Here is a 144,179-nt window from a genome sequence, read left to right on the forward strand (position 1 = left end):
GGGGTAACTTCCAAAATAATAATTTCCCAAGCTTAAAAGTATTAAAAATATGATATAGCATTTAAAATATCATATAGCATGATGAATATTAACAATATTTGATGTGATGTTCTCTTATTAATATATTAATAATAAGTAAATAACATCTACAAAACACCAAAACGTAAGTCTCATTATTAGATGTCCTGTTTAATAATTACTGCATTATAATATTAATTTGTCTTACGGATAAAAAATAGTACATTTCTAATAAAATAAAATTAAATAAATTAATTGATAAAACACTAATAAGAAACCATAATTTAGGTTTTATAGAGAACTAGCGGACCCGACAATGGTTCGCTATTCATAGATTTGCATATATATATTTTTATGAACACAATTAAAAATTTGATAAAAAATTAAAAAACTTTACAAAATTTGACCTTTCACTTTTACCTCTTTTTCCCTATTTTCCTACTGTCATATTTCTCTTTTTCCTATTTCTCTATTTCCATGTTTCACTATTCCCCTGTTCACCATATCCCCTTTCCCTCTCCAATTTCCCTTTTCCCTTTCTCCTTTTTCTATTTTCTTTTTCATGTTTCCCTTTTTCTATTTTTCCCGCGAGTAAATCGGCCCAGTAGACACATATACGAACATTGTCTTTTATATATATAGAAGAAGAAAGTCTGTTTGTATATTTGTTTCGTGAATATCTCGTCACCGGCGCCAGCTAGTGGGTATAGTTTTAGCAAAAGATTTTCTTTTCACATACCTAATATATACGAGATGTGTGAGGAAAGTAATGAGATTGGTAACACTGAGAGTGATCTGGCAACGCTGTGTCTACCAGTCTGTGCTAGACCGGTTTGTTAATCCCTTCCACATGATCAGTACAAGTTTCAAATTCGTTGGCAACGCCATCAGTGAAGTTGTGTTTTTGTTGTGCGTTACGAAAATGGAGCATCGGAATTTAGAGCAACGTTGTGCAATCAAGTTTTATGTTAAACTTGGGAAATCCGCGAGTGTGACCTTTGAAAAGTTGAAACAGGCCTCCTATAGGGGAACATTGCTTATCAAGAGCACAAGTTTTCCGCTGGCACAAATCATCTTTGGAAGGCCGAGAACATGTTGAAGATCAACATTGCTCAGGGAGACCTTCATCTACAAAATCTGACGAAAACTTTGAGCGTGTAAGGGTGCTTGTGAAATCAGACCATTGTTTAACAATAAGGATGATGAGTGAACAGTTATTTAACACTTTCACCGTACCTCAAATTTCGACACGATTTGGACATGCGAAAGGTTTGTGACAATTTTATGACAATGCCCCGTGTCACACAACCTTTTCCATCACGGAATTTTTTACCTTAAACTGCATTCCTACGGTTCCTCAACCGTATTCTCCTGAATCGAGTCCTTGTGACTTTTTCCTTTTCCCGAAATTGAAACATGTCTTAAAAGGACATCATTTTGGAACTCTGAAAAACATTCAAAAGAATGTGACCGACCAATTAAATGCCCTACCAGTTTAAGATTTCCAGCGCTCCTACCAGGAGTGGGAATAACGACTCCGCCGGTGTACAGCTGCCCAAGGGAACTACTTTGAAGGGAAGGGAACTACTTTGAACTACTTTCAAACAACAATATTGTTGTTTGAAAAAAATAAAAACTTTGGTAAGTAAAAAGTCAGTTTCATTACTTTTCTCATACACCTCGTATTCTGAATATGGGCCAAGTCGAACCGTAAATGCAATTTTCCTAAAAATCTCAACCCCAGTGCCACCTAGCGGGTCCATTATTTGCAAAATAATTTATTTTCACGTAACTAATATGTATTCTGAAAATGAGCCAAATCGGACCATAAATAACATTTTCGAAATATCTCAACCCCTAGTTTGAACCTACCGGTTCAAACTTATTCAGAAACCTTCCTGGGCGTGCCCACAAAAACTCACCAAAGTTTCATTGCAGTCGGATGAATGGCATAGGTAAGAATAAGGGGACAAACACACGTATATAAAGATTCGAAATTGACTTTAATTTTTTTAACGTTCTTTGTGCATGGTAATTAAAATTTAATATCTTAATATAATCTAAGAATGACAGTTTTTACTTTAGGATACATTTTTCTAAGGCGAAATTACGAATTTTCAGTACCCGAACATTTTCTTTTATGATTCTGTAATTTTACTGACATTTTCAAAGTCTATGCCATAATATTTTTCTTCCAAACATAACTTTTTATTTCGTAATTTGGAATATGTATTACAAAGACAATTTACTTGATGGTGGGAAAAAAAATTTATTTATTAATGAGTTAACTTAGCTTATTTTATAATGGTTGTTGTAAGACATTTTTTGCTTTCTCTGTTTATCCTCCGGAACCACGGTAAGGTATTACTTCAAAGGATATGTACGAATGTAAATGTAGTCTTGTACAGTCTCAGGTCGACCATTTCTGAGATGTGTGGTTAATTGACACCCAACTACCAAAGAACACCGTTATCCACGATTTAGTATTTAAATCCTTATAAAAGTAACTGCCTTACTAAAGTAGAAAAATTTCTAAATGAAATAGAGAAATAGGATTTGAATCTTAGAACTCTCGACTTCGAAATCAGCTAATTCACAATGACGAGTTCACCATTTAATCAACCCGGTGGTATTTTAAGTGATTAATTATTGGTATTGATTGTAGTGTGATTGTTAACAAAAAAATATACGAAGATGTTTTAAAAATATTTTAGATTGATTTAAATTTTATATTTAAAATCAGATTTTTTATTTGACCTTTTTCCGTTCTTTTTATGTACAAATTCAACTTAATTAATAGATGTTATTTATGTATATATTATTATATAAAGTAGTTAAGTATATATAAAGTAGTATATATAGTACAGTTAATAAAAGAAGTTAAAAAGTAAGATAACATGAAATGAGAAAAGATAAAAAATCCCTAGTGCATTACTTGAACAAATGGCAGAACAAATCTTATACGGTGAAACTTAACTTCTGATTGTAAGTTATTTCTGTGACATGTTGCAATAACTTGCAAGGTTTGACCATTATAGGTCAAGAAAACGATAAGGAAAAGTTGTGTTTGGAAAAAGATTCGGTGAAACTATAATGAAAGGTATTTTTGAGTCGGGATTTTATTATGAAAATGTTTTTTTATGTATAAAAATAATTATTAGGATTAATAAAAAAATTTAACAAAAAACATAATCCGTATGGGCTTTCTTGTTGTGTAAATTTTGTTGAACTTTCTACAAACTGACCTAAGTATCTTAAACTAATATTAAATTTCACTTATGTAAACATAGTTCAACCGGGCTAAATTATGTTAGTAACTTGCTACTCTATGTTGTTTGAAAAGTAAAGTAAATGTGTTATACAGCACGAATTGACTGTTATTTTATAATATTATACATGTTATTTCAGCTGCCGTTACGATAATTAAGAAAAAACCTTTAAAAAGTACTTGAAATAGCATAAACAGGATGTATTTTCATTTCGTTGTCGCAAAAATAACAATCTTAATCTACATGTTTTAATTGTCTTCTTAAACATTTTTCCCTACAATAATCAAATAATCGTTGAGGGTCTTACAAAAGCGGACATCTTCCTTAATTTTCATTTTCTCAATTACTAATATCGTTATTTAAATTATTAATGAAATCAGTATAAAAAAAAAATATTGAATTATTAATATTTACCTTACGTATAATCTAAACCTTACCTTAACTTTACCTTTCTTATCTTGTCATCAATATATCGCTGGCAATGTGCTAGTCTGTGCAGTCAATTATTTCAATCTTGTATTGTGTGCATTGTCGTTATTTTCATACGATATGAATTAAATTGACTTAATCCGTGAAGTGTCTGTTAAACATCATGCTGTTCATTTTTTACAAGCCAAAGCGATTTTATAATCTAGGTTTTGCATAAATGGATGTCTATCGCATAAATTGCATGTACAAAGGCGAGTTGTCGTAATTTTGGTCGTGTCTGAGCATCGGTATGAGGCTGTAAAGCAGCAAACTGAAACTGGAAGTTGGTTTATTATCAAGTAAGCAAATTGCTATGATCTCGGTTCAGGCCTAGACTTAGACCGGGTAACATGGCGATTTGCTTGCCTTCTTGTTGTAAATATATACACTAATATTTAATATTGTGGTGTGATGTGTTTTTTCTACGTAACACTGACAAAATTTAATTTATACATGATGTTGATACATTGATGCGGCGAAACGTGTAGGAGATTCCTATGATAAATGTATAAGACGATAATTAAAATTACATTTTCGTATATGTTTTTAGTAAAAAAAACATTATATGTACGAGATGTGATCAAAAAATACGGTGAATAATGTTTTATTAAAAAAGTAATAAGGTTACATAGAATTCGATTTAATCTCCTTCAAAGTACTGTCCTTGACTAGCAATGCACTTATCCCAACGTTGACTCCATGACTGGAAGCATTTCTGGAAGGCGTCTTTTTCCGAAAGACGGAAAGCTGAAAAATGGTGTCAAAACGTTTTCCTTTAAGCACAGTTTTAATTTTTGGGCCAAAAGTCGCATGGTGCTAAATCCGGTGAGTATGGCGGATGTGGACAGACAGGAACACTTTTTTCGGCCAAAAACTCGCGAATGAGAAGCGAGGTGTGACACGGCGCGTTGTCGTGGTGAAGAAGGAAGCCATATTGGTCCATTTTTCTGGTCGCTTTTTTCGTACGTCGTTTCGCAAACGTTGCAGTACACCCTTATAAAATTCAGAGTTTACAGTTGTTCCCCTTGGGACGAACTCTGATCGCACTATGCCCTCACTATTGAAAAAACAACGAGCATGACCTTATGTTGGATTTTGACTGACGTGCCTTTTTAGGGCGAGGAGATGAACTGGTTTTCCATTGGGAACTCTTCATTTTGGTCTCAGGGTCATATCCATAGACCCAACTTTCATCTCCAGTTACAATTTTGGCCATGAAGTCCGGATCTGCATGAAGACAACCCTTCAACTCCGTGCAAATTGACCCACGATTTTCCTTCTGTTCATACTCACGACAGACACGATAAACAACTTGCCCCTGTCTTGTCTCAGTTGATCACGCTATTGGACAAATTACAGCATATGGATGTAGCGTCGGCAGTTGCCACTATAAAAATTCATTCACCGTATTTTTTGATCACACCTCGTATATATACAGGCTGTCTCATCAAGTTCTACTGGGACTTTCATAACATTTTCGCTCGCAAATGAGATCATAGTGAAAATTTTAGAGCGTTAATTAAGGGCATAATTAACCTTTCTTATGAATTTTGACCTGAAAATCGAATAAAATAGGTCCCAGAAACGGTATCGACATAATTTTTTAAAAATCTGGATGTGAGAACAAATTGGGGTAAAAAAACCCTATTTTTTTTGTTTGACATACAACCAGAACTTGTAGTAAACTTAATTCTGCATAAAATAGAGTAAGAATAAGGTAAATAAAATAAAGCAAAGTTAGAAAAATTAGAACAAATGTTCAAATTTAGTTTTTAACATGGCACAGTTTGGTATAATAAATATTATATATAATTATTAATAAACAGCTTAACAAATTCCAGTTTAATGTCCTCGAGCGCTTTCGGCTATTCTGGAATATAATTATAAGAGGAATACAATTATGATTAAAATTATAAAACTACCATAATTAAGTCACATATATAACAATTGATCATCGTTTTATTATTCGTCAGAAGTTAAAGTCTAAGTGACTAAAAATTGTTATGAGCTCTGTAAATTGTAGAATCAGTTTAGCCAACTTAATTATTATTGTTCATTAACTTAACTTGTTCATTTATTAACTTGTTGTTACATGTATGCAATATATTATGTCGACACCAAAACCACCGGCTGGGTTTCCGCCTTCGTCAGCCTGTTCATCCCCTCGATCAGGCCGTCCACCGCCATCCGTCTTCGTCAGCCTGTTCATCCCCTCGATCAGGCCGTCCACCGCCATCCGTCCTTCGCCGGAGATTAAAAGCACGTAGGTAGGTGCGTCAAACCTCCTCGTCTTCACCAACGATGTCCACCGACGACACCTCTTTCATTAGGAGACCAGCCCTCAGCTTCCCCTTTCGAAGCCTGGCGAACGCTCCTGGAGCCTGGGAGCCGACGTGTTGGGCATATCGTCCCTGCATATCGCCATCTGCATTCGCAATATAGACCTTTGGTGTTGCCTCTACTTTTGCCGGAGGGCCGGCCTTGCCTTCCACCATTGTGAACATATCCTTTTCCCACTTCCTGTCCACCACATTCTTCAAATCCTCCACGGAACCCTCACGGAGGACTACCCTGACGTCAGTCTTCTTCTTTGACCGTTTGGGTTCCGATTGTCGCCGTTAGTTTTGGGTGCGAGGCCTCGCCTGCACCACTGCCGCCAAATCCTCCGCCTTGTCTCTGATTCTGTATACGCTGTCCTTAATTTCTTTTTTGGTGTTTACATTGCGTCGTACCAATGCTACTAGAGTATTTACCTCATCTAGCAGACTGTCTAGATCTGTTCCTTCAGATGCATCTTCTTCACTGCTACTAGTAGCCTCCAGTCTTCTTTTAGCCGGGCGTGCTCCCGTCTCTTCATGCTCCATGGAGCTGGTTCCTCGAGCGCCCACCGGAGACCTAACCGTCTTTCTGCTCCGTGCTGGTGGTAATTCCTCCTCCATAATCCACTCTTGTGATGTGTTCGCACACGACATCACGAATCCAACCGCGTCTCTTTGGAAAAGGTACGTTTACTAACTTCAATCGCCTGTAACCCAGCTAATTCCACTTCACGCCGCTGGAAGCTCAGCCGCCGCTATCACCCGAACTCTGGGTGGAGTCTAAACAAGCTGAACTAATCGATTGACTAACTAATTCCAACTCACGCCGCTGGAAGCTCCGCCGCCACTGTCTCCCGGACTCTGGATGGAGTCTAGCCGAGCCGAACTAATCGATAGTCTTGGAAAAAAAAAATTATAAACAAATACAATTGCTTAACCTAGGTAAACACAAAACTCAAATAATTTAAAAACTGACAGGCCAATTCCTCCCAAAATTAGTTTTTATACTTCTAATAACAAATCTTATAAATTAAAAACACTCCAATACCGCTAAACACTGTTTAAAAACGCTCCACTGTTTGCCGCCACGCGGCCTCCGTTTTTAACACTAAAATACTTATATCTCGGCTATTTATAGACGGATTTACAAGATTCTTTCACTAACACACTCAGTTTACTCTATAAACTAAAACACATACTATAAAACACAACCATGACAATAACTCGCACAAATAAAGAACAACACTGGAGCACACAAATGGCGACCAGCCAGCTTCGAGTTCCGTACTCGACTAACCTACGATTTAGATTTTAAATGACGATCAATTAAATTATGGTAGTTTTATCTAATCATAATTATATTCCTCTTGAAAATGCCAGATAATCGAAAGCGTCCGAGGGAAATAAACGGGAAAAGCTGTTTTTTTAAATTATTTATAATAAATGTTTGAATTTTCTGATAAACGTGGTAATGTACTGTTTCTAAATTAAATTCGAAAATTTTTTAATTTTACTTTGATTTGTTTACACTAATATTCTACCATTTTGTTAAGAAATTTATTAGTCTTCATCTCAGATTTATGAAAAACTACTGCAGATGGGGTTGTGGGACCTATTTTATTCGGGGTTTCAAGTCAAATCCAATAAGAAATCACTAATTCTGCCCCTTAATTAACGTCAATACGACCTCATTTCAACGGCGTAGCCGAAATCCGAGCGAAAAAGTTCACTAGCCGTAACTCGTAAACGAAGAATTCATATAAACATATGAAATTTGTTCAATATTTTCACGAGTAGAGTAGGTATGCATGTCTCGGGAAAATTTTGTGATACTCTGTATACATTTGGGTTAATAAAATATAGGTTTTTTAAATAATTTTTCAACAGTTAAATATGAAAAAAATGAAATTTAGGGAATGCTTGTACATCGAAATACCGTTTTAAGTATGAAACTACCACATTTGAAAAGTATAAAAGTATACTAAAAAATGACTGTATAATTGAATTTGTTTATAATAAGATTTATTTTATTTTCTTTTTAATTTTTTTTATTTATGGGCTCTCCGTATAAATTATAAAAGGAAAAAGCTTTTCGTAAGTTTTATCTCAGATTCTTCTCTGGTTTGAGATCTGTTTAAGATTAAATGGTTCGAGTAATAAACAATAAACTGAAAAAAATAACTACGTGCACAAAAGTTGCAAACATATTTATTATTTCTCAACATAGTTCCCGCCCAAATGCAAGCAGTTATATTGTAACACCAGTTTCTTATTCCCTCTTCAAAGAACGGCACTGCCATAGTATGCAATCATCCGTTGACTACATCCGTTAGTTAATCACTGATTTTGACTGATCAATTTGCGAAAAGTCAGCTAATTCTTAAAATTGTTTGAGCAGATGAAAATCAGATTGTGCCAAATCAGGGTTTTAATGGAGACTGTAAAACATCTTCCCCTTGTTTAGTTGTTTAGTTCACCCTTATTGTTAGTGTTTGTGTTTGGCCGTCCATCATCATGCAAAAAAATAAAACAATCTCCATTCCTCGCTTTCTGTACTTTTCTCTTAAGCTGTGTCAACATGATTATCGTACTCAGCTTCATAATTTTTTCCATCTCCTTTATGATTCCAATACATGTCATCATTTTTTTGACCGGTTTGATTTGTTTTCTTTTGTTTTTTTTTGGGCCAGGCAATAATTTTCTGGGCTTGTACGCCAGTGTGTGTAGAGCCATTTTTAGTCTCGCTCTCATTCTTTACGTTTTGAGGGTATATGTAAAATTTTCTTCGGTAGCCGTCGTACACTTACTTACGAAAACTCAATCGGTTTGTAAAAATTCTGTAAAGAGTGGATCTTGAAATCTGAAAAACATCTTAACTAACTTCATTAATTGTAAAGCGGCGTAAATCACGAACTACGTTTCATTTTTTGGAGAAGTTTAGTTCTCACAACTGAATGCTGCCCTTTTCCTAACTCATCGTGTACATTAGTTCACCCTTCCTTGAATTTCCAGCTCCATTCTCTCACTGACAATACATTATTAACGTAACACTACTCACTTGGCTAAAAATGCATCTTCTGCTTGAAAAAAATGAATGACGTCTTTTTATTCTATTTTTTCTGCTTGATGTAGAATTATAATATTTTCTTTTACTCAGCATGGTTTATTTTCTAGTGATTAATTCTTGTTGTGTTTATGAGTATTTTTGTTTTGCTAGTTCGTTGTTTACCTAATTTTTTTTTCTCGCAACTAACGGGAGCTGCAACGTATTTCACCACCAATACTTGAGCGGTACAGAATTAAATCTCTACTGACTGTAAATGTGATGATGAGGTTAACTTGATGTCTGTTACGCATGTTTTTTTCAGCACGGAGACGTATTGATCTGATGTGAGGCCAACCTCGTTTTCAAAAATATAAGGGCCTATTAATGTCAAATGATGACACAGCATACCACACGGTAACCTTGCTGCTTGTGTAGATTGTGTAGCGTGTAAGATTCTCTCGGACCTAAATCTAAAAATTTTATTTATTAACAAATAGATATTGTTCAATATCTATTTGTTAATATCTTTTTGTTTATCTTTACAACCGTAAGTTGGCAAAATTGATGGCGCATTATGTGATCGTTTGCTTTCAGTTCTTGGACGATCTGCAACTTGTGTGATAAAGTAAATCCTGCAACATTGTTCTTCGAACACGTACTATGCAAGTGTATAGACACTGCATGATGACGACTCGAAAGGTGTGGGCATGTTATGATAGCAGTCCCAACATTCTCGATACTGTTTGGCATATAAACCTTCCACACAACTCCTGGATGTTTTCTCATAATTACATATCCATGTGTTAATTGCATATGCCCACAATATAGAATTGGGAGGTCCTAGATTAACTTTTTTCTTTTTTATCCTTCGGGACCACTGTTAGGTATTGCTTCAGAGGATGAGATGAATAGCAGGTGAAAATGCCATGCCTGACCGGGATACGAACCCGGGTCCTCCGGATGAAAGGCCGAGACGCTACACTCGCACCACGGAGGCCGGCCCTAGATTAACATGGCGGCGAAATTCTCTACGCGCATCCTCCACACGCGCATCTTATTTATACACGTATACTGTATATATACACGAGTATATATACAGTATATAATACAAATCTATTGATTTCTGTGAGTCTAACGTAAACTACTGAACCGACTGAGTTGAAATAACGTATGAAAACAGTTTTAATACATGGAAAAAACATAGGACTAGTTTTAATATGGTGGATGTTCTAATGGCTTGCGGTTAAAACTGGGTTATGTTCCTTGCTGATGGTCAACTTTACAATGGTCAAATCGAATTTGAATACCATTTCCAGTATTTGAGATTAAGTTTTCTACAACAACAAAAATATTTTTTTGTCAGTTTCAATATATATTTTTGGTTATCGATAAAAGTAGATTTAAAGGGACAACGGTATACAACGCAGCGCCTCAACCAACACAGCCAGTGTCTCTATTACATAAGTGTAACGCGACAGGCTGCGATTGGCTGTATTTACCTCCGGGTTACTTGATTAATAAAATGAAATGAAAAAGAAAACAAAAAATGAGAAATGAAGTTTCATGGTCACCTCCTCGTGGTGTTTTGTCGGGTAAGAACCGTGTATTTACTCGTATGAATGACGGGTTATCGATAATAACTATTATTTTTATAATGATGACCGACTATACTGAAACCCCCATATATTAGATCAGTCAAAGTTTCGAGTCATGTACTGACCAAAATGTTGCTCTGAAGAAATTATAATACAATGATCGTTTTTTAAATTGTATAAACAGTCTTTAATTGTTATATATCTATGTTATTGATGGTCCAGACACAGGAAGGCCGGGTAGTTATTTTTATAAAAAGCCTTGATGGCAAAAGCAGGTTGCGCTCTACTCTAAGTATACATGCTAATTAAATGGCAAGATGGCGTGGAAGGGAACACAACGGGGTATCGAGGGATTACCTTATTCCCCTATTCGTTGTAGAGCTTGGGTGTGAATCACTTGCTGTTGCGTCTTTCTGTTTATCTGGCGGATATCTAATTTTTAGTTGCGGTTATATTTTTCTTTTTGTTTGAAGATGACAGAGTTTGGGATTACGTTCCAATCCTTTGTAGATCGTGTTTTGAAGTATTTACTTGGGTTATTCTTTAGGAGATTAACTACTTGCGTTTTCGGCCAACACGATTTCTCGTTAGGCCATCCAATGACGGCCTTTTGGTGTTAGTGCTTTTCGGTCTAACAGGAATCTACCCGATGGGATCCTAACCTTTTGGAGGGTACAATACTGTTCCTTCGGGAAGGAATCGCATGTGGTATCTTTAGGTAGTTGCTTGACTAATAAGATGAAGATAAGATAGCGAATCTAGAATTTGAAAATTCCTAAGATGGCGTGAGCTGGTTTCTTTAAGTTATTCTAACTCGCCCAAGAATACCAACAAAAATTTCAAAATTCCTCGCTTCCCTGATTCAATCCGTACTTTGTCGAATTTAAAATAAAACCTACAGTTTTATTTGTGTGTAGTTGTGTGCGCGCGCGCGTTCCCGGTTTAATTAAGTGTTTATAGTTATGTATGTACGTAAGACTAATTTATTTGTACAATATAAATATTGATGAAAATGTAAATATATTGCTTTTTCTTGCATTTGTTATAAATTCAACAATAAATATATTAGTTTTAATGTGAAATAAGCTACTCTTTGCATTAGAAAAATCATTAAAAAATGTTTATAAAACTGTATATATACTAATATACAAAGGAAAAATAATTCTTAGAAATTTTAATATTTTTAATATTAAAAATCATAATAGTAATAACAAAAATGTCTTGAAAAATTATTACAAGGAAATTGCAATAGGGATTTTAAAAAACTGCACAGTAACTATTATTCTAACTCTGTAGTCACCTTAGTTTTCCGGAACTGACGATAATGACGTCTGTTTTTTTAATATGATTTCCATTTTCTTTCTCGTTTTCTTAATATTTTCTTTAAAAGTCAACTATTTTATTTATTCCGTAACTTTAGCTCAACTGTGGTAAATGAATTTTAAAATCTCTCTTAGTATATCTTTTCCTTATTATAAATATAAATTGCAGTAGAATGGCAAGCAATATATTCAGTCTAATAACCAATTAGTCATGAATGTTTAAAAGGTATTTTATTTTATAGAATTTATAAACGTCTGTATAAAAAGTATTTATGAAATTGTAATTTAAGTAAATATTAAATTTAAAACTACTAAAACGTTTTTATTTTTTTTATATTTTTGTTTAACCTTCGTAACTACCGTATGGTATTGCTTCAAAGGATGAGCTGGATGATTTGTAGCGGGTATGAAAATGCCATGCCTGATCGGGATACGAATCCGGAACCTCTGGATGAAAGGCCGAGACGCTACCACTCGCGCCACGGACCCGGCGATAAATAGCGTTAATTCTATTAATTCTATTTTGATATAAATATATTTTTTCATACATTTTTGTAGTATGGTGTACTCGCTATCGTACGTAAAAATAATGTCTGATAACCGTGTTTAATAAGACAGCTATAGAGTAATATTTAAATGGCTTTAAAGTTTAAAAGTTAATTATATAAAAATATTAAAAAAATGGCGAAATATCAATATCTTTTAAAGCTTAACAATCTCTTTGATAAACATTTCTTACATTTTCTGGCATGGGATCTTGTTATTATTGAAGATGATTTGTATATAAAATGAATAAAAACATTTCCAATACACTATTAATTTGTTCATAAATTAATTACCTACATAAATTTTATGAGAACTATATAAAACCATTTTCAGAAATTCAATAAATTTATCAGAATTTTTTTTATAAATATTAAAATATAAAAAAATAAATTCTATTCCTCTTAAAAGGTATTGATAGATACCATATAATATATTAATATAATACATTACCATATAATACATTATTAAAGTATTATTTTCATTCAAAATAATTTTTATAAAAATATTTTCCTTTACTTCCTTGTACGAATTAAAGGAAGTATTGTGATCGCGAAAATTTTCGGTTTTCATATTTTAACGGAAATATCCATTTTGACCATCCCTAAATCCATTTTTACTAGTTTCGGCGTGACGTCTGTACGTACGTATGTATGTACATTACCATACGATTAGCCGCAGGATGTTGAAGTTTTGGATTTGACTTCCAAAATTTTTGGATTCCTAAATCAAAATTTAAATATAAATTTTTCATTTATTCTTAATTGCTATAATAAGCCCTAATTAATAGCTTTTCAATAATATACCATAAGTGGTAATTATTTAAATTGGTTTTAGAGTTATAGCCAAATGAAATTTTAATTAATGAAGGATCTTATAAGGGGAAAACACATCGGTTCGAATCCGATTTCATTGTTTTTGGTCTTCAGTCATTTGACTGGTTTGATGCAGTTCTCCAAGATTCCCTATCTAGTGCTAGTCATTTCATTTCAGTATACCCTCTACATCCTACATCCCTAACAATTTTATTCCAAACGTGGCCTGCCTACACAATTTTTCCCTTCTACCTGTCCTTCCAATGTTAAAGCGACTATTCCAGGATGCCTTAGTATGTGGCCTATAAGTCTGTCTCTTCTTTTAACTATATTTTTCCAAATGCTTCTATTGGCCGCAATACCTCTTCATATGTCACTTTATCCACCCATCTGATTTTTAACATTCTCCTATAGCACCACATTTCAAAAGCTTCTAATCTTTTCTTCTCAGATACTCCGATTGTCCAAGTTTCACTTCCATATAAAGCGACACTCCAAATATATGCTTTCAAAAATCTTTTCCTGACATTTAAATTAATTTTTGATGTAAACAAATTAATTTCTTACTGAAGGCTCGTTTCGCTTGTGCTATTCGGCATTTTATATCGCTCCTGCTTCGTCCATCTTTAGTAATTCTACTTCCCAAATACCAAAATTCTTCTACCTCAATAATCTTTTCTCCTCCTATTTTCACATTCAGTGGTCAATCTTTGTTATTTCTACTGCATTTCATTACTTTTGTTTTGATCTTGTTTATTTTCATGCGATAGTTCTTGCGTAGGACTTCATCTATGCCGTTCATTGTTTCTTCCAAATCCTTTTTACTCTCGGCTAGAATTACTATATCATCAGCAAATCGTAGCATCTTTATCTTTTCACCTTGTACTGTTACTCCGAATCTAAATTGTTCTTTAACATCATTAACTGCTAGTTCCATGTAAAGATTAAAAAGTAACGGAGATAGGGAACATCATTGTCGGATTCCCTTTCTTATTAGGGCTTCTTTCTTATGTTCTTCAATTGTTATTGTTGCTGTTTGGTTCCTGTACATGTTAGCAATTTTTTTTCTATCTCTGTATTTGGACCCTAATTTTTTTAAAATGCTGAACATTTTATTATTCCAGTCTACGTTATCGAATGCCTTTTCTAGGTCTATAAACGCCAAGTATGTTGGTTTGTTTTTCTTTAATCTTCCTTCTACTATTAATCTGAGATCTAAAATTGCTTCCCTTGTCCCTATACTTTTCCTGAAACCAAATTGGTCTTCTCCTAAACTTCTTCCACTCTCCTCTCAATTCTTCTGTATAGAATTCTAGTTAAGATTTTTTATGCATGACTAGTTAAACTAATTGTTCTGTATTCTTCACATTTATCAGCCCCTGCTTTCTTTGGTATCATGACTATAACACTTTTTTTGAAGTCTGACGGAAATTCCCCTTTTTCATAAATATTACACACCAGTTTGTATTACCTATCAATCGCTTCCTCACCTGCACTGCGCAGTAATAATACAGGTATTCCGTCTATTCCAGGAGCTTATCTGACATTTAAATCTTTTAATGCCGATTTCATATACATATTTTTTTTAACTCTTTTCTATTAATTTAAATATATTGATTCATAAATATTTATTAACCTCTGATAGTAAAAAATGTTTTAAAATAAATAATTCATTAAAAAAAAAATATGTAAAATTCAGAAATTATTAATGAAATAGATTTTATGTACTTTTCATTTTAATTCAAAAATTTTTTACAGAGATTAATAATTATTAATAAATCAATATATTTTAATTAAAAACAAAATAATTAAAAGAAATGTAAGTATATGAAATCGGATTCGAACCGATGTGTCTATGGTTACAGATCCGACACGTTCTCATACCTCATAACTACTTGCGGGACGTGAAACAAAATTAATAAATAAACTAATATAAAATGCTGATACGGACCCCGGGAAAAAAAAATGTGATCCAATGAGGAGTCCACCACAATGCAATTTTAAAATTGTCCTCTTTATAGAATTTGAGGATATTATCTCACTTTCAAAGTTTAAATGAAATGCAGCAAAAAATGTGTATGTGTAATTTTATATGCGTAAAAGAATGTAGTGTCCACATCAGACTTTTTTATTTGTTGTAGCCCTGGTTTCATATGAACATTCTAAGGTATCAATTAAATGTTCCTTTCTCTGAAAATAATTATAATCATGGTACGATCAATCTCTCTGATAAACACGATTGATGTTGTTACTTGTTATGCCGAATGATATTCGGTAGTTGATTTGAGATAATTGTATGCAGTTGTACAAATATATTCGGATCGGCGAAGAAAACAACAACAAACCATCTCTCAGTTTTCACTTTTTCTGGCATGGGATCCTTGTAATTCTTAAAGGTGACTTGTATGTAATTTTCTTGTAGCTTGTAACATATATTCTTGTGAATTATATTATTTATTTAAATTTCCATTTAATCGAAATATTTTATTATTTTTTTGTAACTAATAAGTTACTTTTAATTAAAAAATTAATGGTTTCTTTCTTTTATTTATTATGAAATAGCTGACATCAACAGCTGTGGTCATTAGCTCAGTGGAAATTGATAGCGTATGAAAAAATGCCATGCCTGACCAGGGTTTGAACCCGGGATCTCCGGGCGAAATGCCAAGTCACAACCTACTCAGCCACGGAAGTCAGCGTTTTTTATTTTAATTTTATATTCGTTAATAAAAATCCTAAATAAATTACCTTAATAAGGATCCTTATTAGGATCCTTAATCCTAATAAGTATCCTTAATAAATTTAAGAATACTTTAAGAAATTAACTTAACATAAGCAAACATCAAATTACTTTTTATAGTAAATTAATTTGTATTATAAAATAAAATTTATAGAAAGAATTTTATGGAGTACCCAATTGAGAGTGAATGGCGATCGATTTAAATAAAATGCCTCGCAACCGTATAGGCTACTTTTCTCTCAGAAATTTCATGCAGTTACTGCTTAATATATTATTGAATATTTTAAGCTTAATTTAATTTTATTACTTTTGTTGTTGACCTACTTTCTTGTTTGTCCTAACTATTTTTTACTGCTTAACTAATTTTCTTAAATTATTTCACTGATTAAATGCCTTTTCGCCCTCTATTATATCATTTACATTTTCTTTCTTCTTTTAGGCCTTTTATGAAAGAGTTTTTGACATGTTTATTTTCTACTTGACCTTAATTGGTACTATTGTCCTTTCATAAACTATACCACCAGTTAAAAATATATTTTCCTACAATTTTATTAATTTTATATTTCTGTTTTTTATATAAAATATCGACTTTCTGAAATTGTTACAACTGATCAAAATATCTTCCTCTTAGAGGAGCGGTTTTTCTTGTTAAAATTTAATAAAAAGAAATTATTTTGTCATTTTTCATACTACCAGATTCTCCCAAATCACGCATAACATTAGTTGCGGGACCTGGTTTTCTGTCTTTGATTTTACTGCATAGTGACAATCTTGCATTATGAAAGGAATAAAATGAGCTGAAAAAATAATTAACTCGGTGTTGTTAATTAAAGTCAAAGAAATTAACTTCAGAAGAAATAAATAAATGTAGTAAGAAAAAGAAAAGTTCAATGCATTAGACACGTACTTAGAATTGGAGACTTTTACAGAATAATAACAATAATAAACGAAATAAAGGTAATCGGAACAATACAGATGTTTACTGATTCGATGAAAGAAGGATACAAAGAGAGAAGTTCAGCGTAAAAAAAAGTTCAGAATAAAAACGGTTCCGTGAATTCTTGCATGGGACCGTTCATATCTATATATTATCTATTTCATCTATATATTTATTTCATTTCGTCCATATCTACATATTATTTTCAGAAAAAAAGTTAATCCTGTTTTAGAAAATAATCTGATGCAATGCACATGCTGGCTAAAAAAACAATTTATATATATATATATATATATATATATATATATATATATATATATACTTAAGGAATTAGAAAAAAAGCTGCTAAAAGGGACTAAAAATCGTGTTTGAGAAAACGAAAATTTTGACTGACGATAAAAACTGTCTTAAAAAAAGTGGATAATTTCAAATATCTCGCAGAATGGATCAGTTAGAATTCTTTATATAAAATAGCATTGACAGTTAGAGCTAATAAAATGGAATTAGCTTTCCAGCTAACGAAAAATACATATAACAAACAGTCTTTGTCATGGACCTCAAAATTTCGGCACCAAAAAACTTGTGATAATGCCGAAAGAAATCTATGCGGCAGAAATCCTAAAATTGTGCAATAATGGTCTACTAGAAAATCTAGAATAAAAAGAAAGGAAAATTATAAGAAAAATTTTAGGTTGTAAATTTCAAAATGAGATTAATTTCAATTAACAATATTAATACTAAAATTGAAAATTGTCAGACACTGTCAGGAAAAGACGAATTACATTCATTAGGAATGAGTAAAAGTAGACTAGAAAATTTTTAATTTCTTCCAAAGTAAAATACTAAAGCCAAGTGGTTCACACAATTCCAAGGAGACCTTTTTTTTTTCTTCTTTTTTTTCTCAGCTCCCCTGGGCCGGACCAACTTGTTGGTATTACGCCGCCCAGGGGAGTGTATTTAAACTCAAATAGGCCTCCCCATCTACCAGCTATATACCGGCATGGCAGGTCGGCCTACCGGTAAGCTCTTTTTGAGAGTTCTTTATTAATATTGTTTTAATAAAGTTTTCCTGGAAATACAATCCTAATCTTCCTAGTTGTCGAAAATCGCAATCAGCTATGTTTGGCCTGAACCCCAAATCCTATATTCTTCCTCCTTGGTTTTGAGTATTACCGTCACCATCCTCACCATTGTGGACCATTCACGCTGTCCCCACGACATAAATTCCGAAATGTTTGCAGGGGTCAAGAATGGGTGCTTTCCTTGCTCCATCCCACATAGGACAGTGGAACAGTGTGCTCCGGGGTATCTTCAGAGGCACATTATATACATTCCGATAACTCTCTCCTACGAAATTGATGTAGGTAACTGGCGAATTCGCCGTGGCCCGAAACTAACTGGGCGTAATCCAACTGGTAGTAATCCATCTTGCCAAGATTCTTCCGAACTCACGGCCGCACATCCGGAATCAATTTCCTCGTCCAAGGAGATAAATGTGGGTGGCTTCCTCCCACTCCATCTGTCAATCACCAATAGCAAGAATAAAAGCTTCTTTTTTCGGCATACCCTCATCCCTCATAGGATCTTTTAGTCACCTCTGTACTACTTTTTGTTTAACCTCCGGGTCCATCGTTAGGTATTGCTTCAGAGAATGAGGTGAATGATTTTTAGCGTGTGTGAAAATGCCATGCATGACCGGGATTCGAACCCGAAACCACCAGATGAAAGACCGAGACGCTAACAATCGCATCACGGAAGCCGCCATCTCTGTATTACCTGTCATATCTCAAGTGAACATCACAACCTTAAGAAAGACTGTTAATGTAAAATTAAGACAATTAATGTAAAACAGATGACTACTTTTTTTGCTGTAATTTTATAAGTTTCTTCAATTTAATAGGTTAATTTTTTATTATAAAATTACATTAAATTCAATAAATACATCATAAATGAAATTATAATAATTTATTTTTATTTTGTGAATTATTTACATCAAAAAGTATACATTACGACTTTTCCTGGAAAACAATTGAACAATTAATAATTCAAGGCAGTCCTAAAGTATTCATTTTTAAAATAAAAATATTTTTATTTTATATATTTTTTGTATTTATTTATCTATTTTGTACTTCAATAATAAAAAATTTTAATACACTTCATAACCCCTATGTGTAATCCCCTTATTCGGCTGATTATATTGTAATTCCTGAACAGTTCGTCCGGTCGTTATAAAATGTTTTACTTTGATTTCTTCTTTTTTTTAAATTATTTTGTTCTAAATGCGACCAGAATTAATAAATAATATAATAAAATAAATTAATATCATCTATTTTGAAATTTTACTCGTATTCTAACTCATCACGGCTTAATGAGTTTTTGTGCAAAACTTCTAGTAGTGATTCTATATCCCTAAATGTCATGTTACGGAATGTATTCAAGATTTAAATTCTGTAAAACTCATAAAGGTGAGAACTTCGATACTGCCGTTTGTGGTTCTCGACTGTGGTAATTACTTTAATTTTCATTTCGCTTCATTTTTGTACCTTTTTTCTTGTTAGCCCCCCGGAAACACTGTCAGGTTTCATTTTTGTACCTGTATTGAGAAAAGTGATATTTAAATACAAAAAAGAACAAAATATTTTTCAGTAGTCGTGAAAAAATAATAAAAGACAACCGCTGCCGTGCATGAGGAATTCAATGCGAGATTTTTTAATTCTTTATTTCTGATCCGTCAATATTCCCGTAACCTTAGAGATAAAATTTAAAAATATTTTGTTGTACTTAGAAAACAAAACAACTTTTTGGGAATGGATTATATTAGAGCCTTAAGATGTTAACCCCGAGAGGATTCCGTTAGACTGGTAATACAAGTTTACTAAAACTTTTAACGAGTTAAAGTATCATCGTTCAAGAATTATTTACGCACTTAGTTAAAATGATTTTGACAAATTTGTGACATATTTTTGGGTAATTTATTATTTGTAGAAAAGCAAGTCCTTAATTTTGTAGCTCAGTGATACGGTCTGATGAAGTATGCTTCATATAAGTCCTTAATATAACAGAAGTTTACATTTGGAATGGGGTAAAAAAAAGTACGTCGAAATCTCATTTCTTCGACGTAAGTATAACAAGTAATTTATACCTGGATTTGTACGAGGTGATAATATTTACCAGCTCTTAAAAAAAACCCTGTTTAAGACAACCATTTTCCTTATGTTTTACAACAGAAGGGATCAATTCTTTCAAATGTTCATCATAATTATGGGAAACTACTTGAATGAATCTTTTCCTGAACATGTAACACGTCATGAAACAACTGGATTGCTGCCATTTTCATGTGATTTGATTCCTTTCCGTGTTTTTGTTTTTTTGTGAAGAATCATCAGGTATATTGTATTTTCTTAAAATATAAATGATTTGAACAACCGCAAACTATCGATTAAATACTTGATCTTATAATTCGGTTTAAAACTTGTGTAAGTCGGTAACTACTGACTTACACAGTTTATAACTATAGTTAGTTTATAACTATAAACTACCAGAATTCATTAGGGAAGAAGGAAAACCCTTTGAACAGTTCCTCAAATGTGTATTTAATTTGTAAAAATAAAAACAGTTGAAATAGTTTCCTGGCATTTGTTATTTATTCTTTTATAGTGGAAAAATATGTAATTATATAAGAGTTACCTAAAGAGTTAACCCACATTTATTTTTGGGTTGAGGATAATTTATGATTAGTTTTTATTGTAAAATTACCATTATATTTTTAAATAAATCATAGAAGTTTTAAAAATTCAAAAAATCGGTATTTTTTAAATTTTTTGCTCACCACCTTCAATATAACTTACAAGAAATTTATTTGATTTTTTTACATTAGAAATTAAATGGAAGAAACTAAAAAAAAAATTGCTCTAGATATATTTTGTTGGGTTAGGAAAATTATTGTATAATTTTGTTGTAATATTATTACTAAAAGTTTATTATTTAAACTTTTAATAATATTAAAACTTTAAATAAACCAAAAAAAAGTTAAACATTGATCGGTTTCTCCACATTCTGATATTTTCCTCAGTGTTTTTCTGAGGTCGGTTGCACTGCTACTACGCATGGAAATGCATAAAAAAAAGATCTGTTGTGTGTGCAGGAAAGTTTTTAAAATAATATTTTTATATTTTTAATATAAGTATTTTTAAAGATAAGTATGCACCCATGTACTGAATGAACTTAATATAAAGTGGAATTATGTTTGGTAAATTTTGAGAAAATTGATCCCAAAAAAACTATCTTTACCCTACCCCTAGAGAAATTAACCCCAAATTGTACCAACAGATTACCCCATACACATTAATTTCTGTAAAAGATATCATCAAAGTTGGTTTATCCAGTCAAAAGTTTCGAACATGCTAACACACGTGCATATGATCATATGTACGTACGAATATTACCTCTTTTTTTCCTAAGATTCCAGGTTCATAAAATCGGTTTATCCAGTTAAAAGTTATTAAGCTTTAATCATGCCAACACACGTACATATGAACATATGTAGGTACGAATAAAGCTCCTTTTTTCATTTCTTGGAATATCAGAGTCATAGAATAGTCCCTGGCATAGCTACAGAGTTGTAATGTCGAGAAAGTAAAAAAATAAAAATATTTTAACATCTTTTATAATTAACCACATCCTTATTAATAATCGGGGTAGAAATCCGAATTTTAGCCCACCACTTTTAATTTTAATTAAAATAATTTTTATTTATATTTTATTCCTTAGGAAGTAATTATACTATTTATTCATTCTATTCAGTTGCACGAAATGTGATTTTTAAAAGTATATACATACTTGGTTTTAATTATAATCATATGCTTAAGAAAATTTATGTACATTTCAAAGTATTCTGAAAAAAAAAATCAGCGTAGAAACTATTTAAAAAAAAGAGACGTTAATGAGTTGTTTCGCAAAGGGAATTTACACGACTACAGTTTTGTATGACAAGGTAAGGTATAAAATGTCTAACAACTCAGTAATTGCTGCAGTAATTATATTTAGAGTTTAATTACTAGTGTTCCTTCTCGACTCTACAGTAAAGCAATAAAAGGACAGTTCTTTGTACCTTAATGTTAACACTCGTTCGCACTACGTTGTCGGTTGAACGTTCCAAGCTATAGATATAATAAACAAACAAAAAGACGGATCACTGTTGTGGAGTATTATACTGTTTAGGCGGTACCGTTTTAATAGACAAGAAAGTGAAAGGGGATGACATTAATACCGGAGAAGACGGTAGCAGGTTGATAGAGATGGCGTGACTGCTCCTACTGCTAATTACTTTTAGTCAAGAGTAGGTGCGGCGGGAGGTTGAAACGATGGAAGAATTAGGACAGAGAGAGATAGCCCTCTATTAATACACGTGGAGAGGTAGCCTCTTCAAACTTTCCTTATATCTTTAAAGCAAGAGCTTCCTTCCTTTACATGGATATTATATGTATAAAATCTTAAACTTATTGATTACAGCGTACACTTTCCCATACCGTTTACGTTTGCTACACAAATAAATCCATAATATAACTTTCTCTTGAATCATTCGCTTACCACATCACAATACCTCTTAAATCCTTCATCTAAGTAAGAAATAGTCTCCAATTTCACGCCTATAGTAAACTTTTCTCTCTCTCTCTCACACTCTCTCTCCCTCTATCACCAACTACAAAGTAAAATGTTGCTTTTTTACGTCTTTTCGAAGAAAATTACGGTATTACTTTCAGTCGCATGGCGAGAGTGAAGTAGGTGAAAATAAATTTTCTTTACGTATTTAGGTAACGAAAATAATTTCTTTAAATGTACTCTGTGGGATGGCCAAGTTAAATTATAATCTCAGATGAATGACACCTGAAACCGCTGTCTCATATATGTAAGAATGGGGGGCAGACTAAATCCCGTGTGGAAGACGTGGGAGAGAAGGACATCCTCTGCTAAGCTGCCGTTCACGGGTAGGCGGCAGTGAGGAGGCATGGGGTCACCCGACCCACCGGTCCAAAAAAAAAAATTGGAGAAAAGAGTCCCGGTGGCAGGGCCCGGTTACCCTCCCCTCTGAAGTTAGAGGCAAGCAAATTAAAATAAGAATACAATATTAATACAACCGGCGGGCCAACCTGCCATGCCGGATCTACTGCCAGCAGGCGAGGAGGCCCGTTAGAGTCGCAAAGAGACGACCTTGGACTAAGTCATGCTTGACTGCAGATCCGATCCAGGAATGTAGGGAAAAAAGTAACGAAAATACCATTCACTTAAATAAGGGTTTACACACACACGCGCGCGCACGCATGCGTGCTGGTCGGGGCCCTAGATCCCCACAGTTGGCTTCTCTCGCCATTACCATCTCACAGAGAGCTCTGCCCCGCGGGCCGTGAAGTAATGATTATCTTTAATTAACAACTTTACCCCCAAGGGGAGCTAGGGCCTCGATCTATGATTTAAAACCGTCCCCGGGATAACAGAATATATACTGAAAATATGAAAGCAGTTTGGTCGGTTTATACTAATGTGATGCGAAACAAACAAACAACCATACAAACAAACATTCGGATTTACAAATAAAATATATATCTTAGCAGGCCTATGTATAATATCTAATTTTGTGGTTCGAAAATCTCAAGATTACTTCATCAATTTGAGTGAAATTTTGATGTGCTGTAGTAGTGTATATTAAGTTGTGGATATGAAGATTTGATGAAAATTAGTTGAATCGTTCTTGAGTTACGCTCAATTTGGGGGCGGAAAATTTTGAGGTTTTTTAAACTGTGAAATGACTCACTGCTGTGAGTCACAGTAGTGAGTGTATTGAATCATGATGCTTGTGAGTAGGGTCTTTTGGTTAATCGAAAGTATTGTACTTTTTGTTAATCGCGTTGTACTTTAAAATCAGTATGTTTGTGATTACGAAATAGTGAGGGTATCGGAAACGAAAATTAAGTCTTCTTGCGCAGAACTGCGCTAGAATTTTTTTTTATTCCATTTATAAATTTCTTTGGTAGAAATTTGAATGATAGATTCAATTAAAAAAAGTAACTAGCCCACTTTTTACAAATAAAATCTTTATATTTAATTTTATTGAACTGGTTAAAAACTAAACTTTTTCCGTAATAGAATTAAGGAAAATATATTCTAGATAAGAAAGACCATAATGACCTTGAATGTTTAAAAAAAAAATTCATTCAACCTGTATAAAAGTAAAATATAATGCTATTTATCAAAGTATCTCCCAATCCTCTAATCAGAAGAAATTTTAAAGTTTATTTTTAAAGTTTCATTTTTTATTTTTATATGATAATCAAGAAAATAGTGGTAATAAAAATGTAGTAAGGGCACATTTATGAAAGGATTTTAGCGAATTTGAGGATGACTGTTTTCTCATTACCATTTAATTTTATTTAGCCTCTTACTTATTGTAAGATACAGTCGGCGACGTTGATTTTATTTACAAATTTGTTCTTTGTTGTTAGAAATGAAAATTCTACTCGGACATTATTATAAGGTTGTCTTGTAAAAACAAATACTTAAAACATCATAACGATGTACGGATACTGTTTCTAATAACTGGAAAAAAGTATTGCTTTTTCAGGAAAGAGGTAGTTCTACGATGGTCGTTTAAAAATTAAAGAGAATATGATCTCTGTAATATAATATACTATAATATAATCTCCAGCTACAATTAGTGTCTGAGCCATTCTTGTACCGAAATCTTGATCTTTATGATTAAGTTTGGGTTCTTGCATTAAACTTGAAGCAAGTCAAACATTTAGTAACGATTGACGAAGTAGTTTTATTTGGCATTTCGTCAAATAAAAATTTCCGGACTTCCCTTGAGCGGTATACAGACGGGTGTCATTGTACCAGAATGACATTGTGTCATTGTCTCCTTATTTAGGACTTATTAAGTTATTCTTTCAAAAAATGCCATAAATGGGGGTCTTTTCCTAGTGGGTAAATTCGGATGTTTCCAGTTCACAAACTGATGTTTGAATTTGAGCTCAAAATGAAAATCCAAGTTTTATTACAAATTATTATGCTGTTCCGAAAAAACCGCTGTTTAAGTTTCGTACGAATCTGAATTCGAATGTCTTGAATAATAATAAGTTTATCATGAATAATGGATTTGAGCATTGTCGATACTCGAACTATAAATTCAATAATTTCTAACATTTTTATGCAAATAGAAACATTAATGCGATTTTGTAAAGCGTCAGTTGAATTTGCCACTGTTCTTCCTGCACAATGAAATCTTTGATACTTGTTCTGTTCGATTAAATCTGTTCGTTCTATTAATAAAAATTTGTATGGTTACATACTTCTACTATACTGTTTTAACATCCGAGAGTAAATTCGAGGCTGGCTTTACATCTTCAGAAAATAGAAATCTTATCTGAAAAACATTTCTTCCACGGTACATGATTGAATTGAGAACGACATTTTTAATTGTCGACATATTTTTTAAACGACATATTCTATGTCATGGCTGCCAACTTGAACGCCAGACCGTTTCAATTTATTCAATTAAATAGAAATTAGTATATTTTTATTGAAAAACGATTTTTTTTAAATCAATATTATGTAAAGAACTTACCATAACCTTCAAGTGGTAGCCGGTATAGCTTATGATTTTGTTAATTAAAATTATGTGGAACAGAATTAATTTTTAACAAATTTTATTTGTTCGTCCATCCAAAATATGTACTAGTTAAGACGTCATGCCATTGTTTTCGACATTGTCGGATGTGATTACTCCAGCTATTGGACCAGAATAATCCACCCATTGCAATTGTTATGGAGATAATCGTTAATAAAAGGTCATATCGTTAAAATTGTTTGAATTGATATAATTGGTGTTTAAAAATTTAATAGTAATTGTATAATTTTAGTACTTCTCCTATAATTTTGTTAAGCATGGCACGTTTGTATAAGTGTATAATTATATTATACAAAAACCGTTTACAAATAAACGAATTTGATGCGTTCAAGCGCTTTCGGTTAATTTCCTTCATCAGGAACTAACATTATTCGTTGTATTTGTAACAATAATGAAAAATTTACATGTTAATTGTATGAAAGTTGAGATATTTCCGTAATTATTAACAGTTAGTCGTCGAATATTTTAAAATTGTGTCAATGTAAACGTCCTGTCAATTTGAGGATCTCAACTGTTTTGACGACCAACTGTTATAATTACGCAAATATGAAAACTTTCATACAATTAACATGTGAAGTTTTAAATATTGTTACAAATGACGATTAATGCCAGTTCCTGATTATAGAAATTAATTCCGAAACCGCTTGAACGCGTCAAATTCATTTGTTGTTAAACGGTATTTTTTTTTAATATTAACTATATTTTCCTCCTGTGTTACTAGTTTAGCAGGAAGCCTACCAGCAGCTCAAATCTTTCAGTTATTGGATGTATCATTACCGTCACAGATTTCAGTTCTATACGCCGTGTCAGGAAACTGTGCAGCAGATATAAATATGAATTCAATATGTGTGAGTTATAACTCGGTAGTTAACGCTGAATCATTCTGTCACTCCCACGTGCAAGTACAGTTATTGTTTTATGCGTATAATGATGTACTGTAAGCTATCACTTTCTGGCGTCATGGCATTCTGATAATAAGCAATTCAAAATTTTGTTGTGTCTTTGTTATAAATAATTTTTTTTAGCCTACGAGACCACCATTGTATATTGCTTCAGGGGATGAGATGAAATGACAATTTTTGTAGTGTGTGAAAATGCCTGACCGGGATTCGACCCCGGGACCTCCTCGGGATGTGAGGCCGAGAGTTATCACTCGCGTCACAGAGGCCGGTCAAAACGTGTTTGTTGATGTTTAATAATGATAACATCATTTTTAATGATGTTAATGATGATTTTTAATGATGACGGCAGGCAGAGGCATTGAATGGAAAGCAAATAGTGCAATAGGCGTTAGCTAAAGAATAATTTTTAACATAATAAAGAAACACAAAATTGATGGTAAATATGTTAGCCCTAAAAAGATTCGATAGCTTGTGAAAACTTGAAAAGTCGGACTACTTTACTAAAACTACTATTAGAAAAAAAAGCTCATTTGTTTTATTTCAGTAACGTGCTTCCTAAACTGAAGAAAATTTTAAATGCCGTGAATATTATTCTGAATTGTCGAATTTTTATAGAAGTAAATTACTTCGTATTTTAAAACCAATGAATTTTCCCTTCATGTCCAATAAAATAATTTTTTATTGATTGAACGCGAAAATATTATTTCATGCCGTAGGGAATATATAAGAGAATTTAAATACTTTCGTGAAGATACAATTTGTTATCGCGATGAAATTTCGGTTAATGCGGGATATGTACGAGAAGGATTAAGGTAGATAAATAAATAAAGTGCGCGAAAAACGCTTTTATGAAAGGTTTGTCAACTGGGGTGAAAACCCCATCTGGAAAAAGTAAGCGATTAATAGTAATGCATCTAGGAAGTGAACGGTTTTTGAACGATGGGTTGTGGATATTTGAATCTTCCAAAGAGTATCAGGATGAAACGAATGGTGACAAATTTATGCAATCGTTTAAAAAAAAATTATTGTTGAAGGATCCGTTGTAATAATGGATAATGCGTCGTACCATTGCCTAAAAACAGAAAAAATTCCAAACGCTTCGACCCGAAAATCGAAAATTTCCGAATGGTTAAAATTGAAGAACATTGCGTACATCGAAGATGTGTTAAAAATAGAACTAATAACATTAGTAAAATCAGTTGCAATTCTTACTCGATTGTATTTATATGGGCACAAGTCAAAGGTTACATCGGGAGCAGCAACATAACATTTAATTTAAAAGATGCAAATACTTGCTAAAATTATTATTGATAAATTTGAGAAACGATGACTAATGTCCGATAAGCTGCTGTCTGTTGAACTATTGTCAGAAGAAGAAGTATGTTGAGGAAACACATATTTTTTCTGTTTCACTTGATGATATTTTTATATAGCAATAACGTACTTTTTAAATTTTTATTTTTAAGATAAATATCACTTTATAAGTTGTTTTTGCTTTATTTTTATTTTAGTAAAGAAAAGTGATTTTTCTTGGATGCATTGCGGTAAATTAAATTAAATTAGAATCATCCTACTGTTTTGTTTTTGTTTTCTGTACACTTTCGTGAAACAAATTATAGTTTTTCAGTAAGGTCGGCTCAAGGTTTTCAATAAATTTATCATGATCGTGATCATTCCCTCCCAAAAAATAAAATTAAAAAATGTGTAGTTTGACTAATGTCGATCAATAGCTTTTTTCAAAAATTATACTCTAATTATAGGTGTTTCCTCCAAAATGATATTAGACAAGCTTATTCCACTCCAATTTTTTGCCGGCATTTGGAAAATCCATACAGTCACCGAATACAAAAGTAAAATATAGTTGTAAATCACCAGTAACCATTAGAAAATAATTTATTCTTTTCTTCAAGAAATTCAAAGCGCAGGTTATTTTGACATTAAAATCTAATTGCCACGTAAACTCGAAAACACACATACACACATATGTAAGTTAAGTTTAAAACTCAATGAGTTCCGTTTTAAAAAAAACATGAATTTTTATACAATTAAAATCATTACAATTAGTAAACGTGTAATTGTTAACGTCATTACGCGTTTATGCAAATGACTATGTATAGGACAATGTAATATCGAATGATTTCTGTAGAGAGATTTTACTGTATGAAAATCATTGTAGAATTGAATAATTATTATTACAGTTAAAATAAAGAAACAAATGTTGCATCTGCATTACATTCTTTCACACGGTGGGTTTTCTTGGAAACCAGTGATAGGCAACACACGTGGCTTATGGAATGTAATGAATCATCTGTTCCGAGTAATGTAACATATATAATGTATGAGAGAGAGAGAGAGAGAGAGAGAGAGAGGGTGATATTGATGTTATAATGTAATGCATTCAGAGTAAGTTTAGAAACTACTTGCACTTTAACAAAAATTACAAAATATAAAATTTAATTTGTGAAGTATTATGTTTACTATGTAAATGAGAGTTCAATCAGATCTAGGTTACTTAATTTTTTCATGCATTCAGATGGATTGAAATAATACTAGCTTATTTAAATTAATTATGTTAATGAGTGTAAACCATAAAGTGAAAGTTTTAAGCATCTAATCAAAAAGTTACTTCTGTTTATAACTTTTGAAATTGGAAACCACGTAGGTTTATATTCATTGAAAACAAAAGTTTTAGCTTTCATCCTGGATGATTTTGACTTCTTTTTTCCACCTTTTTCAGATATTCAGATTAATTATTTATTATAGTAAAAAGGGTAATAATGAAGTTTTAATTTATTATTTGAAAAAAATAAAAAACAAAAAGACAGGTTAACGTATACGTTTTTTTTTCAATTATACATCCTATTGTCACTGTTTTGTCAATTATTTATCCAAACCGAATCTTTTTGGACATCAAAACATGGTTTATAAGAAATTCTTAATAATGTCATGTATGTTATATAAGTGAGAGGCATCAAATGGTTTACCTGTTTTTTTCTCTCTCCTAACTGAATATTAATTTATTGTACATCAACACTACGCACCTACCGAAAATCTTCACAAACCTTGTTTTCAATGTAAGGTCATATAATTTCTGTAAAATATACAGTGTGAGCTGAAGGTTTGCCCCTGTCTTTGTCAAGCGAACTGTCAGCTGGCTTTGGCGGGATGAGCAAGAGGGGTTCGTTGTACTATCTAACCAGATGACATCATCCGATAACATAGCACATTTGTATATAAAATGAAAACTCAACAGCTAATACAATACAATGACTAGTACACTCTCTTTTTCTGTTTTAGCCACTGGAACCACCGTAAGTTATTACTTCAGAGGATGATATGTATGAATGTAAATGAAGTGTAGTATTGTAAAAGTACTAGGATTTGAAACTTAAAACTCTCGACTTCGAAATCAGCTGGTGTAGTTCACAACTAGACCAAATGAATGTGTACCCTAGACCGCTGTGTGTACCCTAGACACAGCGGTTGGCGAGGGGCAAACTTTCAGCTCACGTATTGTAATAATACGTAAATTTAATTCCGGATTAAATAGGACGGTTGTTTAATATAAACTCTTATCTTTTGATGTTATTTGTTCACGACCTTATAAATCTTTTTCCTTTTACTTTCACTGTAACACATGTCGATCAATAACCCTTCAACACTTTCAAAAAGTGAAACGAAACCTTATTCAAATTATAAAACGTTTGAACAAATTTATTAATTTTTTCCAGATAAGATATTTATTTATTTTTTTATAGTTAACGATTTATAAATTATTTGTATTAATATTATTTTATAATTCGTATTTAAATCGATCGGCTCGATATATTATTTCAATAATAATAATATTATTTCAATAAATAATATTGTTATTTAAACGATTTATGGAAATTTAATTACCGTTTCTGATAATAATTATTAAAAAGAGTTAGAAAATTCACCATTCCAAAAAAAAAATTATTTATTTTATGGATTGTATTTAAGTTTGATTGTGAATGACACTGTGTTACATTGTGTTTCTCTTTTTTAGATTTACTTCCTGTTAATGAAAAGGAAAATATTTCCTTTATATTTAGCCTCCCGAACTACCGTAAGGTATTATTTCAGAGAATGAATGAGGATGATGTATATGATGTATATGTATAAGTGTAGTCTTGTACATTCTCAGGTCGACCATTCCTGAGATATGCGGCTAATTGAAACCCAACTACCAAAGAACACCGATATCCACGCTCTACTATTCAAATCCGTATAAAAGTAACTGCTTAAAAATTAAAACGACAGACCAATTTTTATCTTGAAAATTTGTTCTGTTTTTTGAGAGAATTTGAAGATATGATATTGCATTTCTGATGAAATAACGTTTTTCAAAATCGAGAGTTCTAAGGTTCAAATACTAGAAAGACACTTAAACAAAGGAATACTTATATGTAGATAAATATAAAACGTTATAAATAACTGATATCACTTATAATAATTAAAACGTTTTAATTATTATAACTAAATCAGATGAATAGCGTAAATAAATTTTAGAAGTCAATAGGATCGATCGCTACATTTTGTCGATTCAGCTCTCTTCCTAAAGATGCTTCCTTTTTGTTATATAGAAATATATCCATATATAATAAAGCATAGAAATACATGAAATTAACAATGGAATATTGAATTGTCATCTGAGTTACGTCGCTGTGTAAAATTTCACTATATATGTCGTTGGGAGTTTGAAAACACTGTTGAACCATTGCAAGTTAAAAAAACACATATAACACATTCGTACGTTATATTTTCTCTTTATCCCGGCTGTTTTGACCTTATTGGATGTTTAGTAACCATCTTAGTTATCCTATTTTTTATTTATTATAACTTTTTTTAAATGATGAGGTTTTTCAAAAAAGAATTGCGTAACTTTTTCATCGCATTCATTACAGGTTATTTGTGTATGGAATATCATATTTACCAGTCCTGACGTGATCTGTATAACGTATTTTTATATTTTGATCGGAATAACTTATTCATTAATTTAATAAACATTGCTGCAGCATTTGACATTTTATTTTAAGTTACATCTCTTATATTTTTTTAAATTCTATTCGCTAAGAACTCCAGGTGGTGTGCATGATTGTATTACCTAATTATATTATTTTATATTAAATTTTAAATCCAACCTGAATTAACTTCTGGTTATCTAATACAAAATCTTACTTATTACCCTCAAGGAAACTCTCAAAGTTTAATGAGTATTTCATATAAATAATGTTTTAGTTTTGTACAACGTATAAATCATAAAAATTCTATTTAAGTTATAAGCAAATTTTATCTGTTTAAATCGCTTTAATTTTCATAATTGAAATGTTTTACTTAAATGCTTCTTGAACGAGTAAATTAGATAAAAGATAAAAGCAAAAGTTAATCCTCATGTTCGATTTTTCAATGATATAAATTCAGATTAATATTGTCTCTTGTTAGCGACTCGATTAGGTTATTGAGTGATTGACAATTGTAAATGTAAAAATGTACAATTGTAACGTAAGTAAAACAAGAAAAATATAATAATGACAATAATAATAATAAGATTAATAATAATAATAATAATACGATTAAGTGATTTTTGTGTGATTTATGTATTTTATTTTGTATTTATTGTTGTTACTTGTCTATGTTTATTCTTTATTGTTCCTATTTCTTTGTTTTTTTTATTTTTTTATTTTTGTTGTTACATGATAGTGTTGTTTTAGTCGCGCTAATGACTATAATTGTTGATGCGACTGTAAATAAAAGCATTAAAACAAAAAAATTGTTACTGAACGAAAAATTACTTTGTCTCATTATATGTTTATTTGCTAATTTAATAATGAAGTAATCTGGATATATTTATGCCAAAAACGGCTAAAATATATCTATTTAAATTTTTTTGAAAATATGCGCGTAAAAGAATCATAAGATCGACCAAGGGATTGTCCAATTTTAAGCGTTTTAACTTCAATATTAAATTATCACACCCAAACGTTCTGATTAATATATAAAACTTATATATTAGAAAAGATCGAATTAAAATATGAAGAAAGGATCGATTTTCATATTACGTATCGTATATTTTAATTCGATCTTTTCAATAATACCGGTACATTTTTAGTCCGTTAAATCCTCACAAAAATAATAAGAAGAAACTTAAAATCATACAAGAAAAACTTCACAGATATGCGTAACTTCTGAATGATATGCATCTGTTTGAAATACATTCTTAAATAATTATTTAATCCTTCTTATTTTAACGTTACTGATTTTTTTTTAATCTTTGAAGCCAAAATGCTCAATAAAATATAATTCAAAATTTTACTCATTAATTTTTAATAATTAAAAATTTTAATTTTTAATATTACTTAATATTTTATTTGCAACACAATTTTGAAAATTTGGAGGTTACATTAGATGTTTTTCTAGAAAATTGTAATTTTCTAGAAATGGGATGAAAATTTTTGGCTAAATGTTAGCTATTGCCAGCTTCCATGGCACAAGTGGTAGTGTCTCGGTCTTTCATCCGAAGGATACAGTGTTTCATCCTGGTCAAGCATCAAGCATGCCATTTTTACACGCTACAAAATTGTTATTACATCTCATGCTGTAAATAATACCTAACGGTGGTCCCGGAGGCTAGGAAAAAAATGATTTCAATGATTAGAAAAAAACATTTCTTATTTATTGAAAAATTATTTTCAAATATTGCTATTACCAGAAATCATGGAGTCTGTTGGGCAAAAGGTTTTTATTGTGCTTTGAAGGCCTATTGTTGTAGAAAATATAGATGCAAAATACAGATACAGCTAAAAACAGAAAAATGTATAGTCATGTTCTGGTGAAGGGGTGAATATTAGATATTTTTTAAGAATTACCTCAAAGATTTTAATTTTTTTGGCCAAATCTCCCCCACACCTTTTTCCAATCTTTGTAATAATTTATTACATTTTTCCCTCTGAAGGTTACCTGTCTACCAAGTTTGGAAAACGTCCAAACGTCTACCAAGTTTCAAACGTCCGTTTGAAAAAAAATGATTTTTTTGACTTTGTAATGAAATAAAACACTTTTTTTGCAGATTTAAATAGGCGTGCAAGGAAGTCAAGTAGTGCCACATCAGTTTTTATTAATATTTTTTAAAATTTCTTCAAGGAACAAAAAATGGAACTATCCATTTTGACCATCCCTGATTCGATTTTGACTAGTTATGTATCTCGCATAACTCAAAAACGATTAGCCGTAGGATGTTGGAATTTTGGATTTAGTACTGTTATCCGAGTAATTGGCTTGTGCAAGGAAGGTTAAATTCTGAGACGGAGGGGTTTACATGTAGCATATAGGATCAAGTAGTAGCAACAAGAAATTTCAAAAAGGACCCTAATATACTTATGAGGCAGACTCCATTTTGGAGAACAACGTAAAGATTTTCTGAAACCAGGGAATTATAACAGAAAAACCCATCAACTGTAATAACCCAGATATAGTAGTAGTAGATAAAATGGTAAAAGTAACTTACCTAATAGACGTAGCCATCCCATCAAGCAACAACATCAACACTAAGCACAATGAGAAGCTGCAGAAATATACAATATAATATATACAATATATACAATATATATATATATATATATATATATACAATATATACAATATATAATTATATTTATATACATATCAAGAATCGCATCAAATGAAAAATTCAAACCAAGAACAAAAATTTTTTTAATATGAATAATAGTAATATTTATCTCCACTCTTGCTTTTGAAATTAAAGAAATGTGGAATCAAAAAGAAGTTTATGTAATCCCGATAATTATACCTGCGGAGGGAATAATACCATCTACTTGCACAACAGTCTTGAAAAACTGTAGATCCAGTGGAAGACCCACGCGCTAATGCAAAGGAGCGTGATAGCAAGCCTATTCTCGTTGATATAAATTACTCCGAGTTTAAGGAATATCACCGGCAAAAGTAAAAGCTGTGAAAGTGTGGGATCATAAAAATGTACTTTTCATTTTTTTAAATGTGTATATGTAATTTAATAGGCGTGCAAGGAAGTAAAGTAGTGCCACATCAGTTTTTATTAATATTTTTTAAAATTTCTTCAAGGAACAAAATTGAAAAAAATACCATTTTAAAGAATTTTTTTTGCCCCTATTTATATATATATATATATATATATATATTTTTTTTTTTTTTTTTTCTCTCTTCTCGTTATATAGCTATAACTGCTATACCAACATAAATCGCTACAGCCGGGATAGTAATAAATACGTACTTCATTTAATTGTCATTATTTGCTAGTTGTTAATTTTATGATTTTAAGTAAAAATAAAGAATAATATAAGTTATAATATAATATAATATAAGTCTCTTCATTCCATTCTGATATCATACTACGCCCTTTTATCACAATATACTCCTGATCTCCTTTGTAATTTAGCTTTACATTTTGATAACGGCTCTTTGTAAAATAATGAGCAACCGACTATATAAATAATCATAAAGACGTAATATAATCGATTTATTCTTTGTTACATGTTAATATTTTGTTAAACGGTATAATTAATATCAATTTACAATGTTTGTGCTTCCACTTTAGAATTATTTATTTGGTTTCAATAAAATTGTTATAATCAAACAGAATATTAATGTCTTTGTTTTTTTGTTTTCTTTTAATCGGTAGAAACTCGGTTCAAAAGGTGAAATAATCCTCAGAGTAATTGAAACATTTTTATATATATATTCGTCTAATTTTTTGCATATAGAGGTCATAAATTATAATTACCAATTAAATAATTTTTGAATCGTTAAAAAAATTAAAGATGAAACTTAGTATATGGTTGTAACTTACAATCATTAATTTTTTTCACATATAGTTTCAAAAGTAATCTATCATATATTTTAAATAAACGGTCAACGGTGAAAAAAAAAAAAAATTAATCAATTCTCCTAACCTCAAAACGATCTAGTTTTCGGTATGAGACCTCCTCATTTTTCTGCAAAATCATATTTTATATGCCAATTAATTTCATCGTCCGCGCCCTAACGTTTTCCCATAATTTCTTATATCGGTCCGGTACTACAAAGAACAGATTGTTAATTGCAGTCTAACAATCCCGTCGAATAAAACCTGCAGCACTATTCGCTTTCTACTGACTGTCCCACTGGACCGAGCAGTGTTTATATATCCTGTGGAAGCGTGGGAATTGTAATCGTCGCTTACATTTTCCCATGAATTCCTATTACGGTCCGGTAACCAATCTTATCGAACAGCAGCTGTTGAAGGTGTGCCATTGACAGTATTACAAAAAACGATTGTTAAAGGGACCGTTAGTCTAAGAAAAGGATTCCTTTTCGATTCCTTTCGTTGTTATTTTCTCATACTTTCTTCTTAATTGGAAGGAATCCGTTGTACTGGCCCTGTTCATTATATTCGAGTCAGTGTAGAAGCAATGTAGAAGCAACCAGAAACATTTTCATTACTTATTTTCTATAAAAAGTGCTGTCTCATATTTCGAAATGATTTGCGAGTCAAACCTAAAGATGGTTTCGTACCTAATAAACATACAATTATCCTGAAATGTGTTTGTTGAATTTTTTATTGTATAGAAATATATTTAGGTCGTTTTTAATAGTATTTTATTGGAGGTATAGAAAATGTGATAAAATTAAAATTACGAAACTCATTAATTTAATTTTTTTAACTAAATGTTTTATAACTGAATAATTAGTGAAGATGATTAGTAAAATATAAAAACACAAACGTAACTGTTCTATGAGGCCTTGGGTTAGAACCTAGCAAAAAATTTAGTTATACTGAATTATATTTTAATTCCTGTAAGTTTTTCGTTAGGGTTCAATTAATGATATTGTTACAGTGGGACTAGTAAAAACAAACTGTCGAATTGTAAATGGCCTTAAGGGATGATCAAAGAAGTTAATTTAATGTAGATTTATCTATTAATGATATTTAAAAAAAAAAATTTAAGATTTTAATTCGTTTTGTAATTTTATAATTATGCCAAGACATTTATTTTTATGTTAAAATTATAAAGAAGAAAATTTTAATTAATTGTTGATAATAAACTAGTATCATTAATCTTAAACCTTCAAGTAACCTACTTAATTTTAATAAAATGATTGCTAGATGTAAAAAAAATTGGTTTAAATAATTCAGTTCGGTTTACTCTCTCTTCGATTTCATTTTACTAGTTACAAGGCCTCGAAGAGATTTATAGTTTGAACTTTATTACGTTTGGTGGTTCAAATACAATAGTCATTGATCCAACGAAATGAGACAAGCAATTTCAAAAGCATTTGTTAGACATTGCAATAGGTGACAATTTTCTTTTCTTTTTGAAAAAAGTACTTTTTAAATGTATTTTTATATGCTGTGTATTTTACTTTATTTGCTTTCCACTGAAAAACCCCTTATTCTTTTCATCTTTTTTAGTAACCTTCTTTAATTTTTTTCTAATGTCACTTTTTTATTAATTTATTTATTTATTGTTGCCGATGACGTTAGATAATTTTATACACTTCTAATGGATGTGTATTCATTTTTACAACAATAAATATGTTAAAATATTATATGAGCTTTAAAATTCATATATATATATATATATATATATATACACACACTAGCAACCCCGTCGCAGTCAGGGGATGTTTAATTGGTCAGGACTTTATTAGCTCGCCCTTCCCTTCTATCCAGGGAGCTCTTCTGCCCTGGACACCATGTGATCATTAAATTCATACTGAGTGTTAAATTTATAAAAAATAACAGCGTATTATAATTTCTTCAGAGCAACAGTTTGGTCAGTACAGGACCCGAAGCTTTTGATTGATCTGAAGAATGCGGGTTTCAAAATAGACGGCCTTCATGCAGTTTATCTGTCCTTTGTACGGGTAAAATTGTGTTTTGGCCGCTTCTTAGCGTTACCCGAGAAACACCCCGTACAAGGAGAAACACTACGTTAGCAAGTAATCGAGAAACACCACGCAGGTTCGTTTCTCATTTTTAAAAATCTTTTTTATTTTGTCTTTTAGTCGAGTAACCGGAGGTAGGTGCAGCTAATCGCTTTGCCCGTACAATAACAGTGCTGTTGACTTGAGTTGGTTAAGCCGCCGCTCCGTACACCGTCACTCCAATAAAAAAAAGAAATTAAAAAAAACACCTACAAATAACTATTAGATATTTATTTGAAGACTATTTGCGAGCCTAAATCTAGTGAATATTTCGTTTAGTACAGTCAGAAACTGGGAAAATTTGCAATCATTGTTCAAGATTTTTTCATTGTTACTACATTTTAACTCATTAAACTCATTTAACTTTAAGGTGTATACAAATTTTTATCAATTATTTTTTCTAGTTTTTTCTGTGTCGAAAAAGATTCATAATCAACGTACAGAAAAAAAAATGTATATATGTGTTTTTGTGTATAAACGAAGTGTTCTGATTGACTGACTAATTAACCCACAACTCAAACCGCTTAAACTAGGTAGAATATCAGTATGTAAAATATAGTACGCTTAAATTCAAAATATTATTATGTTTAAACTTTGGCTTGGCTCTCCCACCTCAAAATACTGCCCACAAAGTATTTTCTTGAGATCTCTTGCACTACTACTATGCTTAGATGGAAATTACAACAAAAAAAAAATCTGTTAACAAATTTACAATAAATAAAATAAAACTTTTTCGATTTTTGATGATGGGGAAATTTCGGAGCAAATGTTTGTTAAAAATGTTAAGATAAAGCATCTATACATGTACTATGAAGTGGAAAAAATATGTTTGAGGAAGTTGAACCCCAAAACTTCCCCAACCACTGGAGTTACTGATCTCAAACTTTTACCAACAAACTGTCCCATATACACGAGTTGTATTCAAAATTTCATCAAAATCGTTTTATCCAGTTCTTTAATCACCACACGCCAGCACACGTTCATACATTTTTGGGTTTTTTTTTTTGTTTTTTGGGGTCCCCGGTCAAGAAGCGTTGAGAATGAAAAAAACCAATACCCCATTTTTTCACTGATTACCATAATTTTGCAGCATAGCTCCTAGACATATGACGCCAGGAAAGTAAAAATTAATCACTAATATGATTTCAACCCATCGGACTGGTCTAGTGCTGAACGCGTCTTCGCAAATCAGCTGATTTCGAAGTCGAGAGTTCAAACGTTCAAATTCTAGTAAAGGCAATTACTTTTATACGGATTTGAATACTAAATCGTGGATACCGGTGTTCTTTGGCAGTTGGGTTTCAATTAACCACACATTTCAGAAATGGTCGATCTGAGACTGTACAAGACTACTCTTCACTTACACTTATACATATCATCCTCTCTGACGTATTATCTGAAAGGTAATTACCGGAGACTAAACAGGAAAAAAATTAATATAATTTCGTAAATAAATAAATAAACATAAATTAAATATAAAATTTATAAATAAGATAAAGAATAATTAAGTGATCATTTGAATATTTTGTTTTTTAATCTTTAATAAGGGAAATTTTGTTTTTGTCCTATCATTTATTTATTTTTATTTTATTTACTTCTTACAGAATCGTTATAAAATAGGCTCGTTTTATGAATAAAATAAAAATCAATTTTCTGAATTGAAAATACTTGAATTTAGTAAACAAAAGATATAAAATTCATCATCGAACTATTGCGAAGACAAGAGCAATAAAATGTAAACGTATGAGTAGGCGTTGGAAATAGTAAGGTAATAGCTATTGCGGTGGTAACTGCCAGCTTGATTTATTACTATTTACCTCCATTTACATTTGTACCTTGTGAAATGTAATGGTACGGAAATCGTTGTTGGTTTTCTCCTAGAACTTCTCATCTTGATATATATCGTATATCTGATGAAACAGAAGTCAAGAAAAGATGTATGGATGAACGAACACTGAAAGTATATCTAATATGTATGATTCTTGCGAGTAGAATATTATATGCTATACAGTTATACTAGAAAAATATTTGGGAAAAACCAATTATTGAAAGTGTTAATATTATTATAAGTATTAATATTATAAAATAAATATTATTATAAAAAATAATAAAATAAAAATATCTTCCTTGTACGCCTATTAAATTACATTTACACAAAACGAAAAGTAAATAAAATTTTATTTCATTAAAAACTTCTGATATTTTTTATTTTTTTTTTATTTTTATTGAATTATTATTTATCGTAAATTTTTTTTTATAATGAGAGATTAATAATTAATAATAAATCAATATATTTAAATAAAAACAAATAAAAAAATGTAAAAAAGGAGGTAAAGTCTGATTCGAACCGATGTTTCTTCCTTTAAGATCCAAATATTTCAATAAATAATTAAAATATAAAACCCACTTACCAACAATTTTTTAATTCATCCTTGCGCTTCGGAAACGAATTCCATCTTCAGGAACTTAAATTTTTTAAAATTATATAACAATTATACTCATGCGACAAAGCTTTAGTTAAAATATATAAAGTTGGTGGTCATGTGTTAAAATTGCATCGTATTAACGTACTGTTATATTAAATGTCTTCACCCCACCGTTATCAACAATGGAAACCGTTGTATAACCGTTATATAACGGTGAAGACTTTTACTATGACTGGACGTTAAGTCGTCGCAATTTTAACATATAACGACCACCTTTCTATATTTTACACACTTTGAAGTTCCTCATGGTATTCAAATCGAGATATTTCAGCAATTTTTAAAAATAAAAAACTCGTATGGGTCTTAAAACACTCACCATGTCAATCCCCACCAAATAAACCCATTGAATGGCCAAAGAAATGTATGACAATATTTTGGACTTGGAAATTATAAAATGAATTTTGGACAACGATTACTTCTGTTTCGAATTGATTTGTCGCCGTCTGTCACTACTGTCCAGTTTTATATTAAACGAGGACAGTTTCCTGTATGGTTAACGTTTTGTAAAAAGACACAAGGACAAGTTCTGGGCCGAGTAAGAACCTACCTATCTGAATCACTTCTTAGACATGAAGAACTATGCGTTGCCCTATCACGCATGAAATCTTTTAAAAATTTTAAAGTGGAGATGAAACATAAGGATCGAGGCACAGCTAACTAATGTTGTCTGGGAGGAAGTCTTATCAACTACAGAGTACATTATCTGTTACAATTTACTTTATTTACTGATACTGGGAGCAGCATGGGTATCCTAGTTTAATTTAATTTTATTTTAAAATAAATAAATTTCTAATACTCATTAATATCATTTTTACTACATATATATTTTTTCTTTATTCCTTTTTATTTTTGTTTATATAAACATTTTAACACTTCTCAAGTGCATCTCCTCAAGCCACGCTAAATTGTTGTTGAGATTTGTTAGTTCTTGAAACCCGCTGAAATTCTTGAATTTGTCTCAAAATGTGTTCTCCAGTCTTTCATGTGAAAAATAATTTCATTCATGTAAAAATTTTTACAGTGTAGAATTCCTTGCTTATTTGGAGTTTGTAGTTATCATCGGCTTTCTTTTGGTTAGGATTTTCCTAAGGATCTTTCTTTCTTTGTGTTCAAGTACTTGGTGACGCGTTTTGTAGGTGGTTCCAGGCGTTCTGCTGCATACAAGCGTTCGAGTTGGATGACAGTCTTGAAGTAGTGGATATTGTTGTTAATGGAGATGCATTTTTTATTGTAGTTGTTTCGGATGATTTGGGTGAGTCTATCAGACACGTTTTATTATGAGACTTAGACAGTTACTAAATATCAACAAATAAAGTAAAAAATGACGGGATAAATTTTGTAACTTAAATTATGTACCTATATATTTATGTTAATATATCGAGAATGGCTGAATTAAGTCTTCAAATTAATCAGTATTTTTTCTATATATATCAAATTGATTTCAAACTTACAATTCTAAAACGAAGGCATTTATCAAGAAACGGTTTTTACCGTCGTTTTTGTTGTAAATTAAATTAAAATAAATTTTACTTGTATTTTGTATAAATATTAAATAGTATCAACAAGTCCTTCTTCCTTTTTAAAAAGACATTTTGATTCAATGTGGCTAATCCAAAATGGCGGATAAAAATTTCAGATTCCATTGTGTAGTAATTTTGTAAATATGTGATCTGCATTCGTTTCTAACTCCCATTATTCCTCCTTTTTGAATTATGAAGTCGTTTCAATACTTTAATGTAACCCTATATAAAAATGAAAATAATGAAAGAAAAATAAACAGATGTCTTTATAGTAATAAATATAAATAAATAAACTGATATAAACAAAAACATAATAAATTAGGGTAGTAACAGGGTAACACCATTGGCCGATAGCCAGTTTTATATAAGCTAAATTTCTCTGAAAAAAAAGACTTAAAAATAAGTAGCAACTTAGTTTCATAAGAAAAAAAGGCACTTCATATAACTTTGAATGTGTGAAGAATAATAAATTTATAACTTTCTGTGAATTACTAATAAATTTAATATAAAAATTTTACTTATCTGGTCGAAAATAAGATAGTTTTCTGTCTGCTATACAGGGAAGGTACCTTTCATAAATCTTCTTTTACTGTCTACAAAATATTTTATCTTTGCTAACAAGAAAAACTATTTTCAATTGTTTGCCATAATGCACTTTTTTTTGTTACAAATAATATTTCATTAAATGTTTTTATTTTATCTCGTCATATAATCGTAATTACAAGTGCATGATTATGAATATTTTAACTAAAATATTCAAGAACTTTGTCTTGCATAAAAAAAAATATATAAATGCGAAAGTTTGTTAGGGTTCTGTCTGTCCGTTTGCAACAGCATCACGCAAGAACCAATCGACTGATTGCTTTCTAATTTTCAGGATACATTTGTGTTATCCCACGGAAAGTTTTAAACCATAGATCAAAGCCCTAGCCTAGCTCCTTTAGGGGTGAAGTTGTGAATTTTCCCTCCTCAAAAGTCTGTGTGGTTTAGTTACTAAAGTTACTACTATTCTGTTTTTGTAATTTAGTTTTTTTTTCAGGTATCTATTAAGTCTGTCTAGTTTAATTGTTTTTATCAGTATTATTCTCACAACAATGGGAATAAAAAATACCGAGTGTTCTCACCGTCTAGCCCTCTGGTTAGACAGGAAAGACGAGCGAAATGAGCACTGATCGGCAATTATATATATATATATATATATATATACTTTTGTACGTGCAAGTGTATCACGAAGTTCTCCCGGGACCGGGACTTTCATAACCTACTCTACTCCTTAGAATAATGGAGAAAGCTCATGTAGGTATATATATTCTAAAAGGTTCTTTTGCGAGTTATGGCTAGTGAAAGATTTCGCTAGGATTCTACCCCGGTGAAATAAGGTCGTAATGAAATTTTTAGGACGTTAATTAAGGGACAATATTAGTGATTTCTTATAAGTGTTGATTCGAAAAATCGATTAAAATAAATTGTATCAACCGTAGTTTTTGAAAAATCTAGGGTGAAAACCAATAAATTGGAGTAAAAACCCCTGTTTTTTTATGTTTTATGTACAATAATTTTGTTTAATGGATAAGAAATACATAGTACTTTTAAACAAAACCTGTAGATAATTTAATTTTGAACAAAAAGGTTTAAGTAAGATGAAAGTATTTTATTATTTATTATTTAAAATTCCATTTTTAAGTCAATGGTATTGGTGGGATGGTACCATGTAGGTAGAAAATTTATGTTAATTTGGAAATGGTGGATTACGATGGATAATTCTAGGGCTGGAACAATCGCTTGGACCGATATGAAAATGATTTATAAAATAAACGATATTTAATAACAATAAAGCTCACTAAATTACAAGACACATTAAAGCCAAGATAATGAAAAACTGTTCGTTGATACATTTGTTAAATACACTCGCTGACGGAGCGGAGTCGATTTCACGTTCGTCAAGTACAAAGCGTGACTAGTCTTTAATGATTGATAACAACCAAACAGTATTTCCAGATCTCCCACCACTTTTAAATGTCCAACACATATTTAGAAGGGAATATTCAACAATATTTCCAAACAGTTTTTGCTTCATATTTTAAAAACTTGTTAACAAATTTGGCTGTAAATATATCAGCATTGATTTGATTTTTTTGACCTCCTCGGACAAGGAGCAACACGGATCCCATACTTGATTTTTTCTTCCCTGCAATGCCTGCCAAACTGGCTATGGCGCGGTATTGTGATTTCTACTCATTTTTTAATAAGAAATCTTTTAATCACTCTTTAAAAGAAAGTATGATGATATGTCAAAATTTTTGGTGAATGAGTTTTTGTAAATCTAGTCTTGTCATAACCTCCTCTAACCAAGAAACACAAAAAGAATCATGCTAAATTCCGTTATTTACTTAATGTTCGGACATATTTATGTTGACCAGTATTTTGATAACTCTGAACGGACTGCTAGGATATTCATAGTTGCAAATTTTTTCTTGGGGGGTATCGTGCGTTTGTTTGTTTGTTGTACATGCTCACATTTTTATTTTAGCAGCTATTTGCGCAGAGTAAACCACGTGGTGCGCCTGGCGGCTACGCGCAGCCGTTGTCTTTCATCAAGTGAAAAAAATTGTACTATATAAGAAGTTGTAATGTATTCTGTAAACAGTACTTAAAAACTTTCTTAAAAAAAAAACTTTTGTAGACATAAGTCTTTTGAAATTTTTTGTACAAATAAATTAGTGAAAATGCACCATAATTCTTAATACGAACGAAGTATTTATAAAATATGTAAAATAACCTTCTACTTCATATTTCTGCCACCATAGCAACAGAAATATATTGAAGTAAAATTACTAATCTTTTTTCTTAATGAATATCTGTAAAATACTAAATATTCTCACAAACATGAGGATACGAATGCGTTGAGAGTTCAGGCTAGACGGTCGGGCGAGCGAAGCGACCCCTGCTTACAGCTTATTATAAATATTCTTTATTTATAATAAGTTAAATGCTTCTTTATTCTGGGTGTTTCAGTATTTTCAGATAAATTTTTATCTATAATTATATGAGAGATTTTTTTCATATAAAATAGGTGCATTAAGTCTTTGTGGGAAACGTAAATTGGAGTTTTAAATAGTTTGATCAAAAGTACTCAAACTTGTGCTCAACCAAAATTTATGGGTTTCTCTCAACCCCTTCCGAAGAACTCTGCAAAAATAATATAATTACAAACTGAATGAAATTAGAGAATAAGAAACTAAAACTAAAATCAAAGTAAGAAAAGTAGAAATTACATTTTGAGCGTATTGTCAAAGTTTTTAAAACAATTTATAATGTATATTACTATTAGTTAAATTGTATATTTTATTGGTAGTAATGTGTATATTGTTGGTAGAATAACTTGAGATATTTTGGTTAGTTTCAAAGTTTTTAAAATATAATTACACTGCATAGACATTGCCTAATTGTTTAAATATCTCTTTCATTCCTTTACTATCTACTTTCTCTTCCCAGCCTCTCCTATGGAAATTACTCCTAAACACCATTAACTTAGCCATCATTAAAAAAAGTGTAGGCCGAAGGGGCTTCATCACAAAAATTGATTCTGAAAAGGCTTCCGTGATTCAAAAAGATTGGGAACCGCTGATTTAATTTACACTTTTTGTTGAAATTGACTGAAGCGATAATTATTCATATCTGAACAGTCTTATTATAGTGTTTAGAAAATACTATTTATTTGCTAATTGATTTATTACTATTTTTTTTTTAATTTGTTTAATTAATTTTTAAAGTGGCCAAATTAAAAAATTAACTGATCTTAATTTCGACCATCAAAATATAACTCTTTTGAGTTATATTTTGGCATCTCTCTAAGATTTTTTACTTTTTTTTTTATCTGATATTTCTTCGTTCTTGTGTTTAATTTCTTCTTAGCCTTATTATATAACATCTTTTATCTATTATGGTATTGTTTTTTTTTCTTGTTGGGATTATCAAAAATTATTTTTTTCAGTTTTTTCTCACTATGTATTCCTAGATACAGATTCCGTATAAAAGTCGATTTTTTTCCTGAGTTTCCATTCACTTTACATTTTTATTGGTCCTACTATATTTTTAGGTTTTTTTTTACATTTCTTTCAGTTCTTATATTTTACTCAGGCATTCAGACATTCCGCTGCATTTCAGATCTGTTCATAATATTGTATTGCCGAATTTTTTATTATTTTTATTCTTGATGTTTTTAATTAACTTTATGTTAATTGCATTTTTGTTGATTTTATGTTGTGTTAATTTCTTTATTTAAATCATTTGATTTTTTATTTCGCTAAAATAATTGAATTTTTCAACCCTTTTTCGAATTGAGTTACCAGTCGTCGGTTTTTTTGTTGTTGAGTTTTTCGGTTTCATCATTAACTCAGTCTTTTCAATGGATATCTTATTTTTCCTAATCCACCACCTTAGGAGTACGTTAAATATTCTTTTAGTAGGGGCTTCTTTCCTTTTTTGCATGTAAGCTTTCATTCTTTCGGACATGGCTTTCTTTTGTTTTTCTGTTTTATTTTTATCCACGTTTTGACTTCGTTTTCTCCCGGAATCTTTGGTTTTCATTTTTTAATTCATATTTTCCTTAGTTTCTTTCTTTCTTTTATGGTTTCTTCTGTTATCCTTAGTCTTGGTAGATCTTCTTCAATTTTCTGCTCTTCGTTTTTCTATAGTGCTTTCAGAAAGTCGCTGTGCAATATGCTTTAGAATTATATCATTCTTTCAGCACTAGGTTGGTTGCTCTGTGGGTTCGTTGGGCGTTACTCAATAATAAACTAATACGTCAATTGTTGAGTTGTGATTGAACGTGCTTCTATTCGTTTCATTTATCGGAATCAATTATTTTGAGAAATTTAATGGTTGTTGTTGTAGAGGAACGCATTTTTTTCGTTGAACACGTCTTTTGTGGAGGTATACTGATTTAGTAAAGTACAAGTTTTCTGTAAAGTTTCCAATTACAACTGTTTCTTGTCGAAAAAGTTTGGGCAACAGGCTCAGTTGAAGACCACCTAAACTAAATGAACGGAATGGCCGAAAGTCTATCAAAGTCAATGCGAAAGATAGCACTCTCAGATTATTGTTTATGGGGGGGGGGGGTGATAGTGAAACAAGCAGTGTATCGCAACAGACCACGCATGATTGACGAACTAAAAACTTCAATAACGGCATATATTCCCAGTACATCAACTGGCTAAAATGTTTATAAACACTTTTATAAACAGTTCTAGTTATTATAATATCCGTTTCTATAGAAGAAGGAAATAAAATACAAAGTAATAATTAATAAAGTTTCGTCATTTCACTTCCATAATTCCAGTGAACAGCAACTTTCCGAACGCTCTATAGAGAAATACAAATGTTTCTTTCCTTTTGTTTTATTAAAATAAAATGTTACATATTTTTATTTTTTATTTTTAATTATTCTTTTCTTTTGTTTTTTTTTTCATATTTTCTACTGGTAATGGATTGTTTAAGGAAACAGTCGTGATGGAAATGCTTATTTATTTTTTAATTTTTACTACATTTTAATTACCAACTTTGCAGTGAAATCTTATTATCGAATTTATCTCAATAATCGTTAATCTTAGGTGTTTATTTGTGGATGTAAGATAAATAATACATTTAAATTATAAAAAACACCTATTGGTTATATATTTTTTCCATTTGTTAGTGAATAAATAAAGAGTATAAAATTGGAAACGCTTAAACAGGAAATTACAAATTTAAACCAAAAGATTTTTTACGAGTTCAGTAAAATTAAAAAAAAAAACAAATATTAAAAGAAAATGGAAATGAAAGTAAAACTGTAATGAAAATCATGCAAATTCAGGATTTGTTTCTGGAACTCTTATTTTACAAAATTAGACGTAGTATGTTTTATTTCTAGTAAAGATTGAACACAAATAATACGTTTTGTATTACCTTTGTGGATATACAATAGGTTTTTTTTTATTTAAATACATACTTAAAAATGATATTCAAAAATAAAAGTACTACATACGGATATCGACAAAACGTCTTTTAAAAAATTTAATTTCCTGTATTCCGTCTTACATAATAAAACAAAAACGTTTTAGGCTGGGGGAATTTTTTTTCTCTTTTAACATAATGCACGTTATACATAGCTTTGCGGCTGAGTTTGGCATGTTGTTACACCAGCAAAATAATCGTTTATAAAATGTAATTATACCATGTAAACATCAAAATCTTTTTTGCTTCAACCTTAGAAAACATGTACTCATAAAAAACTTTCTAGGAGATTTTACAATTATTTTTTATTTTTTTATACATCTAACCATTAAATAATTAACTAAATTAGTTGAAAACAATTTTTATTATAATTGTTATAAAAAAAAAAAAAAAAAAAAATGTTAATACTCTTATCTATTTAAATATAATTAGGATTCATGTAATTTATCCAGGATACAAGTATCTGTTGATTAATCTAAGATCAGATGAGGAGTGATTTCAAAACTAGAGTTACGATCATATCACTATATGGTATCTTTTTCTATCTTTGTTGAGTTTTACTTGATTTAAATATAAATATATTTTTTATCATCAGAATAAAAAAAAAAACTTATATCACTGATTACTGTTATTATTTATCACTAATTAATAACATACACAGAAAAATACTTTTTTATTATTAATAATAATTTATTTATTTAATAAATTGCAATATTTATTTAAAATAAGATTTAGTAAATATTTTATTCATTAAAAAACCCTGATGTACGAGCCCCAAATTTTCAAAATGTCGAAAACATATTTTTTCGACTAATTGTGTGGCTATTATACTAATATTAAAAATTTTGTTTTATTGCTGCATCTTCATGAGCATCTTGGCTTCTTAAATTAAAATTAAAAAGATTTAAATAAAATCAAACAATCATTTTTTTTAAATAAAAAGCAGAAGACCTCCGTGGCTGACTAGGTAGGATCTCGAAATTTCATGCCAAAGTCCCAGGTTAGAATCCCGGTCAGGCATGGCATATTTTCGTACGCTACTAATTTTCACCGTGCTAATGTCCATAGGTGTTGATTTAAACAACATAAACATTGCTTTTTTATAAAACAAGAACCTCTTTCGGCACGCCGGAAGGCGGAGGTAGATTTCAGTGGTGCTAAGTAGTGGATAAAAAATATTTCCGCTTTAAAGTTGTGAAAAACTTCAAATTTACTCAATATGACCACGGTTGCATATGTAAAAATGTTTGACATGTTTATCATACGACAAGCCCCATCCTCTTCCAATTCCAGCAATATTTTGGTCATCCCTTGCTGTAAGGGTTGTTCATAAGAAAAATTATTTCAGACAAAAGTTTTAGGTAAAGTTTAGAGGACTAACGACCACCAAACCGATTCGACACTGTGCCTCTTAAGGGAGATATGAATTTTTTCCTTCGAAACCCCATTTTTTCAATTCCCTGTGCCAATGGTTAGCGATATAAAAAAATTTACTTTAAACGAATTAGATATTTTGTATTTTCAAAAAGTTTTTCTAATCCGATGATCCGATTTTGCCCATTAACGAACTTGATCGAGATTTTGAGTTGTTACATTTTATGTATCAATTTGAAAGTGATTGGAACAAGATTACGGCAGTTATCGTTTCCACAAAAAAATTATATATATATATATATATCAACTTTTCAGCTGACGGTGGTTTTGGGGTTTGGGGATGTGAAACGCGAAGATATGTCGAAATTTTCCGGAAGTCGAATCACGGTACCCGTTACAATAGGTAGCTTTTGGTTTTCAGATTTCAACGGAAATATCCATTTTGACTATCCCTGAATCCATTTTTACTATTTTCGGCGTGACGTCTGTACGTACGTATATATCTCGCATAACTCAAAAACCATTAGCCGGAGAATGTTAAAATTTTGGATTTAGGACTGTTGTAACATCTAGTTGTACATCTCTCCTTTTGATTGAAATCGACCAAAAATGTCAAAAAAATCCTAAAACACAAAACATTAGGATTTTTTACTTTTCTTAACTGCAGTAATAAGCTCTCATTGAGAGCTTTTCAACGATATAACATAAGTGGTACTTATTTTCATTCCAGAGTTCCAGAGTTACAACCAAATAAAGTTTTAATTAATGAAATATTTGGATTCCTGGTACTTACGTATTAACGCCACCGCAGCTACAGCTTTATTTAAAAACAAAGTAGTCATTCGGAATTCGGTGGAAAATGGGCCGATATACAGTTTAACATAGGTTCAAAACAGTCTCATTATTAATTTTAATAATACGCTCGCTAACCTTGACTAATTAAGAGAAGTGTTTTGATTATTTAAATAATAAATAATTGCAATAATTACTGAATTTATTAAATAAATACTCAAAAAATTACGGTGTTAATTAGTCAAGGTTAGCGAGCGAAGCGAGCGTAAGTTAAGTTTAGTTAAATTATATTTATAAAATAAATAAATATTAATAACTAAAGAGACTACTTACGTATTAATAAAATTAATACGGAAAAAATTAATACCGGATTCCTCAAGGGGATGGCACATCAGTTCAAACCCGATTTCATTTCCTTTTCTTTAATTTTTTTATTTTATTTAAATACATTGATAGACTATTTTATTATAAATCGCTATAAATATTTTATTTAAAATTAATAAATTACCACATTAATAAATATTTAGGTATTTCAAAAAAAATCATTTCTCTTAAAAGATTTTGAAATGTATTTTTAACATGTAAAAAAAATTTTACACGTAAATTTTTACATGGGTTAACTTTTATGTAGTGCTACGTGACGTTTTTGCCGCAGTTTTTAATTTACAATCGGTTCCATTTAACCGGAACCATACAAAAAATGACATACAAAGAGGTTTCCTTTGAAATCTCTCAATGAACTGTATATGTATGCAAATGTATACATATCGCATACAGTATACGTGTATAATAAACATAAATAAGTAAATACAAAGATGACTCCAATGAACACTAAACAGTTAAAAGAAAAACAAACAAAGTAAACACCAAAAATATTCTTAGCAGTCAGAAAAAGAATAAGTAATCAAATAAATAAACAGTGACAAATCAAAGAAAGAACAAAATTTACGATGCAAACACTGTAGGATAGCTGATTCACCTCAAATCTTGAAGAAGTTGCAGATCTAACATATGCATTCATTCATACTCTCGCTTTTCGTATCCCGCAGTTGGATTCTGTTGGTCCAAATCGGTTTCAAAGATGCTAAGTACAGCAATTGCTTGTTAGATAGATAGTTGCGATTCCCTGCCTAGGAATCAGTGAACTTAACGTTAAGCTCATTTTGTCCCTGATATGTTGTTGTCACTTGTTTTGTCCCTCACATGCTGTCAGCATGCTGGATGAAATTGCCATTAAGTTGTACTTTGGACAGTTTCTCCTCGTCATCGTAAATGTAACATGCGTAGACTTAACCGGATTAACCTTTTTATCTTCCGTTTAGCTAGCCAATGGTTAATTAGATCCAGTACATTTTATAGTTTAGAAGGCTAAAAATACCGTGATGAATCTTTTTTTTTTTGAAATTGATATGTTTTTGTAATTATTGTTGTTTGTTGTTTAACCCAGACTTTTTTGAATCATTGACACATGTAGTCTTATTAAGCTGCAAGAAATATTAGTCAGATTTTTTTCTCTGAAAGTAAAGATATTCATTCTAATATTTAGAACCAGCGCCTGTGTTAAACAAAATGAAAGTGTCACATGTAGGTCTGACAATTAACATGACTTTCGGTGGGCTGGGCCTGATATGTATTAGTATCTCGGTTAAGTGAATATGTTAACGGGATATGTTGCTTGTTATTCTTGATAATGGCTGTGTTGTTTTTTGAGGATATCTCAGCCACTACAATCGGTACGGTTAAACAAATTAACGTACCGGTTAACTACCGGTTTGAAACTTACAAATAATTTGGAAAAAAATTTGTAAGTTAAAAAAACATGTAACGTGTTGTCTTTTTAATTAACATCTGATGTGGACATCACATGATTTCCTTGTACTTCTATTAAATTATATATACACTTTTTTTTTATAATGAAAAGTACACTAGATATTATTTCATTAATAACTTCTGATATTTTTTCATATTTTTTTTTTTTAATATATATTTTGAATTATTATTTATTCTAAAAATTTTTTTACAATCAGAGATTAATAATTATTAATAAATCAATATATTTAAATTAAGAAAAAGTTAAAAGGAAAAAAGAAAAAAGGAGATGAAGTCGGATGCGAACAAATGTGCCATTCCGTTGTAGGATCTAAATATTTCATTAATTAAAATTTTATTTGGCTATAACTCTGGAACCAATGAAATTAAGTAACACTTATGATATATCATTGAAAAGATCTCAATGAGGACTTATTACTGCAGTTAAGAAAAAGTCCAAAATTCAAATGTTGTGGGGTTTGGACTTTTTTGGACACTTTTGATCCAGTCGTCAAAAGAGGACGTGCAAAAATAGATCTTATAACAGTCCTAAATTCAAAATATTAACAACCTACGGCTAGTCGTTTTTGAGTTATGCGAGATACGTACGTACGTACGTATTAAATATAAACATATATATTAAATATAAATAAACTTTTGTATATTTTCAATTATATTCCTTTTTCTTTACATAAATACTTGGACAATCGGAGTATCTGAGAAGAAAAGATTAGAAGCTTTTGAAATGTGGTGCTATAGGAGAATGTTAAAAATCAGATGGGTGGAAAAAGTGACAAATGAAGAGGTATTGCGGCAAATAGATGAAGAAAGAAGCATTTGGAAAAATATAGTTAAAAGAAGAGACAGACTTATAGGCACATACTAAGGCATCCTGGAATAGTCGCTTTAATATTGGTAGGACAGGTAGAAGGAAAAGATTGTGTAGGCAGGCCACGTTTGGAATATGTAAAACAAATTGTTAGGGATGTAGGATGTAGATTGTATACTGAAATGAAACTACTAGCACTAGATAGGGAATCTTGGAGAGCTGCATCAAACCAGTCAAATGACTGAAGACAAAAAAAAAATATATATATAGGAGTAAAGTATTTAATTTTTCTATTTAATTACTCACTGCGGAAACATATCATATTTGTAATCTGTTTTATTATTGATTATTACTTTATTTTCTAAAACAATATCCAGTAAGTACTGAATTTATAATACTTGTTTATGATGTTATAAAATTTAATTATTGATATTAATATTTATTAATAATAAATATTATTGATATCTATTAATTGATATTATTATTATGGCAGCTTAGTAATAATAGGAAATTGTAACTTAGTGTAATGTATGGTAATATAATAGTAAGAGAGGAAACTTCGATTTTAGTTTGGAAGGTTTATACACAGAAGCAGATCCGGATGGTTTACATGATGGATGGCTAAAGGGTAGATAGGAAAGAGGATGCAAGTATTGGAAACCATAATCGGATTTTCAAAATGTATATTCTGATCTGTCCAGTTACATCAGACTTTATCCTACTTTATCTACATACTTTAAAAAAAGATAAAAAAAAACACAAAGTAAATTGCATAAGTAGTCGGAAATACAACGAAAATAAAAAAAATCTATCGTCGGGAAAATAAGGATTTTTCTTTTGTTTTATTTATTAATTCCTCTACAGATTTTATGGAAAGAAGATAGTAATTTATTTATTTTTTAAATCTATAAGATTTATCTTAGAAGTGGAATACCATATATTTTTAAGTTTGTTTTATAATCACGAAGAAATAATTCTCTTAAGAATATCATTAGACTTTGTTAACTTTTTTCCTTTTTTTTTCTCCCTACACTCGTGCCCTGGATCAACAATTAAGCATGGCTCAGCGTAGGGGCACGTCCTTGAAACTCAAATGAGGGTCGCCGGTTGGATTTCTTCTTTTGATTTCTGCCCATTCTAGCATGGGTACACTATTTCTGGCTTCCCCCACTGGTTCCGATCTTTTCTATGCCCATTCTAGTAGGGATACACCATGACTAAAGAAAATACCCAAATCGGTGGGGGGAAGCTAGCTCATCCATTAAAGTGGGGGAACGCCATTGCTGTCTTCTCCGACCGGTTCGGATCTCTTATTTCCCAGTAATCCCCACCGATCACAGCGATCAACCGAGACCTCTGAAGGACAGGGAATCCAGAGTCCCCACCCACTTCACTGCCGCCTTACTATCCAAGCAAGCCCAAACGAATGACGACTCCATGAGGGGCTATCCTTCACCCCTTGGCCACCATATCATCGCATTGCAAAATGCCGAAAATAAACCCGGTTATCTTCTCAAAACGCTGTCTGTCCAATAGCATTTTGATAACTATATTCTCAACGTTCAGAGCATTCTTCAATTTTGTGGCCCTCCGTCTCAGAAATTAAACACCTCCTCGGGTTGGTGCATTGGGCCCGTTTATGTCACTCTTGCTCAGACTTTATTAACTTAAAAAATTCTAGCTTTTATGTGACTAAATAAAAACTTTGTGCTATATAAAACATTTAGCGACATATATATGCGTTATCTGCTTTCTTTTGCGTAATAATGACTGTCTATATAATAATATTTGTGTTAAACTGAATTAAATACTATTATTTCACCTGAGAAAGTTTTGTAAAAGTACAGGATTATTACAAATGATCTTACCGATTACAAACTTGAATAACTCATCCTATTTCCGACCTATTTGACGATCCACTCAATGGCCTCTGTAATGCGAACACGAAGATCATGGGTGGTAAGTGGTAAAGGCGGGAGACACATGTACTGTTTGTACAGGTGAGGGAGAACGTGGACATCAACTCAAACGTTCACTGTTGTCAAGGCCAGCACACCCTATCCCTCTTTGATAATTGCCTACACAGTTCACTTCTAACATTAAACTGGAAATGACGTAGTGTCCCATTCTGGTGAACAATTAAACTTTGGATATCCTGTCCCAGATGTGGATTTCTATGGTCTTCATACGAAACTCTCTTTCACACTCTTTACAGCTGCCTCGCTTACTGGTGGACGGCCAATTGACTTTTGCTTACAGGTGCATTTCCTTGCTTTATAATCAGAATACCAATTGCAGGCCCACTGGGTGCATCTACGTCAAACGTTCTTCTAAAATTACGTTGCACAATGATAACAGACTAGCAGACGTGAAAATCCAGCAGACAAAAAGCTCTCCTACTTTCATTGGTAGCCATTTTTTCTCCTACCGCTATAACGACGAAATCAATAACTACACTGAAGCTGGAAGTTTTTGAGTTTTTCTTTCCATGGATGTTATTTTCATGTATCTTAATATTATTATATTGAGTTTTCCAAGATTTTAAACGGAAAGATTATTTGTAATAACTCTGTATTATAGATTCGTTATACTGAAGCAGATATGCACCGATTTGTAGTTTGTATGTATTTTTCTGCTCTGTATATACCATATATATGCATGGATCTACATTTTTAGAATACCGGTATACAAATACTGATTAATATCTTACTCTCACTCTTATATAACGTTTATTGAGAGGGACAACAATATAGTTTATAATGAAGTAATGATGTACCTTTGCAAAAAGTAACGTAATTTCAGATTATGATAACAATTTCATTTTCTTCCTAATTAGATATAACTTACCTGTAAAATGTAATAATTGAATAAATGTATTAAATTAAGTAAATGTATTAATTAGGTTTTTATTAAGAATTTTCTTTGTACTTTAAAATTTGTAGTTTATAAAACCTTTTTATAATCATTTTATCTGACACATTAATAAATAATAAGTTAGGCTAACAACGGACGGGAAACCGGTGTACGGTACACTAGTGTAAGAGAACTAGACTTAGAAGAAAAATCATGAAGTCAACTGACGGAGATTTTGAGATTTTAGCGTGTGACAAATTTCATGCCTGACCGGGATTTGAACCCGGGATCACCGGTTGAAAAGGCCGATAAGCTACCGTTCGAGTCACGAAGGCTGGAAGAGCTTTCAGTTAAAAAGGAAAAAACCGACAATCAACTTGCAGCGCACCTTAATTTTTACTTTTTACAAAAATAATTTTTTTTTTGTTTTTGTACTTTATAAATTATTTCTTACTTTATATATTTTCTTAAAATTTGCATAGTGTAAGTTTCTTTCAGTATTTATTTTATTTATACTGTTGTATGTATTTACTCGTATTTTTCCAAATTTAAAACAATAAAAAAAAAACTGTAGTTATTTTAAAAAATCTGATGTGGACACTACATAACTTCCTTGTACGCCTATTAAATTGCATAAACACATTTTTTGCTACTAAAAATGTCCTAAGCATTTTATATTAATCTTATATATTTTATATATTAATCTTTTTTCAGGTCGCTCAAAAAGATTTGTGGTGTAAGGGAGAACGTGTCGGAAACGTAACCATGCGTACATCGGTTTCAATCCGACTTTATATACATATATTTTTTTAACTTTTTTTTTTTAATTAAAATATATTGATTTATTAATAATTAATTATTAACTTCTAACTGAAAAAATTGTGTTTCACAAATAACTTCTGATTTTTTAATATTTTTATTTTCTATTGTTATTATTAAATAATTATTTACTGTTATTTTTTTTTTTACAATCGGAGGTTAATAATTACGTATAAATCAATATATTTAAGTTTAAAAAAATATGTATATGAATTCAGTTCGAACCGATGTGCCTTCCGTTCACAAATGACAGACGGATGAAGATTGAGAGTAGCACGCTTCCGAATTCTGTGGCTGTATGGTGCATTAGAAATTAGTTCACCAAACTTTGTACGGCTTGCCACCAAAGTATTTTTTAAGTACATATCTAGTATATATAAGTGCATATATAGTATAGTAGTATTTTTAAGTCCACTAATTTTTAACTACATAAAAAAAGTTAGTAGATAAAACCTTAGAAAATTAGATTCACAAATTCTTTACTTAAACTAGCCACCGACAACCGTCTTTGAACAGGCATCTCGTCTATTGTTTTTAGTTGTTTGGTAAATAATTCGAGGCGATGTAATGTCCATACCGGCATGCCGGTATGGACATTACATCGCCTCGGCCCGGATTGGGCCGGTATGCCCATGTAATGGGCATACCGGCCCAATCCACGAGAACCACATTACATCACATCAAAACTATACATAGTTTTTAACTATGTATAGTTTTGTTTTTTTAACTATACATAGTTTACTGTAAGCATGTTTAGCTATATTTTGTCTATTTTTTTTTGGAAGGAAATCTAATGAAAGAAGTCCAAATTCGATATGTAAAACAGTTAAGAAGTTTTCCTCTACTTTTGTAAATTTGAACCTTTTTAACTAAAAATTGTATATTATTGATTTACAGCGTAAATAATGGGTAATTTTTGTGAAAATCTTTTTATTTAAAGATAAGTTAACTAAAAAAAAAAATAGTGTTCTGTTACGGTTTTTTGTTGTAAGTAGCACAAGAGTATCAACCTTGATATGGAAGCGTCTTCATCTTTCACCTACAAAGTTCTGACTTTGATTCCAATCAGATTTGGCACATTACATACACTACTGTACAAATATTTTTTACATCATATTACCATGCACAAGATTTGGTATTATATATGTGTAGAAAGACTATGCACTGTATAGAGGCTATCATCTCTAACAGATGGCATGATTAAATTACACATACACATTTTTAAAAGTACATAAAATTTTATTTCACTAATAACTTCAGATTTTTTTATTGTTATTATTAAATAATTATCTATTGTAAAGTTTTTTTAGCAATCACGGGATAATAATTAGTAATAAATAAATATATTTAATTTTTTTTAAATGTTTAAAAAGTAAATAAATAAAAAATTAATAAAGTAGATGAAGTCTGATTCGAACCGACGTTCGAATCAGACTTCCCATTATAGATACAAATATTTCATTAATTAAAATTTTATTTTGCTATAACTCTGGAACCAGTGAAAATAAGTACCACTTTTGCTAGCTACATTGTTGAAAAGCACTGACTGAGGGCTTATTATTGAAGTTAAGAAAAACTCCAAAATCCTATTTTTTTATTTTGGGCTAAGTTGGATACTTTTGGTTCACAGTCAATTGCAATCATAAGGGGGAGGTGCACAACTAGATGTTTCAACAGTCCTAAATTCAAACTTTCAGAATCTTACGGCTAATTGTTTTTGAGTTATGCGAGATACGTACATACATACGTACGTACAGACGACACGCCGAAACTAGTCAAAATGAATCCAGGAATGGTAAAAATGGATTTCCGTTGAAATCTTAAAACCGAAATTTTTCGCCATTACAATACTACCTTTCCTTCGTAAAGGGGTTAGGTTCTGAAACCTTTTTTGGTTTTTAATTAAAAAATAAAATATGCAAAAGAGAATCTTTTTTTTAAATCAGATAATTCATGCAACTTAAAAAAATATATAAAAAACTAATATTTTATTAGAAAAATTAAAAATTGTACTTTCATTTCATTACAGATATAATAGAATCCATTTTTAATCTTAATCCCTATCTTCAAGAATAAAATTTCGTTGGTGGTCTTTATATAACAGTGGCCAAATATCTTCGTCACTTGAAATCTCTTGGTCATCATCTGTAGGATTATAATCCTCTCACAATGTGGCTTATTACTTAACCAGCTGCGGATTATTAAACCAGAGGAATTATTTGTGGCTGGTTTAATTGTCAACAAATATGTAGTAAGACTTTGTTTACCGCTCCGTTGCAATTTTCGGTTTAGTTCATAATGTGGTGTTAAACAAATGTACAATTGTTTTCCAAATTTTCCAGAGCATTGTATTGAGGTATTATTTTATTGAGAAATAAAAGAAGCTTGCATGCATAAAAATTTGAATGAATGAATGAATAAATACATATATATTTATGGAATAAAAAGTAATTCCCTAATATACATTCGTAAATTTACAAGAATTTGTAAACCGCATTGTGTGAGTACCGTGTTAAAAAGAGAGATTACTGTATATATAATACTACATATTAATTTCTGATAAAAAAATATTTAAAATATTTATTATTCATTAAATTTAATATGAATTAAACATTTAGTTAGTTTGAGTAGTTTATCTATTCATCATGAGCGCTACATTAATTTTAAGTAGTCATCATACTCATACTGCATGTGTAGGCGCGCGCGCACACACACACAGACACATAGAGAGAGAGACTCTCACTCTCACACAATGTCGTGTATACATACAATCTGCAGTTATCTTGCAAACAATACTGTATATTTTAACTCCCATTTGTTTATCTACGGTGTTGTCACAGATCTCACTAGAGCTTTCTTCCCTACCTATACATTAACGTCAATTTCAGCAGCGCTAGTACACATAAGGTTATGACGTCTCCTCTTAGAATTCGTTCTCTTCGTTGCTAAAGTAGTGCATTAGATGTGTTTTTATTAATATTATACAAATATAACAGACAGAGATTTAGAAATAAAAAATATTTTATAAAATGTAACATTAGTTAAGAAATTATGTATATAACAGTCGTAATTTTACAACATTATTGTTTCATTAAAATAACAGTATTTGTTTTATATTTATTCATCAAGAGCTTTTAAATGTTAGTTGCTTAACAAGATACGTAAAAACATATGTTTTATTCATGTATCATGTTGTAATGTAGTTCTTAACAAAGAAATTTGCTGACAATGCAAACAGAAGCTAATTAGAAAACTACTCTTGCAAAAACGTAAAATACATTTAAAATAAAAACGCTTAATGAATATTATAGACAAAAATATTCCATTAAATAAGGAAAATAAATGATTTAAAAAAAACCATTCCTACAATTGTATTACATTCAAAAATTTATCGTATTATTTATTGTATTAACATCTAGAATTAATTTTTATAAATATTTTAAAATAATATTGTTTTTTTGAAAAGTAATTCCTAAGGTAAATTGCTCATAGACAATTTTATAATTTTTTAATTAAAAGGTTTAATATATCTCTTACTTTAGAATGCTATAGTTTATATATATATATTTTTTTCATCTTTATTAGAAAACAATTTTTCATTAAAAACGTTTTACATTATTTATTAGCTGGAATTTTCGAAATACTGACTTGAGAATTTTTAACAAGATTCAATATAAAGTTCTCACTGTAGTTTGGCTAGTAAAGAAATAACTTATATCTGTTTCTAATTTTCCAACTAACAGTTAGAAAAAAAAAATAGCCAATAAAGGATTGCAAAGGTTCACCATCCCTTATGTTCAACAAAATTTAAACATGGAAATGATACAGTGAAATTAAATTATTACTAGAAAAAAGGTGGGCCTACAGTCCCTAGCGAAAATGTTCCATGGTTTTCGTTTCATTGAACATAATTTTGTTAAATTCTTTTGCAAATGTAACTAAATAACTTTCATGAATTTAGCTTACTAACAAAAATAAAAACTTTTACAACGTAAGTTTCAAAATCCTGAATATTTTTAGCTGTTTCTTGAGTTTTGAACTCAAACCGCAGTGTTTTTTTTTTCATTTTTTATCCCCAAAACACAAATATAATTTTAGATAAATCTTTCGTATAAGAAGTATGATTCATTCGTGGGCTGCACGCAGCTGCCCGGCACACTGGTCCACTCTGCGCCAATAGCAGCTAAAATAAAAATCTGAATACATCAAACAAACAGCTGCTTCAAGAATGGCAGGTGGCACGGGATGACTCAACAAAAAGAGCATGAACAAGAAGGCTGATCCCTAATTTAGACCCATGGATTCGGAGGGGGCATGGTGAGGTGAATTTCTATCTCACCCAACTCCTATCTGGTCATGGGGACTTTTTGTTGTACTTATATCGTCTCAAACGAAAAAAATTACCTCGGTGCAGGTTCTGTGGGTTGGTTGACACTCCTGAACACACATTTTATGTCTGCCACAGGTGGGATGCCACAGGTAGATTGGCTCACAGTAGATGATGTGCTTAGAAGCCTGAAAGAATGGGAGGCAGTATCCAAATTGGCATCGGACATTCTGAAAAATACAGGGAATGACAGGCAGACAAGGAAGACTCATGTGAAGTTAGATCGAAAGAAAATATCTCCAATGTTTGAGGTGAAGAAAACAGACCGGAGAATGAGGGGGTGACGGGCAGCCTTCTACGGAGCCGTCGTTCGTTCGCGTTGCGCGGATGGGCGTCGGCGATGAAGCACGGAGACCCTGGATCCTCCGTACTCGAAGGGACCTCTCGGGGCTGCGTAATGCTTAATTGAGGGTCCGGTACCGGGAGCGGAGTTGTTGATGTGAAGGTTTAGTCGGTAGGACGGAGGTAAACATACGCACTTTCAGTTCATCTAGCGGAACCTCTTAACGAGTCCAACACTCAGTGCGTAAATGGCATTCCTCACTACACCAAAAAAAAACCACGCACCATCCTTTTTTATAGAGTGACAAGATGATTTATGGAGAGATGAAAATAGATTTTTTTTTATGAAAGAGCGGGCATCAAGAGCTATGGTCAGTAGCCAGTGGAAATTGATAACGTGTGAAAAGATGTCATGCTGACCGGGGTTCGAACGCGGGATCTACACACGGAATGCCGAGACGGTATCTACTCAGCCACGGAGGACGGCAAATAAAATTTGTTTAATATTAGATCAAAAAATATTTTGTACCATTAAGTTAATAATATTAGTTTAAAAAATACACGAAATAAAAATTGTGAATATTTTTTTTTATAAAGAAAAATACTAATACAAATAACCAAGCCAATTTTTATTGGTTTGGCTAACTTGTTATAGGAAGAAAATTTGATTCTATATAATCTTTCATATGGTTTTTTTTTTCTAAAAGAGTTCTTGAAATGTCAACAATTGCAAAAACGATACTGAAAATTTTGTCTCTATACTTTCTCTTTATAGCTATGCTAGCTGCAGAGTCAATAGATCTGTAACCGCGAAAATAAAAACATATTTAATAAAAAAAATTAAAACTGAATATTTATTATACATTTTTTTTTTTAAGAATTAGTTTTATTTGAATTTATCTCTTTCCAGAAAAAAATATTTCATTCCCCGGTTGGTTTTCTGTAAATGTCAAATTCTACATTTCTTTTTGTTTAGACGATTTCTTAATAAAATAATAAAAAACAGAAAATTTGATAGATGTTTTTTTTTCTTAGTCTTTGTTACAAAATTAAAATATATAAAAGCTTTTCTTATTTTAATGGCATTTTCAAAAACATTTATCTTTTTGAAGACACTTACATTACAAGCCATTTTTTGTAGTTTATTTCTAAACATTTATTTTATAAACAAAGAGGAAAAAAGTATAATTTTATGAAATCTTTCTGAAAAAAACCATTGATGGTATATTTTTGTATTATAATACATGTGTTCCAAATCGTTATTTTGATGTGAAACTTGACGTGTAAATTTGTTGTAGGTACGGTATTTTTTATTGATAAAAGTAATACTCTCATTTATTTTTACTTGAAAATAAATACAAAAGATTAATTTAATGGAATCTGATATATACCAAGAGCTACATGTAAAATCAAATTAATATTGTATCTGGACTTGATGTGGGAATAATGTAAATTAAAACCTGCGATTGAAGTAGAGAAAATAATCTACCTTTTCCCCCCTTTATCAAAATATTCATCATAATATAAGATTGCTAATAATATTTCTACCTTCGTTGTGAAAATACGATTTTCTCATATTTACGTACTTTCCCTTGATCTATCTGTTATTTTCCCCTTCATCAAAATATTCATCATAATATAACATTATTAATAATATTTCTACCTTCGCTGTGAAGATACGATTTTCTTATATTTACGAACTTTTCCTTGGTTATCGTGTTAATCAAAATAAATTGCCGACCTCCGTGGTTGTATAGATAACTTCTCGGCAATTCGTATGGATCGAATCCCGGTCAGGCATGGCATCTTTTCATACGCTACAAATTTCCACCGGGCTTATGACTAGTAACTGTTGATGCTCAACAGTATCAACGGAACAGTTACTGGTGTTCAGACAATCAAAATACTTACTCAAAAGTCCGTGAAGAAGGCAATAAAATATCAGAACTAATTAATTAAATTTAATAATAACTGAAAGTTCCATTAATAAACAATGAAAATTAAATATTATTATCAATTCTAAATACAGATAATAATAATAACAGGTGCAATAGAAGCTTACAGCTGTTGAATCAAATGTACTCGCAAACCAAACTTGACTGTTCAGTAAACTGATAATTTAGAAGTTCACATTATTTTCCCATGGAATATTAATTTGGAATATTTTACGTGTTGTAATCACCACTGTAGAGAAAATAATTGGCACATATTTAAATATACAAAATATACCCAGTTATCAATGAAAAGTCTAGTAAAACTTTGTCGAATGATTCGTATTATTACTCTGCTCCTTTCAATTATTAATTCATTTCTAACAAAGTTATTATCTGTATTGAGGTCCTTATTTTTTACCCCATATTTTGGCGATTTTACGGCTTTTTTTTTCAATTATTAAAAAGTTAGTTTTCCACCATTTTGGGGGTCGGACCTTTGATTTAAAAAATTGATATTTATGCATTTTAGTAAATATTACAAACCTTACATTAGGGCATATGAACTTGTACCAATTAGTGGTACTTAGTAGTACCCCTATTAATAGTAGCAGGGGTACACAATAATACCATTAGTATGTAGTGTGTATCTACCTTACATTAGATAGATTATACCGTTATTGGTTAAGTATTACAAAATTATAATTTTGGCGGCCATTTTGAGGTTAATCCGTCGCCCGATCGTGGACATTCGTGTATTTTTGTTATCCTCTAACGATTAATATTACATCAATAGTATTCAAGCTAGTTTTTTTTAACTAAGTAGATGTGTAAAATTGATTTTGAAGACGTTACAGATTTATAAAATGAAACAGTAGTTTTAATAGTATAACTTTTAAAAATGGAATATTACAGATATTCCCTCGAAATTTAACTCTAACTACATGAACAGCAGTTTCATTGTAAATCAACATTCAGAAATTATTTTTTCATACCACTTTTTACAATTAAATAATAAAATTTACTTTTTATTGTCCTCAAAAATTGATCCGGAATAGATGTTAAATGTAATGTTAATTACGATAGTAAAATTAGTCATTATTATTAAACATTATTACCCAGTATTATAAATAATAAACGTTGGAAAACTAGATAAAATCGATTATTTTAATAAATAATTAACCAACAGAAAGACTAGTAATGACGCATATTCTGTGAATGTCTCCTGTCATATGACACAATTAGTGTCAATTAGTGATCTTCCTGTCTTTAAAAAACATTTTTTTTTCTGTTTAGCCTCCGGGAATTACCGTTTAGGTATTACTTAAGAGGATGAATGAGGATAGTACGTAAAGTGTATCTTGTACAATTTCAGGTTCATTTCTGAGATGTGTGGTTAATTGAAACCCAACCACCAAAGAACACCGACGGTATTCACGATCTAGTATTCAAATCCGTAAAAAAGTAATTTTTTATAATAAAATTACCTTTATTGGGATTTCAACCTTAGAACTCTCGATTTCGAAATTAGCTGATTTGCGAAGACGCGTTCACCAATAGATCAACTCGGTGAGTGTATATTTAAATGACCTGACTGTATGTATATACTGTATATAATATACATATTGTATAATAAGCATACTGTAAAAAATAACTAAATTGTTCCTTATGTGTAGATTACGTTTCCGCTGGTGCTGTTATTTAATCTCAATAACTTATAGCATAAGTTATATCAAAATTTGTCTCTGTATTCTTTTTTTTCAGTTGCAGCATAAATCCAATTTGAAAAATAAAAAATTAATTCGACAAGTTTGGAAGATAAATCAAGGTGTACGATTTCTTGAAAAAAATTTGGAAAATCGGGAAAAAATCGGCATATTATTTCAATTAAATGTGTGAAAGAAGAGAAGCTGTTTGTAAAATTATTAAAGAAATTACATCATAACCCATCGAAGATTTCTTTTTCTTTTATATATCTTTTTCTTTTAATTTTGAAATTTAATTAATTCAATTATAATTTTTTTCTATAATTTTTAAAACTATTTTACTTGTAAAATTACTGTATACATACATTTATTATCACTCCGTAAAATTATTGCGTAATAATTTAGCAAAGTAATATGTACTAAAAAAAATGAGGAACTGTATATTTTGGTAAAAGGATAGCTGAATGTCTAATGGAGCAGGTTGCGGAGGCTCAGCCGACCAACCCGGTCGGCTGAGCCTCCAACCCGGTGGTTAACTCGTAATCGCAAATCAACTGATTTCGAAGTCGAGATTTTTAAGTTTCAAATCTTAACAAAGGCAAGTTACTTTTATACAAATTTGAATACTAGATATTGGATATACCGGTGTTCTTTGATTGGGTTTTCAATTAAAAACACATTTTAGGAATGGTCGACCTGAGACTGCACAAGGCTACACCTCATTTGCATTCATTCGTACATGCATTCTCATTAATCTTCTGAAGTAATCCCTTACTATGGTTCCAGAGGCTAAACAGAAGAAGAGAGAGAGGTTCGGTAGGCTCACCAGTGAGCTTCAAATTTCCTTATAGAATTATAGACACTTATACATTTTTATCATTAAAAATAATGAAAAATTCATCCTTACCAGCCAGTGAAAATAATATATTATTGTAGTTTCAACCGTAGAACATTTTCAGTGATAACTTTGTCAGTTATACGGTAAAACTGATATTAAATACCGATCAGGTATGGAAGTTTTCATTCCTGGCATACAAAAGTTTTATACTATTTTCTCACACCCAAAACTTCAAAATTATTTGCTAAACTATTTATAAATAATAATAAATAGCTAGTATTAGATAAAAAATAATTTAACTTCTTGTGTTAGAGGAAATATGACTTGTAATCGGTTACAGTATTTTATGTGTGGAAAACTTAGTAAAGTGCGTGAAATGACTCAACGTAATACAACTTTGATCTGCTGGTCCCCATACTGTATTGGAATTTCAGGCAATGAGCGTGCTGATCATGCAGTAAAAGAGGCTTGTTTGCAGTACTAATCGGGTTGTTTAGACTAATTTTGTCGGTTTTTTTGGAAGAGTATGTTCGTATGATGGAATTCGAAAAGTGAATAGAATTCTACCGTCAATAACAAACTTCGACCAGATAAAGGTATTGTGTCACCCTGTAGGTCTACATGTAGGAATAACCGTCATTAGGAGGTAATTATTTATTGTTTGCGAAGAGGACACACTAGACTCGCTCATGAATACCTGATAGCTCAGATGCACCGGTTTGTGCTCGCTGCGCTGTCAACTAACTGTACACCACACACTTGTGGATTGTATAAGTTATGCCGCATTGCATACCAAGTTTAAACTAGGCGCTGACATTCGAAGTACGTTGGGAAACTGTAATGATGTTATCGAATGTCTTGCGATTTATAAAGGGCGTGCATCTTGATTCAGAAATTTGATTATTCATACGATCCTTATCGTCCGTGTATACTTTCTGGTGTTTGCCGGATGTTAATTTTATTCTTTTAATCTTTTTTTTCGTTTTGTTTTTTAGTGCTGAATTCACGGTGGTTTTATTTCGCTTTTAACGTACGCCATGGACTCTTTCTATCTGTGCTGTGTATATAGTACTGCTGTTTATTATAGTACTGCAGTATTTACTATTACGACGTCGTCGGGACGCTCTTATAACAGCGTTGCGGTAGATTTTAGAGCGAGGGTGGACGGTATGTGTTCATAGGTGATGAATGAAGACAGCACCTTGTTGATTACTGAAGGATTGTTTAATTGTACACCATCTTGGCGGTTTAAAATAATTTTGTAACATAACACTTATAACTTAACGTTAAATATAGCAAACATAAGCTAAATAAAACTTAAAGTAATGTTCATCCGAACAAGAATTAAGAGAGTCTATCCGGATACGACCGCCTTGGATAAATTATGAGTACAGACTGGTATAAGACGCTACGTACAGTGCTCGAGGGAGCAGCTAGTGACGTAGAGTCGCATGATGGTCTGGTGCCCATAGTTTGCTGTGGTCACCCTAGCCACCGCTAGGTTTCAGCACCCGTCGTCAAGAGGGGGTGAAAACGTAACATTTACAATGGAAATAGCAAAACCGGGCGCTTTAATCTAGTTTTAGTTTTTGTTTTGTTATACATTTTTTCTCCGGACGATGATAGCGTGAAAAAATATTCGTTAAGTGCGCTATACCAAATGCCATACAACGTGGTAGATAGTTTTGACGAAGTGTTTTAATTACATTATATTAATCAATCTTTTCCGCGTAAAATGTGTGTAAAACAATGATGTTTATAAAGTCCATGTCGATTTCTTTTTATTGAGGTTAAGATAAATAAAAACACGGTTTGTCAGAAGATTTTTAAAAACTGGTATAACAAATTTCTAACACAATATTCATCTGATCTTTATTTATCAATCTGCTGAGTTCCAGTTCGATTAAACACCCATGACAGTTCGATTTTTCATAAGAAAACCATTCAGGAATCTCCAGTGCGTTTTGCAATAAATTTGATATCATTAGACTCGTCTCTGGAACACGATTTCGACTATGATAATTTGAAATAAAAATAAAATGATTAAGGCGCGGGATGGATGATTTTTTAAATTTTAAATCGCGTATTTAACAGCTTTAGCTGTTCTCTCGTTAAAATTGCGTACGGTTTCATTTGAAAAACATTATAACGTCATGACAAATTTAAAAAAAAAGTTAATAACAACAATTTGTAGCTACATAATGAATTGCAAACAGACTGTATTGTGTCGTTTAACTTGTACCGCTGTTGTCAAATTTTACTTTTTCTCTTTTTTTACTGCTACAATATCATCATCTTTATTTCTCTGGTTGTCTCACTGGCTCAAACATTGGCTTTATATATTATATAGGCTTCTCGCGTCGTACATAATAATGTACGTGCAGGTACAAATATCTTCTCTATTTCATACTCACAGTTACAAAAGCGTAATTGTAGATTGTAGTAATGCGAAGTATCCGAGAATTAATTGAACAAATTTGATATTATGTAATTTATTTATTAAGATACAAAAACGTGTTGTATGAATTTAGAAACATAAAAAAGGAAAATTTTTTATCATCATTATTAACTCGCAAAATATCCAACTAGTAATCAATCTCATGCCATCTTTGTTGTAACATATCCACGCGTATGAATTCGAATGTGTTAACAATCTTCTCTTTCAGGTCATAAATATTCGCAATACGAGTTTTGCATACATTATCATGTATGAAACCCCATAGCAAAAAATTACATAAAGTTATATCCGTAATCGAGGTGGCCAAGTAATTGTTCCATCTATCTGTTCAATCTAGCGACTTAGGAATGTGTTGTTAAGGTATTCATGCACTAATAAATCCCAATGTGGCGGCGTTTCATCTTGTTAGAATATGATTTCGAGTTTTAAGTATTCTAGCTAAGGATAAAATATCCTTCTAACAAGTTCAGGTAGATATTAGCGTTAACTGCCGTTTCCGCAAAGAAAAAAGGTCGTCAGACGATCGTGAAGCAATGTGCACCAAACATTAGTTTTTGGGCTACCTCTAATACGATCAAGAGTAACGTGTGGGTTCCCTGATAACCACATTCAAGCGTTCACTTTTCCAGACAAGTGAAATGTTGTCTCATCTGAAAACATATCTTTTTTAAGTAACATTTATAATTTTCAGTTCTTTCAGTCATTAGCAAATCCCTTTCTAACAGTGTGATCCTGTGGTGTAATCTGCTGCAGTATTTGCAATTTATATAGACCCAATTTTCATTGTTTTTTTCAAAACATCGTAAATAGTAGATTTATGAAGATTTAACACGCGCGCTGTACTCTGAGTTGACTTCCCAGGGCTGCGAACAAAAGATTGACGAATAATCTCCATTTTCTCATGTGATGTTCTAGGTCTGCCTGCACACTTCTTATGTTCAACACTGCCATTTCTTTAAATTTATCATACCATGAACTAACACTTGTTCTGGAGGGTGGCTCTAAGTTATGTTGAGTTCCAAAAATTTCATCGAACGTGTGTTTCTGATTTTGTTTCAATAAACCACTCTATGTATTGTTTGTTATTTTATCTGTGGATTCATGGCGACTGATATATGCGGTAACGTATGCAATCACAGCGCTATCTATCCTCTTGCCGTGGGAAACTTCATGAGATACCTATATTCATTAATTACGTTTTTTTATAATAAGATATCAAAGATAATTCTCGGATACCCGATACATCTAGCAACATTGTTATCCGTAATACTCATCTTATTTCCTTAACTATGACAGTTTATTTTTAAATTAGTCGCAAGGTTAAAATGTCTTCTTTATTTTTATCACACACAAAAGATTTTAAAATATGATAAAATTATTTTTTGTGTTTGATGTATTTAAACATTAAAGATAACAAATTTAAACTTCCATTTATTCTATATTCTTTTTTTACTTTGTACATGTTTATAGATGTAATGTAGGCGTTTTTTTAGGATTAATGGTAGGGTATGGAGTAGAAAGGAAGTAGATTATGTAATCTTGTAGGATCGAAAATAAATGTTAGTAGTGTGGGTAGGAAGAGAATAAGAGGGATAAAGTTCTTGGGAAATACAAATAGTTGGATAGCTGGGTAAAAGTTGGTGAGTATTGATTGTGATGACACTTGGAAAAGTTTAGAAATGTAAACGTAACTTAGTGTGGCAAATTTATACAGTATTATTGGTTGCTTTAAGAATCTGTTAATACATTTGCGTATCTATTCACGAAAAAAATTATAAATTATTTGTGAACTACTCTGTTTGTGTTATTTTTTTTTATTTCTAATTACTTCATTATAATTGGTAAATTTAAAAAAAATCTCATCTTACATTTGTTACTTAAAATAACAAATAAAAAGTACATTCTAAAAAACCAAGAAATAAAAAAAAAGAATCGAATGTGAAAACTATAAGCTTCTTTCATTCTAACCTAAAGTTCAGAAAATTACGGTTTCGGTCAGATGTTCAATTTCGATTTATGAAGGAGACAAAAAGAATATACTATACTATTGGAAAATATAAAGACATAATATATATATTTAGTCTCTAGGAGCACATTGGTTGTCACATATATCAAATAACATCTCTATTTAGCCTCAGCAATAAAATATATTTGGAATATAAACGTATATTCCAATAAAAATAAAAGTATTTTTACAGACAAATTTGTCATTATTTTTATATTTATTACGACAATCTGGAATGTGCTACGTTATCATGGAAGATTTTTTCCATAATTTTTTTTTAATCGTTATATAATTTCTTCTTACATTTATTTTATATCTTTTTTATTTTTTTACAAAAAAAATATATATAAAATAGTTATTTTTGTGATAAATTAAAGATTATAGTTTAACATTCATAGTATCATAAAATTTACGAAATTTAAGTATTTTTGTTATAGATTACAAAATAAAAAACAAAATTGTAACTATTAAATAATATATATATATATGTGTGTGTGTGTGTGTGTGTGTGTGTGTGTGTGTGTGTGTGTGTGCGCGTGTGTGTGTGCATATGTGATAAAATAACGACATTTGATGTACGAGTAATAATCAGATAAAATTTTCTTTAACAATGTGGATCTTTTTTTTGAAGTTAGTTTAAGAGAACCCATTACAATTTTATTTAGCATAACTACAAAGTAAACTTTCGGATATGAAATGAATTTTTTTTCATATCAGACATCTACTTTCTTTGACTGAAAACATACGCTTAAATATATATTTATTTTATTCCTATAGTAAGGTCCGCCGCGGAGGTCGGCCTATTCAGCCGACCTTCGTAGTGAGTAAGTTGCGTTTCGGCATTTCGTGCGGAGGTCCGAGTTCGAATTCCGGTCAGGCATGACATTTTACATACGCTACCAATTTCCACTGGGATAATGACTATTGCTATTAATACTCGGTCTTTCATAAAAATAATTGTTATTTTTATTATTAAAATATTTATTTATTTGCTATAAATAACTATCATTCTTAGTTTAAATAGAAGGAAAACAAATATATGTACATGACGCGCGACGTGTGTTAAGACACACGTCGTGCTTCATGTTATGTTTTTTTAAACATAATAAATAATTAATACATAAAGAATACTTAAAACATAATAAATACATATGCAGGCCTCCGTGGCGCGAGTGGTAGCGTCTCGGCCTTTCATTTGGAGGTCCCGGGTTCGAATGTCGGTCAGACATGTCATTTTTACACACGCTATAAATCATTCATCTCATCCTCTGAAGCAATACCTAACGGTGGATCCGGAGGTTAAACAAAAACACTAGAAGGAAAAACTGAATAAAAATGAAGTTTATTCCTTTCATATATATAAGGCGACTCAGTACGCATGCGTAAAATTGCCATTCTAGTTTTGCAGCGGCAGTATTTAGATACGAAACTTACTTTCTGAATATACATTATATATTGTTTTCCTTCTTCATGAAATTAAGCTAATAATGCGAATTTTGACAAAACTTTGTTCTGACGCAGTCCACAAATACTTTGTTTAATTTGAAATTTATTCTATTTTTTGTTGTTGTCTAACAGTAAAAAAATCAGAAATCTGTAAGTCGTTTAGTAGATACAATCGCGGCTTAGCTAAAGAAAGCTTTCAATAGATGTTTTTAAAATATATTATAATTATTTGTATGCAGAAGTCCTAAGATTTGATAATTTCTTCAGGAATTTTTTTTTACTTTGGCCTAGGATTAATTTAAACAGTAAAATACACTATGTGTCAGTACCACTACAAAAAAATGAAGATAAAAAATAAGTTTTTACAAATGGTGAGGAACACGCCTTCCTGAAAAAAAGTTTATGATTCAAATAAAATACAGATTAAAAATTTAGGAAATAATGGGAGAAATTAAAAAAAGGAGTACAAAGAAATATTCTCTCACGACGCATATAACTCGTTATTGCATGAGTAAAATAAAATATGAAAGATTGATTTAAAGACTTTTGGTTATTTAAAATTAACTATGAGTCTGTTAAAAATGTTAATTTAAATGTCAAGTTGCTTTCTTTATTTTGTAAAACATTAAGAAAATGTTATATTTAACACAATTATTACGAAAAGTAAATTAAACGATAAGAAATCAACTTACGATAAGTTCCCAATAATTCGAAACGCTGTAGTAATAATAATAATAATAATAATAATAATAATAATAATAATAATAATAATAATAATAATAATAATAATAATAATAATAATAAAAGTTTTTATTGCATACAAATCACAAGCAATACAATAAATCAGGTTTGAACATTTGAACAATACTCGTAGTCATTTATCCGTATGCGGTTTGATAACAATAATATAAAAAATGAAATTCCCAAAATTACATACAAATAACAAAAATAAATACATCACAATATCATTAATTAATTTACTAAATTAATTCTTATCTATAATTTTAACTTTATAATTATCAGGGTCTTCTTTTCGTTTCCGCCTACAATGCCAGACTTCTATACTATACCTACTTAGTACAATTTAATATTATTTACAAAGTACACAAAATTAATACTTTATAACAATGTATAAAATTAATAAATAAATTCGTATAAACGCTTATTTTGTTATCTTTCAGTGTATTTTGTTATCTTTCAGTGTACAATAAAGTTTTATTGATTCGAAAATAAATTCGGCTTGGATCCAACTAGAATTAAAGTATTTAAAATAGTTGCAGTAAAAGCTTATTGCTTGATTAACTATGTACGAGTAACAAAATTAAAAAAAAAAAAAATTAATTAAAATTTAAATTTATATGTAATTAAAAAAACCAAATGAATTGCTATATTAAAAAAAAATAAAACATTTCTCTGTTTAATTATATTTTCCGTAATACTCTCTCTTTTCATCATATATTATTTGCCCTTTGACAAGTCCCTCGCATCATGTCTAAATTTATTTCGATGTTTAGATTATTTTATACTTGCTTTATAGATCTCTAATTTCTTGTAGGCTTATTATATATATTTTTAATATACGAGGAACGGCTGGAAAGTAATACACGGATGCATGTAACGTACAAACGAAACATCATATAGAATGGTATATGTTACCATATTGTAGCTAAATTCCCTAACAATAAACATTTCAGGTCTCGTTAAATTGTTTTGTTTTTCTATGTCTCCTACCGTTGCCGTAGAGCCAAAATGTACCAGCTGTACAAAGTACGTGTTCAAAGCAACATGCAGTGGCTGAAATTTTAACAAGCGAAAAAAATCAATATGACCGTAACGTAAAAAGGTAAATCATGTTTTACCTTTTTAACCATGATGTATTTAACAAAATTATGGTAGTTTGGGTTATCTCGTTCCAAAAAAAGTCAGATTGCAACCCTCTGGTCGAAACATCTCAAGACAATGTTTTGTGGATATTAAATACGTATACTTATGGAGTATTTGAAAGGTTAGCGAACTATGAATTCTATGCCGTATAAAGAGGCGGCGTTAAAATATGTAAGAAGACCTGCATTGATTTAAAAAATCCTCGCATATCGATTTACTGCCAAGGATTTTATGAAACTCTAACATCTTCCTTACTCACCGGATTCGATACCCTCCAATTTTCACTTCTTGAATTTAAAGAGGGGACCTTAAGAGAATTCATTTCACTACGGATTATGAACTGAATAGTGGAAGCTTTATGTCAAGAAAAATCACTGGAGTTTTTCATTCACGGGATGAAAAATTGGTTCATCGTTGGGAAAAATATATACCTGTAAATAGGGATTATACAGAAAATTATACATAAGCTCTTAGAGCCAATAAAATTTAGTTTTATGAATTTTTTTATTTCATTAGAATATTTTTTTTTCCAGTTGCGTGTTATTAACAAATGTATATTATTTTTCAACTGCTTTTGTGTGCGTGTGGCAGGTGACGTAAAATTACAGCTGCTGAAAAAACGCAGTACTATCTTAAATTATTTTAAACCATAATTTTTTTTTTTTTTATTTCATAAAAAATAATTTGGATTTTATAAATCCAAAAGTATTTTAAACAAAGTGATAAAATAATTTTAAGGAGGGGACAAATAAAAAGGGTGTATTTTTTAACAAATAGGCTTATTATGACATTAAATATAAATGACAATAATAGAGATAGATGTGTTATTATAATCTCATAGTCCATCTAATATTAATGTTAAAATTGATTGGAGATAATGAGTTCTAATCAGGCTTAATTAGTGTGGCGTCATCAAAGTGTACATTCAGTCGGTTTTAACAGGAGTTAATGGATGCTCTCTAAATGTAATCACATTAATAGTATTTGTCACATTCACTCATATTTGATGTGTTGAAATTTCGATCTATGAATTATTGAGTTACAATAAGCAAATTAATATTTAATATGATGTTTATTTATATGAAACTATTTTTATAGGAAAACTTTTAAAAAATACAATATTTATCTTATAAATTAAAGTAGTGTAAATCAATTAAACTCTATTTTGCTTCAGTATATAACAATATAAATAAAAAAATAAAATAGAATTTGGGTTATTTACCACTAATCGGACACTTCCAGCACTGAAAAATGTATTAAATCAGCTTTGGGTAGTTTACGGAGAATTCATATACGGATGTGTTTGTGTATTTTTCGTTGAAATGATTTTTATCTAATTTTTTTTATAAAACACTAGCAGATCCGGCAATGCTTCACTATTTCTAGATTTGGGTGTATAAACACAATTAAAACTTGTATAATAAACACAATTACGGAACTTCACAAAATTTAACCTTTCACTTTATAAAAGTCAGAATGTATATAAATCCAGTTGGCAAAAAAACAGCGCTACCTATCGGACTCAATTCAAATCACTCTCGAAACACAGTAGTCGGTGAAAAATAACTTTTTAACGAAAACAGATGTGGCTACAAAGTCATCACAATAATATTGGACATTAAGAGATTTACAAAACTTCAGAATGTAAATAAATTCAATAGTCAAATCAGCAGTACCGATCGAATTTGATTCAAACTACTCTCTAAACACAGCAGTCGGTTAAAAATAACCCTAACTTTCTTTCTACTGGTTAGATCGAGAATTTCTATAGCTTTAAACCTTCTCCGGACAACGCGGACCATTTTGCAAAAACCCGCGGGTATTTCGTTTTTGTAGTATTTTAGTCTATAGCGGACACACATACGAACATTGCCTATTATATATATAGAAAAAGAAGAAGAAGAAGGTCTGTTTGAGTATTTGTTTGCTAGTTTCGTAAATATCTCAACCCCAGGGAGGGACACCTTACGGGACCATTTTTCGCAGACATTTTACTTTTTACGTAACTAATGTATATTCTGAATATGAACCAAATCGGACCATAAGTGCAATTTTTCTAAATATCTTATCCTAGCGCCATCTAGTGGGTCCAAACTAATGTGTAAATTTTCGCGGGCGTGCGCAAAACAACTCACCAAAATATCATTGCAATCGGATGAATTGTATAGGAACGCATATGGGACAAATAAACAAACAAATTTTCATTTTATGTGTGTATGTGTATGTACGTACGTACGTATGTATCTCGCATAATTCAAAAATGATTAGCAGTAGGATGTTGAAATTTTGGATTTAGGACTGTTGTAACATCTAGTTGTGCACCTCTCCTTTTTATTGCAATCGAATGAACCAAAAGTATCCGAAAAAGCCCAAAATGCAAAATAAAATTTGATTTTGGACTTTTTCCTAACTTCGTTAATAAGCCCTCATTGTGATCTTTTCAACGGTATATCATAAGTGGTACTTATTTTCATTGGTTCCAAAGTTATAGCCAAAATTGGGAAGGCACATCGGTTCGAATCAGTTTTCATCTCCTTTTTTTTACTTTTTTTTTAATTTAATTGTATTGATTTATTAATAATTAGTTATTAACCTCCTATTGTAAAAAATATACCATCCTAATGGTTTAATTGAATTTTTTGTGTAGTTTTTTGTCGATAGTAATACGACAAAGTTAGCCACCAATATTCTTAATATAAGTAGATGTCCTGTTTTTTCTATCATGAAATATCTATTTGTAATTAACTTCGAGATCAGCATTAATGGAATGATAGAGTTATTTCAATTTTTATAATAAATTATCAAACCAGATTTTATTAAGTTTATGATTTCAATCCAGAAGTGTCATTCTTAAAACGTTCTTCTTTTTAGATGAAGGTAATGATATTGAAAACCTATTAGATCGTGATCTTCCGGGAAATCAAATTGATGGTGGAAAATCAAATTGATTGTGTGAAATCAAGCTACTTTATTTTTCTTAGTCTCTTTAAAGTTTGCATAATAATTCGTAGAGCTAATAAAGTAATTTGACGTTACGATGTTATCAGTTGTTTATTTTAGCTTGGGAGCAATAATTACTTCTATATTTTCCATTGATCTGACGAATAACCTTAAGGTAGCATTGAAAATATATATACGTACATTACATTTTATAATTACTTCCTTTAATATTTTTCTAGTTATATGATCAAACACAGAAACTTTATAATAATTTATTTTCTTATTGTGTTTTTCCTTTTTATATTATTCAAAAGAGAAAATTGTTTGAAATATCCGATTCGATCATTTAAGATATTCTTTCATCTCCTAGATCGTCTTCTTATAAGTGGGTGTAAAAACATACGTCAAATAGTAACTACATATCTCAGTTTTCCATGTAATTGTTTTCTATTAGTCGCACCCTTCTTTTTCGAATAACACACTTCGTAGAGAATAATTAGCTTATTTCATGAATAAATAATTTCATAACTTAGTAATATTAAACATTTGTTATTAAGTTGTAAAGTATATGTTTAATGTTTATGCTGCATGTTAACAAAATTTCTTTTATCTTTCGGAAGTGTTAAAGCATACCATAACTTTTTTAAAAATATCTATATGTTAGTATAACGATTGATATACATTCAGGGAAATCGTAAATGGAATTTTCCTTTAATTTAATTTATTAAAACCTAAAATTACAAAGGGTAATTTTAAATCGAACATTTTTCAAAGGAAAAAAACATTTCCAAATCAAGTACTCAGTAATCGTTTATAAGAAGTAAAAATTTCCTACCTAGACGCGTGTATTGATTATTATTAAAAAAAAAATATTATTACATATAAATGTAAAATCAAAACAAAATACAAAAGTAATCAACTCATCATTTTTTCAACATATTTTCTAATAAGTAGTCACAGCACTAGAAATAAACATTTTAAATCATCCACACAGTTAACAAGGTTAACCTTGTTAACCTTGCATTGCTAAGTTTTACACTTTCTGTGGTGATTTTGAGCTGGGCGAATCCTCTCTTTCGGCAGCTTTTACATCCTCGATCACAAGCAACTCACATTACATCTCCAGCTGTTACTACGTACAGTTCAAGGATGTATGAATGAACTCCTTGGCTTTGGCCATCCGGACATCTTGAGGTCATCGGCAGACGTGCGCTGCAGGGTTGGCTCCTCCGTGACTGATCCTGCCTTTCCCGTGATTCGAAGGTTGACACCGCATTCATGATGGTCATGTTCATCGCCACGATGCGGTGGCTTTAGTCATCTTCTACGTTGTATAGAAAAAGTAGTATGAGGTCATCAGGGTGCGTCTCTTCGAAACAGACCAAAGTCTGCGCAAGCCAAACTTAATTACTGTGTTATAGGTGATACGTCTGCTGTTCTCGACTTCCAGATTGTAGTGTAACTTTCTCGTTTGAGCAGCACCATCTTCGCAATCGGGTATTTTATGCCGGCAACGCCTTGTTACTTGATGCTATAAAGATTCCGTATTTGCTTCACTACTGCTAAGTTTTAATTACATGGTATTAATCCATGCTTTTTGGCTCAAGTTCTGTCCGGACTCGTGGTTCCAGTGATGTGCTCCGGGGTTCACTATCAGAATTCTCCAGGGTTCTTCCACAAACTTTAACAGATGGGCAGGAATGAGAACCTGATGTGATAGCAGGTACCTAGTACCTAGTACAGCTGCCGCAGCATAAATTACGAAATGTTTCATCTGCCTGTTGTTTCCTAATTTACTCTTTCGTAATTTATTACTCACTCCCCTCTTCTGATATTCGCTTGCCTTCTGTCTATCTTCTGTTTTGTCTTCCTCTTCGTCTTGATATCTTTTCATTGGAAGAAGTCTCTTTAATTGGTTTATCTTTTACAGTACGAGATTTTCATAAGCGTCAATTTAATACCTTTATTTTATAAACTGAACGTTTTATATTAGTTTTGAAATGAGAATAATTATAAATGTTGTAACAATATTATTTAACAATATAAATGTTGTAAAAATACGGATATTTTTACTTTATTTTTACTTTAACTAATATATTTTTTAATGGAATCTTCTTTTTTTAATTTTAGAATGCTACCTAAGATGTTTAATGACATTTCTACTAATTTGCCTTATCTAAAACAAAAGACTTATAAAGTTTACATAATTCTAAATAATCAAGATCTATTATAGAATAACGATACTGTCTTGTGTAAATTCAAAATAGTCAATCATTTCTTGTCGTTACTAAGGTACCGATCTATAAACACGTATGTATTTTGTATTTATTTGTACAGCAAATATTATGAGTTTATTTCTTTTTTATATTCATTTTAGTTTTAATATTTTTATGACTTCTATGTTGGTTTGCTTCCTATAAATCTGTTGATAGAACATATGTTTCAAATTTTGTCATTTCTGCATCATTATAATTAATTGCACGACGAATTAATATGATATAAAATTATTATTCCTTACGATATTCCTACAATAAATGAATGTTTAATTATAATAAAAAATTAATAAATAAAACAAGAGTTATAGAGCACTTAAAAATGTTTTCTAACTACGTTAAACTTGGAAAATATACAACGAAACTGTAAGCAGTTTAATTTGAAAGTAAAATCTTACCTTAAAATATACTACTGTGCTTTCAATGTACAATTTAACCAGCTTATTCTAGTGAGTAAGTTTAATATGGGACAGACAATATTTTAAGTTGACGCTTTGCTTAGCTGTTTCACTTAAGTTAACGTTTTGCTTTTGAACTGTTTTTACCGGATTAAATTTTTTTTTTAAATTATTATTATTATTATATGGATTGAAATTTTGTTTATTATGCATATTTTTTATTTTAAATTTATATTTACTTATTCTAAATAACTACTGCTGATCTGCTAATCATTGTTTTAGATATTATTTAAATAGATTATTTTGTTGGTAGTACTTTTTAAGAATTACCGAAAATAATAGTTTGGATTTCATTAAATGTTAATATTATTTTTTTAAATACTCAAGCAATGGTATAGCATAAGTATACCAGTATACCCCAAGTATAAAATTTTGTGATATATTGGTAGGACCGGACAGTCATGACTGTTTTACATTTTAACTGTGATTATTAATTTTTGATTTTTTTAATGCAATAATTTTATTTATTAATGATGGCTTTCAAGCAAGCCGAAATATCTTGAGTTCATATCAATGTGCTGATAAGGTGGATTTCATTAGTTGTTAATATTATTTATTTAACCTATCAGCGGTACCATGTTCGAGAAATTAGTAGTTTAAAAATTGTTCATTTTAAAAATAGTGTTTGAACTTTTTGTTTATTATTTTATGTAAATATTCTAGCAAAGTTAACTGAATAGTTCTTTACTAATGAATTTTGAAAATTTTCAAAATTGTTTGGTTTTGTCTACGTGCAAAAAAACAATATTATCTGCTACAATAGTATTGCTATATATAAAAAAAAAAAAATATAGCGATCGCCAAATTTTTGGATATCGGAGTTTTTGCGATATTTTCGCAAAAATCATCTTAGTCAAAACACAAAAACGTAGCAGACATTTCCGAGTGATGTAAATATTGGACTCGCTTAACATAAATTGTTCAAAAATGGCACAAAAAATTTCTATATGCGAGACATTTTTGATATTAAAGTTTGTAAAGAATTAAAAAAAAAGAAGATAAACTGGTATATCGCGCCGTCTTTAATTTTTTACTTCTTTGTAATAATTTTAGAAAATTGAGCTTTATTACTATGAAAGTTTTGGTTTAGGGGTATCTTTTCAGCACTGTACGTTCAACATTATTTCTAAACATTGTTTTACTAGCACCTCAAAAACCCGTTGAGCATAAAATTTGAAATTTGATAAACATTTGACTAATATACATTTTAATTTTTAACATAAGAGCAATACAGAACGATTTTTTTTAAAGGTTTCCTTCGGAACTCAACTTAACTATTTATAAAAAACATTTAATTTTTATACTTCTTGATTCGTTGTCTGTTTATGAAGTTGTGGCTGTTATTAAAAATTATATATTACATTTTTAATAACAATTGCATCTAGCAACGAAATCAAATGGAACACAAATATTTTTACTAAAAAATTATGATTTTTTTTAGCAGTTATATATTCTAAATATAGTAAAGTATTGATGATAAAAACGTTAATTGATCAAGCGGGTCAACCGAGATTCAAAATGCTTTACTAAGAATTTTTTTTTCTGTATTATACTGTGAAAATCGTACAATTTTCATATGTATGTATGAAAATGAAATTTTCATACATAAAAATACCGAATGAATGACATTCGGTATTATTACCGAATAATTTAGTAAATTAGATTATTCGGTACTTGTAATATCAAATAATTTAATTTTAATTAAACTAAAAAATTCATTAAACAATTGGCCAAATGATACCCAAACTTCTTCGTAAACATTTACATCATTTTTGCATTTTAGGGTCAAATTTCTTCCCTGTATCTGGTCTGTCGAACCAATAAAAAAATTTCACTATTAATAAAAATACATTTTAAATTAAATAAATTTTTACTCATCAAATTAATTTTATTGTATTATTGCCATTTTAATATTATTTTGTACAACGCCAGAAAAGTTTTTGCTGGTTCTTGGTGTTGGTGATCCTTTGCTGGGATTTTTCTTAGACTAGAATGTATTGGATTTCAATAAGCAGTCATATTTTTTACGATTAATTAAATGATATAATAATAGTGAGAGTTAAAAAAAAATTTCCATGATTAGAAAAATACTTAAAGAACTGTTATAGTATATACAAATAAATAGAAAGCTTTTAGAAAGATTATGAAATCATGTTTAAATTCTCCCTGTAAATAAAAAAATATACAGCATTTTCTCTACGTATAGGTTTCTAGATACAATGACAGTCACATAATGAAATTTCGAAATATATATTTTATTAAATGAGCCGGTATAGGTTTTTTCTATTAACATATAAATTTCGATGTTTACAAATAAAATTAATCTCTAAGGTTGAAGGAATTATTAATTTTTTAAAAATAAAATTTAATTAAATTACATTTTTAATTGCTTTTGAAAGATTTAAATTCAGGTACTATATGTCATTCAGTTAGCATATAAAAATTTTGAAAAAAAAGTGAACCGATTCCAAAGAAAATAAGAAGTTTGTAAAAAATAATAGTGAATGCAATAAAATGGAAAATAATAAATTATTTCACTACAGTTTACTACAATTTTTAAAACTTTTTTTTTTTCGCTGTCTAATTTTTATGAATTACGAATGAAGGAGATAAGTTTACGAAATTTATTTGAATTAAGGATTTTATTAATCTAAGACACGTTAAAAAAAAAAATTAAAAATTATGGTATTTCTGTTAAAAGTAGAATTTTATTGTTAATTTACCCAAGTATTTTTTCCTATCTATACGCAATTCTGTATAAAATAAAATACTTGCAGTATTGGTGTAATATATTTGATTGTGATGTGAAATAGCATGATGAAAAAGTGAATAATGCTCTGTCAAAATAAAGATTTCTACTACTTTATTTCTTTTCTATTTTTATTATATTTACCAGTGTATATATATATATTTATTTATTGCACCGTTTAATATTACAACCATTTATTATATCTTTTCATTGTTTTATATAAAACATTAATGAGTTTCAAATTTAATTCCAATGCATTGTATTACTTTTATCTCTGAATAAAACAATAGTATATAAATTCTTTCAATTTTTTTTTAATTTGTTGTTGAATGTTGTGAAAAAGAAACAAAGCTGTAAAGGTTAATTGAAAATTTCACATTCAAATGAACAATTTTATTTCATTATTATTGTCATTAAAAAAATTGCTTGTTACATTTTTTAATAGAATACGCATTAATTGATGTTTAAAAGACTGTTAGATTTGATTTTAGGGATTAGCTTTTGTATTTAATTAAAAATTTACGTCATAATAGTTGACATTTTTTTTTAATAAAATATTCTCTAACTTTTGTCTCATCTAAAATTTTATATGTAGATTTTATTTATTGCACGGTTGTAAAATCTGCATTACAACAGTTTTGCTAACGAACGGAAAGTTCCTGATTATGAACGAAATATAATTCTATAAAAAAAAAAGAATAAACAATCTAAATTATACAATCTTTTTTTTCAGTGCTTTCTTTTTTTCACGACTGCCGAAAAACAACTGTAATGTATTTAGCGTCCCCACGTTTGAATTCTTACGTTATTGGGAGTTTCATAGGCTATAAATATGTACATATATATATATATATATATATATATATATAAATCGTTGAAGCAAAAACCATGAACTCTAAGCTGTGAGCCTCTATCACTGCGTGAGCTAGGTTTGAACTAAATAATTCGAGTCAATGGAATGAATAATATTATAAAAATGATAGAATTAAATTTACGTTAAATAATATAAAATTAAATTTAAAAAAAATCTGTTTAATAACAATGGGCTTCCCGTGGGGACTGCTGCTTACGCAAGAGTAGTGAGGTGATGCGAGTACCTCGTACTAGGTCAGTCATCAGTTACTAATCATCATCATCAACTGATAACAAAAAGTGCGCCTCTTGGGCTCTGTTTTGTGCGGTACAATGAGGTACTCTTATAATATCTCTGCAAACAATCGTACGATTTTAAAAATTCAAAGGATAGTTCATGAGAAATGAAAATTTTCAACTAAATGCGTGAATTTAGCGTAGGGGTAGCGCGTGGGGGCGTCGTGGTGGGTCATATCAAATTCAGACACCGTAGTGCTGTATTGTCATCGAAGTAACATACGTGTACCAAATTTCATTGATTTTCATATGATAGATCAAAAGATATAGCAGTTGCAAGACTAAAAAAAAAGTAAAAATATTTTTTTTTACACATCGAAGTTACATACGTGTATCAAATTTCGTTGATTTTCATATGATAGTTGATGAGAAATAAAAATTTTAAGCAACATGCATGAATTTAGCATAGGGGTAGTTCGTGAGGGGTTAGTTGGCGGGGGATCATATCCAAATTCTAACACCGTAGTATTGTATTGTCATCGAAGTTACATACGTGTACCAAATTTCATTGACTTTCATACGATAGATCAAAAGATATAGCAGTTGCAAGATTTCCTTATAACTAAAGCAAGTTAAATAAAAGCTTAGTTTTATTATTAACAATAATTTCGTTCATTTTTATTTTTATAAATATAAACAATGAAATTATTGAAATTTCCTTAATGTATTTTATATTTCAAAGTTCTGTAACGTTGAAGACATTATCCAAAATATTATAAATTGTCTTTATTCTTATTAAAGTAAAATCCACCTTTTAAAAATAATGTAGTAACAAATTGATGTGGAAGTTACTAAGCTATTATTAAGTATTTAAATGACGCTATAATAAGTATTTGAATGAAGCTAGATTTAAAGAATAGTGTATATTCTTCTTCTCTATACACCGTAACAAAACAATTTTTATCACATGCCTTTTACAAAAGACATTTAAAAAAAATCTGGTTATCTGTAAAATAAGAATCGATGTCAATAAAATTTGCCTTATATATTGTTCGGACTTAGGTTTCTTTTTTCCCCTACATCCCCAAGCCGGGCATCCAATTAAGTATACTCGGGTCGGGGACGAGTCTTTTCCGGATCTTTTAATTGCCTGCCTCTAATCGCCGACGGAAGAAACCAGGCCCGGCTATGCCGTTCCCAGCCCCCCCGCCGGAGACCGGGTCTCGATCTTTCATTTTGCCAGCCTCAAACCGACGGCGCAAGAGCCGAAGCGTATCCGGGAACCCACACCGTCGGCCGGGTCTCGGCCTTTTCATTAATCCACACCTAACGGATCCCAGGAGTCCCTGCTCCATCACGGGAACCCGCACACCAGGGCATGTGAGCCCTCAGGAACGGGGCTATCCTCCCTGCCCTGCTATAAACTAAAACCCTCAGTATCCCAGTCGTCTTGCATCATCATCTTTTATTCTGAGGACTGCTCTTGCAAATATTGCAAAATTATGCCAGTTCCCGGACATAGCCAAGAGCCACTCCGAGAGCTGCTCCGCTCGGATATGTATATGTCCCGCATTTATACGATGTTCCTCCTATCGCCTGCACACGAAAATATTGTGTTCGGCATCGTCAACCGCATCGCAATAACAGCAGATGGGTGACTCTCTCCTGCCAAACGTATACAGGTATTGTTCAAACGCACCATGTCCCGACATGAGTTGCGTTGTGTAGCGATCTAATTCGCCATGAGAGCGATCTAGCCAACCATTCAGGTTCGGGATAATTCTTCTGGTCCATGAGGCCACTGCTGAACCCGCCTATGCCATCTTCCATTGTTCCCGTATTATAGAATTGGCCTCATCTTTGGCTACACCGGACGTCCTTAGTTTTCGTCCTTTGATCTACAATTTAATCGGGGGCATCGAAGAAAGCACGCAGAGTGCATCATACGATAAAGTTCGGTACCCTGAAACTACACCCAGTAACGACTTCCTATGAGTGCTAGTTAATTTGCCTCTGTTGCGCTTGACATTAACCGCATCGGTCCATACCGGGGCCGTGTTCAACAGAGACGACGTTGTCACCGAAGTGATAAGTCGCCTCTTCGATGCACGTGGAATTCCTTGTCCTACAAAGAGGTCTGCAAGGTGTCTGCGTTGTTTCCACTCTGTCGCAGATCATGGCCACATGATATGGAGTATTTGAGGTTTTATCCAGTAACACCCCTAGATATTCAGTTTTCTTAGGTTTCTTTAATTTTTAAATACTCTTTACATATTTATATTTTGTTATTATTGTTTAAATGTTGGATTTTTAATGTATTTAATAGGATTTTTAAATTTAAATATCTTCGGCTTCGGTCGGATTCATTCGGATATTTACAGTACACTCGGCTCCTTTCGTATGCATTCGGCTGCTGACGATTCAGCAGCTCCTTACACCTCACTCGGTTTCTTTCGAATGCAATCGTTTCCTGACGACATCACCCGGCTCCTTACAGTTCACACGGCTCTTTCGGATACACTCGGCTCCTGACGCAGCAGCGGCTCCAACAACATTATTTAAGCAAGCCCATCGTTATTCTTGTGATCATTTCATTATTCCTTCTTCAGACGTCACTCTCGTTCAGTTCCAGCCAGTCGCTTACAGGTGGCAATCGCATTATTCTTGTACAATCGCATTCAGTAACAGTTCCAGTTTATAATTCAATTATAATAAACATTTAATAATATATAAATAATTCATTTAATATTTCAAGTATATTAAACATTCAACTTATAGACACAAAAGTATTTTAAAATATAGTAAAGAATTGATAATAACATCAACCCATGACTTTAGTTATTTAAGAATCAGCGCTGAAATTCATCTGTTCGTAAATCACATACATAATATTTTTATAAATTAACAGTGCTAAATAAATTAAGCTTTTATAAATTAAGGGCTTTGCATACTACTGCGCTACGGATTTAATGGTTGTATGCAAATGTAGTGAATTAAATCGATTTATTATCTGTACATACTATTATTATGTTCGAATGGTTAGGTGAAAATCGTTTAAATGAATTTCTCTTTCCATTATCTTTTATTTTTTGTCATTAACTAAATTCACATTAATAATGTCTGAATTATATAATTTCAATTGTAAAATTGTTTGCATGCAACTAAAAAAAATGTTTTGTTTTGGTACATCGCCTGTAAACGGAGATATTACCCACCACCGGAAATGCACAAAAATAATAAGACAAAATATTTTAATTTGATACTGTTAACGAAATGTTAAATTTCAACAACTTATCTCAATTTTTGGATTAAAAAAGTAAAAATATATTTTTTGTTACATTATTCAGAAATCCCATTGACAAAAAATTGAAGAAAATTAAAAATAATAATATATTCTTGTCTTTCTATATTACTTGTATTTACAAATAAATAAATATAAAGAAAGCATATATGTTTTTAAAAAAATCTGGTAGTTTTAAAATAATTTTCCAACACTGGAATATTAAAAAATTAAATTTATCAAATAATCCTAACTCGAAATCTCCTATTTTCCGGTTTGAGACCACGAGGATTGGCAGCTACTCAAAAATTGTAAATAAAAAAGAATAGGGTTTTGACAAACCATTTTGAAAGGGATCAAAGAAACAAAATAACAATATTGACTTTTAAAACAACGTTACAAAAATTGTAACCAAAACGGTAGCCATTTAATTTCTTTCTAATCTGGTTTAAAAGTGACCAGCAGTAAACCCTTTATAAGTACTGGTCTCATACTTAAAAGTAATTCCTTTAAAGTGGGAGCATTTGCTAATTTTTTTTTTCATTTTTTCACAGTTAGCAGTTATTTAAAAGTTTGCTAAAGACCATTTTGGTATTACCTGTGAAAAATATTAAATAACCACCATACTTGAGTTATCCTAACCCAATGTTTTATACTTCAAAACCATTTTTACTTTCTTGTACGAAGTAAAGGAAGTATTGTGATCGCGAAAAATTTCGGTTTTCTGATTTCAACGGAAATATCCATTTTGACCATCCCTGAATCCATTTTGACAAGTTTCGACGTGACGTCCGTACGTATCTCGCATAACTCAAAATGGTTTGCTGTAGAATGTTAAAATTTTGTGTTTAGGACTGTTGTAACGATCTAATTGTGCATATTCCCTTTTGATTGCAATAGACTGAACCGAAAGTGCCCAAAAAAAGTCCAAAATTCAAATTTTTTGAATTTTGGACTTTTTCTTAACTGCAGTTATAAGCCCTCGTTGAGAGCTTATCTACAATATATCATAAGTGGTACTTAATTTCATTGGTTCCAGAGTTATAGCCAAATAAAATTTTAATTAATGAAATATTTGGATTTTAAAAGGGGAAGACACATCGGTTCGAATCAGACTCCATCTCCTTTCTGTTTTAATTTTCTTTTTTAATTTAAATACATTGTTGTTAATAATTATTAACCTCTGATTGTAAAAAAAGTTTTAAGATAAATAATAATTCAGTAAAAAAAAAAAAAAATGAATAAATATCAGAGGTTATTAATGAAATAGATTTTATGTACTTTTCATTTAAAAAAAATGTGTATATGTAATTTAACAGGTGTAAAACTAATTCATGTAGTGTTCACATCAGATTTATGTTTTTCACTACATTTTTAAATAATTTGTCAAAACGATACTCCTTTCATTTCAATTTTTAAATCCCACATTGACGCACGGTGGGGGGGGGGGGGTGATATCATTTCAAAAATAAATCGTTTTGAGTCAGGAGCAATTGTTAAAATTTTATTTTTCATATTATGACGGTTGGATGTTATTTAAGGGTTATTATACTCGTATTTTGTTAATATTCTATATAAAACATTGTTATTACAAGTTATCTAAATGGAGTTTTTTTTTATAAAATAATTCAGGAAAGGTTGGAATTTAATTTCGTATAAAATATGATTTTTTATATAAAAATAAAACGTATCAAATTCAAGACTTTTCTTTCATTTGTTAAATGCTTATAGCGTTCGTGTTTTCACGCTTATATTCTTTTTCCTTGTATACTCGAAAGAATCACAGAAAGCCGATTTCTGAGTAGATTTTATTTTTCTCCTAATACATACTGAGTCATGAATATTGCCGAGTAATTTGTTTGTCCATTTCTATGAAAATCGTTATCAGTGATGTAATAATTGAAGAGTCAGTATTTTTATGAACAGTTTATTTAGATGACAATGCACTTTTATAATAACTTCGAAGTATAATCTTTTCTTTACGAAAATAAAGCGGAAGTTATGATGACTTCTTAATTTAGATTTATAGAAATGTTTTTAGCTAAAAAATAAAAATAAATATTGTTTTTAAATTACATGGGAAAACTATTAATTTTACAAATGTTATCTCAAATCGCATGAAAACGCTTGGAAAAGTGCTGATTTTATTTCTATGTGTGCGTGCAGTGGTATGCAGTTGATTGTTCTTGACAACGACATGCTTAAGATTCCAAAATATTGTGCGATGCAACGGAGCGTAAAATAATTTTTTGCGTGATGCTAAGGAGAATAAAATCATTTGTGAGAGGGAATGAAATAAATAAGCATTTTTTACTATCAGTAATATCATATCGGTTTCTTGACCTCTTTATGTCACGTCAAATTATTAAAATAAAATAAAAATTTAATTTTGTGAACAAAAATATAATTAAAAATTAAAACCAAAGCAAACATAAATAAATAAACGTATAAAACCGTACCACTGGAAAGATTTCAAATATGTATAGTGGTGCTTGTAATCGAAAAAGCAATTACTATAAAAGCTTGGCTTTTAAATACACTTCCTACCCCTGAAGCCAGTCAATTTTTGTTTTATAAAAAGGCTTGTAATACTATTAACGTGTTATAAAGTGCTGAACAATAAAAAAAAAAAAATTACCTATTGGTATGATACATTGCACAGTAAATGTGATAAAAGCTACATTTTAGTATTTTTTCTTTTTAGAATTGTGTACATTAATTTGCCTGTAGCTTTTTATTGTACTGTTTTTTTCTAATGATTTGTTTATTAATTTACATCTTGTTATTACTCAGTGCAGTCATCATATGTATTTAATACCGTTTCCTTTTAAATAATTTATTTTGGAAATAAAACATTATGATCATTATTAATTGATAATCAAGCTTAGCTTATTGGGAAAAATTATACCTCTTTTTATTGTTCCCATTTTTTTTTCTTTTTACTTACCGAGTTTTGTTGTTAAAATAAATACAATGATATATAAAGATCTTACCGATACAGAAGGAAATAAAATTTACCATAAAATATTTCTCAACAAAAAACCCCGTAAGCTTTTTTTCGATGTATTTTATAATGACGAGCTCGACATGGCGGGCTATTTGAAGAATTCGTATTTAGTTATAACTCGGACTTTTACATTCCCGGATGTAGCGATATACTGGATAATTAAAAAATAACTTCTCAACTTTAAAAGTATATAAAAATTTTTTTGTGATAACGTACAGATTTGGTTGAGGTCTAATTTCATAGAAAAATACATCTAGTTTGTCGCCTAACAATCACTTTGGTTAGATATGGCTTCCATTTGTAATGCAACATACATCCAACGTGAACTTCAATCCAGACTATAGCCAGCCAATCGAGCATTACATCTGCAGCTGCGGCGTTAATGCGAATACTTAGCTCGACAAAATGAGCAGCAAATGAGCAACAAAATTTGCTTAGGGAACAAAAACCTGTCTCACCATAGGTTTGGTGCCATTAGTAAATTGTATGCCTACTAGGAGGAGGCTTTCTACCATAAGTTCTATAAAAATTATGCTGAATTGCAGTTGCTGACTACAAATCATGAAATCAAAACACACAGTGAACACGTTTTGTACCAGTAAATTTATCCATTTTTAACAATATTGGTGGCCGAATTCGTAACTAAAGAACTAGTTACTCAAAACTTGATGTATTTTGCTATGAAATGAGACCTCAACCGAATCTGTAAGTTATCAAAATAAATTTATATACTCTTTTAAAGTTGTGAAATTTGTTTTGATCTTCTGGTATAAAATCAAAATTTTTGTATAACCAATTGAAACCCAGTTTTTTTAGCAATGTAATATGAAGAAATGTGAGAAATTACGTCGGAGAATTTTGGGGGAGTAACCAATTGACGTCACATTTTTCGTTTTTCTTCTCTTTACTTCATTGGTCAGTTGATAGGATGGGAGAACAGTCAATTACATTTTATCTTCATCCTCTTTTGTCTATTATCGGGAGTTTACCTAAGTACGGGAGATAATTAGTCTCCCGCTCGGATTAGGTGTAACTTAACAGCTTATTTTTTTTCTTCACCATCTGTTGAATATCCATGAAAGAAGGGTTTCCTGTTTACTTATTAATCTTCGATAGAAAGATAGGTTATCTTTCATAGAAGGTAACCTATGCGGGAATTTTATTAAGCAGTACATATAACCAAGGAATGAAAAATATCTTATGAGTTCTTCCTGTATTATATCTTTTCTCTTTTTGTGTATATATGAATAATTCTATCTCGATGAAAATTTCTAAATAATTTTGTTTTTTAGTTATATTAAATTAGTTTTGAAATTAATTTACTTATATAAGGTAAATATAGAAGTTAGTTTTATATGTTTATATAATATGCATATTTATTATACATATTATGTAGAAGATTTAGATGGAATATTAAGAGAAATTCTGCTTTTAATTTATGTTCTTTTTACATCAACAACGATGAATTCTTTAAAAATTTACGGTCGAAGAAATAATTAAGAAAAATTTTATAAGTTAAAAAAAAACTGAATTCATACTTAAAGGTACGAAAGAATTAAAAGAATGTTTAAAGGAAATAGAGATGTTTTTTATAACAAAGTATATGAAAAATTTCTAGCTTCTAAAAAAAACTTTTTAATTATCTTTTTGATATAAGTAGAACCGTGTAATGAGTAAGAAGAAAAAGTACTAGTAGGCTGTATTATAGAGTATAATAAAGTTAATCTAAAAAGAATTAGTTTGAGTTTATAATATAATGTCAAAAGTATAATATATTAAAATGACACGATTTTTGCTAAATTGTTTTTTTATTTTTTTTACTCTAGTAACACAGCTTCTTAAATCCTAAAGCTATAGTTTTTTTATGAATAGTAAATGCAATACGAAAATATTATAAGAGAAAACATTCATAACGACAATAATAATCATTTTTAATATTAATTTTACGCTGTAGTTTTTAATTAAATTTCCTTATTATTTTCATGAATAAATTACCTTTTATATATATTTCTCCAAAGCGTTTTTCAGCTACTACCAGATCTGGGTGTATGTGAATAGGCAAATGCAATTATTACTACCGGCTTGCCAGGTCTGACCTAGCTAGCTTCAATGACTACATGAAGCAATTTCAAATTGCTTCAAATATATGTAAGTATTATATATATATATATATATATATATATATATATATATATATACAAGTATTGCATGTATATGTAAGTATTGCTTCAAGTTTATATCTTCATAAAATCAAGTGATTTACATAAATAAGTGCTATTTAACGTATTTCTTCCAATCAATTGTCAATTAGCATAAGTGATGTATTAGCATTCAAATTCATATGAAATCTTCTGCCTTTACAAGGATTTGAACCTTGTATGTATATATATACTGAAATCCTTAAAAATAATATATGTTAATTATATTAACTTAAATAATATATTGTTATTTTAAGTTATTTGGCAAAGTGGTCAGTATGTTGATGAATTCTTTGAATTTTCACAAGGTTTAATATATATATATATATATATATATATATATATAAAGGTTTTCTCCTTTTTTTACGTTCCTGGTTAAAACTTTATTGCTACTGCTGGAGCATAATTTGAAAGGAAAGATAAAGCGATCTACGAAAATTTTGGGTATCGGTGTTTTTGAAAATATGTTGACGTAAAATCTTCGTATGGGGTTCACAAAACAAGTTATACAAATTTCCGGAATATGTGTGTGTGTATATATCTTAGCTCTGTATTTTGATTCTCCGTGTTGGTTTAAAATAAATTCTCCCAAATGGTCCTATATATTGATGGGAGGTAGATGGTATTAAATGTTGGACAAACTTATGAAAGGGGGAGATGTAGTTTTCGAAATTTAATTTTTTTTACTTTTTGTATATTCATTGTGGGAAATTGAGCATTAGTACGATGAAAGGTCTTTTTTAATTTATTTAAAATTCCAAAATTTAAGAATAGGGGAAACCGTATTATTTCTAAAAACCTTTGCCACAAGGCCTCGAAAATCTGTTAACCAAATATGTTGAAATTTGGCATAAATATTTACATATATACGAAGTATATAGGGATATATAGCCCAGCTTTGGCCTGATTTCGATACCCTTGGAAAAGATAGCATTATGTTACCAATAATGTTTTTTTTTTTTTTTTTAATAACTATAATTTTTTCGTAGGTGGTTTAATATGAATGCACCAAATTAAGTCCAAAAAAAATTCTATTATTAAGATCAAAAATTTAAGTGGCTCTAGTTTTAATGTGCATCCCATCGGAACTAAATTAAGATTTTGGAAAATGTTTTTAATTTTTGTAATTTCTGATTCTTTATCTGCTTTTCAAGTCGTAGCTGTTATTAAAAATTTTATATGAGTAATGTAAGAAGGTTAAAAAAGATCTACAAGTTTTTATGAAAATTAATTTTTTTTTAAAGTTATACTTTAAATGCAGCATTAATCATTTTTATGATGAGACTTCATTTGTTTAAGAGGTCAATAATTTTTATTAAGATTTTTTTTCATAAATTATGCTTTTAATACCTTATAACCGTTTAACATTTACCAATTAATCAATTTTTAAGGTAAGTACATAATTTAAATTGGCAGTCAAATTGAAATCATACTGTTTTATTCAACATTTAAATGTTCTTTCGTAATTGAGAGTCAAATCTGCTTCCTGCACCCGCTTAGTCACACAAATAAAAACAATATATTCTCTAATAATAATAATAATAATAATAATAATAATAATAATAATAATTTGCAATTTTTATTTAAAATTAAATAAATATTACATAATCTTACAATATTACTTCCATTTAAAATTTTATCTAAAAAGTAGAATGTGTAGGGAAAGTTTTACAATACTTTTTTTGACTTATTGTTTATGACGGCAATTTTTCCTGAATTATAATTACATTATATTCTAAAAAATGGGTCTACGGTGATTAAACCATAATGCTAGTCTACTGGGGGAAATATCCTGACTTACAGGAGCAACATCTATTACTTAGAAGTAGTTTCCTAGCGATTGGTAAAGCGAAGACCATTATATGAAGATTAGAGAATATTATCCTTGACAAAGCATTAACGGTAACAGTGCCTTGTTTGTATGATTATAACCGATGCCGGTAAGAGCATTGAAGTAATATGATACTGGTTCAATTCTCAATCAAATTTATTGTAAATAACACTTTCGTAGATTGAAAATCGTGGAAGATTATATCGTAAGAGATATCGCATAAGAGCGAAAACGATTTTCTGTATGATTCTCTGTCATTTGTACGTATAGGACAAGCCATATTGTTAATTTTTTTCAGCGCAGAATCGATTCACTCATTTCAACGTCTGCACTTTGAGGAATATAATTAGAATAAAGAAAAGTGGCGCTGGGCATTCATTATAGTGCAGAGATGGTCATAATAATACACTCTTGAGGCAGCTCCTTATATTTTGCCCATCTTTATTCTACTTTATACTCAAAGTATGTAGGATATGTTAAATAAATAAGTTTTCAATATACTGTCGCGTGTTCCCGGTTCGGCAAGGATATTAAGAGACTAACACAAGTAAATATTTCTTATAAATATAATTTAATACACTAAAAGTATGTAAAATAAAATAAATAATAATATCAATAATAAATAAAATATATATATATATTTAACATACAAAATAGTAATTCAAATAAAAAAATAAAATTGATTAAATGACAATTTAATTATAAATACCAAAGTACAGTCCGATTTATTAAAATATTTATATTCACTAATAGAAACTGATATTGCATTAACAGTACGATAATAATAGAAAAATCTAAAATTCTTACAATTCAATTTTTGAAAGTATTATTACTTTTAATGTTTACAAAAGACCTACTCTACACTTATGAATTGATAAAACTGTCTCTTTCACTCCTACTTAGAAATAACTTACCGAAAAGCTTATTGTTTTCAAACCACTGTCCAAAATGGATTACTCATGACGCACTCCTCAGCAGTTGTGTACCACTTACTATTATCGCACGCTACACCGAACTCGGACTTGCAAAACTTACTCACTGTCTCTCCGCTGGTCCTCGGAAGTATTTTTACCTCCTGTCCAGCAGAACCAGTACCCCACCAATCCTCTTGATTGTTCAACCGTAATAATTTTTATTGTCCGCGCCTTCTATGCTTTTCTATAAGTCCTTCCCTAAAAAAAGAAAAAATCCCTTTTGGTTCCTTCTAGTTTCTTTCTTCTTTATCTTCTCTACCTTTCTTTTCTCTGAAAGAAACCCATTGCACTGGCCCTGTTACAATATGCTATTATTCTTTGCTGTAATTATATAATATTTTTTTCGTATTAAAAAGGTAAAGCAGCGTTTCTTAACCTGGGGATCGCAGGATATGAAAGAGGCGGTCACAAAATTGCCTATAACTTCACACATAAACTATATTGAAGTCATTTTATGAGAAAAAAGATCATTTATTATAAAAAATTTACTTACATTTATAAGTACATATTTAAGAAAATGAATTAATGAAATGGTCGAGTTTGTTTTTCATTTATACGTTTCTCCATATATGAATCTATGTTAGAAAAACACAAAAGCAAATTGTTTCCGAATGATAAAAGCCAAAAAAGAAAATTCCTAATTTCTTTTCTTAATTTTTAGCGCAACCATAGGTGTGGCAAAAGGGATTAATATTCTCAATGCTTCTCTGATTAAATTTCCATATTCACTTCGACGAGTTAACTAAAATGTATCTAAATCTTCAGATATGAATTGTAGTTGTAACGTTCTATCAGCAGAAATTTCGATGACCTGGTCGTGAATCTCAACCGGTAACTTAGCAGCTGCAACAAGGTTTTCACTAAATGAATTCATTACCATTACGAGAAATCATTTTTATCTTTTGCAAAATATTGTTCGAACATGACGCACTCAAAGAGAAATATTATGTAAGCAGACTAAATTCCAAGGACCACGTACACATCAAGTTCGAACCTGTAAATTTCTTACGTTTGTACTTCGTATATGCATGTTCATACCCGTAACTATCAACGCAGCTAATAAGTTTTAACGAGATTTCATTTGGTTGAAGATTTGGTTTTAACGAGAGGGGAGGGGTCGCAAAATACTCATTATATAATTTTTTCTACTTTTTGTGGATCATGGAGTTAAAAAGTTTGAGAATCGCCGAAATAGATTTTTTTTAAATTTACGAAATTAATGCAAAATAGTTAAAGTTATTCAATATTGATAGAACACAAATTCATAAGTGTAGTAAGAATTTATTTATAGCCGATAGCCGTATTTTCATTTAAATATTTTATAATTTCTTTATTTTTATTATTTTTCATTATAATTTTGCCAGTAGAGTAAAACCCTGTTAATACGAATTAAGTGGAATCAATTCTCGATTGGATTTAATGGGTTTAATTTATTTGTCGAAATAATTTTAATTTTTATATATCATATTCGTTTATTCGTGTTCCAGTTTTTTTTAATTAAAAAAAAAAAAAATTATAACTTCCGGAGCTTTTTTTTTTTTTCCGGTTCCGGAGCTTTTAATTAATTAAAAAAAAAAAAAAACATATACTTAATTATGATTGAATCCTATTTATTAAAGCGAAAACAATTGTTTTTTTTTTTTTTAATATAAATATTAAAATAGAATCTCATAGGAGTAAAATTGTCACAGGTGTAACTTAAACAATTTTAAAACTTCTGTTGTTTACAGTCTTTATAAGTAACTTGCTGAGTACATGTATAAAATATTTGTTATTTGTTGATGAAACTACGGAAATATTGTGGTATAAATTTATTGAGGAACTAAAAGAAAATTTCATTTTAGTGATAAATAATCCTTTTCGTGAATGTTTGAAATTGAATACAGACAAGATTAATATTATTCATTTTTAAAATTTCGTAAAATAAATCTGGGCATTTCATTTAATAGTTAATGGTATATAATTTAATTTTAGTAAATATGCAAAACTACTAATTCTGTATTTCGTTGAAAATATTGGATGTAATGACAGCAATGTTAATCAATACTTCTTTGAATGATAATATTTCAATGTGAAGTGCTTAACACATCTTGATTCCCTTAGTGAAGACACCGCCTTGTGACCCTGCCAGTCGCCACAACACCTCCTTCGTTCATATTCCTGATCGGGTTTATCGGACATCGCCTTGTTGACCCTTTAATAAACTTGATAACACAACTCAGCTATCAGTTTAGCCTCTGCCAGGATGCAACTGCTTCGGCAGTAATTTCCAACCATGTATTTACATAACCTTCTATCACCTTCGTATGGGTTCTTCCAATCACTATCACCTACCATCTCACAATTTTCAACTATCAAATTAATATATTAGCGGAAGCGCGACACAGATTACAATGCAAATCTTTTCTTGCTTACATATATATTTCCAACCAATTTTGAATGATAGGGATCGTTATTTCGAAACATTACATGGGCTGGAAATTAAAATTTAAAATTAAGAAAAGAATTTTACGAAATATGAGGTTTTTTAAGTTTCAAAGCGTTATGAAAGCAAGGTTTTATAATACAAACACTTTCATTTTTTTATCTATTTACTTGTATCAGCCGTTTAGATACAATTACTGTTATCGAGATAGCTTTCAGGCCGATTAAATAACTATATTTACAATAATAAAAAAGAATACATTAAAAGTCAGTTTACGCAGGTTTGAAATTATACGAAGGTAGCCCCTATTACATGGGATTAAAGGCGTCTAAAGGCTTTATAGCTATGATATAAATGTACTGTAGAATAATATGTGAACCTTTCCACTTGCAGTTAAAACGTTTTTGGTGGAAAATGCACTTTATTCAGTCGGATAGTTTTTGGGTCGCTCGGTTGGTTTCAGGGCTGGATGGGTTATGTGTACGGAACAAGGTAGCAACTATTCTCTTTGAGTTTATTATTTAAATATGTATCGATGTTTAATGCATAAATTAAGAAAAAAAAAGAAATTGCATAACTATTCATAATATAAAAGTGAATGTGGGTGGAAAGCATCGATCAGTTAAATGATTATTTACAAAATCTAATCTCTCGTGATCTCTGATATGTAGTATTTTATTTTTTCCATGTATATTAATGGATGGCATTGAACTTTTAGAATTGATACATTATTATTATTTTCATTAAAAATAACTTTCATTTTTTAGACTATAAACTGAAATCATTAAGGTGCACATTCGTTAAAAAAAGAACATAGAATATAGGAGAAAAATCTCTTCGATCATTAAAATTTACCATGCAAAATTTACAATTGTAACGAAGGTTTTTCCTGTATTTCTACGGACAGAGTTTTTTATATGGTACGGAATACGGTTGTAATTATTGATTTTATATTTAATATATAGATATGTATCTATATTTAAATTTAAATAATATACATGTTTAATTTTTAATTAATCATAATTTAAACGTCAGTTTATCACATAAGTCATACAAATATAATTATGACAAGACATCGGTTGACAGTTAAATGTTCGAGGCAATAAAATAATTATTGTTATAGACAGAATTAACTTGACGTTACAATACCTAAAGTATCATTTACTCTTGGAATCAATTTTATAATGCGATAAAAATGTTCAACAACCAATAAATTAAAAAAAATAATAAACTCCAGCAAGGTAAATTTACTAACTTTGCCAAATCTTAAAATACTACAAAATGCAGCTCTCCAAGATTCCCTATCTAGTGCTAATCGTTTCATTTCGGTATACCCCCTACATCCTACATCTCTAACAATTTGTTTTATATATTCCAAACGTTAGCTGTCTACACAATTTTTTCCTTCTACCTGTCCCTCTAATATTAAAGCGACTATTCCAGGACGCCTTAATATGTAGCGTATAAGTCTGTCTCTTCTTTTAGCTATATTTTTCCAAATGCTTCTTTCTTCATCTATTTGCCGCAACACCTCTTCATTTGTCACTTTATCCACCCATCTGTTTTTTAACATTCTTCTATAGCACCACATTTCAAAATGTTAATCTTTTCTTCTCAGATACTCCGATCGTCCGATAGAGCGTCGTCGTTTCACTTCCATATAAAGCGACACTCCAAACATGAACTTTCAAAAAACGTTTCCTGGTATTTAAATTAATTTTTGATGTAAACAAATTATATTTCTTACTAAAGGCTCGTTTCACCTGTGCTATTCGGCATTTTATATCGCTCCTGCTTCGTCCATCTTTAATAATTCTACTTTCCAAATAAAATTCTTCTACCTCCATAATCTTTTCTCTTCCTATTTTTACATTCAGCGGTCGGTCCATCTTTGTTATTTCTACTACATTTCATTACGTTCGTTTTGTTCTTGTTGTTTTGTTTCATGCGGTAGTTCTTGCGTAGGACTTCATCCATGCCATTCATTGTTTCTTCTAAATCATTTTTACTCTCAGCTAGAATTACTATATCATCAGAAAATCTTAGAATCTTTATCTTTTCACCTTACACTATTACTCCGGATCTAAATTGTTCTTGCATAATTATTAATTATAATTGTTATGCATATATGACATGCTAAAACAATTTCGGCTGCCTCCTGACAAAATCTGATTTGAAAGATCATAGTAACTTTTTTAAAAATAATTTATTTGGTAAAGTGCAATACGTATGATTTTTAAGTATCTTTGCATATTTAATATTTTGCAATTTATAATAACATTACACGATAAAATTTAATTTAAACGATCGACTGAATAACCGTATAAAATTAAGTACATAAAAACTAGTTTAAAAAGACTGAAAACTGTATCAGTGCATTTTTCAGTACATGTTAATATTTCAATAATTGTGGTTCATCAAACGATGAGTTACGACAATATGTGATTTCAGTTTTAGATAATTTAAAACATTAAATTAATGTGTTTTTTCCTATATATCAATTTGGATTAATTAGAATTTCGGATTACCGAAGTTCGAAATACCGAGTGGTTTACTGTGTTTAATTAAGATATCACAATTTTTTTCTGCTACATCAGTACGAATAGTATTACGTAAAAACATAACTAAAATAGTTATGTTACGTATATATACTTGGACCGTATTATACGTGGATAAGGTGAACCCAATTATTAATAAATATAAAATTAGCAATTAAAAGTGACATTTTGAAATAATTCCTTTTTGTTGGAAAAAAAAAGTGAAAATATGTTTAATTCTGAATGAACTCTATGAGGTAGAATAAAAAATTAAAAAAAGTTTTCACTTTTAAATATTGTTAATTTTTTTATTTATTATTCATTTAATAATAAAAAGGAAATTGTATTGCGATTTAGAAATAAATTCTACAGCTGATATAAATTAAGATAAATTTATAAAATTTAACTCTTAAAAATAATATTTTAAATTTAGAACGTTTAACCCGGTGATATTAACTTTAAATCCGGACGGCGATGAGTAAAAGAGAAGCTGGGAGTTCATGTGAAGTTGGTGGGATATTACACAGTAATATATTCTAACTGGCCAGTCTGAATATACTCAACATTAGCAACTACCGAGTTATATTTGTACATTATAATGTGCTGCGACAGGTTGCCTTTGATTGCTAATTGAAGGGTGGACAGATGATTCACGTTTGACGTCATTCGGTACGAGAACATCACTGGTGGTTATACCACATAGAAAACATAATCCTAGTTATGACTCTACCCTCTTAATCCACTATAGTTGAATGACTTTTCAACTATATTCCAACGTGTCGAACACATTCATTAGAACGTTTACAGTAGCCGCAACGTAACAGCGAGCTTCGGTGGTTAGCCTGGACGTCACTGCTCCTTTTTTTTTCTTTGAAACATCGGTATACCATGATTATCTTTTAATAGCATAAACATGACGCAGTTCTTATTTACGAATCAATGTATTTTCGTGTGTATATAGTAATAAGAAAGTGACATCATGTTTCAAATACAAAACAATTATTATTATATTTTGTTTCTCTTTTGCTTTTCCATGTATTTAAAATTCAGTTCTGTGGTTCTGTCTCTCGGTACGGTTCTTTTGGCGTGTGTCGTGTGTTTTGTTATACGGTGTTCTTTGGTGGTTGGTTTCAATTAATCACAGATCTCAGGAATGGTCCACCTAAGACTACACATTTACCAGTAAAGTTACAATTCATTAATAAGTCGCTAATGATTTTAATTCATTTTAACTATAAATAAAAAAATAGAAAACTAAAATTAACGAGCGCGTGCGCGCGGGCACACACACACACACACACACACTACAGTTAAATATTTTAAACTAAACGAAATATTTATGTACAACAAAATTATTATATACATAAATATTTGTTTTCATCAATATATTTAACCGTATTGTGATGTGTATTGATTTTATTTGAAACTTCAAACTTCTGAAATAAAAAAAAACATTCCAAATTTAGTAAATAGATTTTAATCATTTAAACTGAGCTCTAAAATTAGAGAATTTCTCTCTAATTAGAGTTTTTTTTTAGATTTTTTTAAACCTTTTTAAAAACGTCACTACTACCGCAACCTTCAACAGCTGAAAAGCTGTTCCCCCACTGGTACCAACTTATGTTACTTAATAAATTTTTTTTGTTAGACTACACATATTTAGTAAGTGTACGAAAATATTTTGTATTTGAATTTTGTACTGCAATTTATGAATCTTATTCGGAGAACTTATATTTTGAAAGTACTCTCCTGTTGGAAGTCTTATACGAAAAATTTTGATTTTTTTCTAAAATGACATTTTAGTACCTGGAGAGGATTTTATTTTTTAGAGCAATCTACATTGTCGATTAAAAAATCTTTGATTAGTAATATGTGGCTCTCATCACGTATAAATGTCTCCGCATTTCGAAGGATCTTTTTTTTTGGAAGATTATTTCATTATATAAGCTGAGAATATGAAATGTACATTTTTTAGCGTATCAGAAATGTCATGCCTGACCGGGATTTGAACCCGGGATTGTGATGAAAAGGTGAGACGCTACCACTCTGCCATAGAAATCTATAATGAATATAATAAAATTAATACATGAATCAGGCTTTGAAACACTGAAACACTCTTTTCTTAATTAGTTTTATTTTGTTTTACCCTTATCTTTGATGCTTTCTCCAGGTTGTATATGGGTTCCCATAGATCTCTGCAAAAATAAGTTGTGGTTTTGTGTGGTTTAATTTGTTGTGTACTGTTCTTAATTAATGTATCAGAAAGTTTTATATGTTACCCGATGGCTTAGAAAATGACCAAGTTGGAGTTGAGTAGCTTTCGAATAAATCTAGCTTTTAATCCCTTTTAATACGTTATTACGAGTATATTTTATACACAGAGGTGTTTGAGATTAGTAATCGATACATAAATATGAAACAAACAGTGGTAAATAACTTTAAAATTAATTAAAATAAGCCAGTGAAACCACTAATTAATTTTTTGTGGTGAATTTGAGAAGGGTGAAATTACTACTGAATATTATTTTGCCTTAATGAAAACCTTTTCGTGGCCTCATATTTAATTATTATTAGGTTTAATTTAGTCTTAAAAAGTATTTTACATTCTAATAATTTTAAAGTTATTAATAGTTTATAGATTGTTAAAGAGAAGTCAATATATATATATATATAAATGTTTAAATAAATTATAAATTATTACCGATTTAATAGATTTATTCCATGAGATAGCGGTTTATGTAAGCTTACTAGGTTTATATCGTACTTCTACAATAAAATTTAACAACTAAATAACTGCTTCACTGTAGATATAATATTTGTTGGATTAGAATATGTTATAAAAGAAAAAAAATTCTGTAATAAGAAAATAGATTTAATATTTAGATCACAAAGATTAGTTCTGCTAACTTCTCCGTATAGTGATTTTGTTAATGATAGTTTCTAAATGATCGTAGATCAAACAATAAATACGAAGCAAATAGAGACGCCATTGTTAAATTCGATTACTGTACTGACATCACCGACCGAATTATCTGTCCTGAGGTAGTTTCCTCCTCATTCGTCTGAATTTTCCTCTATCTCCAACTAAATTTCGAGTTCCTTATATCTCTCATTTCCTTCTAGATCATCGACAATCTGACTCTGTTAATCAATACTGTTTTCAATCCTCCTCTTTATGATTTTTATTAGCCGGTGAACTTTTTATTCTGAATTTTTGATTAAATTTCCAATCCCTCTCTTGAATTCTTCATTTTTCACTTTTTTTTATTTAATTTCAGATTTCCACAGATACATTTCAAATAAATACTTTCATCTTTTCTTTCTCTATCTTAATGTCTCTGTTTTATTTCGATAGACAAGTACACCCATCAAATCTAACTCTTTCTTCATTAACCAATAACTGTTCCTTTTTATTCCATGTTTACTTATTCATTGTTCTTATTACATTTTCACTTCTGCACTGCAATTCTATTAATGTAACCAATCCATAAGTACTCTTGTGTAATCCATAAGTATTGTATTTACTCTATTCTTTCCTCTTTGTGTGCACATTTTATCGGCTTGTTGCCTTCTACCCGTAAATATAATATCATAATGTTAATATGTTCTGTCATATTGTCTATTAACTTTTAAATCATTTTTCGAATATCTTCTAACTTATTTACTAATAAAAATCACCATTTATTGATTTTCTTTCATTTGGCACTGATTTTATTCCTTCACATCAATTTTACTTGTGTGAATCATATTATTTATATTAAGCAATAATTTTCATTAACGTATTCCATTTTCAGTTTTTTGCATAACTGGAACATCTTTCTGTAGCCATTCAAACTTCCTATACTATCTTCAATTCATTGAATATAAATATTCGATTTATAAATAATGTAATAATAAAATTCTTCAGTGTAATAAATTTCAGTTAACTATAACTAGATTAATCTAAATGTCTAATAGGATGATGTAAAATTATTTGTTCTTAATTTTGTGTTAAAGGAGATCTTTCTTAATAAAGAGTGGTACAGTAGATTTTACTTCATGTTTACGATTATGTTTTAATCATTATTTTTTACATAAAATAATTACAGTACTTAATTTTGTTAAAGGAAATTACATTTATTACTTTTATTTTGTTAAATTATTATTTAATAAAATGTAATTTCTTTTTTTTTTATTGAACATATGATTTGAGTAACTTTATCTTATTAAAATACTTTTTATATATCTTTTTGTTTTTATTAAGTCTGATGGCATTTAAACATTAGATTGCCATATCTAGAACGTGTGATAAAATTGCTTTAATTTTCCACTTTTCCGAACTGGGTTTTGAAAAGGTCAGTCCGAATAATCGAGCTTTTTACATGCTACATAGCAATGAAATCACTGCTTTGAAAATATATATGTATTTTTAATATTTGTATATATATATATATATATATATATATATATATTTATATAAAATTTACTTTACAAAATAGAGTTTAATACTTTTATCATTTAAAGAATTAACTGTAATTTTTTTTTCAATTTATTGAAAAAAAAAATTGATTAACAATTTTTTCTCTTGCAAACTGAATTAAGTTGGTTGTAGAATTTTAAAATGAATTGTAATGCGTCAAAATAATAATAAAACATGAGGTAATTTTTTTCTCTTACTATTTTTAGATGTGAAAAACGGTTTCAAATTAAACGGTTTAATTCAAATAGCAGGAATTTGGCCATTAGGTAGTATTTTATTATTGGTTTTCTCTGGAGTCGTCGTTCTATTTATTATTTCAACGAAGGAACACGTATTTTTTTTTTTAATTTTACTCTTTGTTTATTCGTGCGTTTTTAATTCGGATTCCTAACGACATCATTTATTATGTAACCAACTTGATTCATCGCTTATCTAATTCAATGTAATTTTATAAAGTAATCTGTTCTTGACATATCTGGTAAAGAATTCTTTAATCGTCAAAATTATCTGCTAAATTAACGTTACAATAATAATATCGTTTTTTATTTCTGTAATATTATAAAATTACATATTTGAATTGTTTTATTTACATATTAACAGTATTATTCACACCAATAAATATTTTCGCTTTTTACAAAATTATTCAGGGAACGTGAAATTTTGAAAATGAAATATTTTTATGAATAAATTAAATTAAATAAATTTATAACATTTAAATAGAAAAAACATGCCATTTACATCTACAAAAAATTTATTTTTTGAAGATCGCATTTTGAACTCCGTCTTTTCGTATGCATTCCTGCAGTCTTGTAATGAAAATCTGCACGGTTCGACCTAACATTTCAACAATAGTTCTTCTATTGTAGCAGGTCACTACTATAAATTTTGATTTTTAGATGATCCCACATGAGGTAATCGCACACTAATGAACAGGACCTGGAAGACCGTGAAATGTTACCAGTTCTCGAAAATATAGGTAGCTAAACGATTGCCCTTCAGCAGCTACCGATATTCATGTTGTGTATCAATCCATCTTGCTGAAACCAAGCGTTGTAAATCATTTGTAAAAATTGTTGTAATTTTTGCGCAAAAAACTTTTGAGTACGGCAACGAATCGACTTGATATGACTTGTAGTTGTGAGGCCATCCTCATTCGCAAAAATAAAGAGCCTATTATTTCACGAAATGATACAGCACACCGCACGGTAAACATTGTTGTTGCTGTGCAGTGGGTGCTGGTGTAGCTGTGTAGAATTCTCTTGTGCGCCCAACGAAAATTTTGAGGATTAAATATGTATTAAGGTGAAAATAGGCTTCTTCTGACATCTCCCATTTATTAACAGATTCATTATCCTCGTTTATTTTTACAACAGTTCGTTCATAAAATTGGTCTAGGAATTAGAATCTGGATGATTTACAACTTGTACGGATGGTAAAGTCCTGCAACAGTTTTCTTTGGACAGTTGAACTATGCTGCTATAAAGACACAGCATGACGACTAATTGAACGATGTGGCAATTGAACGAATTGACGATGACAACAGCTTAAGCAGTTTCGAAATTATCTGGGGTACGAACGGTCCACATATCTCCTGGCTTCCCTTTCTTTACTCGTGGCTTTCGGTCGTGGCGTCCTAAATTAAACTGGTATCGAACTTCACAACTTACAGCCTTCACTCTGGTCATTATTACCGCTCTTATATTAACTCGTTCTTGGACTATGTATGTGAGATTCATGGTACGGAACCTTTCAGTCAAACTTTGAAGCACTTCCGCTTATGCATTCGCTCTAAACGTTTGCATACAGGTTTGCGGCTGACGATAACACATTTCAGCAAAATTTTCAAGACGCTAAGATTCGTTAATTACTAAAAAAATGCGCCTTAATAAAGTGAAAAACATGCTCCTTGAATTTATGCAACCTTATTTACATGGTTTTATAAAAACGTGAGATATATATTGGGAGGTACGGTTGCTACTAAAAATTCTGTGCAGTAGTAACCAAAGTTTTGGGAAAATTTAGAACTTTTTAACCGGATCCGAATTTTCGGACGAAACTCGCAAATATCTAGCGCTTTGAAAAGTGTTTTCAACCTCATCCCCCTTCTGGTATCCTATTCCCTCTCAGTGGTACCCGTCTGATGGTAATATTTTCAAGTGCCGCCGAGGCGCCGTTCGGAAATTGGGGAGGGGGTATGATAGGGTGTTGCCGTAATATCTCGGCAACCGCTCGACCAATTTTCATGATTCAAAAGACGTATATATCAGCAGGTCAAGCTGTAACTGTTTAACGTATCGGGTACACACTTGATCAACTGGATCTTGAAACTTGATCTTGATGAACTGGATCAACTGAAAACTAATATGTATAAAATAAAATATATAAAAAAAACTTTTTAATAACACTTATATTATTAAATGCACTAAAAAGTAGAAAATAAATTTTCTTGAAACACCATTCTTAAATTAAACGCACTAAAAGCTTTTTTAGGACAGTATTTCAGAATGGATTTGGCAACAAGCTTTGATGATATATGTAAGATTATGTGATATACAATATTATGTTAAAGTCACAGCATCAAATTAAAAATTTGATGTTTTTGCCAATTTTTTCATGTGTGATGAATGGCCTGAAGAGGGGGCTGCAAAGATTTGTACTTTGACATGAGCATCCCACTATTTGGGTCATCCATCAAGCTTATGAAAAAATTGCCAAAAATATCAAATTTTTAATTTGATGCTGTGACTTTAACATAATATTGTATATCACGATCAACGATTGTTGTTAAATTCATTCTGAGATACGTCCTAAAATTAATTTTTACCTTTTAGTGCGTTTAATTTAAGAATGGTGTTTTATAATTTTTTTTACATATTTTTTTTATTTTTATGAAAAACCTTTCTGGCAAAATCATTTACCGCACCACTCCTACAATCCAAGATAACTAAAAGGTAAGATGGCATGAGCTGATTTCTATATGCTGAGACTTCTCTAAGGATATATACACAAATTTCAAAATTTCCCTTTTGCCCGAATCACCATTTATATATTTACTGTTAAAAACAGGAAATTTCCTGTAAATTAAATTTATTGTGTTTTCTATTTTGTTATTAAATTTTTTTGTTAACGTAATAGATAATCGAGAATAATGTATTAAAATTTTGATATTTACATGATCATTTTCTAAAATCTTTCTAGTAGTTTTAAAAAAAACAAAACAGTACGGTGGTGGTATCTTTAGTGCCTCCTTGATAGGTCTTTGTGATATTTCGTGTCTTTAATCTACAACATTATTTATGACAGTGTTAATATTAAATTATTTTTGGTATTGATTAAAACCATACAAAAACCAATTACGATTATTCCGGTTTTAACTTCACTTTTATTTTTATTTCATTAATTAAATTTCGTATTAGAACTCAATTTTTTTCAATACAAAACGAGCCGGGTATACTGTTTGTAGAATTACTATTAGGGTAAGTGAGGGTGATTGCTCTCGAATAGAAAGGGCTACAAAATTCGATTGCATTCGATTTTTGCGCATCGCAGCGCTCTGCTCATGTCGGTCGTATCGGGCATAAGATCCTTTGATAGTAAGCTCATTTAGTGTAATTGCATGCTGCAAACTTTTCAAGTGCTCTAATCATTTTAAGAGCGTTCTTCTGAAGCTTCAGTGGAACTCTAGTGGCAGGTTTATTTCCATTTTTTATTTTGCTTACTGAAAATACACCTATTCATGTATAAGGTAACATAGATTGTCTTTTAAACGAACATTTCAACTACACATGTTGATTTGTAAAGCTAAACAATGCAAAACCATATATCTACTTTATTTAATCAGTGTTGCCAATAATATTGTTTTAAATTTTTGTAACCGTTGCGGATGAAGCCGACCCGGATTTGGCGAGTGATAGTTGATTTACTTCGTATTAGAGAAATATTCAGATATTTTGTTGTTCCACTTATTGATGTGAAAAGCTAAATGTCAGAGATTAGAAGGACAGACAGATATGGAAGACGCTTCAATTGCTGTGTGGGGGGATTTAATTTCTTGAAACTGGTCAGTATTTCAGAATAACCTAACCGACGTTGAAAATTATTTATTAATTGCATTTACATTAATTAGAAATGCCAATAATTTCTTCGATAAAAGCTTTCTTCAATCAAGAAATTCTTTACTTAAATTTTCAATCCGTTTTGATTTCTCCTTTAACGAGATTTCTTCCTTTCACGCCAATAAAGCAAAAAAAAAACCACGAAAACCAGCATTTTTGTCTTTATTTTATATTCTTCTGAATTTATATGTCAATTAAACCGCGCTTGTGTTAAAAATACAAAAGAAGAAAATGGCATAATTAATATAATTTAGTAATTTTTTTTTACTTTGAATGTATTATGATTATTTTGTGTTTTAATGTAGTAGAAATTATAAGTTTGATTGTTTAATTTTAAATTCATTTGCTTCGTATAAATCTTAGAATTTATCACGATTATATTATAAGCGGACCAAAGCAGAGAGAGGTAGGATACGTTTTCATTAGAGGCTTATTAAATTTGTGAATCTGTTTCTTGACTTTTAAGTAAATCAAGAGGCTTTGAGTAACTTGATTTGTAGGACAAAATTGACGTTTTTGCGATCAACACTTGTTTTATTGGTATGAGGATAGTATTTTTGATGTTTAAAAACTCAATCAAGCAATGATCTGAATGCATAGTCTAAATGAAGTTAGAAAGAGTTTTCGTGTAAACCTTCGGTGTCGAAAAAGGCGCAGAGATCGCGTTTTCGCTAATCGGTTAATTTGATAGTTAAGGGTAATAAGTTATTTTAGATGGTTGTGGTTGGATGAGGCCATTCGAAAGCTATAGTAGATTATGTAAATACACTGATGGAAATGTCTGTAGAAGGCATTTGCACGGGTGGAATCCTAACAGAGGCCAAAGTGTTGACCGTGTTGTGTTATCAAGTTAAATAAAAGACGACCTCCGTTAATCCCCATCAGGGCTAGAAACGGAGGGGATGGCGTGACGAGCGGGATCTTCACAAGGTGGGCTTTCCTTACTTGAGTTAGGATTATTTAATTTTAAATGTATTTATTTCGTAAAGATCTTAGAATTTTTCATGCTTATATTAAAACAATGATTTTAATTACTAACCATTCATAAACCCTTCTAATTTTTAGCAATGCGATTTATTAAAATAAAAATTGTTTTATTATTTAATATTTTTTAATAATAAACGTTACCTATTATTAAACAAAACAAATAAAAATTAAATCTTTCACCTTTGGATTAGTTTCAATAGATTTATTTTTATTTTTAAAATTTACAGATATTTTTACAAAATTCGATTGGAATTACTGTGTACCTAAGAATTTCCGAAAAGTATTTTTTTTTTTTGTCTTCAGTCATTTGACTGGTTTGATGCAGCTCTCCAAGATTCCCTATCTAGTGCTAGTCGTTTCATTTCAGTATACCCTCTACATCCTACATCCCCAACAATTTGTTTTACATACTCCAAACGTGGCCTGCCTACACAAATTTTCCCTTCTACCTGTCCTTCCAATATTAAAGCGACTATTCCTGGATGCCTTAGTATGTGGCCTATAAGTCTGTCTCTTCTTTTAACTATATTTTTCCAAATGCTTCTTTCTTCATCTATTTGCCACAATACCTCTTCATTTGTCACTTTATCCACCCATCTGATTTTTAACATTCTCCTATAGCACCACATTTCAAAAGCTTCTAATCTTTTCTTCTCAGATACTCCGATTGTCAAAGTTTCACTTCCATATAAAGCGACACTCCAAACATATACTTTCAAAAATCTTTTCCTGCTTTTAACTGCTAGTTCCATGTAAAGATTAAAAAGTAACGGTGATAGGGAACATCCTTGTCGGACTCCCTTTCTTATTAGGGCTTTTTTCTTATGTTCTTCAATTGTTATTGTTGCTGTTTGGTTCCTGTACATGTTAGCGATTGTTCTTCTATCTCTGTATTTGAACCCTAATTTTTTTTAAATGCTGAACATTTTATTCCAGTCTACGTTATCGAAAGCCTTTTCTAGGTCTATAAACACCAAGTATGTTGGTTTGTTTTTCTTTAATCTTCCTTCTACTATTAATCTGAGGCCTAAAATTGCTTCCCTTGTCCCTATATTTTTCCTGAAACCAAATTGGTCTTCTCCTAACACTTCTTCCACTCTCCTCTCAATTCTTCTGTATAAAATTCTAGTTAAGATTTTTGATGCATGACTAGTTAAACTAATTGTTCTGTATTCTTCACATTTATCTGCCCCTGCTTTCTTTGGTATCATAACTATAACACTTTTTTTGAAGTCTGATGGAAATTCCCCATTTTCATAAATATTGCACACCAGTTTGTATAATCTATCAATCGCTTCCTCACCTGCACTGCGCAGTAATTCTACAGGTATTCCGTCTATTCCAGGAGCCCTTCTGCCATTTAAATCTTTTAATGCTCTCTTAAATTCAGATCTCAGTATTGTTTCTCCCATTTCATCCTCCTCAACTTCCTCTTCTTCCTCTATAACACCATTTTCTAATTCATTTCCTCCGTATAACTCTTCAATATATTCCACCCATCTATCGACTTTACCTTTCGTATTATATATTGGTGTACCATCTTTGTTTAACACATTATTAGATTTTAATTTATGTATCCCAAAATTTTCCTTAACTTTCCTGTATGCTCCGTCTATTTTACCAATGTTCATTTCTCTTTCCACTTCTGAACACTTTTCTTTAATCCACTCTTCTTTCACCAGTTTGCACTTCCTGTTTATAGCATTTCTTAATTTCCGATAGTTCCTTTTACTTTCTTCATCACTAGCATTCTTATATTTTCTACGTTCATCCATCAGCTGCAATATATCGTCTGAAACCCAAGGTTTTCTACCGGTTCTCTTTATTCCGCCTAAGTTTGCTTCTGCTGATTTAAGAATTTCCTTTTTAACATTCTCCCATTCTTCTTCTACATTTTCTACCTTATCTTTTTTACTCAGACCTCTTGCTATGTCCTCCTCAAAAATCTTCTTTACCTCCTCTTCCTCAAGCTTCTCTAAATCCCACCGATTCATCTGACACCTTTTCTTCAGGTTTTTAAACCCCAATCTACATTTCATTATCACCAAATTATGGTCGCTATCAATGTCTGCTCCAGGGTAAGTTTTGCAGTCAACGAGTTGATTTCTAAATCTTTGCTTAACCATGATATAATCTATCTGATACCTTCCAGTATCGCCTGGCTTTTTCCAAGTGTATATTCTTCTATTATGATTTTTAAATTGGGTGTTGGCAATTACTAAATTATACTTCGTGCAAAATTCTATAAGTCGGTCCCCTCTTTCATTCCTTTTGCCCAGCCCGTATTCACCAACTATATTTCCTTCCTTGCCTTTTCCAATGCTTGCATTCCAATCTCCAACTATTATTAAATTTTCATCTCCTTTTACGTGTTTAATTGCTTCATCAATCTCTTCGTATACACACTCTACCTCATCATCATCATGGGCGCTTGTAGGCATATAGACGTTAACAATCGTTGTCGGTTTAGGTTTTGATTTTATCCTTATTACAATGATTCTATCGCTATGCGTTTTGAAATACTCCACTCTCCTCCCTATCTTCTTGTTCATCACGAAACCTACTCCTGCCTGCCCATTATTTGACGCTGAGTTAATTACTCTAAAATCACCTGACCAAAAGTCGCCTTCCTCTTCCCACCGAACCTCACTAATTCCTACTATATCCACATTTGTCCTACCCATTTCCCTTTTTAAATTTTCTAGCCTACCAACCTTTTTCAAGCTTCTATCATTCCACGCTCCGACTCGTAGAACGTTATTTTTTAATTTTCTGGTGACCCCTTCCTTAGTAGTCCCCACCCGGAGATCCGAACGGGGGACTATTTTACCTCCGGAATATTTTACCAAGGAAGGCGCCTCCATTATTGCTATGTGAAAATGCAGAGAGCCACATTTTCTTGGAAAAAAAGCAGCTGTAGTTTTCCATTGCTTTCAGCTGCGCAGTACTCAGAGGACTGAGTGATGTTGATACGGCCGTTTAAGTCGTCCTGACTCACGCCCCTAACAACTACTGAAAGAGCTGCTGCCCTCTTTCAGGAATCATTCCTTAGTCTGGCTCTCAACAGATACCTCTCCGATATGGTTGCACCTTCGGTCCAGCTACTCTGTATCCCTGAGCACTCAAGCCCCCTCACCAACGGCAAGGTCTCATGATTCATAGAGGAGGCCGAAAAGTATAATAATCCTTAAATAACTGTTCAACGATTAAATAGAAAAAAAAAAATTAAATTCTGTTACGTCATAACTATCCATTTAGTATGAGAATACTCAACTGTTGGTATGTGTTTTCCAGGTAGACAACATGGTTAGAATTCCTTTTAACGGTAGTATTTTTCTTGCTCACAAAGTGAAATTTCTGGATGTTTATTACATGAAAAGTTCTTCTCATAGGATGATCAATACGGTGGTTCGAAAAGAAAATTATTTCGGAATGCTATAGAGCGCAAAATTTGCTGTTGGTATAAACAAGAAAAAAGCCAAAAAAAAAATATTTTACATATCTTCTGGTCGCGCATTGTCATTAAAGTTCGAAAAAACCGGTAAAAACTATAAATTTCCAATATTTTTTGTAATTGTGTAAGGATGGTATGACTACAGACCTAACATGTTAAATTTTTAAAATAACTTAAATATCTATAAATTATATTTATGTGATATCTGTTAGTCGTAAATCGTCGTCTAAAATGTGTTGAATTAGCGATTTTAGCGAGATTTCAAAGTTTTACATTTTATTATGTTTTTATAACAAATCTAGTAAAGATGCTACAGTTATATTCCTTAGAAAACATGTATAGTAAAATAATCCTGTTACTTTAATACTAACTGGTCGCCCAGCCACATTAAAAAGTGATTATTGCTGCATTGGGCTTAATCCCAGTCGCGCTTTTTCGGGCAAACTTTATATACGAGTTTAAAATAGATAATATAAAAATGGTATATTTGTAAACACAGTTGTAAAAGTGCTAAGAACATAAACCTGCTTCAGTAATACTATTATTTTAATTATTTTTGGTCGTGCAGCTGAATGAAATAGAATTCCAATAATTAATTTTGGGGTATTTTTCAAATTATTATGTGTGCAGCTCTTCACTCATTTTGCTTTACAAAACGACCAACAACTCACCACTGAGAGGTGGCTGAACTTCGAGTTCCACCCACACTCCACTCAACCAACCATCCACTGATTAGGGTATGTTATTTACAATTTTAAAACATTTACAAATTTTCATAGTTTGTTTCCTACACTTTTTCACTTTTACTCCTTAGTTTGAAACGTTACTAGTTTTTTGCATCACTAAAGGCTTTATATTCTGATTTATGCGAAAAGATTGGCATAACTATATCTTGAAAGGTAGCTCGTGATCAATATCGTTAGAAATTTCTGAATCACAAACCTCTGTGAAACTTCATCGTTTCTGCATAAGTATGAGAGTTCAGATCGTTTCCTTTCAAATATTTCCGCTTGTTTCAGTAATTTTTTTCTTGTTTCTTTCAGATCCAAAGACCCGATTTTCCCAATACCTTATTTTCTCTGCAAGTACATAAATCGTAACTTCAGGACAGGAATTTCTTTTTCTTTTTTACATATGCAGTTAATATATTGGACACACACATGCATCTGGAGTTCTGTTGCAAGTGCAATCGTTAGCAATAATTAGGTATTTACATGCATCGATGTCAAAAAGAGAGATTTCTTCTTTTTAAATTCGTCAAGTCTCAGTTTGAATGTCGGTTTGTTTTTGTCACGACTGTTTGATTTTCTGATAAAAAGTGTGGATGTTTTAAGGAAAGCCTAACAAAAATGCATCCTTATCGTTTACAGCTGCTGTTGTTAGAGACATTGAAGCATCCCGATTACACTGTTTATATTTTCGCGATCTAAATGTTGCAGCCTTAAGTTCACAACTTCATTGGTCTTATTATGTTTAATGATTCAGTATTTCATTTTAGTGGAAACATTAACACGCATAATGTCTATATCTGAGGGTCAGAAGATTCCCGTGAACATTTACAATGGGAAACTGATTACTTAAATATTTTATGTGTAATATTTCGACGGCAAATTTACGAGTGTTTTTTTTTTTTTTTTTTTTGGCTGAAGGTAGCGTAACAAGAGTTACGCTCTTTATTATTATTTATTTGGATGTGCTTTGTATACGGCTTTTTCCTCAACTGCAAGATGAACCACATATAATTTTATTTGGCAACAAGAGCCTTCTTACTGGCATAACTCTGTACAGAAATAGTTGGATGACATTTTCTCCAACCGCTGGATTTGTCCAGCCCAATTTGATTCACAGGATTGAAGCAGCTGTCACTTCCATTCTTCCATACTTGTTGGTTAAGTATGGTAGGAACTTTTCTGTTGGTTGAATGTGTACCGCGTGACGAGAGGTAGTCATTGCACACTGATAGAAAAAAAAAACTGTAAGACGTCGTTGCATTTTATAATAATGTGATTCGTTATTGTAAAACAGAATTAAGAGATATTAAACTGCTTTAAATCTCTGACAATTTTTGTTTCTTTTTACATTCTTTACAATGAAATGAATTTCTTTTTTTTGTCTTATTGATAGATTTTTAAACAATACTAATTAAAAAAAAAATTAAAAAAATACGATTTACCTACATCCCGTACAATATGTACATAAATATGTGCTCAAAATATTTTTTTTCTATAATGTCTTTTGAATCGTGAATAACTTTGAAGTATTTTTTTTTTATTTATTTAATATATATATACCTTAATATTATTTCATGTGTTTTTAAAAAAATTGATATGGATTTTTAACATAGTTATATTTTTATCTTATAATTTATATTTTTATATTTATAATTTGTCTTAGGTTATTTAGTTAACGTGATCTATATATTGTATATGTTTCGATCCTGCGGGGAGCTCGATACTCTTGTCGGACCTGTGACAGGGAGCGCTTGCAATATGAGTCGATTACTGGACCACTTACAGTGGAGAGTATCGTGGACCGTATGTTGGCGAATGAGATACTTTTCCATGCTACATCTGATTTATCACACGGGTCCTTCAACAGAAGAATAGGGCTGCTAGGGCCACGAGGGGATGAGGGACAGCTCCCTGCTGAGCTGCTATTCGTTTGTGCATGCACAGATGGGTAGCAGCGATGAGGTACGGGGACTCTCTCGTCCTCTTGTAGAAAATACTGTAGTCCCGGCGAGAACGCTCCTTTGGGTTTTCTCGTTTGAGGCAAAAAGGCATAAAGACTGAGTCCTGGCTCCTAGGGTGGGGGAACAGGAACGACATAGTCGGGCCTTGTAACCCTACTCTGGGAGTTAGAGGCAGGCATTAATAGTTAACATCCAGCCGGCTTATAAAAGGACACTCCTCCGGATTGTGTTATGCTTCACTGTGGAATCGGATTCGGTGGAGAGGGCAAAAAATTATGTTCCGATCAGAATAATGATTTATTTATTTATTACACCCACAAGCATCCATGTGGGAGCAAATCAAAACATTCAAATGGTTGAATTCTGACATACTAATGGCTTATGGAAAACCAAAAATATGAAAAACAAATAACATAATTTAAAAATATCGAGCTGCGATAATTATAACTAACATTTAATTTTTTTCAAAATTGATCTAAAATACACCACAAGTAATGATCTTATACTGAAAATAAATCGTTTTGAGGAAGAAGCATTTGTTAAAATTCATATTTGTTTGTTTAACTGTTAAAAAGTTATTTAGGAGATGTCTTAGTTTGTTAACACAATCATATTTATTTACTTATACTAGAATAATGTGTGGTATATTCAAACAAAAATTTATTATACGTTAAACAATGTAGGTTGCATGAAATTTATCTTTGTTACAATTAATTAAATTCGGTTTTAAACTTTAACGTTTAAACCAAAGTAATCTGATAATTATTTCATGATATTTTACTAATTAACTATAAAATAATTAAAATTAAAATTTAGGTAAAAAAAAAATTATTTTGTATAAAGTTTTATTCTTGGAGATCGAATATATTTTAATTATATTAATTTTAAATTTGATTGAGATAAATTATATTTTTGTTTTGTTTATTTTTTCCTTAAGGTAATTTATTCAGTAAAATGGAAACTATATTTTCGTAAGTGGATAGGATACGTTTTTCTGTTTATTTTTCATTAGTCTTAATCATCCTTTCTTTTTTTTCTGTTTTCCAAACATTTTTTCTTATAGTGACTTTTTTTTTTACAGCAAACGACCTCTTCATCCGTTTAACTTTTCACTTTGTTTCAGTGTTATTGTTGAAAAATCGGTTAAAATTTATCATACTCATTTTTTTTTATTTTAGTTTTACTTTTTTAAATTTATCATACTGCTCTTTTCTTTATTCTACAGTTTCACTTTTTTAAATGTTTTTTTTTAATATAATGATTTTTGTCATAATACATTTCTTCGCAGTTAAAATTCACTTAAAATGGAAGGCTGATTAAACTGATTGATCGTTATAAGGGCGAATCCGGAAAATCAGAGAATGAAAAAAATATTTATCATATCTATTGAACATATACTTCTAATGTTTATTTGTCATCACATTTATTTTAAAAAAAAAAATATATATATATATATATATATATATATATATATATATATATATATATATATACTCAAACCATATATACACTATAATAAAAAAAGAATATATTAATGTATTACAAAAAAAAACAATGATCCAATAAAAAAAATCAGAATTTACAAAAATGATTAAAAAAATTGATATTGTCTTACCTACTGCTTTATAAAAATTTAATTTAAAAATTTGTAAGAAAAAAGTTGCAAAAAAGTATTAAAGAGAAAGAGAGTTAAGTTATTGTGAATTAGAATATTTTTTCTTCAAAACTTAGTGACAGTCAATTATCAAAACATACTTTCAAAAACACTATTGCTTCTAAAAAAGATCTATAATCTGCACTTATTTATTGATCATCGTTTATGAGCTGCATGATCACGTAATATAAACAAATTAATCTTGTAGAATCGGTTTCTTTTTGTCACTCCAACCAGTCCATAGCGATAGACAATAATTCATCAGCTTTTTCGTGCGACAGCTTTGTAGTTAACAACAGTCCATCTTCTTCTTCCTTGACAGCTGATCATCTTCTCGTAACACCTCTACAATTTTGTCAAAAGGGTCACTCGTAATTTGGTACCTTAAATTGCATCCATTCAGCGAAAATCTTGAAGTCTCAATCTGGATAATTGCAAACTTCATTATATAATTGACATCTTCACGTTCCTTTTTATCAGTCTTCCTAGGCATTTCTTAATTTAAGTTTATTCCATACTCTTGCTAACGTCACACGTTAGACAGAATTCCATGCAATTCTTTCAAATTAATGTTTCGTCTTAATTGTGCCACTTACATCTTCAATATCAGCGGAAACAATTTTCATTCATTAATTCTTTACGGTGAAGAAGTATAAGGAAAACCCCTGAATCCATTTTTGTACAAACAGAAATTTAGAATTTTCTGTTTCTCTTTTTAAGCAGCCTGGTAAAGGATGAGTAGGTACATTAACTATTATCAAAAGAACGTTACCATTTTTACCCGTAATCTGTTGGTAATTTTTAACTTTGAGTATGAAATAATTATCGTACTGATTTGAAAAAAAAATGTCGCAATTTACATGTGCTTTCTTCTAGTATTTGTAAATAATTAGAGGATTTTGGACACATTTAAAAATATGTGGTCTTCTTTTCATTTGCCAGTTAACGTAACATTTAATCAGTGATGTCCAGTTTTGTTACACCAAACAACAATGTCAAACATTCTTTTGACAATTTGTAGTTTGCTGATTTCTTCTTTGCAGAAAATTAAAGTTTTCTTAGGTAGAGCTTTCCATTCAAGCCCCGTTTTATTGACTTTATAAACAAAGTGTTGAACATTAACTTTAAAAAACATTATCAAATTGTTGAATAAATTCATTTTTTTCTGGAGATTTTGCTGATAATTTTTCTCCCTTAATTTCAAGCTGCCAAATTCCATGACGCTGTTTAAATTTCAGAGCTACGACGTACTTGATTTAAATTTTTTTCTCCATTTAGTTTCTCATTAATAATAATGACTTTCTTTAAAAGAATTTGTCTAGAAATTGGCTCACCAAGGGATTGCTTTTGAACAAACCACCAGAAAAGAGAGACAGAATCTTCCTCTTCGTTTGATTCATTTTTCCCGAAAAAAACATCGTTTTTCTTTTTCGTATTGCGACAAATAATTCATAATGGTATCTTTATTTATTTAATCTATCAGATAATTGTTATTTCTACGTCGTATTAATCTATCAATGATTTGCCCAATACAGCATAAGTCTACTTTTTCTTTCGTTGATAAAAGAACTTTTTTAAGTTTTGTGTCAGACGTGATGTAACGAATCCTATCGATGTCTACACGTATGTTAACAGTATGACCCATCGGGTTGGTCTAGTGGTGAACGCATCTTCCCAGATCAGCTGATTTGGAAGTCGAGAGTTCCAGCGTTCAAGTTCTAGTAAAGCCAGTTATTTTTACACGGATTTGAATACTAGATCGTGGATACCGGTGTTCTTTGGTGGTTGGGTTTCAATTAACCACACATCTCAGGAATGGTCGAACTGAGAATGTACAAGAATACACTTCATTTACACTCATACATATCATTCATCCTCTGAAAAATTATCTAAACGGTAGTTATCGGAGGCTAAACAGGAAAAAGAAAAGATAGAAATGTTAACAGCATGAGAGCAAAATTATTTATGTATTTACAATGAATTTATAGAGGTTTAACGGTATAGGCAAAAAATATCCTTATAAATATTTCATGACGTCATGAAAATTTCGCAGAGTAACTACGTAAAGTTGTAAAACATAGATATGGCAAAGAAGAGGGAATGAATTCATTAATTTTGATCTACTGAATGATATAATGATACCATTACATCATAGTTCATGCTTCCATGACCCTTTTCATTTGTTAATTTTATAATTAGTTTAACACAGACCTGAAGTTACGTATGTTTTGTATTATACGAAAAGAAAAAAAAGAAAAAACACAATGAAAACAATTCAAAGTTTTACTTTTTTCTTTTTTTTTTTTAATAATGTATTAATTTTTAAAATTGCGTAGTGAGGATTTAAACAGTCTGGTTACTTGGACATTCGAATAATCCGGCGTTCGAGTAATCGGCGTCCCACTATATTTGTTGTTCGGATAAGATGTTACACTTAAGATATAAAACATTTTAAATATTTTCTTTTTTATTTAAGTAATTTACTACAAGAAGATTTTGTTTGATAACCTAAATATGGCAACACGTATGTTTATTTAGTCGTTACAGAATTAAGAAAGGCAGGTTTTTAAATTTCACGCGTCTCATTTGTTTTTTTTATTTATATTTTATCGTTATTTATTTTAGACTATATTTCTATGTCTATTGAAGGATAATAAGACGGTTATTTATTGTAATATTCAACTTTTATTTGATGTATGAAAATCGATTTATCGATGACATGTTAAAATTATTTGTTTGGTTGTGGACCATTCTAGCATGATACTATTTATCAAAAATATGAAATATTCGTATACATGATGATAGATATACGTGAAATGTCTTACAAAAGTGAAAGGTAAATCTATGAGATGTATGAATTCCATGTCCCAAAATTCACCTTTAAAAATAAAGGAATAGTCCGTTTCACTATCTTGAAAAATATCTATAAATAAAAAATATTTATTTCTTTTATTTTTTATAAATTTACCTTTTTTATGTATCTTTTCCTATTTAATTATTAATATAAATGACTATCTATTTAATCAAATAATTAAAAATGATTAATAAGTGAATAATCATTTACCAGCAAATAAGTGCTAAGTCCTCGAGATAGTTTGGTTAAAATCATCATCAGGCATTAAAATATTATAATTAAGTTAAAAGTTAAAATAATTAGGTCAAAAGTTAAAATACTTATACAATCATGACTGATTAGATGTTAACTGTAGTATACGGTTTTTGATACTTTTGATTAGTTATTTTAACTTTTGATTTAATTATAATATTTTAACTCCTGATGATGGTTTGAAAAACCGAAAGATCTCGAGGACTTAACACTTGTTTGCTGGTACGGCGGATACTCACTTATTAATTACTTTTAATTGTTTAGAAGTACCACCAGAACCATGTTCAAGAAATTTATGTATTTAATCTACGGAATATTTTTTTTTCTACAGAAAGATAATATTTTTTAAGTATATTCATATATTAAAAAAAAAATTATCGTTCCGTAGAAAAAAAATATTCCGTAGATTAATTTTTTTTTCTTTTTGTACTGAGGATGTCAAATACCGTGTGGATATCAAACTCCACTAATGTGAATTTGAAAAAAAATTCGGGGGGGAACTGGAGAAAAAGATTCTGTCGCCAGGGGGTCGAATCGTGGACATGTGCAGGGCCATTGAGGCAGCCACTTTGCTGAGGGCGTTCGGGTCCAGCAAATGGCTGGATCAGGACGTTCTGATGACGCATTGAGGAACCTCGAGGTTTGTGAGGTGGGCGTGGGATTCAGGGGGGGCATGAGTGGGGTGCATACCTGGACCCAGACTAGGTGAGAGGGAAGGGAAAGGTAGCCCGCTTGGGGAGAGTCACCATGGCAACCGGGAGAGATGTCGTGATGTCTCGGTGATCCAAGAGGGACCCGTCGGTAGATCAGCTTTAAGCTGCACTAGGGGGGGAGGGATAGTCTTCAGCCACCTCACTTGGGACCGACCGAAGTAACGTCTTCTAGGCGGTTACTGGTTGCTCTCAAGTGGTTAAAAAAAAAAAGAAAAGAATATTCATATATGCCGGTCTCTGTGGCGCGAGTGGTAGCGTCTCGGCCTTTCATCCGGTAGTCCAGGGTTGGAATTCCGGTCAGGCACGGCATTTTCACACACGCTACACATCATTCATCTTATCCTCTGAAGCAATTCATAATGGTGGTCCCGGAGGTTAAAAAAAAGAAAAGAAAATAATATGTTCATATATGTCTATATGTTTGTATGTATGCGTATTTTGTTTGTCATCATATAGAATACAAACCGAAAAAAAATTAAATATACTCATAAGAAAATTAAATTAAGTAAGTATATTTATAAAAAGGGAAAAACATATATATTTATTTTTATCCAGTGTAATAAAAATATTTATGCACCGACCAGCTAAAGTATATATATATATATATATATATTCAGTGGTCGAATCTAGGTTACAAAATCAACACTTTGTCATCTTTCAGTATAATTTCTTAATTTTTTTTTAAGAAAATTGTACTGTTTACTTAATTATTATAAAAAAAAAAATTACGGTCACTTACTAAAAAGTAACTATTTTTTTAATTTCATATTAAGTATTAACGAGAGGTTGAAAAGTATTTCAACCTCGTAACAACGTAATACTTTACGTTATATATTATTTAATCGAAAAACTTCATTTTCAATAATCTAATTTCGTATCGGTTTTAGAATTTTTTTTGGTAAGTTACTAAGATTGAAAGTCTAATTTTAATTATCCGGGTTGATTCCGTTTCTTTGTAAGACCTTCATGTGCGTAATTTATGTTGCTATTGGCAGGTATACTAAATGAGCTGAAGGTTTTCCCTAGTCATTGTTAACAGAATTGTAGGCTGGCTACGGTGGGAAGGGTGAGCGGGTTTTTTTTTGTACTATCTTTCTTTTTCTTTTTCCTGTTTAGCCTCCGGTAACTACCTTTCAGATAATACGTCAGAGGATGATGTGTATGAGTGTAAATGAAGTGTAGTCTTGCACAGTCTCAGTTCGACCACTCCTGAGATGCATGGTTAATTGAAACCCAACCACCAAAGAACACCGGTATCCACGATCTAGTATTCAAATCCGTGTAAAAATATCTGTCTTTACTAGGACTTGAACGCTAGAACTCTCGTCTTCCAAATCAGCTGATTTGGGAAGACGCGTTCACCACTACACCAACCCGGTGGGTGTTTTGTACTATCTAACCATATGACATCATCCGGTTATTAATAACGTGACACATTTTTATATAAAATTCTAACCCAACAGACACGGGTGCAATGATACTAGACTAGACACAGCAGTTGGCGAGAGGCAAACTTTCAGCTCACTATTGTAACTGTGGTGAAGGATTTTGTTGTCATTACGTTCATATTGAATTTCTGTACAGAATATTTAATGATAAATGAAATTTTTTTTATGAAGAAGAAGAAAATCGAATGCAAAACAGAGAAGTTGGAGTTACCTTCCTACATTGAATAATGTTGTTTTTAAAGTTTTTAAAGCGGAATGAAAAAAATTCTATGATTATTTCCGTACATCGCAATATTCAGTCGACGTAATATTAGGTGTATAGAGTAGAGGTATTTTCTTGTAATTGTAATTAATTTTTTATCGTCGGCTTTATAATTAATAAATACAAATTAATGTTAATTAATTTGTTATATTATCTTACGATTAAATTTATGAGTTTATAATATTTTTTTATTCGTAACTTGACAACACTCGTACAATAGATGCAACTGCTGACCGATTCTGTAATTTTTCGGTTTAACCTCCGGAACCACCGTAAGATTAATTTCAGAAGATGAATGAGGATGATATGCATGAATATAAATGAAGTGTAGTCTTGTACAATCTTAGGTTGACAATTCCTGAAATGTGTGGTTAATTGAAACCCAACTACTAAAGAATGCCGGTTTCCATGATCTAGTACATATTTAAATCCGTATAAAAGTAACTGCTAAATGATTCGGACTGTTGATCGACTGACATCGCGTATAATTATAGTTTGTACATACACGGACCTGTTCCATAAGGGTCTACCGGACCGTGAGTTAAAACAAATATCGGAGCTGCTGATACTTTACCCGGCTCGGCCGGATATTTATCTAGCCCTGACGTCACACCGTGATAATATAAATTGTCTCAACACGTTTGTAATATTGGTTCCGAGATTTTTTAGTTACGGAACTGACACCCTTCAAGCCTAAAAGATATATAATTTATTAATTTAAGACCCGTAAAGATAAGCTCCCTTACGAGCTTATCTTTGCCGGCCTCCGTGCCGCGAGTGGTAGCGTCTCAGTCTTTCAATCCGGAGGTCCCGGGTTCAAATTCCGGCCAGGCATGGCACATTTTCACCACGCTAAAATCATTCATCTCACCCCCTGAACCAAGGTGATCCCGGAGATTAAAAAAAGGGAAAAAAGAGCTTATATTTAAAACTGATTGCTCTCTTAGGATCTTGACGATTGGTTTTTATCTCAGTAGATAATAGTAAAGAGCAATATACTACTGTCTTGCTATTATTTAATTTCATTAGCATGTATCCCGTAAATTCTAAAGTTTTGTAAAAAATTAAAACTCTGGAACAAAGATTTCTAAACGTGTTTACATCATAAAAGTCAAATTAATGATGGTCATGGTTTATTTAATAAAAAATTTAATTTTCTAAAAGTTAACACAAAATCACGGCCCACCGTACAAAATCACACGGTAGTTTGCATGTGGGCCGTGGGTTGAAGATCACTGGTGTGAAGCAATGTGGATGACTTATGACAATATAAACAATTTTAAATGGATTAACAAGTAATGGTATAAAACCATTGTAATAGATTGTTCTTATGATTATAAAACAATCTTTTGAAAATCAGATATAATAGTTCTATCTCCCTTCCAGTCAACAGTGTCACAAATTGACAATTGTCAACTTATAACGACCTTTGATCGATATAATAATATCAATAAATATTATTGTCATGACGGCGAAATTGATAAATTATAAAATACTTAGATTATAATTTAATTTTTTTTTTGGCTTTTACGACCTCATAGGATAACTTTAGTTTAATTTCTGGGCCAATCCATTTTGTAATCGGTTCTTCTTATTTCCGAATCGTGTGAGTTGTTTTATTCTTGCTTCTTTTCTTTTTGCCAATATCTTTTTGAGGTGTTCTGATCTTTGTCGCCTGTTCTTGTCTGAATACTTTTGTTGGCTTTCTTTTTGATTTTAGGTTCTAATGTTATCATATTAGTTTTAATTAGTTTATCGTATTTTCCAGATTTTGTGATTAGATCTTCTTTGGAGATTCTCAACTCTTCCGTATCTTTTTGGACTTCCTTTATCCATTTCGGTTTTGTTGTTCTTTCCCAGTAAAAGTTAATTATTTGGTTTGCAAGTCTACTGTTTTCTGCTCTAAGTTGTTGCCTCAAGCATGAAATTATTTTTTTCCTGAAGAAATTTGTTAGTGGGGTTATTATTTTATATACTTCTTAATTTGGGATTATCCTCCACTGTCCTTCTACTATGTTTTTCTTGTTCATGCATTTTCTGACTATCTTCCTTTCTATCTTTTCAATCATTTCTACTTCTCCCATTTTGTATGGTCCAAAGAGAGTCCCTCTGGCGTATTGTATTTCTGGAAGAATTACTGTTTGGTAATGTCTGATTTTTGTTTTTGTCGATAGGCATTTTTATTGTATATGTTTTGGGTAGTTATTAATGATTTTTAAAGTTTCTCAGTTCTTTGTTGCCATTTTATTTTCTCATTGATGTTATGTGTTATTGTATGTCCTGGTATTTAAATTTTCCCACTAGCTCCACTTTGTTGCCGTTTACGTTTACATGATTAATGCATAGTGGATCCCTGACCATAATTTTAGTTTTTTCGTATGATATTTTCAAACATATTTTTTCAGCAAGTTGTTCTAGGGTTTCTATTTGGGTACTAGCTTCTTTTATGTTGTTTGAGAGGGGGGGGGGCTAGATCATCTGCGAAACCCAGGCAGTTTACTTTAAATTTTTGTTCCAATTTTTATTCTTTTCGGATTTAATTTGCTACATTCTCTAATTATAAATTCTAGTGCGCAGTTAAATAATAACGGGGATAATCCATCTGCCTGACGCTAACCCGTTTTTACTTCAAATGCATCTGATATATCTCCTCTGAATCTAACCTTTGACATTGTGTTTTTTAAAGTTAGACTGATCATTTTGATTAGTTTTGGATGCAGACCAAAGATTCCCTAAATATGCAGTCATATGCCTTTTTAAAAATCTATAAAGAATATTACCAGTTGTTTGTCTCTCGATTTGTATTAATCGATTATGAGTTTCATAATTTCATTTAATGATTGTAATAATTTTTTTTGTAAAATATTTTTCCTAACCATTAATACATTTTCCATTATTTATATGTATTAATATATTTAGGAATTTTTCAATTTTCATATTTATTCTATGATTAAGTGTTATTAATTAAATCATGAAAATAAATAAGCCATATAGGATAAATCCCATGTTATTTTTCTAAACGTTATAGTTTTGTAAATTTTTGTATTTATAGAATTACGTAAATTTTTGTTTGTAATATTTAGCCTCATATTTTAGTTGTAAGTTGAGCCTCCTGCTTGTAAATCAGGTAAACAGACATTCATTGCGATAAGGAAGGAAAAAACAGGAATAGATCCAGGGTGAGCGTGAATGGACTACATTCAGTATTATAATAAAAATAAGAACAAAAAAGGAAATTCATTGATTCACGAAGATTAAATTACTTACTGAGTTTCTTTGTAATTAAATTCATATCACTTTTTTTATATCGTAGTTACATACTTAAATTTTGCAGAAGATTAGAAATATATACAAATAATTGTACTGTACGAAGCATTGCATGAGCGAAATAATTGATGTTAGATAAAAATGTATACGTAAAAGAGAAGTGAGAATGCCTTCTTTTAGATTAGTAATTCACAACCCACCGGGTTGGTCTAACGGTGAACGCCTTTTCGCAAATCAGCTGATTTCGAAGTCGAGAGTTCCAACATTCAAATCCTAGTAAAGGCAGATACTTTTATACGGGGTTGAATACTAGATCGTGGATACCGTTGTTCTTCGGCGGTTGGGTTTCAATTAACCACACATCTCAGAAATGGTCAACCTGAGACTTCACTGACACTTATACATATCATATTCATTCATCCTCTGAAGTAATACCTGACGATGATTCCCGAAGGCTAAACAGGAAAAAAAAATTATTAAAAAACAATAGTTTGAAGTTCGGTTGTCTGTAATATGTAATGGATATATTATAGATTATGTGAAATTTCAAACCTGATTGGAATCAAATCCATGACTTTCTGGATAAAGATCTGAAACTGGTACCATATGTGATGGAGGTCAGCATAATGGTAGATTTTTCCAACAGATTTAAAAAAGAATTAAAATATCTGTTACAATGAATTTTAACTTAATTTTAATTTTTTAATTTTTATTTTAAAATCAAAATTTTGATAATTTAGATTTTTTTACTTTTTTGTAATAGTTTTCTCGTCTTTAAGTTGCTTACTCAATCACGTTTCAGCTGTCTTACATTATTCATTGTATGTGTGCATCCAATTTTTCCTCCGGCTTTTGTTTTTTTTTTTTTTTTTCACTTTTCCACAGGGACCCATTTCCCCCTCTTTTCAGCGGTATTTTATCATCATTTATTTTTCTTAACTCTTCACTGTATAAAAGTTATATTTCTTTTTAGGCTATATCATTTAAATAATATTTTATTTTTATAAAACTGTTATAAAATTTATACTTTAAAAGTGAAATGTAACAAATTAAAAAAAATTTTTTATTTTATTTTAGAAATAATTAAAAAAATATATTTTTTTAATTATAATTGTAATAAGGTAAACTTAAAAAAATTATACTAAATGCATAAAAAATAACTAGTTTTTAAATTTTGACTTTTTCAAGCCGTAACAAATTAATAGATAGCAATTTGAGTGCAACTAATTAGGTTTTAATCTGACGACGTTAAGAAAAATGTTAATACTATTAATATTTTGTAGTATTTAGTGCAATTTCTTTTAGAAACCGATTTTGGGAATTTATTAAAACATAAAATTTTGGTTAAGCTTACAAAAGTGCTGCCCATTTGAAACCAAAATTCTCTTACCCAAGGCAAATAACCATCATCATAAAGACTTAAATAAGAAAAATAATATAGAGAAAAAATATAAAGAGACTACTATCGAGTATGAGATAAAGATTTTTGGAATGAAGAAACATATATTACTTTGAAACTACCTCTCATTTAGAATTAAAATACTTCGAATTATCAGGCTATTACAAATTTCGATTGCTTTTGAATTAATCTGAATCGCTATTGAGATTTTACCAGACGAGTAACTTAAAACCGGAACGCTACAGACTAACACAGTTGCGAAGTGTAACATTTTATGAATGAAATGAAAAAATGAAAATATAAATAAAATCGAATCTCTCTTTACAATAAAAAACGTTAACGTATTTATCACATCTTTTGTAAAATGCATTCTGCGCAGCAATGCATTTTTATGCTTGAGCGATCGTATAGAAAATTACCTGACGCAAAACGTTGCTGTCAATACCAATCTTTTTTTAATGTTCACCTTCACTTCATCAATAGTGTGGGGATTTTATATATAAACTCTATTATTCAAATAGCCTAGAGGGGCAAAATCCAACTAACAGTAATCTCGAGAATACGGGACCACTGTCCTCTGTTTTTCTGTAAAAGCCGCATGATGCGCGTTAGTGAGTCATTTGATGCGTGGTAAGTCGCGTCTTCTTGTTGGAAGAAGACCTACTCTTTTACACGATACGTTAAGCGAACATAGAATTCTTTGAAAATTGTACTGTAGGCTAGACTTCTATATTGACAGTCCAGTTAGTAAATATAACCCCATATGTTTACCAGAAACAGAACACTACACACTGATTTCATCATCGTAAAGTAGACACTCAAATATCCAGTAAGGATTTTCAATCAACCAATACTTAATATTGTGCTAATTAATATTGCGCAATAAATAATACTTTTAGGTCTGTCTGTTCTATTAAGTTTGCTATTCGGTTTCAAATCTAAATCATGAAGAATCTTATAAAAGATCTTGCACCTCTATCTTGCAACTCGTTATTGTGATACGTAAGAATAGTTTTTTCCCGAATACTTGAAGAGTTCTTGACGCACACAATTTTTCCTTATAGTAACTCTTTCTTTAATCGAATAATACATTCTAGAAAAATATAACTCCAAAAAAGGAAAGTTTACTTTTCTTAGTATGAACAGTTCATAACGGATAACAATAGACGAGAGTGACAACAACCACTAGCGGTGCTACTAGTAGCAGCGTTGAAATTGAAACTCAAATAACTGCAGTTCGAACCGATCGGCTTTAAGTTTCTCTCCTAGTTCTATAATTACCCAGTAACAAACGATAAAAAATGAGAATAAATTCCAAATTCTTTAATTTGTATAATTATGTTTTTTAAATCTTAGATTGATGTTATCTGGAAAATATTTATGATAAACTAAAGAGAAACTTAAAAAAAAAAATTATTGAAAATAAAAAACCTTCTATTGAAGCCAGTTAAAATAATGATTCTGTAATCACCTAGATTTTTTTTTCTATATTTACTATAACGTAAATACTTTATTATTTTTTATACCTAATACTCATTAAATTTATTTCTATTACACCAAAATTCCTTGACAATAGAATGTGATCGAAGAAAAAAAATCTTATGTGACACTACATGACTTCCTTGTACGCCTATTTCATTACATATACACATTTTTGCTGAACTTCATCGAAACTTATTTGATTTGAAAGTGATATAAGATCCTCCAGTTCTTTAATAAAAGTGGACAGTTACACAATTGCTAAAATATTAGTTTTTATTAATATCAAATATTTATACAATAATTAATTCAACATCTTACCAAAAATATTAGGTTGTCCCTTTATTACTCTTTAAATAAATATAAGTCTTATATTTATCTAATACTGTGTATTTGTTATTATGATGTAACAATCAACAAAATGAAAAACCAAAAAAAGAAGAGAAGGTTAAAACAAGAGAAGGTTGCTAAATTTTATTACATTATTTATTATCAAGTAGATTGAAAAAATCCATAAATAAAAAAATAATACGATTCTAAATTAAATTTTCAATTAACATAAAATAATCAGATGTTTCACTAAATCTGATGTGGACACCATATGACTTCCTTTTACGCCTATTAAATTACATATTTTTTTTAATGTTACTGAATTATTATTTACTGTAAAAATTTGTTTACAATTAGAGGTTAATAGTTATTAATAAATCAATGTATTTAAATTAAAAAAAAGTTAAAATAAAAGATTCGAACAGATGTGACTTATAAGATCCAAATATTTCATTAATTAAAATTTAATTCGCTATAATTCTGGAACCAATGAAAGTAAGTACCACTTATTACCGTTGAAAAGCTTTCAATGAGGGCTGATTACTGCAGTTAAGAAAAATCCAAAATCCAAAATGTTTTGGATTTTGGGTTTTTTTGACACTTTTGGTCCAGCCGATTGCGATCAAAAGGGGAGGTGCACAACTAGATGTTACAACAGTCCTAAATCCAAAATTTCAACATTCTACGGCTAATCGTTTCTGAGTTATGAGAGATACGTACGTACAGACGTCACGCCGAAACTAGTCAAAATGAATTCAGGGATGGTCAAATGGATATTTCCGTTGAAATCTGAAAACCGAGATTTTTTGCGATTAGAATACTTCCTTGTACACAAGGAAGTAAAAAAGAAAGATATACGAGTATGTTTAAAAATCTGTTTAAAAACAGTTAATAACAAGGAATACATGGTAATATCCATTTTATTTATATGTAAGGTATATTTTCATTAACGCCTACTGAAACTTTATTTTAATTTACTTTATTATTTTTTCATCTGTTTATATTTAAAATAAATTGACTCTAATTATTCTCTAAATATATCTCTATTGACTGTAATTATATCATTAAATTGACTTTATTTTTTTTTAAATTAATTGTGTATTTTATGATGCTGCAGTGATTTTCCATATTTTGGAGGTTTACCATATTATCCCCTGATCAATCCAACCAGGATGGATCAAGTCGGTTTCTTTTTTAACCGCGTAGTAATACGTTCACTCATTCCTAACGTGATTACTACATTCTATATTTATGTATCGATTATAATAAAAGACATATTTATTTATATTATTTTCATCGTCATGTATGAGTAATATTTAGAAAAAAATATGTATTATTCATGAGAAGAGGACTTTTAAATATTCTCATGTCTAAATAACATCATCATCCTATTGAGTTTCTCAGTAATCAATTTAAAAAAAAAGTTATTATTATTATAAAAACAAAAAGAAAACATATTTTGAATATTACAGCTGTTTTAAAAAAAATTGTACCCGCATAAAATAAAAAAAATGGTAAATAGAAAATAATTTCTTCAAAAGGTTTGCCTTTAAACGATAAAAAATTTAGGCTCGTTAAAAGAACCATGAAAAAGGATTCATTCAAAAGCTATTTCAGAATAGATTAATACCTATTTCAAATAGTGATGGCCAGTAATAATTTATCGAAGCGTTTATACACGTATATATACGAATGTTCTACCTTTGGGTATAAAATCTAGCCACTTCTATAAATTCGGACAATAGACCTATTTTCATGTAACTCTGCTCAATACTTCGTTATACGAAAGCGGTACTTTATTACGCTCACATTGATATTTTTAATAAATTGCTGATGTTTCCACCAATCTATTCAATATTCAATTTATTCATTTTTTTTTCAAATCCAGTATTAACCTACTATGACTTACTAAATAATATTAATTAAAAAATCACTGAATTTTCTACAACTTTATTTAACAAAATAATAATTGTACTTTCATTCTAAATTTTTGTTATTATTTCTTGTTAATTATTTTTAATTTATTTGTTAATTATTACTTGTCAAAGTTTAGAAATTGTAGTTGACGAATAAGGTGGAAATGAATTTCTGATTAGGTAAATTATTTTTTCTTCCTCCGAAATTCTTTTGCAATACACAATTATTCCCTCCATTTTACTATTTTTCTGCCAATACTATTTCAAACACTTCTCGTAGAACTATAGGATATTATGTATTTACTTTTCATCAAATTTAAAATGGGTTTCTTTAAATTTTAATGGAAAATTAAAACATAGGTTTTTAATATTTCAAATAAAGTTTATTAAATCAAATATGTGACGTTTTGATCGACCAAGTTTTACCACTTTTGAGGTAAAATTATGTTCCCATCACAGAAGTGTTTTCTAGACGAGAAACTTTGATAGTTGATTTTCACAGGTCTCTTTTGAATCCAATTTTATACGTTAAGAGAGTTCTGTAGTGACGGAAACAAATTATTTTCTGACGGTACAAGATATGGACTACACGATGAATACATTAAAACTTTCCAACCGACCTCCCTCAATATTTGACTGATCACAAAAAATGGGTGGTGAGGTCTGTCGTTATCGGATGGAAGTTGATACATTTCCTAACGATCAATTCTGATTACTTGGTAGACTCTTTATAGTTGTTGATAGTAGAAGTTAGGACAGTAGCAACTCAGAGTGAACAATTCCTTTTCGATCCCATACATACACACGCGCGCGCGCAGCATCACTTTTCTTAGCGTCAATCTTGGCTTTGCCACAATTTACGAAGTTACACCTCGCTTCAACCACGATCTTTCCCGTATATTATGGTTGTACGTGATCTATTTTCATTGTACATATTGTGCTATTACAATAATGGTTCGATTTCTTTCCGTTTTAGAAACGAATCGTAGATAGAAGTTCAATTCATTAAATTTTTCATTCTTAAATCAGGTGACATGCAAACGTTGAGTTTTTTATATCTAGCTGTCTTCAAACGGTTTAAAATTATATTTTGGTCGATATTTAATTTGTTACTGATATCATGTCCGCTAATTTGCCGGGCTTGATAAATTTTTCCTTAGTTTCATCGACTTTTTCATTCATTGTCAGACCAGAACGATGTAGCTCATTGGCATCAAAATCTCCAGTGGAAAACACTTGAACCACCTTTTTACCAAATGTTGTGATACGGTACCATTGAGATAGCAGCATGAGTCGCATGGATTCTTCCCTTTTTTGTAATAAATTTTCAAAACGTATGGAATTTTTCTTCATTTTCACTCATTTTCAACTCGCAATAAATTAAATAAATAAAATAATCGTAACCTTTCTAAAAAATAGTTAGTAATATTTCTCCATTCAAACGCATGCAAATGTTTCCAGATTTGATTTGATTTAAGCGATTCTAAAGCCATCTACCGGGAGAATACAAAGACATGTTTTTCCTTAACACCAATAAAATTATAATTTATATACGAATAATACTTTTATGTAATTAACTTATTATTATTTTTAGTGTCACAAAGTAGACAATGCTACATTTAATATACAATTTTTTTGATCAACATTTTTCCACGGTCCTGGCTAATCTGAGAGTGCTAAGTTTTATTATTAATGGAGTTGCACAATTATACCTAAATTACCTTAAGTAATGTACCGTGTATCGATTTCAGTAATTAAAAATATATTATTTTTTTTACTGAAATTTTTTAATAATTCGAAATTTAATATAATGTACAATACTAACAAAATATATTTTTAATTTTCTATGTAAAATGCACCACTGCAGGAGCTTCATGCCTTCATTTAGAATATTCTGGATTCCAGTTCCGGCTTGGTATTTTTTAATACGCTACAAAACTGATCTTTGTAAGAGATTATAATTGACTTCTTAGCCTGTAGTTTGTAAATTAAAATAACTATATAAAAGAAGGTGTGGGAAGTTGCAAGTCTAATAAAACAAATTTTGATCGATCGCTTGGTTAACTTTTATTATGATTTTTATTTTTATTCATGAATGAATTACACAGGATATCCATTATTATAAAATAAAATATGTTAAAATCCACCGATGCAAAAAGTGTTACGGTAATGTCCTGAAATTTGTTGGATATTAGTTAAACCGAATAAATTTTATTGTGTCAAATATTTTAGAACGTTATCTAGGATAAAGTGATGTGGAAGTAGGTTACGTGGTTTGTTACCATATACTCGTATAGTTTGAATATTTTGATATTTTAGGGAAGGGTATATTGTACAGTGGTTTCCTGCGGAAAGCGGGTTCCCGGTGTTCGAAGCTCGTCGAAAGTCATAAAATCTAACTCTTTCCACCGGTTAACATTCAATAGGATAGAGATGTGATTCTGACTGTACTTATTCAAGCTATGTTATGAATAATTGACATTGTAATGTCAATGATGTGTAGACCATTTTATTTTATGCATTTTGTTTCTGGTTTAGACAGTGTTTCGTATCGGTTGTTGTCATTTAATATAAATGAAAACGAAACGATAACAGCAACTGAAAAACAATTAGAATTTTATATATATAAATTAAAATTATATCCTTTTCAAGTCTCTTCCTTTATTAATTAAAATTATGCTACAGTTTTAATAAATAATGAATATAAAATATATTGGCTACATCCAAAGATATGTGAATATACTATGTTAGTACTGTACTTATTAACACTATTATCTCTAATTTTACTATCTAACGTAAATATTCTGTAATTACAGGATTATTAGATTTAAATTAATTTTAAATATTAAAAAAAAAATGATAACACAGTTGTAGGACTTTCCCGACAAGCGGTTTTTTCTGATGAAAAGCTTACACACTCGCGCGCGCGCGCGCGCGTACACACCTTAATTTCAAATATTTATAATTTTATTTAAATATAATATTTTTTAAAATTTAATTCAATGATGCGCTCGCGCATACCGTATTTCATTTGCACGGATGTGATGGGACTAACGGCCACTCTAAATATTATTAATTTATTTAATTCTACAACTCAATTGTGACGTTACAACACAGCAGACACGATAGCAGGTATCGTGGGTGTTCTTAGGTGGTTAGGTTTCAATTAACCACACATCTCAGGAATGGTCGATCTGAGAATGTATAAGATTACTCTTCATTTACATTGATACATATCATCCTCTGATGTAATACGTTACGGTGGTTCCGGAGGCTAAACAGAAAAAGAAAATCGACTACAGCAGTTGTACGTAAGTGCTACACTAGCGCTCCTTGTGGTGAGATGGGGGGTACTAATGACGCAGTAAACACACATAGCCGCTAATTTATTTAGAGCATTTTTTGGTGTAGGGTTGCGATTTTGCAAAATTTATTTTTGGAAATATTATTTTTTATTAACAAATGTGTCTAAGAAAAATTAGACTTTAATCAGGCAAAATCTCGAGATACTGAGGGTGGCCTTGCTCTACAGCCTCACCCTTTTGACTTTTACATTTGAAAATTTAATGGCATCATTGTCCTATATGTAGAAGAAGTAATCTGACCAATTTTGGTCAAAATCGATCTAGCAGTTCTGGAGATATATGGTGATTTAGAATGCGACAACGAACATACAAACGTACACGTACATAAAAATATTCGGAAAATTTCCATCCGGTTTTTTGGGTTCCTTAGGTTCAAAACGTAAAGATCTGGGGATAACCGTTTAAGCCCAAATTGTACCGATTACAGTACTTTCCCTTCTAAAGATATAACTGTGCTATAGCGCTAGACGGGAAACTAAAAAATACATACAGCGTACTGTAATATCACATTCATTTAAATTTAATATTAACGTGATTATAAAGAAGCTAACTAAACGATTCTCTTTGTTTTGAAAGACTCAAGAAGGATATTATAAAAAAAAAGTAATTTTCAACTGTAATGTGTAAAATATTTATGTTACCCAATATAAATAAAATGTTTAAAATTGCTTAAAATCTAACTCTTCTTACACTGGTACTATTTATAACTTTATAATCTCATATATAGTAAGCGATATCGGAAAATTAATTGATTAAGCCGTAAAAAATAAATTTACTTATCTTTTTTTTTTTTTTGTAAATTCCGTTACTTCATATAAAAAAACAAAATAGACCTGTAGAAAGCGTGTACATCTATTCGAGAATTTAAAGAAAAAATTTATTCAAATTAATTTCTTAAAGTAAAAAGTTTTATAAAATTCACGTAAATTTGATGTAAGAAGATTCGTAGAAATACGTATCAGTAGTGAATACACTGGTCTGTTGAAGTAGACCTAACATGTAAACAGCCGATCTCCGTGGTGGAGTGGTATCGTATCAGCCTTTCATGAGGAAAGTCCCGGTTTTATATCTCAATCAATCATTTTACACAACCAACATATTATATACGCACAACCAACAGATTATATACGCTTTGAGTTTACTATTCAAATAATTAGCAAATCAAAAAAAAATGTTTATTAATGCAGTCACAAATTTTATAATATATATCGATCTGGCAAAAGATAGACCACTCTTTCGCCAACCACTTTAACGTAGCCGTCACTTTTCTCATCTTATTCTGCCTTCTGATAAAACTAGCAGTTAGTAACAAAGATAAGTATTCAGGAACTTTTTTCTTTGATTTTTTTTTTAAATTTTGCTGTTATTTTAGTAATTATATATGTTGTTGCATGTTTATTTTTCTTTCTTCATCGATAACAACATTTATGATTTTTTGTAGTAATTTAGTAAAAGAAATTTTTAGTATTTCATTTTGTGAATGTTTTTTAATAGTATTTTATTTCACTGTGAGTATATGGTGCGTTCGATTATATTATTTTGTAAATTGAATTCGCGGGATTGCAATAAACACTCCTAATTTTATTATAATTTGGATTTAATTTATTATATATTCACCAGTTCACGTAAACGAAATTATTGTTATCTCAATTTTGGAGACACAATTATTTCGACTTTACGAGGCGTAACAACTAAGTAAATAGAACTGGCATAAGATGCTCCCACCGTCTTAACAAACGCTCAAGGAACAAACATGTACCTGTAATTCCTTTGATGTTTACCGCTTGTTTTGGAAACTGAGTATACAGAGCAATTTTTGTTTCTTTTACAGTAGACAATAAGCTACATTTAGGAAACTATGGAATAGGCAACTTTAATAAAACGTTCCTGTATGTCTCGTTTTGTGTAAGAGTACCTTAAAAATTACCAGTTTAGCATTTTATGTTGATTAATAATAAAAGCAATGTCAATATCATTTGTGATCATAGTAGGAGGTGCAAGCTATGCCTTCTCAATCAGCATGTTTACATCAGTTCTTGATATAGACGTAGTAAAGGGATTAATGCTATTGACTTATTAATGACTATTAATGCTTGACTTCTTGAACTCCCTCGAATAGACCAATCAATTTATACCAGTCTACCAGTGAATAAATATCATTGAATTTAACTGGCAAGGAAATTCAAAAGTCTTTTGCTGGAGTATTTAGATATTACTTTTTTTCTTTTTAAGTAATGTAGTTAAGAGGACCATTTTATAGTAAGACTTTCCATACAAGAAAATACGTATAACAATGATCAACTTACATAGTGATCAAGCACATATAATACTCAGCTCGAATAACCACAGGAGCCAGTAAATTGAGACGTTAATTAAAGCAATCTAGAGGTTCATACCTATTAACAAGATGACACAGAGAATGTTTGAGGTTACATCTTTATACGAAAAGTGCATGTCATTATCAAAGATACCAAAGTCATTAGTGATCTTGTCATTATCAAAGAGAAAACTAACCGCTTTCTATTAAGATGTTCTCTATATAGATTAGAAAGCGCCCTGGCAAGTTTTAAACAACTATTTATTACATTTTACCAGGAATGTGTGTTTATAAATTAGTAAATTCCAGAAATAATAACATTTTTATAAAATTAAAAAATTATTCTAGTAAACTGATTCAATTACACTATAAGAATTGTATTTATTATAGAGAATGATATTAAAGTATGGATTCGGCTTCATATTACAAAAATGAAGACTGCTAAGAGGCAGAAACAAGTGCAGATCTACATAGTTGCAAAATATTACTTCTTTGTAGTGTGGTCGACATTTTTATCGCCACTTGAATCCGCCACATTGAATTAAAATTTAAAAAAAAAATAAGATACATGATTTAATGTAAATTTTTATTACAAAAATGATGACAATAAGCGTTTCTCGATAAATGGAGTAACTTCTTTTTTAATTTATAACCAATCATTGTTGCAAAAACGGAAGTATAGCGGTAATAATAAAATGTTGTAAATCGCCTCGTAGTACCACTTTTATTTCGTATTACCTTCAGATAACATCCAGTAATAGACATTAAACAGTTAATGTTAAAATAGTGGCCCAAAATTAATAATAAAATCCTGCACAATAGTAATAATAATTAATAATTTGCAACAAATACTATAGACTAAATAACTCACCGGTTTGGTCTGTTGGTTAAACTTATCATCGTAAAATCAGCTGATTTTCGAAGTCAAGAGTTCTAGGGTTCGAGTCCTTGTAAGGGCAGTTGCTTTTTTACATGAATTTGAGTGTTAGTCTGTGGATACCGGTTTTCTTAGGTGGTTGGGTTTCAATTACCTACACATCTCTTCAACACTACACACTGTTAAAGACTACATGTTTACCGGTAAATTTACACTTATATTGTAGTATTTCTGTAGCTACATCAAGCCTAGTAAGCCGGTAGTGGTGACTGTAGTTGCTATACACATATCCAGATCCGGCAGTAGCTGGAAAACTGGTTGGAAAAAACAAACTACTACAAGTTAAATTGCTAGGTCAACTGATTTTATTTACTTAAATTATCACTATATATAATTTTAAAATTTAGTTAAGTATTTTCGATTCTAAATTACTTAATACAATAAATTTTGAAAAAAATTTTAAAAAATGTATTAAAAATAAAATTTATATTAGTAAATCAGCTGTTACTTTAGAACAATGAAATTTGTATTACATTACAGCAATGCAAGTTATTAAATTCTTATTTTGACTTCTTACTGCGACATAAAAGTACTGTATTTGATTGTCTCTAAATTAATTACGTATTAAATTGCAGCAGTTTGAATTTTTGTTCTCCAGTGCAAATTTTATAAATATTACGAATGTACCGTTGCATATAATTTCTAGTACTACTAACTAATAAATAAAGTTATGAAACATTAACTGTTATTAAATTAAACATTAAAGTAAAAATATTTTATAATTTAAATGTTTGAATAGAGAATATAATTTCTTTATTATTTCCGATATATTTAAAAAAAAAGATTAAATCAAATTAAACGCTAAATGAAAAGAACGATATAAAAATAAGCAAAATAATATTTTGTATGCGCTACGTTATTCATTATTAAAACAAACTATGAGAATGGATTTAAATTTAATACAAATTCAATGAATGTAAAGATAATAAATTGAGTAGAAAATGTTTACTAGAATTTATTGAATGTTCTGATTATTTGGAGCTTATATTATCAATTCATTTTCATTAACTCACGAGTATATATTATACTGTCTTAGCTATTCTATACTGTTTTGCATAACTTGATTCAATATTGTTTGTATGTGTCACGTTTCTATCAGTTAACATTGTTTACTCTTATTTTTTTATCTTATTGATAAAACTTTATTACACATTAATGTTTCGCATAAACTTAAATGTAATCCTATTTTATAGTATTGTTTTTGTAAAAAGATTTTTTAACCGACTTCAGAAAAGGAAGTTGTATTCCACTCGTATATATTTTTTTATGTTTGTTCGCGCATAACATTTTTCCAATTTAAATAAATCTTGTTGCAATCGACGCAGCTGATTTTCTCGGTGGTACCATCATGTTGAAAAACATTTTTAGACAAAAAAAATCGGTGAAAATTGGCAAAAATATTTGTTTACCGACGGCTGGTAGGTAAGTACAGTGGGAATACTGATATGTATGCGTCACGTTAGATGATGTTAAATGATCTGCTGTATGGCAGGTTATGTGAATTTCCGTATAAGATATGATGTAGCACCTGTTAAGACTCCGGGTCATTTAAATGATTTAATTAATTTTTTAATTCTTTGTTGCTCCTGTTTAAATGTTAGAACTTTAATTTTTATTTAATATAGGATTTTTAAATTTAATGATCTTCGGCTTCGCTCAGATTCACTCGGCTCTTTACACTTCACTCGGCTCCTTCCGGATGCACTCGGCTCCTGACGAATCAGTGGCTCCACCAAGAGTATATTTAAGCAAGCTCTTCACAACATTAGTAGCAGTTCAACGTCAGTTGTACGCCTGGTTTAGTTCCAGTTCTATAATTCAGTTCTATTTCTATTCCAGTCATTTCACTTACAGAAATATTTACAATTACAATGAAACAGTTGTAATTAATGTTATATTTTTATTATATTCAAACAATTAACGTTATATATATATATATATATATAAATAATTTTTCAATCACAATAAAATATTTATAATAACAAGAAATCAAGAATTAAATTATTAAAATAATCAGCGCCACCTTTCAACATACCTCGTTAATAAAATTATCAAAAACCAAGATATCTTTTCTTAAACCTTTCAGGTTTAAGAAACTTTCAGAATCTATACAGCATCGGAAGGGACAGTGGGAATCTTATAGTTATTTATACTTGCATCTCATTAAATGGTCTTGATATAGATTATAATTTTTTTAAATTTTAAACAATTATTTATAAATTGAAATTAAGTCGTATAAAGTGGTTAGTGATCGGCTAATATTATTGCTGTCCAGTTGTTTTCAATTATCGTCGTCCAAAAACCAAAAAAAATAATGGGTGAATTTTCCCGGAAGGTACGTACGTGTGTTGGCCTGTAATTTTAATGTCTATGGAGTGGCTCCAAATAAATTCTTGGAACATAGCACAAAAAATTTTTGTATTTGAGAAAATAATGCCATTAAATTATTGAATAAATTAAATAGTAGGGAAGGGTGGTCTTTGCTACTTAAAATATTTTTATTTCTGTTAACGATCATAGAAAGTATAGATTTTATTAAAAATTCTGAAGTTTTAAGTCTATCAAATTAAGGGAGAAATATTCAACATTATATTTTTAATTGTTTCTCTTCACGGAATCTCACTGTTTATAGTATACATAGCTCAGATATTTTCTAGTCTAGTAAAAAATAAAAACATTTGATGTTATGAAATCTGTTAGTTATTTTTGTTCTAAGAACTAAATGAGTAGTAGTCATATATATTAGGGCGGCACAGTTTGTATGTAAATCCCATAGATCTATCCCAATTTAAAGTGAACGGGTTAAATCAAGGATGATGAAATTTTTCGAGAAACCATCAAATTTTCATCGAGAATATTCCTGGCTTTGCCGGGAATATTTTCGAGAAACAGAATGAATTTTTTATCAGCAGAGTAAGCTGTAAACTATTATTTACTGAAATACACCTACATATGTTTAGATAATGTACAGTATACGATATTTTCAGAAAAACTCGTGTAAGTGTATGTGACTAAGAGGGACGCGAATCCTCCTTTCAGCAACTACGGGAATTCACTGCAGATTCAGCTTTTATAAGTGGTAATGTGTTCAAATACCGTTATTACGTTATGTATACATATTAAGTTAGTGATACATACATATTTTTCTTTGTTTTAATTTTATTTTAAAATGAATACTAACGAACTAATTAAAATTAACGTTAAAATTTACTACGTTAATACGTTTACATGTATTATAGCCAAAGCAGTTTTTCATTTTAGTTATTATTTCAAGAATTTTTTTATCAACTTGATTCGAAAAAAGTAAATTATTTTTTCTACATAACAATTTTCTTTTTTTAATATAAATTCAGTATTTTTTTCTTTTATATATATATATATATATATATATATATATATATATATATATATATATATATGTATGTAAATAAAATTTTTAAAAATATAATGATTCAGTTATTTTAAAGCATGTGGTTAATCTATCTATTTAAAAAATATTTCATTAAAGTTCCTTTATCAAAAATTACGGAGAAACATTTTACTTCCTTTTTCTAGCCGATATGTATTAGATTATTTCCTAGTATGAGGAATTTAATATCCGGCATTCTTCTATGAAATAAAGGCTACGCCATATTTACTAAGTAAAGGAAGGTGCTAAGAATAAGATTACAATTTTTTTTATTTAGCTGATGCATTTAGATATTTAATAATAATAATTATTATTATTATTATTTGAGTTTTTATATTTTACAATGTTCTATTTTAATATAAGATACACACTGTTTTTTTATTTATAATTATGTATTCATGAAAAAAAAACCTATAAATTCATATGTAATCAAAATTCGGTCCTTGAGTGATTCATGAACTTAGTTAATCTAATTAACTATGATGAGTTATTTTTATAACTGATTAGTTATTGATTTTCTTTTCATTGTCATATTTTTTTTAAAATGATTAATTATCTGTATTCTTATAATTATTTGTTTTTTCTTTTTAATTTTTTAGTCATCAATTATTTCACAAGCCCTGAATTAACTGACTTTAAATGTTTTATTAATTGCTACGGACTATACCTCCTTCTCTAATAGGCGTTTTATTTGTTTATTTTCTTGTTCTATTATTTGTTAAGTAGTTATATAGTTTGATATCAAATATAAAAACGTTCTTTAAAATGATAAAACATTTCATTACCTAATTCATTCGTACATTCCGGTTATTAAAGTAAAATAATAATAGTAATAATAATAATAATAATAACCATTAGCTTGATCAATGTAAAACTGTTTTGAATATCTTATTAAAAATACATACAGACTCATCCGATTTCAAAACGCTTTATTTTTTAAACAAATGAATATTAATCTTGCAGTGAATTATAAAATACTTATTTCAGTTAGAATTTTACATAAAATTTTGACAAAATAAAAATTTTGCAAGGTATACATCCACAAGATAGGTAAACTCGTCGAGTTACGTTTATACGGATTTGAGTACTAGATCGTTGGTACTGGTGTTCTTTGGTGGTTGGGTTTCAATTAACCACACATCTCAGGAATGGTCGAACTGAGACAATACAAGACTACATTTCATTTACACTCATACATATCATCCTCATTCATCCATTTAAGTAATACCTGAACGGTAATTCCCGGAGGCTAAACAGGAAAAGAAAGAAGGAAAACTTGTCGAAAAAATTCTTTCTTTTTCTGTTTAGCCTCCGGAACCATCGTCAGGTATTACATCAGAGGATGAATGAGGATGATATGTATGAATGTAAATGAAGTGTTGTCTTGTACAATCTAAGGTCGACCATTCCTGAGATATGTTGTTAATTGATACCCAACCATCCTTATGGAAACTCATTGTTAAGAAATGCTGGAACTTGCAAATGGCAGTACAAAAGTACTTGTACCGGTGAAAAAGAATTATTAGAATTTGCCTATAACTACGAAAAAAGTCAATTTTCAAAAATTTCTAGACATAAGATTCAGCTCTTTTCCTTAAAACGTATGCAATCTTTTCTTGGGCGCAGAAGGTATTTAGTTTTGGAAAGTTTCTTTCTTAAACTCGACTATAGAATTTTGGTGCTAAGAACCAAGTATCATTACTTCTGTGGCTGTTATTGTTTCTTCTTACATGAAATAATGCCTCTTCATTGAACTTTAAGCATGAATGAAAAGTGTCATCTTCCTGGTTGTCAACAATGAATTCACAAAATTCCACACATTGATGTTTTACCTCTATGTAGGGCTTTAGTAACTGAATCTTGTATTGATGGTGTATCAAATGTCACCGCAAAATACGCCAAAAAATCATATGAGGAACAGAGGGAGCTCTTTACTGGCAAGACGTGGGTTACGTACAAAACTATATCGGATGCGCTCATTGTCTTCGTCCGACACATGGGAAGGGTGAATTGTAAATTTCCCCTTTCACAGACCTCCTGTTTATTAAAACGAAGACCACGATGCAAAACTTGTGGTGAGTTACCTCCAAAATAAGTAAGGTTATTAATATATGTGTGTTTATGCATATTATGGTAGTGATATATATATCATCACCATCATTTTAGTCGTTATCGATCCACTGCAGGATGAAGGACTTTTTAGCAAGTTTCCAACTAATACCGTCTTCTGAAATCTTCTGCCATTTCGGTCGAATGTACTTGATAATACCATCAGTCAAACGAGCCTTTAATTTTGTTGATGGGCGTTTAACATCTAGCGCTAAATTAGTTCAGCTACAATCAGTACTTCTTCCTAGATGGCCTGCTCGTGGCCATTTGAATTTTTTAAATTTCATGACTATATCATGAACTTTTGTCCGTTCTTTGATCCTTTTACACGTCTTCCTAGCCCATTTTGATAACTAGAAGCATATTTCGTATCTCTTTGTGCTATCCGCAGTTTCCGTAATTATTGAACGGTTAATGTCCAAGTTTCACTTCTGTAGGTAAGGACTGGCAAGATGTATTGATCGAAAACTTTCTTTTTAAGGCAAAAGGAGATTTTGTTCTTCTCAAGACAGGTTAAGAAAAGCATGGGTGATATAGTATCGCCTTGTCGTATACCATTTGTAAATTTATTTCTACTTTATGTTCGTTAACACAGACGGTAGGTTTTTCTTCTTGGTAAATCTACTGCACCAAGTTTATGTAGAATGTGTTTACACCCTAGTTATTTAATACAGTTATTACTGGGTGCGTTGTTACCGAATCAAATTTATTTTCGTAAAAAAAAGCCATACCTAATAATATATCAATTTTCTGCCATAACTCGGTTATTTGTAAACTGATTTTCAAAACTACAACGTAATTTTGTTCAAAATAAAAGGTTTAATATTTTAGTAAATAACATAAAGTTTGATAAAACTAATATTTATGGAGATATAACGGATTTAAAAATAAACATGGCCGCCATTTTGTAATTTGTGAAGTCCTAATTTTTTGCTAATTTTAAAACTTTATTACCAAAACGTTTACCAAATATTAATGTGATTCGGCAATCCGAACTTGAGATATAAATTTTTATATGGAAATAACGAAATGGTGCACAGGAGGAAAACGAAGAAGAAATTACCATTTTTCCTAAGGATATTTTTTGTTTAGTTCTACAAGTTGTATCTGAAAAAGTATAGCCAGCCCACCATTTTAGAAACATCCTATATGTAAATACTGTATAGATGTTCGTGTCACAGTAAGATGAGTGAAGAGAGAACAATTCATTTTAAATTTAATATTTCAGGCAGTTATGAAATATATAGAAATTAATCAAACGTATTAAAGTATGAATGTATAAAATTTCTGTCGGCTTGTTGTAAAATATATGTTTATAAACCACATATTTTTTATTTAATTTATTTATAAAAAATCCCTTTTGAAAATAAATTACTCAGGATATATTGAACCCAGTGATTATAATTTATTAATTCATTTACTCGTATATAGTTTACTTAATTCAAACGTAATATTTACGGAATATATTAACAATGGGTCCTCCTAACCGTATAATAGTTGACAATGATCCATTTTTCTAGAAACCTAAACAACTAAATCATTTTAAAAACTTCTTGTTCAATGATTTATTTGTTCATTTTTTAATTTTTTCATTATTTAGTAATAACAGATTATAATAATAAAGATAATCTACACTAATTTGTTCTGACCTTACGTTATATTTATCATATGCAATGATACGGTTTATAATGTTTTTTTAAAACGTTATTAAAATATTAATATATTTCACCGAAAACAAACCCTGTTGATGTGTAAACGAGTGTGCTTATGAAGAAGCTGGCAAAGTAATTAACATAACTTTACATGACGTAGCAAGCTAAACAAGATTGTTTAACGAGAGAAGTTTGGCTTTTAGCAACACATTTGGAAACAGTAGTTAAAATAAAGTAAAATAAAACTTTGTAGCATAAACCAAAGGAAGATGTCATAAGTTTAAGAAATAATTTCA

The sequence above is a fragment of the Lycorma delicatula genome, chromosome 9 (assembly GCF_047948215.1).
Source record: "Lycorma delicatula isolate Av1 chromosome 9, ASM4794821v1, whole genome shotgun sequence".
Classification (NCBI taxonomy): domain Eukaryota; kingdom Metazoa; phylum Arthropoda; class Insecta; order Hemiptera; family Fulgoridae; genus Lycorma; species Lycorma delicatula.